Here is a 126,857-nt window from a genome sequence, read left to right as displayed (position 1 = left end):
AGAATCTTCACAATCCAGGAATCAAACTAGTGTTTCCTGTGTCTCCTGCATTGCAGGCAAATTCTTTAAATGTTGAGCCATCAAGGAACTGCCTCCATGCATGTAAGGGGCACCTTAAATGTGGACTCTACCTTATTCCACCTGAATGAAGAGTTCAAACGAATAGAAAGAAGAGATAAGAAAGCATCCTTAAGTGAACAATGCAAAGAAATAGAGGAAAGCAATAGAATGGTAAAGACTAAAGATCTTTTCAAGAAAATTAGAGATAAAAAAGGAACTTTTCATGCAAAGATGTGCACTGAAGTATATAAACAGTTGGACCTAATAGAAGCAGAAGATATTAAGAAGAGGTGGCAGGACCCAGATAACCATGATGGTGTAATCGCTCACCTAGAGCCAGAAGTCCTGGAGTGTGAAGCCAAGTGGGCCTTAGGAAGCATTACTGTAAACAAAGCTAGTGGAGGTGATGGAGTTCCAGCTGTGCTATTTCAAATCCTAAAAGATAATGCCAATAAAGTGCTGCACAATAAGCCAGCTAATTTGGAAAACTCAGCAGAGGCCCCAGGACTGGAAAAGGTCAGTTTTCTTTCTAATCTCAAAGAAGGACAATGCAAAAGAATGTTCAAACTATCACATAATTATGTTCATTTCACATATTGGCAATATAATGCTCAAAATATTTCAAGCTAAGCTTCAATAGTATGTGAACTGAACTGAGACTTCCAGATCTATAAGCCAGATTTAGAAAAGGCAGAAGAACTAGAGATCAAATTGCCAGCATCTGTTAGATCATAGATAAAGCAAGGGAATTCCAGAAAAACATATACTTCTGCTTCACTGACTACACTTAAGCCTTTGACTTTGTGGATCACAACAAAATGTGAAAAACTCAAGAGATGGGCATTCCAGACCACCTTGGAAACCTGTACGCAGGCCAAGAAGCAATAGTTAGAACCAGAAATAGAACAATGAGCCAGTTCCAAATTGGGATAGGAGTACATCAAGGTTGTATATTGTCACCCTGTTATTTAACTTTATGTAGAGTACATCATGGTTTCAGTGTGTTTGCCCTCTGATGCCCTCTTGCAACACCTACCATCTTACTTGGGTTTCTAGAAAACTAGCCAATCTAATGACACTAGGACAACAGCCTTGTCTAACTTAATGAAACTAAGTCATGCCCATGGGGCAACCCAAGATGGGCAGGTCTTGGTGGAGAGATCTGACAGAATGTGGTCCACTGGAGAAGGGAATGGCAAACCACTTCAGTATTCTTGCCTTGAGAACCCCATGAACCATATGAAAAGGCAAAATGATAGGATACTGAAAGAGAAACTCCCCAGGTCAGTAGGTGCCCAATATGCTACTGGAGATCAGTGAAGAAATAACTCCAGAAAGAATGAAGGAATGGAGCCAAAGCAAAAACAATACCCAGCTGTGGATGTGACTGGTGATAGAAGCAAGGTCCGATGCTGTAAAGAGCAATATTGCATAGGAACCTGGAATGTCAGGTCCATGAATCAAAGCAAATTGGAATTGATCAAACAAGAGATGGCAAGAGTGAATGTTGACATTCTAGGAATCAGTGAACTCAAATGGACTGGAATGGGTGAATTTAACTCAGATGACCATTATATCTACTACTGTGGGCACGAATCCCTCAGAAGAAATGGAGTAGCCATCACGGTCAACAAAAGAGACCGAAATGCAGTACTTGGATGCAATCTCAAAAACGACAGAATGATCTCTGTTTGTTTCCAAGGCAAACCATTCAATACCACAGTAATCCAAGTCTATGCTCCAACAAGTAATGCTGAAGAAGCTGAAGTTGAACCGTTCTATGAAGACCTACAAGACCTTTTAGAACTAATACCCATAAAAGATGTCCTTTTCATTATAGAGAACTGGGATGCAAAAGTGGGAAGTCAAGAAATACCTGGAGTAGCAGGCAAATTTGGCCTTGGAATATGAAATGAAGCAGGGCAAAGACTAATAGAGTTTTATCAAGAAAATGCACTGGTCATAGCAAGCACTCTCTTGCACCAACACAAGAGAAGACTCTACACATGAACATCACCAGAAGGTCAACACCAAAATCAGATGGATTATGTTCTTTGCAGCCAAAGATGGAGAAGCTCTATACAGTCAGCAAAAACAAGACCAGGAGCTGACTGTGGCTCAGACCACGAACTCCTTATTGCCAAATTCAGACTTATGTTGAAGAAAGTAGGGAAAATCACTAGACCATTCAGGTATGACCTAAATCAAATCCCTTACAGTGGGATCCCTACAGTGGAAGTGAGAAATAGATTTAAGGGCCTAGATCTGATAGATAGAGTGCCTGATGAACTATGGAATGAGGTTCGTGACATTGTACAGGAGACAGGGATGAAGACCATCCCCATGGAAAAGAATGCAAAAAAGCAAAATGGCTGTCTTGGGAGGCCATACAAATAGCTGTGAAAAGAAGAGAAGCGAAAAACAAAGGAGAAAAGGAAAGATATAACCATCTGAATGCAGAGTTCCAAGGAATAGCAAAAAGAGATAAGAAAGCCTTCTTCAGCGATCAATGCAAAGAAATAGAGGAAAACAACAGAATGGGAAAAACTAGAGATCTCTTCAAGAAAATTAGAGATACCAAAGGAACATTTCATGCAAAGATGGGCTTGATAAAGGACAGAAATGGTATGGACTTAACAGAAGCAGAAGGATCTTCACGACCCAGATAATCATGATGGTGTGATCACTGACCTAGAGCCAGACATACTGGAATGTGAAGTTAAGTGGGCCTTAGAAAGCATCACTATGAACAAAGCTAGTGGAGGTGATGGAATTCCAGCTGAGCTATTCCAAATTCTGAAAGATGATGCTGTGAAAGTGCTGCACTTAATATGCCAGCAAATTTGGAAAACTCAGCAGTGGCCACAGAACTGGAAAAGGTCAGTTTTCATTCCAATCCCAAGAAAGACAATGCCAAAGAATGCTCAAACTACCACACAATTGCACTCATCTCACACGCTAGTAATGTAATGCTCAAAATTCTCCAAGCCAGGCTTCAGCAATATGTGAACCATGAACTTCCTGATGTTCAAGCTGGTTTTAGAAAAGGCAGAGGAACCAGAGATCAAATTGCCAACATCTGCTGGATCATCGAAAAAACAAGAGAGTTCCAGGAAAAACATCTATTTTTTCTTTATTGACTATGCCAAAGCCTTTGACTGTGTGGATCACAATAAACTGCAGAAAATCCTGAAAGAGATGGGAATACCAGACCACCTGATCTGCCTCTTGAGAAATTTGTATGCAGGTCAGGAAGCAACAGTTAGAACTGGACATGGAACAACAGACTGGTTCCAAATAGGAAAAGGAGTACGTCAAGGCTGTATATTGTCACCCTGCTTATTTAACTTATATGCAGAGTACATCATGAGAAACTCTGGACTGGAAGAAACACAACCTGGAATCAAGACTGCCCGGAGAAATATCAATCACCTCAGATATGTAGATGACACCACCCTTATGGCAGAAAGTGAAGAGGAACTAAAAAGCCTCTTGATGAAAGTGAAAGTAGAGAGTGAAAAAGTTGGTTTAAAGCTCAACATTCAGTAAACGAAGATCATGGCATCAGGTCCCATCACGTCATGGGAAACAGATGGGGAAACAGTGTCAGACTTTATTTTTCTGGGCTCCAAAATCACTGCAGATGGTGACTGCAGCCATGAAATTAAAGGACGCTTACTCCTTGGAAGGAAAATTATGACCAACCTAGATAGCATATTCAAAAGCAGAGACATTACTTTGCCAGCAAAGGTTCGTCTAGTCAAGGCTATGGTTTTTCCTGTGGTCATGTATGGATGTGAGAGTTGGACTGTGAAGAAGGCTGAGCGCTGAAGAATTGATGCCTTTGAACTGTGGTATTGGAGAAGACTCTTGAGAGTCCCTTGGACTGCAAGGAGATCCAACCAGTCCATTCTGAGGGAGATCAGTCCTGGGATTTCTTTGGAAGGAATGATGCTAATGCTGAAACTCCAGTACTTTGGCCACCTCATGCAAAGAGTTGACTGATTGGAAAAGACTCTGATGCTGGAAGGGATTGGGGGCAAGAGGAGAAGGGGACGACAGAGGATGAGATGGCTGGATGGCATCACTGACTCGATGAACGTGAGTCTGGGTGAACGCCGGGAGTTGGTGATGGACAGGGAGGCCTAGTGTGCTATTATTCATGGGGTTGCAAAGAGCTGGACACAACTGAGCAACTGATCTGATCTGATCTGATCTGGAGTACATCATGTGAAATGCTGAGATGGATGACTCACAAGCTGAAATCAAGATTGCCAGATAAATATTAACAACCTCAGATATGCCGATATCACCAGCTCTTTGCAGAGATCCAAGATGAACTGAGGAATCTCTTGATGAAGGTGAAAGAATTGAGTGAAAAGGCTGGCTTAAACCTGAACATGAAAAAGCTAAGATTATGGCTTCAAGTCCCATCACTTCATGGGAAATAGATGGGAAGCAATGGAGATAGAGGTAGACTTCATTTTTGAGGACTCAAAAGTCACTGACAAGAGTTACTGCAGCCTCAAAATTGAAAAAAAAAAAAAAAAGCCTGCTCCTTGAAGGAAAAGCTATGAAAAGACGGAAGGTATGGGGAGGGAGGTGCGAGGGGGGTTCAGGATGGGGAACACGTGTACACCCATGGCAGGTGCATGTTGATGTATGGTAAAACCAATGCAATATTATAAAGTAAATAAATAATAAATAAAAAATAATTATAAATAAAAAGCATCACTTTGCCAAAAAAGGCCTGTATAGTCAACTATGGTTTTTCCAGTAATCATGTACGGATGTGAGAGTTTGATCATAAAGGAGGCTGTGTGCCAAAGAATTGATGCTTTCAAACAGTGGTGTTCTCCAGAGAGTCCCTTGGAGAGCAATGAAATGAAACCAGTCAATCCTAAAGGAAATTCACCCTGTATATCCATTGGAAGGACTGATGTTGAAGCTGAAGCTCCAATATTTTGGCCACCTGTTGTGAAGAGCTAACTCATTGGAAAAGACCCTGATGTTGGGAAATATTGAGGGCAGGAGGAGAAGGGGTTGACAGAGAATAAGATGAATGGATGTCATCATTGACCCAATGGGTATGAGTTTGAGCAGACTCCTAGAGATAGTGAGAGACAAGAAAGCCTGGTGAGGTGCTGTCCAAGGGGTTGCAAATAATGGGACACAAGTGACTGAACAGCAAAATGAAGATTATTCCACCAGATGGCACTGTTCAGTCTCTAAAGAATGCTTTTTTTGTTTCTTTGTTTGTTTTTATAATTATTTTGTGGGCAAGGTAGGAAGGGGCCTTGAAGATTCTGAGACTCTTTTTGCTTTAATATATATTTCAAAAGATGACATGGGAAATAGGCAATATCATGATGTTAAACATTTTGTATATTTTTTTCCAGAGCTGAGACTGAAATAAGAACTGGGGCATTGATAGACTTATATTTGTAAGAATTAAATATTCTGCAAAGTAGAAAATATGCAGCCAAATCATGGCAGTAGAAGGAAGAGATGAAGGGAATATAAACACTGACCACTGAGAAGTAGGTGAGTGTTCAAACATCCCACTTACAACTGGCAGTAAGATGTCAAATAGTAGAGTATAATGAAAACAAGCATGGTGTTCTATGAAATGTACTATACAGGTTTAGACATATAGAAAAGACACAAAACTTTCTCATATAATAAACTAAATGTAAAAGCACAAAAGGAGAGGAGTTTATATATTTCAACATAAGATGCTATAGCAAAGTTTCTACCAAACATGAGTCATATCTATAAGCATGTACAGTGTGAAATTATCTATTAAAGAAAGGGTCTTTCAACTGACTTAACCTTATTCTGTCCGTATACAAGGAGCACACCTAATCAGAGTGACCAGGGAAACTAAACCTGATTTATGCACTGCAATTGGCCAGGCTTGGAGGAAAAAGAGACAGGGAGAGATGTGGAGAGCCAGACAGAGTATTATGCGGTTAGAATTTAGATTTAACAAGAATTTTTTGGGCTCCAAAATCACTGCAGATGGTGATTGCAGCCATGAAATTAAAAGACACTTAGTCCTTGCAAAGAGAGTTATGCCCAACCTAGATAGCATATTGAAAAGCAGAAAGCAGAGTTGTTACTCTGACAACAAAGGTCCATCTAGTCAGGCTATGGTTTTTCCAATGGTCATGTATGGAAGTGAGAGTTGGACTGTGAAGAAAGCTGAGAGCCGAAGAAGTGATGCTTGTGAACTGTGGTGTTGGAGAAGACTCTTGTGAGTCCCTTGGACTGCAAGCAGATCCAACCAGTCCATTCTAAAGGAGATCAGTTCTGGGTGTTCATTGGAAGGACTGATGCTGAAGCTGAAACTCCAGTACTTTGGCCACCTCATGCGAAGAGTTGACTCATTGGAAAAGACTCTGATGCTGGGAGGAATTGGGGGCAGGAGGAGAAGGGGACAACAGAGGATGAGATGGCTGGATGGCATCACCAACTCGATGGACATGAGTTTGAGTGAACTCCCGGAGTTGGTGGTGGAGAGGGAGGCCTTGAGTGCTGTGATTCATGAGGTCTCAAAGAGTCGGACATGACTGAGTGACTGAACTGAACTGAACTGAACTGAAAGGAACAAATGGGTCAGCAGGTAAAGAATCGGCCTGTAATGAAGGAGACATAGGAGACGCAGGTTGGATCCCTGGCTCGGGAAGATCCCCTGGAGGAGGGCATGGCAATCCACTGCAGTACTCTTGCCTGAAGAATTCCATGGACAGAGGAGCCTGGCGGGCTACTGTCCATGAGGTTGCAAGGAGTCTGAGAGGATTGAGCGAATAATCTCACGACCAAGCACACAGAGGAACAAAGGACATTGCACAATGCAAAATGTCCAAATTACAATAAAAACTTACCCGGTTGGGAAACGTGTGCTAGATCCAGAAACATGAGGTTCTACTGCTCCTGGATGCACCTTCAGCTTGGAACCTCTCCTCTGTTGTTGGAGATACGGTTTTGCTGTTAGTTCTGGGTCTAGAGAAGAAGAAGAACAGGCTAACAGGAATCTAACAGGATTTTCTCTCTGGATCACCAGATCTCCACGTGGAGATGTCTCACCAGATCTGTGTCTCTAACTACTGTGGGCAACTGCCTCACTGGTAGAGCTGGATAAATCTTCTTGTTTCTGATTTCCCACTCCAATCTATGGGCAAAACTCAGGGAAAACCTGCAAACCAAAGAGTGTGAAACATAGTTTATAAGTGCTAACCTCTAAGAGGGCATAGCAGTGTGTAGAAGGTGGATGCGGTGCTTGGCAACACCAGTAAATAATCAGTGTAGTTCAACATTGTCCACCACAATAACAACAACGATGCTTCTACATAACAATATTAAATCTGTCTCCTAAAATGAAGATTCCTTTGTTCCCTTTCTATAGACTGAAGTCAAAACTTCCAAGAGTCACCTTTTTTATATTTGGTGACATTATTACCTTGTTTAATTTAGTCACATCTTCACACAGGTGTCTTGTATTTTGAAAAAGGGAATTATTTTTCTTTTTAACCATAAGGGCAAAGAGGTAAATGTAGTTAAAAATTTACAAGTATATTTATCAGAATCAAACTAGAAAGCACAATGAAGCAATCCTCAAAGCAGATTCAAAAGTAGACTCTGAAAAAAAAAAAAAAGAAAGGAAAAAAAAAGTAGACTCTGTTGAAATTATAAATTCATTTTTCTACACCTGAAAATATATTTGCCTTGTCTTCAGCCAGCAATGAAAAAGTCCATGTCCCTTTCCTTGTGGGGTTAACCTAAACTTCATTTCCAAGTGGTCAGATTCTAGAGGGATCTCACACTTAATTGGTTCCTGCTGTCTTCTATTAACCTTTATAGGAACATAGAAAAGTGCAAACGAGAAGCCTCAGAGAATATCCTTATCCAAATATAATTTCCTGTCCACATCATGTAGCAATAGACAATGACCGTTTGGTGGCTGAGTTCAATGTCCCCAGCCTGTGTTCATATCAATCTCTGTGCCTGACAGTTCAATGACATAAGAGGCTTAAGATAGTTACTTTCCACTTCCAGGAAAGGGAAATATCCATTTTTCTGGTGAAAAGACCTTATACTATGACTTTACACTTTGGCAAAATAAGAAACTGTAAGCCTGGGAAAAGAATGTTATTAGTGATTGTACATCTTAACAAATGCAGACAAAATTATAATCAACACAACCTAACGCTAATACTTGGTTAAAAAAGAAATACAAGAAATAAAGTTCTTGCAAAGACAAATAGAAAATGTTTTTGTTCAATCATTTTATAGCCATTGATATGATACAGTGCCAATATGTTAGCACCCCAACAAACTTACAACACTGTTAGGGTTTGTGATGTTGTGGTTTTCAATAAAAAAAGATATAGTTGGTCTTTGTCCCCCTTTTGGGCACAGAACTCTAAAAACTCTTGGAATTCCCTATATGTCTTTTGTTATGTTAATACAGTGACTTCTGGAAATCTTCTAATGATGGAGGCTAGTTCCCCAGGGAACCATCCATATGACTAGATGGTTGAAACAAAGATCCCACCATCCTGAGGTCCAGCGAAGGGCAAGGGACTGGAGGTTTCATCAATTAGCAATGAGGTGAATAAATAAATAATTTATGCCCATGTAGTGATGTGTTGGTTCTGAGAACCTCCAGGACTCATAGCTTAGAGGAACTGGGAGTGTGGAGCCCTGGAAGAGCATGGAAGCTCTGCACTTAGTAGGTTCCTTCTGTCTTCTATTAACTTCTAGCACACTTTGCCCTGGGCCTCCCTTCCATCTGGCTGGTCATGAGTTAATCTAATTAGTTTATTTTGAGTTCCAGGGGCCACACTAGCAAGTAACTGAACCTGAAGATGAAGTTGTAGCTACCTCCAATCTTAATGATTAGACCAGAAGTGCATGGTCATGTGGATTTTTGATAGGCTTCTGAAGTGGGGAGGGCGGCATGTTTGTGGGACTAGGCCCTTAACCTCTGAGATCTGAAGCTGTTTCAGGTAGATGGTATTATTATGTACTAAATTGTAGCATACCCAGCTTGTGTTGGAGAATTGCTCGCAAGTATGGAAAAAAAAATACACATCATGATATAAAAGATCATCAAACCACTTGAATAGCATATTTCAGTTGGGATAACAAATAGACTTGTCCTCAGTGGAAATAAACTTACAGCTAAGTGTGGTAACTGAAAATGTTCAATTTCACAAACTGAATTTTGCACAGTTTCAATTAAGCTTCTTGTTTTCCCTCCCACTGTTTCCTTCATATGTGGTTGTGGTTGTTGTTATTCAGTCACTCAGTCGTGTCTGACTCTTTGCAACCCTATGGACTGCAGCATACCAGGTTTCCCTGTCCTTTCTAAGTACCATTTACTAATTTGACACCTGTCTAGGTTTGTCGTAACTCTCTTTAAAGGAGCAAGCATGTTTTAATTTCATGGCTGCAGTCATCAAGACAGTGTACTGAAAGCAGAGACATGAGATTCCTGACAAAGGCCCATTCAGTCAAAGCTATGGTTTTTCCAGTAGTCATGTATGGATCTGAGAGTTGTACCATAAAGAAAGTTGAGCACTGAGGAAATGATGCTTTTGAATTGCAGTGCTGAAGAAGACTCTTGAGAGTCTTTGAAGTGTAAGATCAAACCAGTCAGTCCTAAAGGAAATCAATCTTGAATATTCATTGGAAGGAGTGATGCTGAAGCTCCAATACTCTGGCCACCTGATGCAAAGAGCTGACTCATTGGAAAAGACCCTGATGCTGAGAAAGATTGAAGGCAAAAGAAGGGGGTAGCAGAGGATGAGATGGGTTAGATAGCATCATTAGTTCAATGGACAGGAAAGACTTTAGGAGACAGTAGAGGACCAGGAGCTTGGCATGTTAGTCCATGGGGTCACAGAGTCAGACACTGGTTAGTGATTGATCAACAGCAAACCTGACACCTGACCTTCAGTATGAGTAACCGAACTGTGCCACTTCTTAAAGTTTTATTGGAGAACTTCCTGTTTCTTTTCTTTTTAAAAAACATTTATTTGTTTTAATGATTCATGATTGCAATTCAATATTGGTTTGAATCTGTCATACATCAACATGAATTAACCATAGTTATACATATATCCCCTCCCTCGTGAGTCTCCCTCCACCTCTCATCCATTCCCACCCCATCTAGGTTATTCCAGAGCCCTGGTTTGGGTTCCCTGAGTCATACAGCAAATTCCCATTGGTATCTGTTTACATATGTTAGTGTATATGCATCCATGCTGCTCTCTCCATTCATCTCACCCTCTCCCTCTTCTCCCCCACCCTTGTCCATAAGCCTGTTCTCTGTGTCTGTGTCTCCACTGTTGCTCTATGAACAGGTTCATCAGTACCATGCTTATAAATACATTAATATACGGTATAGGTTTTTCTCTTTCTGACTTACTTCACTCTGTATAATAGGCTCTAGGTTCATCGACCTCAAAAGAACTGCTCAAATGCACTCCTTTATATGACTGAGTAGTATTCCATTGTATATATGTACCATAGCTTCTTTGTCTATTAAACTGTCAACGGATATCTAGTTTGTTTGCATGCATGTCTATCATATATAGTGCTACAATAAACAGTACAGGTGTCTTTTTTAGTTTTGATTTCTTCAAGGTATATGCCTAGTAGTGGTATTGCTAGGTCATAGGGTGGTTTTATTCCTAGATAGTAAGGAATGTCCATACTATCTTCCATAGTGGCTGTATCAATTTACATTCCCACCAGAAGTGCAGAAAGGTTCCCTTTCTCCAGACTCTCTTCAACACTTCTTCTTTATGAATTTTTTTGATTATGGCCATTTGGTCTGGTGTGAGGTGATATCTCATAGTAGCTTCGATTAACATGTCTCTAATAATTAGTGCTGTTCATGGATTTATTAGCCATCTGTAGGTCTTCTTTGGAGAAATGTCTGTTTAGATCTTTTGCCCACTTTCTGATGGGCTTGTTTGTTTTTCTGGTATTGAGTTGTATGAGCTGCTTGCATATTTTGGAAATTAATAATTCATAAACTGTTTCCTTTGCTATTACTTTGTTCCATCCTGAGGGTTGTCTTTTCAGTTTGTTTATAGATTCCTTTGCTGTGAAAAATCTTATAAGTTAATTAGGTCCTACTTATTTATTTTTGGTTTTATTTCCATTATTTTAGGAGGTAAGTCATGAAAGATCATGCTGTGATTTATGTCATACACTATTCTGCCTATGTGTTCTTCTACGAGTTTTATAGTGTCTGGCCTTAAATCGAAAACATTTAGTTTTTATCCATTTTGTGTTTATCTTTGTGTATAGTGTTATGAAATCTTTTAATTTCATTCTTCTGCACATAGTTGTCCTGTTCTTCCAGCATCAGTTATTGGAGAGACTATATTTTCCCCATTGTGTATTCTTGCCCCCTTTTTCAGAGATAAGGTGCCCATGGATGTCCAGGTTTCTCTCTAGGCTTTCTACCTTGTTCCATTGGTCTATACTTCTGTTTTTGTGCCAGTGCCATGCTCTCTGGATGACTATAGCTTTGTACTATAGTCTGAAATCACACAAATTGATTCCTCCAGCTCTATTCTCCATTCTTTTTTTAAAAATTTATTTATTTTAATTGGAGGCTAATTACTTTACAATATTGTAGTGGTTTTTGTTATACATTGACATGAATGAGCCATGGGTTTACATGTGTTCTCCATCCTGAACCCCCCTCCCACCTCCCACCCCATCCCATCCCTCTGTGTCATCCCAGTGCACAAGCCCTGAACACCCTGTCTCATGCATCAAACCTAGACTGATGACCTGTTTCACCTATGATAATATACATGTTTCAATATATTCTCTCAGATCATCCCACCCTCACATTCTCCTACAGACTCCAAAAGACTGTTCTATACATCTGTGTCTCTTTTACTGTCTTGCATATGGGATTATCATTAAGATGTTCCTAAATTCCATATATATGGGGTAGTATACTGTATTGGTGTTTTTCTTTCTGACTTACTTCACTGTGTATAATAGGCACCAGTTTCATCCACCTCATTAGAACTGATTCAAATGCATTATTTTTAATAGCTGAGTAATATTCCATTGTGTATATGTACCACAAATTTCTCATCCATTCATCTGCCGATGGGCATCTTGGTTGCTTCCATGACCTGGCTATTATAAACAGCACTGTGATGAACATTGGGGTACACATGTCTCTTTCAGTTCTGCTTTCCTCAGTGTATATGCCCAGCAGTGGGATTGCTGGGTCATATGGCAGATCTATTTTCAGTTTTTTTAAGGAATCTCCACACTGTGGAGATTCCTTAGTGGCTCCATAGTGGCTGTACTAGTTTGCATTTCCACCAACAATGCAAAAGGGTTCCGTTTTCTGCACAGCCTCTCCAACACTTATTGCTTGTAGACTTTTGGATAACAGCCATTCAGACCTGTGTGAGATGGTGCCTCATTGTAGTTTTGATTTGCATTTCTCTGATAATGTCTATTCTTCTTTCTTAAAATTACTTTGACTTTTGGAGGTCTTCTGTGTCTCCATACAAATTGTATATTTTTTTGTTCTAGTACTGTGAAAAATGCCACAGGTAATTTGATATTGCTTTCAATCTCTAGATTGCTTTTGGTAATGCAGTCATTTTCACCATATTGATTCTTTCAACCCAGGAGCATGGAATATCCCTCCATCTCTGTATTTCGTCTTTCATCCATGTCTCTTGATTTTCTGTATATAATTCTTTTCTCTCCATAGGTAGGCTTATTCCAAGGTATTTTATTCATTTTGTTGCAATGGTAAATGCGATTGATATCTTAATTTCTCTTTCTGATTTTTCTTTGTTATTCTATAGGTATAGAAGTGATTTTTGTGTATTGATTTTATAATCTGTGACTTTACTAAATTTACTGATAATTTCTAACAATTTTCCCATAGTACCTTTATGGTTTTCTATGTACAGTATGATGTCGTCTGCAAATAGTGAGAGTTTTACTTCTTCCTTTCCAATCTGGATTTCTTTTTTTTTTCCCTCTGATTGCTGTAGCTAGAAATTCCAAACTATATTAAGTATTAGTGGCATGAGTAGGCGCCCTTTTCTTGTTCCTGATCTTATAGGGAATGCTTTCAGTGTCTCACCATTGAGAATGTTTACTGTGTGATTGTTGTATATGCCCTTTAATCATAAATGGGTGCTGAATTTTGTTGAAAGCTTTTTCTGCATCTATTGAGAATATCATATGGTTTTAGCTTTCAATTTGTTAAAATGGTGTATCATATTAATTGACTTGCATATATCCAAGAATACTTGCACCCTGGAATAAACTCAACTTGATCATGGTGTATGATGTTTTTATTGCATTCTTGAATTCTGTTTGCTCTATTTTGAGGAGGATTTTTTTACCTATGTTCATCAGTGATATTGACCTGTAATGTGTGTGTGTGTGTGTGTGTGTGTGTGTGTGTGTCTGTGTGTCTGTGTGTGATATCAGTGTCTGGTTTTGCCATCAGTGTGATTGTGGCCTCATAGAATGACACAATAGAAGAATATAGAGGGATGTTTTCCTCTGCAAGTTTTAGAAAGAGTTTGGAAGGATAGGTGTTAGCTCTCGTCTTAAAGTTTTATGGAATTCACCTGTGAAGCCATCTGGCCTCAGGCTTTTTTCTTGGGAGAGATTTTTTATCACAGTTTCGACTTCATGTTCCTAATTCTCTTGTTCATAATTTCTATTTCTTCCTGGTTCAGTCTTGAATTGAAGGGGGTACAACTTTTCTAAAAATCTGTTCATTTTCTCTAGGTTGTCTATTTTCTTAGCATCAGTGCATTTCAGTCGTTCAGTCGTGTCCAACTCTTTGCAACCCCATGAATCGCAGCACACCAGGCCTCCCTGTCCATCATCAACTTCCGGAGTTCACTCAGACTCCTGTCCATCAAGTCAGTGATGCCATCCGGCCATCACATCCTCTGTCGTCCCCTTCTCCTCCTCCCCCCAATCCCTTCGATCATCAGAGTCCTTTCCAAGGAGTCAACTCTTCGCATGAGGTGGCCAAAGTACTGGAGTTTCAGCTTTAGCATCATTCCTTCCAAAGAAATCCCAGGGCTGATCTCCTTCAGAATGGACTGGTTGGATCTCCTTGCAGTCCAAGGGACTCTCAAGAGTCTTCGCCAACACCACAGTTCATCAAGTCTTCCGCTCTCAGCCTTCTTCACAGTCCAACTCTCACATCCATACATGACCACAGGAAAAACCATAGCCTTGACTAGACGGACCTTTGTTGGCAAAGTAATGTCTCTGCTTTTGAATGTGCTATCTAGGTTGGTGACAACTTTCCTTCCAAGGAGTAAGCGTCTTTTAATGTCATGGCTGCAGTCACCATCTGCAGTGATTTTGGAGCCCAGAAAAATAAAGTCTGACACTGTTTCCACTGTTTCCCCATCTATTTCCCATGAAGTGATGGGACCAGATGCCATGATCTCTTTTTCTGAATGTTGAGCTTTAAGCTAACTTTTTCCCTCTCCACTTTCACTTTCATCAAGAGGCTTTTTAGTTCCTCTTCACTTTCTGCCATAAGAGTGGTGTCATCTGTATATCTGAGGTTATTGATATTTCTACCGGCAATCTTGTTTCCAGCTTGTGTTTCTTCCAGTCCAGCGTTTCTCATGATGTACTCTGCATATAAGTTAAATAAGCAGGGTGATACAGTTGCTCATATTAGTCTTTTTTGATCTTTTTTATTTCTGCATTTTATGTTGTGACTGATCCTTTCTCTCTTTTTTTCTTTTTTTTATTTTCTTTTTTTAACTTTACAGTATTGTATCTTATTCCTCATTCCTTTGATTTGATTTTCACCATTTTTTCCTACATGAGCCTGGCTAATGGTTTGTCAATGTTCTTTATCTTCTCAAAGAATCAGCTTTTAGTTATCAATCTTTACTATTATTTCCTTCACTTCTTTTTCTTTTTATAATATAAATTCATATATTTTAATTGGAGGCTAATTACCCTACAATATTGTAGTGGTTTTGCCATACATTGACATGGACCCGCCATGGGTATACATCTGTTCCCCATCCTGAACCCCCCTCCCACCTCTCTCCCCATCCCATTCCTCTGGGTCATCCCATTGCACCAGCCCCGAGTGCCCTGTCTCATGCATTGAAACTGGATTGGCGATCCATTTCACATATGATAATATACATGTTTCAATGCCATTCTCCCAAATCATCCCACCCTGGCCCTCTCCCACAGAGTCCAAAAGACTGTTTTAACATCTGTGTCTCTTTTGCTGTCTTACATATAGGGTTATTGTCTCCAGCTTTCTAAATTTCATATATATGCGTTAGTACACTGTATTGGTATTGTTCTTTCTGGCTTACTTCACTCTGAATAATAGGCTTCAGTTTCATCCACCTCATTAGAACTGATTTAAATGTATTCTTTTTAATGGCTGAGATATATTCCATTGTGTATATGTACCACAACTCTCTTATCCATTTGTCTGCTGATGCACATCTAGGTTGCTTAGCCTCCATATGTTTGTATTTTTAATAGTTTTTTTTTTTTTTTTTTTTCCTGTTGCTGCTAAGTCGCTTCAGTCGTGTCCGACTACGGGTGACCCCATAGACAGCAGCCCATTAGGCTCCTCTGTCCCTGGGATTCTCCAGGCAAAAGTACTGGAGTGGGTTGCCATTTCCGTATCCAATGCATGCAAGTAAAAAGTGAAAGTGAAGTTGCTCAGTCATGTCCGACACTTAGCAACCCCATGGACTGCAGCCTACTAGGCTCCTCCATCCATGGATTTTCCAGGCAAGAGTACTGGAGTGGGGTGCCATTGCCTTCTCTGAAGGCAATGTATTTTTAATTTTTTTTTTCCCTCTGTAGTTGACATCTAATCTTACTGCATTGTGGTCAGAAAAGATGCTTGGTATGATTTCATTTTTTTTGAATTTACCAGGGCCAGATTTATGACCCAGGATGTGATATATCCTGCAAAAGATTTCATGTGAATTGAGAAAAAGGTGAAATTCATTGTTTTGGGGTGAAATGTGCTATAGATATCTATTAGGTCTAACTGGTCTATTGTATCATTTAGAACTGTGTGTTTCCTTGTTAATTTTCTGTTTAGTTGATCTATCCATAGGTGTGAGTGGGGTGTTAAAGTCTCCCATTATTATTGTGTTATTGTTAATTTTCCCTTTCATACTTGTTAGCATTTCCTTACGTATTGCGGTGCTTCTATGTTGGGTGCACATATATTTATAATTGTTATATCTTCTTCTTGGACTGATCCTTTGATTATTATGTAGTGTCCTTCTTTGTCTCTTTTCACAGCCTTTACATTAAAGTCTATTTTATCTGATATGAGCATTGCTACTCCTCCTTTTTTTGGTCTCCATTTGCATGAAATATTTTCCCCTGTCCTTCACTTTCAGTATGTATGTTTCCTTGTTTTGAAATGAGTATCTTGAAGACAGCATATATAGGGGTCTTTTTTTTATCCATTCAACCAGTCTTTGTCTTTTGGTTGGGGCATTCAATCCATTCAGATTTAAGGTAATTATTGATAAGTATGATCCCATTGCCATTCACTTTATTTATTTATTTTTTATTTTTTAAATTTTATTTTATTTTTAAACTTTACATAATTGTATTAGTTTTGCCAAATATCAAAATGAATCCATCACAGGTACACGTGTGCTCCCCATCCTGAACCCTCCTCCCTCCTCCCTCCCCATACCATCCCTCTGGGTCGTCCCAGTGCACTTTATTGTTTTGGATTCGAGTTTATAAACCCTTTCTGTATTTTCCTGTCTAGAGAAGATCCTTTAGCACTTGTTGGAGAGCTGGTTTGGTGGTACTGAATTCTCTCAGCTTTTACTTGTCTGTAAAGCTTTTGATTTCTCCTTCATCTTTGAATGAGATCCTTGCTGGGTAGGGAGAGGACAATGGCACCCCACTCCAGTACTCTTGCCTGGAAAATCCCATGGATGGAGGAGCTCGGTGGGCTGCAGTCTATGGGGTCGCTAGGAGTTGGACACGACTGAAGCGACTTAGCAGCAGCAGCAGCAGCTTGCTGGGTACACTAATCTGGGTTGTAGGTTTTTCTCTTTCATCACTTTAAGTATGTCCTGCCATTTTTTTCTGGCCTAAAATTTCCTTTTGAAAGATCAGCTGTTATCCATATGGGAATCCATTTGTGTGTTATTTTTTGTTTTTCCCTTGTTGCTTTTAATATTTGTTCTTTGTGTTTGATCTTTGTTACTTTGATTAATATGTGTCTTGGGGTGTTTCGCCTTGGGTTTATCCTGTTTGGACTCTGGGTTTCTTGAACTGGGTGATTATTTCCTTCCCCGTTTTAGGGAAGTGTTCAACTATTATCTCCTCAAGTATTTTCTCATGGTCTTTCTTTTTGTATTCTTCTTCTGGGATGCCTATGATTCGATTGTTGAGTGTTTAACATTGTCCCAGAGGTCTCTGAGGTTGTCCTCATTTATTTTAATTCTTTTTTCTTTTTTCCTCTCTGATTCACTTATTTCTATCATTCTATCTTCTACCTCACTAATGCTATCTTCTGCCTCTGCTGTTATACTGTTGGTACCCTCCAGAGTGTTTGTGATCTCATTTATTGCATTATTCATTATGTATTGACTCTTTTATTTCTTCGGGGTCTTTATTTATTGCATCTTCTCCATCCTTGTCTCCAGTCTATTTATTTGTAACTCCATTTTGTTTTCAGGATTTTGGATCATTTTCACTATCATTATTCTGAATTCTTTCTCAGGTAGATTCCCTATCACTTCCTCTTTTGCTTGGTTTGGTGGGCATTTATCCTGTTCTTTTAACTTCTGAGTATTTCTCTGCCTTTTCATCTTGTTTATATTGCTGTGTTTGGGGTGGCCTTTCCATACTCTGGCAGTTTGTGGTTCCTCTTTATTGTGGAGGTTCCTCATTGTGGGTGGAGTTGGTCAGGTGGCTGGTCAAGGTTTCCTGGTTAGGGAAACTTGTGTAGGTGTTCTGGTGGGTGGAGCTGGATTTCTTCTCTCTGGAGTGCAATGAAGTGTCTAGTAGTGAGTATTGAGATGTCAGTGGGTTTCATGTGACATTGGGCAGCCTGCATTTTGAAGCTCAGGGCTATGTTCTCGTGTTGCTGGAGAATTTGCATGGTATGTCTTGCTTTGGTTCTTGTTGGCTCTTGGGTAGTGCTTGGTTTCATTGTAGGTATGGAGGCTTTTGATGCGCTCTTATCAATTAATGTTCCCTGGAGTCAGGAGTTCTCTGGTGTTCTCAGGATTTGGACTTAAGCCTCCTGCCTCTGGGTTTTAGTCTTATTCGTACAGTAGCCTCAAGACTTCTCCATCTATACAGCACCAATGATAATACTCTAGGTTAATGATGAAAAGTTTCTCCACTGTGAGGGACACCCAGAGAGGTTCACAGTTACATGGAGAAGAGAAGAGGGAGGAGGGAAATAGAGGTGACGAGGAGAAGAGGGCGAATCAAAAGGGGAGAGAGCAAGCTAGTCAGGAATCACTTCCCTATGTGCTCTCTATAGTCTGGACCACTCAGAGATGTTCACAGAGTTACACAGTGAAGACAAGAGGGAGGAAGGAGTCCGATGTGGCCAGGAGGAGAAAATGGGGAATCAAGAGGAGATAGACAGATCCAGCCAGTAATTAGTTCCCTAAGTGTTCTCCACAGCCTAGAACACACAAAGAGATTCACAGAGTTGGGTAGAGAAGAGAAGGGGGAGAGAGAAGATAGAGGCAACCTGGTGGAGAAAAAGGAGAGTCCAGAGGGGGAGAGAGCAGTCAAGCCAGTAATCTGGCTCCCAAGTAAAAATGGGTACTGAAGATTGGGTTGTTAAAGGTACAAAAATGATAACAAATACCAAAAAGCAAAGATTAAAAATCTAGAGTAGAGGTTAGATTCTCAAAGATATGATATTAAAAAAACAAACCAAAGTCACAAAATTATAAAACATATATATGAAGTTTGCTTTAAAATATGGTCTTTTTTTTTGCAAGGTTATAAAAATAGTAGGTTATAAAAATGAAAATTAAAGGAATAATAGAAGACTTTAAAATTAAAAATTATAATAGGAAAAATATCTCTAGGAATTTCTCTAGAGCTGTTGTCGACAGTGTGAGGTCAATTCATTTTCAGATAATTCCTTGATCTGGCTTGTACTTCTTCTCAAGATCTATAGGCCCCTTCCTATGTAGTCAATGCTACCTACAGGGTTTTAATCTGTTGCACCTGTCACTTCCAAAGCAGTTCCCTCTGTTTATTATGGCTTCTTCTGTTTCTGGTCTCTTCAGCGTCTAATTTCTGCCCTGACACAGGGGTGCGATGGTAGTCAGTTTTCCAGGATCACTTGTTCAGTCGTGCTGTCAGGAGGGAGCAACACTGCAAATAAATATCACTGGCGTGTGTGGGAAGTGCTCCCAGGGTTTCAGCCACCCTGGGATTGCCCCCGCTCACTGTGTGTGTGCTTTCATTCTACACTTCTCAGGCTCTATGTTGCTCTGCCAGGAACTACCCGAGGCGGGCCCTGGGTTGCATACACTTCCCAAGTCTAAGTTGCTCAGGTTCAGGTTCTTGGATACTCCACAAAGGCACAGCCTTGGTTGGACCTGTGTTTGGTGCCCTTCCCAGGTCCGAGCAGCTCAGGTGACCAGGTGTTTGGCGAGCGCAGTCACCTCCAGGTAGGGGGTGCGTCTTATCGCCTCCCCCATCCCAGCTGCTCGGTTTTTGGAGTGTACAATGGACTCTCCTTCTCAGATGTGCTGGGTGTCTCTTCTGGGGAGCTGATCTCTGGCTGCAACCCTCCCGGTAGATGTTGACCCTCCAGAATCCCAAGTAGTCTTGGTTAGCAACAAAGCCTGCTTGCAGTTTGGTATATGATGCCTCTCTGGGGCCGCGATTGCCCCTTTCTGGCTCTGGCTGCCCCAGCCTGCCTATCTCTGGCTGGGGATGGGCTGGTCCACAGTCAGCCAACTCTGCCCAGTCCTTTGTTCTGTAAGCCGGCAGAGTTTTAGATTAGGGCTTTTCAGAGGATAGTTCTCTCTCTCTCTCTCTCTCTTTTTTCCTGTCTCTCTCTGGCTATCCCACAGTCTGTGTTGCTATCTCACCTTAGTTCCCTAAGATTGCCCTCAGGGCATTCAGGCCCAGGCCTTATCCTAAGCAATGCAGCCTGCCCCTCCCTGTCCAGCCCCTGCCTGCTAGTGGCAGAATCCAGCCTCTGGGCTGCTTCTCTACTGGGAGGTGCCATTGGCATGTAATCTGTGGGTTTTATTTATTTATTTATTTTTCCTCCTGGTTATGTTGCCCTCTGAGATTCCAAGACTCAGTACAGACCCCAGACCTGCCAGTGGGAGTGTTTCCTGGTGTTTGGAAACCTCTCTTTTTTAAGATTCCCTTCCTGGGACAGATCTCAGTCCCTACCTCTTTTGCCTCTCTTTTTATCTTTTATATTTTCTCCTACCTCCTTTTGAAGACAATGGGCTGCCTTTCTGGGTGTCTGATGTCCTCTGCCAGCATTCAGAAATTGTTTTGTGGAATTTGCTCAGTGGGTCTTTGGTTCATTTTCTGATGTCAAAACTTTAAAGTGTATTATATCTGAAATGAGAATTGCCACTCTGGCTTCTTTCAATTTTTTTTGCATGGGTATCACTTTCCATCCTTTTGCTTGAAATCTGTATGTGTCTCAAGGTCTGAAATGGGTCTCCTGTAGGCAGAAAATATATGGGTCTTATTTTTGTATTCATTCATCCAGTCTATATCTTTTGGTTGGAGAATTGAGTTCATTTACATTTAAAGTAATTATTGATACATGTGTTTCTACTGATGTTTTCTTAAATTTTTTGTAGGTCTTTCCTTTCCCTTTTGTTTATGACTTATATAAGTCCCTTTACTATTTGTTGTGGAGAAGGCAATGGCAACCCACTCCAGTATTCTTGCCTGGAAAATCCCATGGATGGAGGAGCCTTGTAGACTGTAGTCCATGGGGTTGCTAAGAGTCAGACACAACTGAGCGACTTCCCTTTCACTTTTCACTTTGATGCATTGGAGAAGGAAATGGCAACCCACTCCAGTGTTCTTGCCTGGAGAATCCCAGGGATGGGGGAGCCTGGTGGGCTGCTGTCTATGGGATCGCATAGAGTCGGACACGACTGAAGCGACTTAGCAGCAGCAGCAGCAGTATTTGTTGTAATGCTGGATTGGTGGTCCTATATTCTCTTGAATTTTGCTTTTCTGTACAGCTTTTGATTTCTCCATCAGTTTTGAATGAGATCCTTACTAGATAGAGTAGACTTGATGGTAGATTTTTTTTTTTCCCTTTCATTATTTTAAATATATCCTGACATTACCTTCTGGCTTGCAGAAAGATCTGCTGTTATTTGTATGGGTTTTCCATTGTATGTTACTTGTTTCTTTTCCCTTGATGCTTTTAATGTTGTGTTTTATACTTAGTGCTTTTAATCTTTGTGTTTAATATCTGTTAGCTTGATTAGTATGTGTCTCAACATCTTTCTCCTGGGGTTTAGCCTGTATTAGACTCTGTGCTTCTTTTACTTGATTGACTATTTCCTTTCCCATGTTGAGGAAGTTTTCAACTATAATCTCCTCAAAAATGTTCTCAATGCTTTCTTTTTCTGTTCTTCTTCTGAGGCCCCTATAACTCAAACACTGGTGAGTTTAATACTTTTATAGGTTTATTCTCATTTTTTCCCTTTATTTTTCTCTTCAGCAGTTATTTCTGCCATTCTGTCTTCTAGGTCACTTATCTGTTCTTCTGCCTCAGTTACTCTACTATTGGTTCCTTCTAGAGTATTTTCAATTTCAGTAATGTGTTATTCATCTCTCTTCATTGCTTGTTCTTTATTTATTCTTTATTTCTTCTATGTCCTTGGTAATTGTATTAGTTGTGTTAATTGTTTCTTGCATATTCTACATCCTACTTTTGAGGCTTTGGAACATCTTTACTGTCATTATTATGAATTATTTTTCAGGTAGTTTCCTTATTTCCTCCTTGTTTATTTGGTCTTGTGAGTTTCTACCTTGTTTCTTCATTTGTCCTATATTTCTGTGTCTTTTCTTTTTCTTTTTTTCCCTAACTTACTCCATTTGAAGTCTCCTTTCCCAGACTTTAGGGACGTATCCCTTCTTCCTTTTGGTTTTTGCTCTCAGTGGGAAAGGTTGTTTCAGTGGTTGTGTTGATTTCTTGTTAGGGGTGACCTGAGCCTCCGTTGTAGTGGAGGAGGTGAGTTTTGTTTTTTTGTTTTTGTTTTTTTTTTTAAATTTCTTTTTCCTGAAGGGCAAGGCTGTGTGAGGTGGTATATTTTGGAGTGTCTGTCGAAATCCTTTCTGCTGATGATTGTTATTGTGCTTTTGTCTTGCCAGTTGATTGGGTAAGCTGTCCTGCAGTGTATATGCAGCTCGGTGATACCAGGCTCTGTGTACAATTCTAGGCCTTAATTTCTGTGGGGGAGGGGGAGTGATTACGAGTTCTCTAGCAGTCTCAGATCTTGGACTCAATGCTCCCACCTCAGTGGTTCATTCTCAGGCACAATCTCCCATCCTGAAATTCTCCATCTCTTCTTTCCACTTTTAATGTCTATCTTTCCTCCTACCTCCTTCCAGTGAGCTTATCTTACCCTGCTGGAGGCCTGGGGTCTTTTGCTGTCTCCTAGAGGCTGTTTTGTAAGAGTTATTCAGTATCTCGATGAGTTTTTGGTGTATTTGTGGGGAAGATGGTGATCTCCCCATCTTACTCCGCTGCCATCTTTTTCTGCTTCCATTCATGTATTGCTGTATTATATAATATTGTTTAGAATTCTATATAAAATATCCTGTGCATTTAAGAAGTCATATAACATTTTTGCTAATGGCACCGTATTTAGAGACAGACTAGCAAGAATTTAAGTTTTGGCATAACAATGGGATAGATGTGAGGTCTTTGGTGATATACTATGAGCTGTGTGGATTTCATCTCATCTGTGAAATATCTACAATCATATATTCCATATATGAGCTTCCCTTTCTATGGTCTTCCCTCATACATTACTCAGGAAAGAATCCACCTACAATGCAGGAGAACTGGGTTCAATTCCTGGATTGGGAAGATCTCCTGGAGAAGGAAATGGCAACCCACTCTAGTATTCTTTTTTTTTTTTTCCCCACTCTAGTATTCTTTACTGGTGAATCCCATGGACAGAGGAGCTTGGCATTGTACAGTCCATAGAGTTGCAAGAGTCAGACATGACTTAGCAATTAAACCACTACCATACCCATATTAAGGACATTTGTGAAGATCACACATATTAATTATACAATATCTTGAAATGCAGTATATGATAAGTATTCAGTTGTTACTAAAACTTAGTTTTTCTTAATTTGATATCTTCTTAGGCAATAATCTTACCACTAAGCATTCCAGGGTCTACAAACTTCAAGGGAAACTAGAACTTAATCCTTACTAGGAAGTCATATCTCCAGATATATATTGTGATTTTCTAACACTAAAATAAAGAAGAATATAGTGGAGAATATATTAGGAAATCACACACGTAATTCTACAAATTACTTCATTAGAAAATGAACTCTTATTTAAGCAGTTTTAGGTTCACAGCAAATTTGAGCAGAAAATACAGAGTTCTCAAACTCCCCCCGCCCACACACACACACACAGATTGAGGTTTGTTTTAAGGAACTGGCTCATGTGATTGTGAAGACTGGTAGACCTGAAACCTGCAGGGTAGGTGGCAGCCTGGAAAATCCAGGAAGGGTGTGTGTTGCAGTTTTAACTTTGGAAGCCTAGAAAGGCAGAGTTCCTTTTTCCTTGAATGAGCTCAGTGTTTTCTCTTTAAACTGTCAACAGAATGGATGAAGTACACCCATTTTATGAAAGGTAATTTATTCAAAGTCTGTGATTAAATGTTAATCATATCTTTAAGATGCCTTCAGAGAAACAGACAAACTGGTTTGACCAAGCTACTGAGTACTATAACTGGCCAAGTTGATACAAAATTAACCACCATACAAAATATCCAAGGTGAACTTGGATATTTAGTTCAGGAGATGCCAAACCAATTGTGGAAAATTCATCTAATTTCTTCTTGCTGCTCACAGTGAAATATATGGGATAAGTTGTAAGTTGAAGAATGAATTATCAGCCATTAAGGAGTCAGTAGGGGATAATTTGAAATTTCCCAGCCTACCCCAGAGTGTACTCACTAATCAAGTCAGTAGTGAGGAGAAACCATCCTTTGCTTAAAAGTTTAAGCATGTGACTTGTTGTTGTTCAGTTGCTTAGTCAGGTCAGACTCTTTGTGACCCCATGGACTGTAGCATGCCAGGCTTCCCTGTCCTTCACTATTTTCCGGAGTTTGCTCAAACTCATGCCCACTAAGTCAGAGATGTCATCCAACCATCTCGTCCTTTGTCATCCACTTCTCCTCCTGCTTTCAATCTTTCCCAGCATCAGGGTCTTTTCTAACGAGTCAGTTCTTTGCATCAGGTGGTCAAAACATTGGAACTTCAACATCAGTACTCCCAATGAATATTCGGGATTGATTTCTTTTCAGATTTATTGGCTTGATCTCCTGGCTGGCCAAGGAACTCTCAAAAGTCTTCTCCAGCAAACTGTTCAAAGGCATCCATTCGTCAGCACTCAGCCTTTCTTATTGTCCACCTCTCACATCTGCACATGCCACTGGGAAGAAACATAGTGTTGACTATACAGACTTTTGTCAGCAAAGTCATGTCTCTGCTTTTTAATATGCTGTCTAGGTTTGTTATTTTTATTCCAAGGAACAAGCATCTTTTAACTTAATGTGAAATTAAATAGCTTGCTTTCAAAGAGCAAGTGTCTTTTAATGCAACTTAAAATCCAGTCATCTCAGCCCAGATGGCATTCAATTCAGTCACTCAGGTGTGTCTGACTCATTGCATCCCCATGGACTTCAGCATGCCAGGTGAAGCCAGTGGTAAAGAACCTGCATGACAATGCAGTAGACTTAAAAGATGGGCGTTTGTTTCCTGGGTTGGGAAAATCCCTGGGGAAGGAAATCGCAATCCATTCCAGTATTGTTGTTTAGAGACTCCCATATACAGAGGACCCGGTCAGGCTACAATCCCTGGGTTCACAGAGAGTCGGACATGACTGAAGCGATTTAGCCCGAAATAGAGATGCTGTTATCCAGGGGCAATCTGTGTTTTATCCACATAGCTGAGAACTTCTACCTGAAGTTCGCAAGAGACTGACAAGGTTTTTGAGAACTTTATACTAGCAGAAATGAGTTCAGCTTGGACTAAAAGGGACAGGCATCAAACACATAAAGGAGAAAGCCTCAAAAGATAGACCCTGCTCAAAGTGGCATGGAATAACAGGGCCTGTCCCAGCTAAGAAAGTAGGCTAGCCTCTCTGGTGGGTTGAAAATTTGGGGCTTTCCCCCATGGGCATTTTTTTTTTTTTTTTTCCAAAGAAGTGTTCTCTCTATTGGGATCTAATGAGATTTCTCCTCATGGTTTTAAGATTTCTCTGTCTCCATTTTTGAATGGTAATGTCTATCCTATGTATGTATTAACACTGCACTTTGAAAGCGTATTGCTTGTTTTCTGGTTCATAGGGGCACACATGAATAGGAATTTTGCCCAAGGATGCATAAAAACAGCCTCATCCATAACTTATTTAGAAGATATTTAAGTAAAATTTGGAACTTAGAGTTGATGCTGAAAAGCGTGAAAACCTTGGGAGATGTTGGGATTGGGTGAATATATTTGACACTTGGGAAAGACAGGAAGCTGAGAGGCTGCAATATGCACTGTTATGTGTCGAACAGTATCCTCAAAAGAGTTTTTAGAATCCTTACACCCAAGACTTAAAAGTCTTACTTTATTTGGAATTAGGTATCTAACAGATGTAATCAAGTTAAGATGCAACCATTTTGGTGGGCTTCAATAAAATATCACTGATGTCTTTTAAGAAGAAAAAAATACAAGTAAAGACAAAGACACACAGAGAAAATATTTTGTGGCCAGAGAAGCAGCAGTTAGATTAATGCAGCTCCAAGCCAAAAACCAGCGAGGACTGAAGGCCACTTCCAGAAGCTACAAAAGTAAAGCATATTCTACTGATTCTCAGAGACAGCATGGAATAAAGAAGAACAAATAGAAGCAAAAGGAAGCAAGTGCTATTGTTAGTGTTCCAGGGGCCCCAATCTCATGTATAAGGGCTTCACACCAAGGACCTCCTTTAATCTTATTCACCATCCAAAAGTCTTACCTCAATTCTATCACTTTAGAAGGTTTGATTTCAAAATGCAGATTCTGGAGGACTCACTCCATCTTTATCCAAAGTTAATAGCTTTTCAAGAAAGAGTTAACTGTAATTATCTTTCATGTGTGTTGATATATTTACTGTGCTGTCATGTGTTAGCTGAATTCAGGTCATGAATCGGTTAGATTTGTACTTAATGAAGATTTCAAATGTATATTTGAAGATTATACATTTGAAGATTTCAAATGATGATATACTAATATTGGAAATTGAAGAATACGTTTCAATAATTTTACCTCTAGTAGTGAAACATATGACTCACAGAGTTGGCTGATAAGAACAAAAGTCTATCCACCCACCAGTTGAGTGACATTTAGATTATTCCCAGGTTGTGGCTGTTCTTTTCAGAAAAGACAAAACTACAGTCACAGATGCCACATTAATGGTTCTCAGAGGTTAGGGTTTGATGAAGAAGATTGCCTGCAGAAGATTTTTCTGGGGTTATTGAACAGATGGTGCTAGTGGTACAGAACCTGGCGGCCAATGCAGGAGATGTAAGAGCATAGGCTTGATCTCTGGGTGGGGAAGATCACCCAGAAGAGGGAATGGCAACCCACTGCAGTATTCTTGCCTGGAGAGTCCCATTGACCCAGGAGCCTGGCAGCCTACAGTCCATAGGGTCACACAGAGGCAGACACAGCTGAATGCACAGCAGCCTATATTTTGACTAGACGACTCTTATGCACCTGTATTCATTGGTCAAAATTTCTTGAACTGTGTGCTTAAAGAGTGTAAGCTTATTGTATGTAAGTACCTGAGTAAAATCAGATTTTATTTTTCAGATGTCAAAAATACACTTCTTTGTTTTATTACTTTCATTTAACTTAAAACAATATGTAACTCTAAAAGTAATCCACTTTTAAGGGAATAACTGCAAATACCAAATCAGTTCAGTTTCTCAGTTGTGTCAGACTCTTTGCGACCCCATGAATCGCAGCACGCCAGGCCTCCCTGTCCATCACCAACTAACGGAGTTCACTCAGACTCACGTCCATCGAGTCAGTGATGCCATCCAGCCATCTCATCCTCTGTCTACCCCTTCTCCTCTTGCCCCCAATTTCTCCCAGCATCAGAGTCTTTTCCAATGAGTGAACTCTTCGCATGAGGTGGCCAAAGTATTGGACTTTCAGCTTTAGCATCATTCCTTCCAAAGAAATCCCAGGGCTGATCTCCTTCAGAATGGACTGGTTGTATCTCCTTGCAGTCCAAGGGACTCTCAAGAGTCTTCTCCAACATCACAGTTCAAAAGCATCAATTCTTCAGTGCTCAGCCTTCTTCACAGTCCAACTCTCACATCCATACATGACCACAGGAAAAACCATAGCCTTGATAGACGGATCTTTGTTGGTAAAGTAATGTCACTGCTTTTCAATATGCTATCTAGGTTGGTGATAACTTTCCTTCCAAGGAGTAAGCGTCTTTTAATTTCATGGCCACAGTCACCATCTGCAGTGATTTTGGAGCCCCGAAAAATAAAGTCTGACATTGTTTCCACTGTTTCCCCATCTATTTCCCATGAAGTTATGGGACCAGATGCCGAGATCTTCATTTTCTGAATGCTGTGCTTTAAGCCATCCTTTTCACTCTCCTCTTTCACTTCCATCAAGAGGCTTTTTAGTTCCTCTTCACTTTCTGCCATAAGGGTGGTGTCATCTGCATATCTGAGGTGACTGATATTTCTCCCGACAGTCTTGATTCCAGCTTGTGCTTCATCCAGCCCAGCATTTCTCATGATGTACTCTGCATATAAGTTAAATAAGCAGGGTGACAATATACAGCCTTGACGTACTCCTTTTCCTATTTGGAACCAGTCTGTTGTTCCATGTACAGTTCTAATTATTGCTTCCTGAACAGCATACAAATGTCTCAGGAAGCAGGTCAGGTGCTCTGGTATTCCCATCTCTATCGGAATTTTCCACAGTTTATTGTGATCCACACAGTCAAAGGCTTTGGCATAGTCAACAAAGCAGAAATAGATGTTTTTCTGGAACTCTCTTGCTTTTTCAATGATCCAGCAGATGTTGGCAATTTGAACTTTGGTTCCTCTGCCTTTTCTAAAACCAGCTTGAACATCTGGAATTTCATGGTTCATGTATTGCTGAAGCCTGGCTTGGAGAATTTTGAGCATTACTTTACTAGCATGTGAGATGAGTGCAATTGTGCGGTAGTTTAAGCATTCTTTGGTATTGCCTTTCTTTGGGATTGGAATGAAAACTGACCTTTTCCAGTCCTGTGGCCACTGCTGAGTTTTCCAAATTTGCTGACATATTGAGTGCAGCACTTTCACAGCATCATCTTTCAGGATCTGAAATAGCTCAACTGGAATTCCATCACCTCCACTAGCTTTGTTCATAGTGATGCTTTCTAAGGCCCACTTGACTTCACATTCCAGGATGTCTGGCTCTAGGTGAGTGATCACACCACCGTGATTATCTTGGTCATGAAGATCTTTTTTGTACAGTTTTTCTGTGTATTCTTGACACCTCTTCTTAAAATTTTCTGCTTCTGTTAGGTCCATACAATTTCTGTCCTTTATCTAGCCCATCTTTGCATGAAATGTTCCCTTGGTATCTCTAATTTTCTTGAAGAGATCTCTAGTCTTTCCCATTCTGTTGTTTTCCTCTATTTCTTTGCATTGATCACTGAGGAAGGCTTTCTTATCTCTTCTTTTTATTCTTTGGAACTCTGCATTCAGATGGTTATATCTTTCCTTTTCTCCTTTGCTTTTTGCTTCTCTTCTTTTCACAGCTATTTGTAAGGCCTCCCCAGACAGCCATTTCACTTTTTTTGCGTTTCTTTTCCATGAGGATTGTCTTGATCCCTGTCTCCTGTACAATGTCACAAACCTCCGTCCATAGTTCATCAGGCACTCTGTCTATCAGATCTAGGCCCTTAAATCTGTTTCTCACTTCCACTGTATAATCATAAGGGATTTGATTTAGGTCATACCTGAATGGTCTAGTGGTTTTCCCTACTTTCTTCAATTTCAGTCTGAATTTGGCAAGAAGGAGTTCATGATCTGAGCTACAGCCAGCTCCTGGTCTTGTTTTTGCTGACTGTATAGAGCTTCTCCATCTTTGGCCGCAAAGAACATAATCAATCTGATTTCAGTGTTGACCATCTGGTGATATCCATGTGCAGAGTCTTCTCTTGTGTTGTTGGAAGAGGGTTTTTGCTATGACCCGTGCATTTTCTTGGCAAAACTCTGTTATTCTTTCCCTGCTTCAATCTGTATTCCAAGGCCAAATTTGCCTGTTACTGCAGGTGTTACTTGACTTCCTACTTTTGCATTCCAGTCCCCTATAATGAAAAGGACATTTTTTGGCGGGTGTTAGTTCTTAGTCAAAAGCTATCACAGTTTGAAAATTAATACTCCTTATTCAGTGTAAGCATATAAATTTGGATGAACATGACTCAAATTTAAATCTTCTATCCCCTAGCTTACCTTCAATAACCAGGATTACACTGATAAAAGATATGATGCTTTTCTTATCTTTATAGTATATTTACGCTTCAGTCATGTCCAACTCTGTGCGATCCCATAGATGGCAACCCACCAGGCTCCCCCATCCCTGGGATTCCAGGCAAGAACACTGTAGTGGGTTGCCATTTCTTTCTCCAGTGCATGAAAGTGAAAAGTGAAAATGAAGTTGCTCAGTCGTGTCCGACTCCCAGAGACCCCATGGACTTCATCCCACCAGGTTCCTCCATCCATGGTATTTGCCAGGCAAGAGTACTGGAGTTGTTGCCATTGCCTTCTCCTGTGTGTATGTGTGTGTGTGTATATACATATATATACATATATATATACATGTATATATATATATACACATATATATATATATTTGCACAATGGGGCAAGTAACTATAAAATGAATGAATTTTTGCCATTTTAAACAACATAAATGGATTTGGAAGGTATTATTCTTTGTGAAATTTGTCATACAAAAATATACAAGTACCGTATGATATCACTTATATGTGGAATCTGAAAAAATAAGATGAATGAGTATAACAAAACAGCAATAGACTCATAGATACAGATAACAAACAAGTAGTTTCCAGTGAGGAGAGGGAAGTGGGAATGGACAAGATAGGCATATTTGGTTAAGAGGTATTAAGTATTATGTTTAAAATAAAGAATCTCCAAGGACATACCATACAACACAGGGAGTATAACCAATATTTTACAGTAACTCTAATGCAGTATAATCTTTAAAAATAGTGGATCTCTATGTTTACACAACTGAAACTGTTGTAAATCAAATATAGGACAATTAGAAATTATTTAAAAACAAATTATTTTAAAACTCTTTAGGTGAAAGTTGATTATGAAGAGAGTCTGTAAATTAACACTCATCTTTACACAGAATGACAATAAATGCATAAAAATGATAAAACTGAATCTTTAAAAATCACCATTTTCTAGACAATAGTGAAATAACTGCTAGCAGCCTCGGGTCATAAATAGACTCTTCAATCATTAGTTGAAAATTTTGGAGAAATAATATCTACAAAAATGTTAACATTTATAGAAAAGATAACTTGTCAACTGTAACAATTTCATTTAAGGGTGAGAAAACGAGCTGTTACTAGCAATTGAGATTTAAATCAATTAGCACCAATGGTTATGGCCATGCTTCTTAGACTAATAAGGTCACTTAACTTGATGCAGTATAAAGTAATAAGATACCACCTTAAATATTTTGGCTTCATTAATTGTATCTCTGTTTTAATAATAAATTTTTATGATATTCAGAAATTTAAAATGTTTATAGTTAACGGATTTAAGCTTAATATACTGTTTATAATGACATTTCTTCAAAGAAGATATACTGATGGCTAACAAACACATGAAAAGATGCTCAACATCGCTCACTATCAGAGAGATGCAAATCAAAACCACAATGAGGTACCATTTCACACCAGTCAGAATGGCTGCGATCCAAAAGTCTACAAGCAATAAATGCTGGAGAGGGTGTGGACTGTTGGTGAGGATGCAAACTAGTATAGCCACTATGGAGAACAGTGTGGAGATTTCTTAAAAAACTGGAAATTGAACTGCTTTCTGACCCAGCAATCCCACTGCTGGGCATACACACCAAGGAAACCAGAACTGAAAGAGACACATGTACCCCAATGTTCATTGCAGCACTGATTATAATAGCCAGGACATGGAAGCAACCTAGATGTCCATCAGCAGATGAATGGATAAGAAAACTGTGGTACATACACACGATGGAGTATTACTCAGCCATTAAAAAGAATACATTTGAATCAGTTCTAATGAAGTGGATGAACCTAGAGCCAATTATACAGAGTGAAGTAAGCCAGAAAGAAAAACACCAATAAAGTATACTAATGCATATATATGGAATTTAGAAAGATGGTAACGATAACCCTGTATGTGAGACAGCAAAAAATATACAGATGTATAGAACAATCTTTTGGACTCTGTGGGAGAAGGAGAGGGTGGGTGATTTGGGAAAATGGCATTGAAACATGTATAATATCATATAAGAAACAAATCACCAGTCCAGGTTCGATGCAGGATACAGGATGCTTGGGGCTGGTGCATTGGGATGACCCAGAGGGATGGTGTGGGGAGGGAAGTGGGAAGCGGGTTCAGGATTGGGAACATGTGTACACCCGTGGTGGATTCATGTTTATATATGGCAAAACCAATACAATATTGTAAAGTAATTAACCTCCAATTAAAATAAATAAATTAAAAAATGTATGAACATAAAAATAACCTTTCAGACTGGTGGTGAATGTTTCTAAAATACTCTGTAACAGCAAAATCAGAAAAAAGTTACTAGACCTAGAGATCATTACCAAATTGAATTCTAAAGCTCATGTTGTGTCACTTTGCTTATTTATTTATTTTAGAAAATATTTTGTGGTTCAAAGCTGTTATACTTAAAGATAGAAAAATTCAAGAATTCATGTAAGTAAAAAGAAGTTAAAGACCTTTTACACCTATTATCTGTGAAGTCAACTCTAGCTATACTAAATATTTTCTTACACTTCTTGCCAATATTTTTCTGTAAAAAGGTATTCAGTGTTTAATGCAGAGTGACTTTATGTGTTTGTGTTTATATTTAATGTTGAATTTTTTAATCACTTATATGCCACGTTATAATAGTTATGCACTGTGAATCTCATTGCTCTTTACTTGAATGATTATGTGTACTTTGATAAACGTCTTGTAAAATATTATGAGATCCAACCAGTCCATCCTAAATGAAATCAGTCCTGAATATTTATTGGGAGGACTGATACTGCAGCTGAAACTCCAATACATTGGCCACTTGATATGAAGAGCTGACTTATTTGAAAATACCCTGATGCTGGGAAAGACTGAGGGCAGGAGGAGAAGGGGACGACAGAGGATGAGATGGTTGGATGGCATCACTGACTCAATGGACATGAGTTTGAGTAAACTCCGGGAGTTGCTGATGGACAGGGAGGCCTGGAGTCCTGCAGTTCAGGAGGTCACAAAGAGTTGGACATGACAGCGACTGAACTGAACTGAAAATATTATGTAGTTCGTCATGTTTGGTTTATTCATCTATTGATAGATGAGAAAAAGTAAGATAAACTACTTATATTTAATTGCTGACATAAGTATGACATAGTTTGCTTTAATATGTTTATTAAGTGATACTATCAATATTTTGAATCGTTTCCATTTCTTTCCATACCTTTTCCCCCATGTATTCTAAAAGAGAATTTCAGAAAGTCTCAGAGGTAATGGAGAAACCTTTAAGAAGGTTAGGACACTGATGGATGGAAGAAGGCATGGAAGTGATTGAATCTAATTTCTTGCTGTAAATGTTTCAAGAACAGGACATGTAACATTTTGGTATTCCAAGTTTAATGAGGTACTTTTAAAAAGTGATTCATTGGTCTCCCATCTCTCAGTTACATTTCCCCCATAATATTTAGTGCAAATCTGATTTATGATTCAAGATGAATTAAAAAAATACTTGATAAAATCAACAGAATTGAATTAATAAGGAAAAATCTGAATACATGTCACATTTTAATTTTACAACTGCATTTAACCAATGTTTTATCCACATTGAGGATACACCACCTTTCCTTCCCGACAAGTTGTTCAAAATGTATGCTCTGGTATCACTGGATGATAACCACGTTGACACATAAATTCAATATTATCCTCTGTTTTAGAGTAAAGTTTTGTATCGTGTCTCCATCTTAACTGTATGTGATGTTTTCTCATTTTTTTCTTCTGAAATTACACATGTCTCTAAAGTTAAAGAAAACAAACATAAACCTTTGAGTAATATGCAAATACTTTCTATAGAATTTTAGGGTTTCAAGAACTTTGGTCCAAAAATTCTTCCTCAAACATTTCCCAAACCAATACACTGAAAATGTATAATATAGGTTTCATCATATTAAAAAAGTTAATGTTATAAGAATGAGATACATTGTTTAGTGTAATCATTAAATGTTATAATGAAAGATCCACAATGTCAGTTATCATATGAAGAGCTTTCATAAAGGAACCGAACATGAAATTTTCTAACTTTATTTCTATATACAGATATTAATACTTGGTGGTCAAGCATGAAAAAGAATGGTTTTTATTTAATCCATAAAAATTCTATTATTAACAGTTAGACATTATGCTGTGCACAAGGATTATCCCAGGATCCAAGAGAAGTTTAAAGCATTTACCTAAGCATTTTGGTGGTTCTGACCACTCTCCATTCTGACATACTACGTTTCTGTCTCCCCGAAGTTCATAGTAGGCCTGACACTGGTACTCAACAATCATTCCTGGAGGATTTACAGATTGCAGGAGTGAGGTAATGTCTCCGTTGTCTATTGGTGGAGGAGGCCCACATTTTCCTTGAGAGCCAAAAAATAATGGCGTTTGCTTTATTCCAAGACCACAGCTACAATTTTAAATGAATAAAATTAAAATGCAGCCAAAACCATAATATAAAAACGTGATTTCTGATGACAGAAATGATTTATAGAAGGAATTTTAATCACTTAATCAGAAATGCACATTTTAATACCTTATTTTTTGCCCCCATGGAAGCACATATATTACATTGACAAATACGTATGCTTTGCTGTGTCCTGATTTTAAAACATGTTTTCTTTCAGAACATATATTGGAAAGATGGATAGCTAAGACAAAAAAAAATTTACCCTTTTATACAACATGTTGCAGTGTCTGTGAAAGCAAATTTTAGCTTCTATTTCTGGACAAGATGAGGTAAAATATTTGTGCTTATAGCATCTGCTAAGTATTCCTTCTGCCAAATAAAGGTCCTGAGCATATTATAAAAACCAGCACAGAAGACTGTGAAACAAGTAGAGAAGTCAATCTGCTCAGGGACCTTGGGATTCAAAGAGCTACACTGAAGAGAGTCCTTGGGTTTTTCATTTTGCCTTCTATGTATACTGAATGGGTCCCTGAGACTGAAACCTAGAAATAATACAAGTTCAGAAAGAAAAAAGTCTCATGAAGCAGTTGATCTCTTTAAGAAAAGGCTCATAAAAGAGTAGCCTAGCAAGACACAAACAGTTTTCACAATACTGTCTTAGTCTAGAAAACACCTTGTATGCACCAGACCCAGAGACCCACAGAGACTAAGCCAGAATTGTGTCTGAGTGTCTCCTGCAGAAGTACAGGTGAACAATGGGCTGCTACAGGGGCAGGGGCTCTGGGTGCAGTAGACTTGGGTATGGCATAAGCCTTCTTGGAGGTTGCAATTAACCCCACCGTAAAGCCACTGGAAATTACACAGGACTGTTGAAACAGATTCTTGCTGCTGCTGCTGCTAAGTCGCTTCAGTCATGTCCAACTCTGTGCAACCCCAGAGACGGCCTCCTACCAGGCTCCTCTGTCCCTGGGACAGATTCTTAGAGGGTACAAAAAAACAAAAAACAAAAAACAAAAAACAAAACCTTGTGCACAACAGGACCAAGGAGAAAGAAGCAGTGATCCCACAAGAGACTGACCCAGACTTGCCCGTCAGTGTCCAAGAGTCTTCAGTAGAGGCATGGGTTGGTGGTGGCCTGCTGCAGGTTTGGGGGCACTGAGTGTAGCAGTGCATGCATAAGACCTTTTGAAGGAGGTCACCATCATCTTCCTTATCTCCACCATATTTGGCCACAGGTCAAAAAAAACAGCAAGGGAACACGGCCCCACCCATCAATAGAAAATTGGACTAAAGATTTACCGAGCATGGCCCCTTCCATCAGACCAAGACTCAGTTTCCCCTAAGTCAGTCACTCCCAATAGGAAGCTTCCATAAGCCTCTTATCGTTTTCCATCAGAGGGAAGACAGAATGAAAACCACAGTCACAGAAAACTAACTAATCTGATCACATTGACCACAGCCTTGTATAACTCCGTGAAAATCCCAGCCATGCTGTATAGGGCCACTCAAGACATGGCAAAGAGTTCTGACAAAACGTGGTCCACTGGAGAAGGGAATGGCATATCACTTCAGTATTTTTGCCTTGAGAACCCCATGCACAGTATGAAATGCCAAAAAGATAGGACACTGAAAGATGAACTCCCCAGGTCAGTAGGTGCCCAATATGCTACTGGAGATCAGTGGAGAAATAATTCCAGAATGAAGAGACGGAAAAAAAGCAAAAACAACATCCAATTGTGGATGTCACTGGTGATGGAAGTAAAGTCTGATGCTGTAAAGAGCACTATGACATAGGGACCTGGAATGTTAGGTCCATGAATCAAGGAAAATTGGAAGTGGTCAAACAGAAGATGGCAAGAATGAACATCAGCATTTTAAAAATTAGTTAACTAAAATGGACTGGAATGGGTGAATTTGACTCAGATGACCATTACATCTACTACTGTGAGCAAGAATCCCTTAGAAGAAATGAAGTAGCCATGATAGTCAACAAAACAGTCTGAAATGCAGTGCTTGGATGTAATGTCAAAAATGACAGAATGATCTCTGTTCATTTCCAAGGCAAACCACTCAATATCAGAGTAATCTAGGTCTATGCCTTGAACAGTAATGCTGAAGAAGCTGAAGTTGAACAGTTCTATAAAGACCTACAAGAACTTCTGGAACTGAAACCCAAAAGGGTGTCCTTTTCATTATAGGGGACTGGAATGCAAAAGTGGAAGTCAAGAGATACATGGAGTAACAGGTAAATTTGGGGTTAGAGTACAAAATGAAGCAGGGCAAAGGGTAACAGAGTTTTGCCAAGAGAACACACTGGGCATAGTAAACACCCTCTTCCAAAACACAAGCAAAGACTCTACACATGGACATCACCAGATGGTCAATACCGAAATCAGATTGATTATATTCTTTGCAGCCACAGATGGGGAAGCTCTATACAGTCAGCAAAAGCACAACTGGGAGCTGACTGTGGCTCAGATCATGATCTCCTTGTTGCCAAATCATACTTAAATTGAAGAAAGAAGTGAAAATCACTAGATCATTCAGGCATGGCCTAAATCAAATCCCTTACAATTATAGAGTGCAAGTGACAATTAGATTCAAGAGATTAGATCTGATAAGACAGAATGCCTGAACAACTATGGAAAGAACTTCCTGACTTTGTACAGGAGGCAGGGATCAAAACCATCCCAATAAAAACAAGTGAAAAGGGCAAAATAGTTGTCTCAGGGGGCCTTACAAATTGCTGAGAATAGAAGAGACAAGAAGGCAAAGGAGAAAATGAAAGATAAAATCATTTGAATGCAGAGTTCCAAAGAATAGCAAGGAGAGATAAGAAATCCTTCCTCAGTGATCAATGCAAAGAAATAGAGGAAAACAATAGAATGGGAAAGACTACAGATCTCTTCAAGAAAATTAGAGATACCAAGGAAACATTTCATGCAAAGATGAGCACAATAAAAGACAAAAATGGTATGGACCTAATGGAAGTAGGAGATATTAAGAATAGGTGGTAAGAATATACAGAATTATACAAAAAAGATCTTCATGACCCAGATAACCATGAAGGTGTGATCACACACCTAGAACCAGACATCCTAGAATGCAAAGTGAAGTGGGCCTTAGGAAACAGCACTGGGAACCAAGCTGGTAGAGGTGATGGAATTCCAGTTGAGCTATTTCAAATCCTAAAAGATGATGCTCTTTAAGTGCTGTGCTCAATATGCAAGCAAATTTGGAAAATTCACCAATTACCACCGGTCTGAGAAATGTCAGTTTTCATTCCAATCCCAAAGAAACACAATCCTAAAGCATGTTCAAACTACCATAGAATTGCATTCATCTCACTTGGTAGCAAAGTAATACTCAGAGTTCTCCAAGATAGGCTTCAACAGCATGTGACCCATGAACTTCCAGATGTTCAAGCTGGATTTAGAAAAGGCAGAGGAAGCAGAGCTCAAATTGTCAACATCTGTTGGATCATCAAAAAGGCAAGAGAGTTCCAGAAATAAACCTACTTCTTCTGTATTGACTAGGCCAAAGCCTTTGACTGTGTGAATCACAACAAACTGTAGAAATTAAAGAGATGGGAACACCTGATGTGCCTCCTGAGAAATCTGTATGCAGATGAAGAAGCCACAGTTAGAACCAAACATGGAACAACAAACTGGTTCCAAATCAGGAAAGGAGTACATCAAGGCTGTATACTGTCACCCTGCTTACTGAACTTATATGCAGAGTACATCATGCGAAATTCCAGACTGGATGAAACACAAGCTGGAATCAAGATTGTCAGGAGAAATATCAACAACCTGATATATGCAGATGGCATCACCCTTATGGCAGAAAGTGAAGAAGAACTATAGAGTCTCCTGATGAAAGTGAAAGGGGAGAGTGAAAAAGTTGAATTAAAACTCAACATTCAGAAAACTAGGTCATGTCATGCATAACATCACTTCATAGCAAATAGATGGGGAAACAATGGAAACAGTGACAGATATTAATTGGGGGGGAGGGTGCTCCAAATCACTCCAGACTAGACTGGAACAATTAAATTAAAAGACACTTGCTCCTTGAAAAAAAAGTTATGACCTACCTAGACAACATATTAAAATGCAGACAAATTGCTTTGCCAACAAAAGTCCATCTAGTCAAGGCTATGGTTTTTCCAGTAGTCATGTATGGATGTGAGAGTTGGACCATAAAGAAAGCTGAGCATAGAAGAATTAATGCTTTTGAAATGTGAAGTCAGGGAAGATTCTTGAGAGTACCTTAGAATGAAAGGAGATCAAACCAGTCAATCTTAAAGGAAATCAGTCCTGAATATTCATTGGAAGGACTGATGATGAAGCTGAAGCTCCCATACTTTGGCCACTTGATGCAAATAACTGACTATTTGGAAAAGACCCTGATGATAGGAAAGATTGAAGGCTGGAGGAGAAAGGGAAGACAGAAGATGAGATTAGATGGCATCACCAACTCGATGGATATGAGTTTATTTAACGTCTGGGAGTTGGTGATGGTCAGGGAAGCCTGGTATGCTGCAGTCCATGGGGTTTTAAATAGTCAGACACGACTGAGTGACAGAACTGAATTTATTTCATCTAGAAGCACAAGACGGCAGAAACCTAAAACCAATCCTTTCTATGCCTTGATCTACAGGGGCCAAGTAAGCAGCCCACATTTCCACCCACATAATGGGGGGAAAAGAAACCTCCGCCCTTTCTCCTGGTGTCAGAGGAGGCCAGGTGGGAACCTTGGACTTGCACCCTACATGACAGTAATAGAGGCCTGATTAATGAAGGAGTCCGATAATATCCTTAGTCTCAAGATATAAAAGCTCAAGTGTCCAAATACAGTTGAAAATCATTTATCAGACCAAAGGCCAGGTAAGGCTCAAAAGAAAAAAAACAATCAACAGAAGACAACACTGAAATGACACAGATATTTAAATCATTGGATGATGGTTTTTAAAAGTCCAGTCCAGTTGATAGATCTAGAAAATAGATTATTAGAAAATCACATGGTTCACCAATATATTGCAGTTGGCAGAGTATCAATAAGCTTGAATATAAACTAACTTTTAAAGTAGACTGAAAAGAAAATGGACATAGCTTAAAGGACCTTTGGGAAGATAGCAAAGAACTGTTGAACATGAAGTTGAAAATAATAAGAGATAAAAATAATAATAATAATAATGGCTGACTTACCTATGCCATCATTTTCTGATGGCCTAAATGGAAATTAAATCCAAAAGAAGAGGGATATGTGGATATGTGTAGCTGATTCACTTTGATGTACAGTAGAAACTGCACAATTTTGTAAAGGAAATACACTCCAAAATTATTTTTAAAATATCATGGCCGAAAATTTCTCAAATAGAGCATATGACTTACCGACTAATCAAAAACAACTACATATTAAAACTGCTCAGTTTAGTACAGTTCAATCACTCAGTCATGTCCGACTCTTTGCTACCCCATGAACTGCAGCACACCAGGGTTCCCTGCCCATCATCAACTTCCAGAGTTCACCCAAACTCATGTCCATTGAGTCAGTGATGCCATCCAACCATCTCATCCTCTGTTGTCCCCTTCTCCTCCTGCCTTCAATCCTTCCCAGCATCAAGGTCTTTTCAAATGCCACACTTCTTCACATCATGTGGCCAAAGTACTGGAGTTTCAGCTTCAACATCAGTCCTTCCAATGAACACCCAGGACTGATTATATTTAGGATGGAATGGTTGGATCTCCTTGCAGTCCAGGGACCCACAAGAGTCTTCTCCAATGCCACAGTTCAAAAGCATCAATTCTTCGGCACTCAGCTTTCTTTCTAATCCAACTCACATCCATACATGACCACTGGGAAAACCATAGCCTTGACTACATGGACCTTTGTTGACAAAGTAACGTCTCTGCTTTTAAATATGCTGTCTAGATTGGTCATAACTTTCCTTCCAAGGAGTAAGAGTATATTAATTTCATGGTTGCAATCACCATCTGCAGTGATTTGGGAGCCCCCCAAAATAAAGACAGTCACTGTTTCCCCATCTATTTGCCATAAAGTGATGGGACTGGATGCCATGATCTTAGTTTTCTGAATGTTGAGCTTTAAGCCATCCTTTGCACTCTTCTCTTTCACTTTCATCAAGAGGCTTTTTCATTCTTCACTTTCTGCCATAAGGGTTGTGTCATCTCCATATCTGAAGTTATTGATATTTCTCCTAGCAATCTTAATTCCAGCTTTTGCTTCCTCCAGCCCAGCGTTTCTCATGATGTACTCTGCATATAAGTTAAATAAGTAGGGTGACAATATACAGCCTTGACATACTTCTTTGCCTATTTGAAACCAGTCTGTTGTTCCATGTCCAGTTCTAACTGTTGCTTCCTGAACTGCATACAGATTTCTCAGGAGACAGGTCAAGTAGTCTGGTTTTTACATCTCTTTCAGAATTTTCCTCAGTTTATTGTGATCCACATAGTCAAAGACTTTGGCATAGTCAATAAAGCAGAAATAGATGTTTTTCTGGAACTCTCTTGCTGTTTTCCATGATCCAGCGGATGTTGGCAATTTGATCTCTGGTTCCTCTGCCTTTTTAAAACCAGCTTGAACGTCTGGAAGTTCATGGTTCACGTATTGCTCAAGCCTGGCTTGGAGAATTTTGAGCATTACTTTACTAGCATGTGAGATGAGTGCAATTGTGCGGTAGTTTGAGCATTCTTTGGTATTCCTTTCTTTGGGATTGGAATGAAAATTGACCTTTTCCAGTCCTGTGGCCACTGCTGCCATGGCTGTGTGGTGCCAGAGCAGCAAGCAGCAGAGAGGAGATATCCCTCATCCAAGGTCAGAAGCGTGGGCCATGAGGATATTCCCCACGTCGAAGGTAAGAGAAACCCAAGTAAGATGGCAGGTGCTGAGAGATGGCATCCGAGGGCAAACAGTCTGAAATCACAATCACAAAATCTAGCCATCTGATCACACGGACCACAGCCTTGTCTGCTCTGTGAAATTAGGCCATGCCCTGTGGGGCCACCCAAGACTGATGGGTCATGGTGGAGAGGTCTGACAGAATATGGTCCACTGGAGAAGGGAATGGCAAACCACTTCAGTATTCATGCCTTGAGAATGCCCATGAACAGTATGAAAATGCAAGAAGATAGGACACTGAAAGATGAGCTCCCCAGGCAGTAGGTGCCTAATATGCTAATGGAGATTAGTGGAGAAATAATTCCAGAAATAATGAAGCGATTTTTAAAAAAGCAAAAACAACACCTAGTTGTGGATGTAACTGGTGATAGAAGCAAGGTCTCATGCTGTAAATAGCAATATTGCATAGGAACCTGGAATGTTAGGTCCATGAATCAAGGCAAATTGGAAGTGGTCAAACAGGAGATAGCAAGAGTGAACGTCGACATTCTAGGAATCAGTGAACTAAAATGGACTGGAATGGCAGATGTCCATTGTATCTACTACCGTGGGCAGGAATCCCTTAGAAGAAATGGAGTAGCCATTATAGTCAACAAAAGAGTCCAAAATGTAGTACCTCAATGCTATCTCAGAAATGAAAGAATGATCTGTGTTCATTTCCAAGGCAAACCATTCAATATCATGGTAATCCAAGTCTGTGCCCCGAAGAGTAATGCTAAAGAAGCTGAAGTTGAATGGTTCCATGAAGGCCTTAAGGCCTTAAAACTGCTCAGTGAATTCCAAATGAGATAGAGCCAAAGAACTTAATGTCAAAATCCATAATAATCAGTTCCTGTTGTGTTGTTCAGTCGCTCAATTGTTTCTGACTCTTTGCAACCCCATGGATTGTAACAAGCCAGGCTTCCTTGTCCTTCATTAACTCCCGGAGTTTGCTCAAAGTCATGTCCAATCTGTCGATCATGCCATCTAACCATCTCATCCTCTAATGCAGCTTCTCATCCTGCCCTTAAATTTTTCCAATGTCAGAGTCTTTTCCAATGAGTCAGTTCTTCTCATCAGGTGGCCAAAACAGGAGCTTCAGTTTCAGCATCAGTTCTTCCAATGAATATCCAGGACTGATTTCTGTTAGGCTTGACTGGCTTGATCTCCTTGATCAGAGACTCTTGATCTCAAGAGTCTTCTCCAGCACCACAGTTCAGAATATCAATTCTTTGGTATCAGCCTTTTTTGCAGTCAAATATTCACATCCATACATGACTGCTTGAAAAAGCATAACTTTGACAATATTAACCTTTGTTGGTAAAGTGATGCCTCTGCTTCTTAACATGCTGTCGAGCTTTTCATAGCTTTTCTTCCAAGGAGCAAGTCTTAATTTCATGTTTGCTGTCACCATCCACAGTGATTGTCAAGCCAAAAACAATGAAGTCTCTCACTGTTTCCATTTTTCCCATTTCTGTATGCAGTGATGGAACTGAATGTCATGATCTTCATTTTTTGAATGTGGTTTTAAGCTAGCTTTTTTTTTTTTAATTTAAATTTATTTATTTTAATTGGAGGCTAATTACTTTACAATGAGATGGGAGGGGGTTTCAGGATGGGGAACACGTGTAAGCTAGCTTTTTCAGTCTCCTCTTTCATCATTATCAAGAGGCTGTTTAGCTCCTCTTTGCTTTCTGCCATTAGTGTGATGTCATCTGTGTATCTGAGGTCATTGGTATTTTTCCGGGCAATATTGATTCCAGCGTGTGCTTCTTCCAGCCTGGTATTTTGCGTGATGTTAAAGTAGCAGGGTGACAATATACAGCCTTGACATACTCCTTTCCCAATCTTGAACCAGTTTGCTGTTCCATTCCAGTTCTAACTGGCGCTTTTTGACCTGCATACAGGTTTCTCAGGAGGCAGGTAAGGTGGTCAAGAGTTCCTTCTTTTTTTTTTTAATTATAGTATTTTTTAAATTTTTTTCTATCTTTTTTTTAAATTTTATTTTATTTTTAACTTTACAATACTGTATTGGTTTTGCCATATATCAACATGAATCCACCACAGGTATAAACGTGTTCCCATTCTTTTTAATAAGTTTCCACAGTTTGTTGTGATCCATAAAGTCAAAGACTTTCATGTAGTCAATGGAGCAGAAGTAGATGTTTTTCTGTGTTTCCTTTGCTTTTTCTATGATCCAACAATGTTGTTAATTTAATCTCTACCTCCTCTGCCTTTCTAAATTTAGCTTGTAAATCTGGACGTTCTTAGTTCACATGTTGTTGTAATTTAGTATGAAGGATTTCGAGTATTATCATGCTAACTGGCCTTTTCCAGACCTGTAGCCACTGCTGAGTTTTCCAAATTTGCTGGCATAGTAAGTGCAGTACTTTCACAGAATCATCTTTTAGGATTTGAAATAGCTCAGCTGGAATCTCATCACTTCTTCTAGTTTTGTTTGTAGTGATGCCCACTTGACTTCACACTCCAGGATTTCTGGCTCCAGGTGAGTGACAACACCATCATGGTTATCTGGATCATTAAGTCCTTTTTTGTACAATTCTTCTGTATAATCTTGCCACCTCTTCTTAATATCTTTGCTTCTCTTAGAGGCATACTGTTTCTGTCCTTTACTGTCCCCACCACTACATGAAATGTTCCCTTGCTATCTCTAATTTTCTTGAAGATGTCTCTAGTCTTCCCCATTGTATCACTTTCCTCTACTTTTTTCTTTTTCTTTTTTTTTTTTTTTTGCATTGCTCACTTATCAAGGAGCAATCTTGTTTCTTATCTCTCCTTGCTATTCTTTGGAATTCTGCATTCAGATGGGTATATTTTCCATTTTGTTCTTTGCATTTTGTTTCTCTTCTTTCTCAGCTCTTTGTAAGGCCTTCTCAGAAAGCCATTTTGCATTGTTGCATTTCTGCTTCTTGGGGATGGTTTTGCTCACTGCCTCCTGTACAAAGTTACAAGCCTCCATCCATAGTTCTTCAGGCACTCTCTCAGATCTAATCCCTTGAATCTTTTTATCCCTTCCACTATATAATCATAAAGGACCCGAATGGTCTAGTGGTTTGCCCTGCTTTCTTCAATTCAAGTATGAATTTCACAATAAGGACCTCAGGATAAGAGCACAGTCGGCTTCCAGTCTAGGTTTTGCCAACTGTATAGAGCTTCTCTATCTTTGACTGCAAAGAATATAATCATTCTGATTTCAGTACTGACCATCTCATGATGTCCATGTGTAGAACTGTCTCTTGTGTTTCAAAGAGGCTGTTTGCTATGACCCATGTCTTCTCATGTCAAAAATATTTTAGCCTTTCCCCTGCTTCATTTTGTACTCCAAGGTCAAACTTGCCTGTTACTCAAGGTATCTCTTAATTCCTACCTTTGCATTTCAGTGTCCTATATGAAAAGTAGATTTTTTTTTTTTTTTTGCTTTCATGTTTAGATCTAGAATGTAATGTAGGTCTTCATAGAACCAGTCAAGTTAACATATTTTGACATTAGTGCATGGGGCATACACTTGGATTACTGTGATTTTAAGTGACTTGCCCTGAAAATGAATGGAGATATTTCTGTTGTTTTTGAGACTGCACCCAAGTATTGCATTTCAGAATCCTTTGTTGGCTGTGTGTGTTACTCCATTTCTCCTAAGGAATTCTTGCCCATAGTAGTGGATATAATGGTCATCTGAATTTAATTTGCCCATTCCTGTCCATTTGAGTTCACTGATTCATAAATCTTGATGTCATAATCAGTACCGTACTTTTTATGTCTATAGCATTGTAGTATAGTCTGAAGTCAGAAAGTGTCATTCCTCTAGCTCCTTTTTTCTTTCTCAAGATTGCTTTGTCTATTTTGGGCCTTTTGTTCTCCACGCACATTTTAAGGTTTTTTTTTTTTTTTTCTAGTTCTGTGAAAAATTGCCATTGGTAATTACATATGGATTGCATTGAAACTGTAGATTGCTTTGGGTAGTATAGTCATTTTGACAATATTGATTTTTCTAATCAAAGATAGTGGTATATCTTTCCATGTGTTTGTGTCTTCGATTTCTTTCATTAGTGTCCTGCAGTTTTCAGATTACAGATCTTTTGTCTCATTAGGCTTACTCCTAGGTATTTTATTCTTCTCTAAAGAAAACATGTAGATGACCAAGACACCCATGAAAAGATGTTCATATCACTAATTATTTGAAAGATTCAAATGAAAACTGGAGCATGATATCTCTTAACATGATTCAAAAGAGCTATCATAAAAAAATCCACAAACAAGAATGGCATTGAAACATGTGAAACGTCATGTATGAAACGAGATGCCAGTCCAGGTTCAATGCACGATGCTGGATGCTTGGGGCTGGTGCACTGGGACGACCCAGAGGGATGGTGTGGGGAGGGAGGAGGGAGGAGGGTTCAGGATGGGGAACACATGTATACTAATTAAATAATTTTCTATTAAAGAAAAAAATAAAAAAAAAAAAAAAAATCCACAAACAATATGCTGGAGAGTATGGGGGGAGAAGGTAACCCTCCTACACTGTTATTTGAAACAGCTACTGTGGAAAACAGTATGTACATTCCTTTGAAAACTAAAAATAGAACTACCATATGACCCTGCACCTTACCCCTGGGCATGGATCCGGTGAAAACCTTGGTCTAAAAGGAAACACATACCATAATGTGCATTGCAACACTGTTTACAATAGTCAAGATATGGAATCAACTTAAATGTCCATCAACAGAGAAATGGATGAAGAAAATGTGGTAAATATATACAATGGAATATTACTCATCCATTAAAAGAATGAAATACTGGCCTTTGCAAAAATATGGATGGACTTCAGATCAGATAAGTTGCTCCGTTGTGTCCGACTCTGCGACCCCATGAACCGCAGCACGCCAGGCCTCCCTGTCCATCACCAACTCCCGGAGTTCAGGAGACTCCTGTCCATCGAGTCACTGACGCCATCCAGTCATCTCATCCTCTGTCGTCCCCTTCTCCTCCTGCCCCCAATCCCTCCCAGCATCAGAGTCTTTTCCAATGAGTCAACTCTTCGCATGAGGTGGCCAAAGTACTGGAGTTTCAGCTTTACCATCATTCCTTCCAAAGAAATCCCAGGGCTGATCTCCTTTAGAATGGAGTGGTTGGATCTCCTTGCAGTCCAAGGGACTCGCCAGAGTCTTCTCCAACACCACAGTTCAAAAGCATCAATTCTTCAGCGCTCACCCTTCTTCATAGTCCAACTCTCACATCCATACATGACCACAGGAAAAACCATAGCCTTGACTAGACAAACCTTTGTTGGCAAAGTAATGTCTCTGCTTTTGAACATGCTATCTAGGTTGGTCATAACTTTCCTTCCAAGAAGTAAGCGTCTTTTAATTTCATGGCTGCAGTCACCATCTGCAGTGATTTTGGAGCCCAGAAAAATAGTCTGACACTGTTTCCACTGTTTCCCCATCTATTTCTCATGAAGTGGTGGGACCGGATGCCATGATCTTCGTTTTCTGAATGTTGAGCTTTAAGCCAACTTTTTCACTCTCCACTTTCACTTTCATCAAGAGGCTTTTGAGTTCCTCTTCACTTTCTGCCATAAGGATGGTATCATCTGCATATCTGAGGTGATTGATATTTCTCCCGGCAATCTCAATTCCAGCTTGTGTTTCTTCCAGTCCAGTATTTCTCATGATGTACTCTGCATATAAGTTAAATAAACAGTGTGACAATATAAGCCTTGACGAACTCCTTTTCCTATTTGGAACCAGTCTGTTGTTCCATGTCCAGTTCTAACTGTTGCTTCCTGACCTGCATACAAATTTCTCAAGAGGCAGGTCAGGTGGTCTGGTATTCCCATCTCTTTCAGAATTTTCCACAGTTTATTGTGATCCACACAGTCAAAGGCTTTGGCATAGTCAATAAAGCAGAAATAGATGTTTTTCTGGAACTCTCTTGCTTTTTCCATGATCCAGCGGATGTTGGCAATTTGATCTCTGGTTCCTTTGCCTTTTCTAAAACCAACTTGAACATCAGGAAGTTCACAGTTCACATATTGCTGAAGCCTGGCTTGGAGAATTTTGAGCATTACTTTACTAGCTTGTGAAATGAGTGCAATTGTGCGGTAGTTTAAGGATTCTTCGGCATTGCCTTTCTTTGGGATTGGAATGAAAACTGACCTTTTCCAGTCCTGTGGCCACTGCTGAGTTTTCCAAATTTGCTGGCATATTGAGTGCAGCTCTTTCACAGCATCATCTTTCAGGATTTGGAATAGCTCAACTGGAATTCCATCACCTCCACTAGCTTTGTTCATAGTGATGCCTTCTAAGGCCCACTTGACTTCACATTCCAGGATGTCTGGCTCTAGTTCAGTGATCACGCCATCATGATTATCTGGGTCGTGAAGATGCTTTTTGTAAAGTTCTTCTGTGTATTCTTGCCACCTCTTCTTAATATCTTCTGCTTCTGTTAGGTGCATACCATCTCTGTCCTTTATCAAGCCCATCTTTGCATGAAATGTTCTCTTGGTATCTCTAGTTTTCTTGAAGAGATCTCAAGTCTTTCCCATTCTGTTGTTTTCCTCTATTTCTTTGCATTGATCACTGAGGAAGGCTTTATTATCTCTTCTTGCTATTCCTTGAAACTCTGCATTCAGATGTTTATATCTTTCCTTTTCTCCTTTGCTTTTGGCTTCTCTTCTTTTCACAGCATTTTGCTTTTTTTGCATTTCTTTTCCATGGGGATGGTCTTGATCCCTGTCTCCTGCACAATGTCATGAACCTCATTCCATAGTTCATCAGGCATTCTATCTATCAGATCTAGGCCCTTAAATCTATTTCTCACTTCCACTGTATAATCATAAGGGATTTGATTTAGGTCATACCTGAATGGTCTAGTGGTTTTCTGTACTTTCTTAAATTTAAGTCTGAATTTGGCAATAGGGAGTTCATGATCTGAGCCACAGTCAGCTCCTGGTCTTGTTTTTGTTGACTGTATAGAGCTTCTCCATCTTTGGCTGTAAAGAATATAATCAATCTAATCTCAGTGTTGACCATCTGGTGATGTCCATGTGTATAGTCTTCTCTTGTGTTGTTGGAATAGGGTGTTTGTTATGACCAGTGCATTTTCTTGGCAAAACTCTATTAGTCTTTGCCCTGCTTCATTCTGTATTCCAAGGCAAAATTTTCCTGTTACTCCAGGTGTTACTTGACTTCCTACTTTTGCATTCCAGTCCCCTATAATGAAAAGGACATCTTTTTTGGGTGTTAGTTCTAAAAGGTCTTGTAGGTCTTCATAGAACTGTTCAACTTCAGCTTCTTCAGCATTACTGGTACTTTGGTCAATTTTGGTCACCACATACTAAAAAGAAATCAGTGATCCCTCAGTTTTCAGATCTGCTGCGAAACATATGTATGTAATACTGACATACTTCTTTCGCTATATGTTACACACAAGTTTATGTCTCCTTTCTGCTTATGAATGTGAAGGATTTCTGTTTTTTTTTCTACTTTTTTCCCCTTAGTCTAGCAAATAATAAGTATTTTCAAAGAATAAGCTTGTGGATTTTTATCCTATGTGTTACCATTTTTGTTTCCCAATTTATTAATGCTACCTTTTATTTTTCTTATTTACCTTCTCCTAGTTCTGGTTTATTTCATTGCCTTTCCCCAATATTTTTAATATAAATTTATTTATTTTAATTGGATGCTAATTACTTTACAATATTGTATTGGTTTTGCCATACATCAACATAATCCACCACGGGTGTTCACATATTCCCCATCCTGCAACCCCCCTCACACTTCCTTCCCTATACCATCCCCATACCATCCGTATACTTCCCTCCTCATATCATCCCAGTGCACCAGCCCCAAGCATCCTGTATCATGCATCAAACCTGGACTGGTGACTCGTTTCATATATGATATTATACATGCTTCAATGCCAGTCTCCCAAATCATCCCACCCTTTCTTAAAATTCCTATGACTTTTCATCAATCATAAAATCAATCCAAATGCTTATATACCTGGAAATAACCCAGATAATCTTTTCTTTTCCTCATATCGGCTTCAGCTCATAAAATCTTCTCTCATTGAGTAGAATCCCCCCAACTTGATGTTTTCCAAATACTGTTTTGTTGCCAAAGCTTTGCACATAACTTCACTTGGGACACTCAACATTCACTCAGCTTACCAGAGACTGAAGCCCTGTTTCCAACCCTGGAAAAAACACATCTAATTGACAAATGTAAAAGTGATCCATGCCATTGTCCTCAGAACTTGTCAAAGTCAGAAAAGAAAAAGCATCTGTCAAAACCTACTTAAGCTAACATTAAAGGTAGGAGGTATAAACAGAAACTCAGGAGCAAAATACTTGAACAGATTGTAAAATGCTGTCATTTTGGTATTGAGCAAGTCATTGGACTTTAAAATTTCCCCTCCTTCCAGTTTACATTAAAGTAGAAGGAAGCATCATTCCTTAAAGATGATTCTAGATCAGTGCAATTTGGTAAAAATAAAACACTTCTGACAATTACTGTTAAGTTTTGTTTATCTTGAAGGAAAGAACATCTGGAAAAGAGCACTTACCATAGCATGCAGCTTTATTGGACCAGCCATCTTGACCACATACTATGGAGCCTGTAGTGCGTCCATCTCGGTTCTCATACCCATTGAGACATTCATAGTCCAGCCTGTCGTTCAGCCTGAACCATGTGCCATCACTTTTGGCTCTGGTATTCTCAAATACTGGCCTGTCACAGGATTCTAAGGGATAATAGGATTGCAATTTCATTTCTAATATTATTTAGTGGGCAATTTGATTGAGTTTCATCTCAAGGGAAAAGGGCTTAACTAGTTAGTATGTACTAATCATTAAAAAAAAGCCAAGAATACCAGTGATATATCACTGTCCCAAAATAATTACTAAAAATGAAAAAAACATGTATTTCTATGCAACATTTTTCTCAACACTTAATGTTCCTGAATTATTTATTTTATGAACATGTTCCTGAGTTGTTATACTTATGCACTTTTCCAATGCAAGTATAAAATACAGTAGTATTATACTATTTTCATAACAGCATTTTATGAATTAATATCCCAAATTTATCAGCAGTTGTGACATATGTGCCAAGGAAAACTTAATTGGAAAAGTAATTTTTAAAAGGCAAATTAATTTTTAAAGACTCCATAAAATTTTTAGAATTCACATGCTGATTTTCCTTTTCCATCTGTATTTCTAATGGTTGTATATTCTTTTATACTTATCAAGGTTGAACACAGACATAGTTCTATTATTTATAGCTATTTACAAGAAAAGATGTTAATAAACAATCTCAGTTTTCACCAACACCATAGACTGATGTTAATAAAGGTTTAAATAATTTACTTCAAATTTCATAATGTGTGAAAGCAAAATTATACTAGCAAAACATATTAGATATATTTTTCATAAAAAGAGTTAGAATGGGAAATTGTCATATATTAAAATCAAATAAGTTTTATATGAGGCAACTTTTTTCTTTGTTGAGGATGTAGTGTCTGTAGCAAGAATAGACATTGGAAAAAATAAAATGAAAATAGTAGAAAAGGATATTATAAATACACACTTCACTTAAAGTGAATATGTAAAATATCACTTCAAAAATATCACTGAATAGCTTTGGGATGAATAAGACAAACTCATTAATTGTTCTTAGAAAAGTTTCATAAACATCTCTGTGGTATTACAGGGAAACATTCAGCACAGCAGGATTTGTTCCTGTCTAGAAGTTTTTCTCTGTCTCCGCTAACTAGATGTTTATGAAGTTTTCCTAAAAGAGGATATTTCACAAAGATATACACCCTAGAGACTCAAACATATGAATTATACATCATATTTTGAAGCTTATGCACCATGGTCTCACATCTTTGCTTAAACACATAACCTTTAGGTTTAGACTTGAATTACTGTGATATTGAATGGTTTGCCTTGGAAACAAACAGAGATCATTCTGTCATTTTTGAGATTGCATACAAGTACTGCATTTCGGACTCTTTTGTTGACCACGATGGCCATTCCATTTCTTCTGAGAGATTCCTGCCTGCAGTAGTAGATATAATGGTCATCTGAGTTAAATTCACCCATTCCAGTCCATTTCTGTTCGCTGATTCCTAGAATGTCAACATTCACTCTTGCCATCTATTGTTTGACCACTTCCAATTTGCCTTGATTCATGGACCTGACATTCCAGGTTCCTATGCAATATTGCTCTTTACAATATCGGACCTTGCTTCTATCACCAGTCACATCCACAGCTGGGTATTGTTTTTGCTTTGGCTCCATCCCTTCATTCTTTCTGGAGTTATTTCTCCACTGATCTCCAGTAGCATATTGGGCACCTACTGACCTGGGGAGTTTGTCTTTCAGTATCCTATCATTTTGCCTTTTCATACTGTTCATGGGGTTCTCAAGGCAAGAATACTGAAGTGGTTTGCCATTCCCTTCTCCCGTGGACCACATTCTGTCAGATCTCTCCACCATGACCCGTCCGTCTTAGGTTGCCCCAAGGGCATGGCTTAGTTTCACTGAGTTAGACAAGGCTGTGGTCCTAGTGTGATTAGATTGACTAGTTTTCTGTGAGTATGGTTTCAGTGCGTCTGCCCTCTGATGCCCTCTTGCAACACCTACCGTCTTATTTGGGTTTCTCTTACCTTGGGCATGGGGTATCTCTTCATGGCTGCTCCAGTAAAGTGCAACCATTGCTCCTTACCTTGGAAGAGGGGTATCTCCTCACTGCTGCCCTTCCTGACCTTCAACATGGGATAGCTCCTCTAGGCCCTCCTGCGCCCACACAGCCACGGCTCTTTGGACGTGGGGTAGCTCCTCCCGCCCGCCGCCCCTGGCCTCGGGCTTGGGGCGTGGGTATCTCCTCCCGGCCTCCGTCCCTGACCTCAGACACAGGGTAACTCCTCTCGTCGCCACCCCTGACCTCGGACACGGGGTAACTCCTCTTGTTGCCGCCCCTGACTTCGGATGCTGGGTATCTCCTCTAGGCCACCTCCCCTAACCTCAGATGTGGGGTAGCTCGTCTTGGCCATTCCTGTGCCATCACAGTCTGGTACTCTCAGCCACTGCCCCTGACCTCGGACGTGGGGTAACTCCTCTTGGCCGCCGCCATTCGGGCATGGGGTCTTCCCGGCTTCTGCCCCTGACCTCGGACGTGGGGTGGCTCCTCTTGGCTCCAAGCCAGGCTTCAGCAATGCATGAACCGTGAACTTCCTGATGTTCAAGCTGGTTTTAGAAAAGGCAGAGGAACCAGAGATCAAGTTGCCAACATCCGCTGGAACATGGAAAAAGCAAGAGAGTTCCAGAAAAATATCTATTTCTGCTTTATTGACTATGCCAAAGCCCTTGACTGTGTGGATCACAATAAACTGTGGAAAATTCTGAAAGAGATGTGAATGCCAGACCACCTATTCTGCCTCTTGAGAAATCTGTAGGCAGGTCAGGAAGAAACAGTTAGAACTGGACATGGGACAACAGACTGGTTCCAAATAGGAAAAGGAGTTTGTCAAGGCTGTATATTGTCACACTATTTATTTAATGTATATGCAGAGTACATCATGAGAAACGCTGGACTGGAAGAAATACAAGCTGGAATCAAGATTGCCAGGAGAAATTTCAATCACTGTAGATATGCAGATGACACCACCCTTATGGCAGAAAATGAAGAGAAACTCAAAAGCCTCTTGATGAAAGTGAAAGTGGAGAGTGAAAAAGTTGGCTTAAAGCTCAACATTCAGAAAACGAATATCATGGCATCCAGTCCCATCACTTCATGGGAAATAGATGGGGAAACAGTGTCAGACTTTATTTTTCTGGGCTCCAAAGTCACTACAGATGGTGACTGCAGCCATGAAATTAAAAGATGCTTACTCCTTGGAAGGAAATTTATGACCAACCTAGATAGCATATTCAAAAGCAGAGACATTACTTTGCCAACAAAGGTTCGTCTAGTCAAGGCTATGGTTTTTCCTGTGGTTATGTATGGATGTGATAGTTGGACTGTGAAGAAGGGTGAGTGCTGAAGAATTGATGCTTTTGAACTGTGGTGTTGGAGAAGACTCTTGCGAGTCCCTTGGACTGCAAGGAGATCCAACCACTCCATTCTGAAGGAGATCAGCCCTAGGATTTCTTTGGAAGGAATGATGCTAAAGCTTAAACTCCAGTACTTTGGCCACCTCATGTGAAGAGTTGACTCACTGGAAAAGACTCTGATGCTGGGAGGGATTGGGGGCAAGAGGAGAAGGGGACGACAGAGGATGAGATGGCTGGATGGCACCACTGACTTGATGGACATGAGTCTCAGTAAACTCTGGGAGTTGGTGATGGACAGGGAGGCCTGGCGTGCTGTGATTCATGGGGTCGCAAAGAGTCGGACACGACTGAGCGATCTGATCTGATCTTTAGGCTTAGGATTAGAGACTGGCTCTCAATCAAGTTCAAGAAGCGTAGAGAGTCCAATACAGGATAAACCCAAGGAGAAACATGTCGAGACACATACTAATGAACAGAGATTAAATACAAAGAAAGAATATTAAAAGCAGTAACTAGCCAAAGCAATCTTGAGAAAGAAAAAGAGTAGAGGAATCAACCTTCCTTACTTCAGACTGACTACAAAGTTATAGCCATCCAGACAGTATGGTACTGACACAAAAACAGAATTATAGATGAATGGAACAAGATAGAAAGCACAGAGATAAATCCACATACCTTATTTTTGATGAAGGATTAAAGATAATGCAATGGGGCAAAGATAGTCTCTTCTATAAGTGCTGCAGGGGAAACTTCACAGCTACATGGAAAATAATCAAATTAGACTACCTCCTAACATAATATACAAAGATAAACTCAAAATGGATGGAAAACACAGGCAGCACACCCTATGTCATATATCACAACAAGATCCTCTATGACCCACCTCCTAGTGTAGTGGAAATAAAAACAAAGATAATCAAGTGGGGCATAATTAAACTTAAAAGCTACTCCACAGCAAAGGAAACTATGACTAAGGTGAAACGACAATGCTCAGAATGGGAAAAAAATAATAGGAAATGAAACAACTGACAAAGCATTTATTCCCAAAAGATACAAGCAGCTCATATAAATCAATACCAGAAAAACAAACAACCCAATGAAAAAGTGGGAAATAGACCTAAACAGACATTTGTTTAAAGACCTACAGTGGCTAATAAACACATGAATATATTCTCAGCATCACTCATTATTAGAGAAACGCAAATTGAAACTACAATGAGATATCACTTCACACCATTCAGAATGGCCGTAATCAAAAAGTCTACAAATAATCAGTGCTGGAGAGGGTGTGGAGAAAAGGGAACCCTCTTGCATTGTTAGTGTGAATGTAAATTGATACAGCCACTGTGAAGAACAGTATGGAGAGTCTTAAAAAATGAGGAATAAAACCACTATATGACCTATGAACACCAGTCCTAGGTATATACCCAGAGGAAATGAAAATTGAAAAAGACACATGTACCATAATGTCCACTGCAGCTCTATTTACAACAGCTAGGGCATGGAAGCAACATAGATGTCCACTGACAGATGAATAGATAAAGAAGCAGTGATATATATATATATATATATATATATATATACATGTGTGTGTGTGTGTGTGTATATATATACACACACACAATAGAATATTACTCAGCCATAAAAAGGAATGCATTTGAGTCAGTCCTAAAGGGTTAGATGAACACAGAGCCTAATATTCAGAGTGAAGTAAGTCAGAAAGAGAAAAACAAATGTCATATACTAACACATACACATGGAATCTAGAAATATTGTATTGATAAACCATTTGCACAGCAGCAAACATAGATAGCATATTCAAAAGTAGAGACATTACTTTTCCAACAAACGTCTGTCTAGTCAAGGCTATGGTTTTTCCTGTGGTCATGTATGGGTGTGAGAGTTGGACTGTGAAGAAGGCTGAGTGCCAAAGAATTGATGCTTTTGAACTGCGGTGTTGGAGAAGACTCATGAGAGTCCATTGGACTGCAAGGAGATCCAACCAGTCCATTCTGAAGGAGATCAGCCCTGGGATTTCTTTGGAGGGAATGATGCTGAAGCTGAAACTCTAATACTTTGGCCACCTCATGCAAAGAGTTGACTCATTGGAAAAGACTCTGATGCTGGGAAGGATTGGGGGCAGGAGGAAAAGGGGACGACAGAGGATGAGATGGCTGGATGGCATCACTGATTCGATGGACATGAGTCTGAGTGAACTCCGTTAGTTGGTGATGGACAGGGAGGCCTGGCATGCTGCAATTCATGGGGTCACAAAGAGTCAGACACGACTGAGTGACTGAACTGAACTGAACTGAACTGAATAGAGATACAGATATTGAAAACAGACTTATGGGCATGGCTGGCAGGGAGGAAGTAGAGGGTTAGCATGCAAATTTACACTACCATATGTAAAATAGTCAGTCAATGGAAATTTGCTGTATGACTCAGGAAACTCAAACCAGAGCTCAGTAACAACCTAGAAGGGTGGGATGGGCCAGCAGCTGGGAGGGATGTTCATATGGGAGGGGACATGGGTAAATCTATGGCTGATTCTTGTTGATGTTTGGTAGAACCCAACATGGTACTGTAAAGCAATTATCCTTCAATTAAATAAATATAAAATAAACAACCACCCAACCCGAAATTCCATATGCCAAGGGTCCCAGGAGGAGGCTCGCTTATGCATGCGTGAGATAAAAGGCAGACAGATCTCTGTCTTGACTGTGATGCCTGCAGTGGCTCATGAACCATCTCAATTCCCTCTCAGCTGCATTCCAGGAGCCAGGTAAAACCTGTCTTAGAAAATCATGCATGGAGCTAAGTCCTTTTGTGAAAGACACAGGAGGACTGCTGTCTGCTTCATTCACACACCCTTCCACCCTGTGGCCAGATTCCTGTGGTCACAACTGACTCAGGGGAAGAGCACCCTTTGACAGACCACCAGTGAGCTTGCACAGAAATTTGGCTTAATTCTGTGACCCAGTACAGGAACACAAGATTAAGATGTAGTGCTACTTTGGGGGAAACAAAGGACAGCTGTCAGTACCATTTCTGGTGCACTAATGTATCTAGACAAGACATAGAAGCACAGAAATTCTGACAAAACAGGGATGAGAAGTGTCAGCAGGTGCCACTATAGAAGATCTGAGATAGTTGCAGTCTCTAGAAGGGTTGAAGGAAGTTGTCTCTCACCCAAAGGAGACTGATATTTAATTAGAAAAACAGCACCACAAAACTTTAAGGAACATGAACTTAAAGTATCATGACACCAGCAAAGTATAAAAATCTTCAGTATTTACATCCAAAGTTTGGAGATCTGTGGTTTACCCAGTGAAGAATTCAAAATAGCTGTTTTAATCAGTGTGCTACAGAAAATACAGTAAGATAGTTGAATAAAAGCATAAAAACAATAAATAATTGAACAATAAAAATGGACAAAACAAGCAGTTTAACTAAAATATGCAAGTCATAAAAAAAAAAAAAAACAGAAACTCTGGTGCTGAAGGATCCAAGGATGAAATGAAAAAAATTCATTAAAGAACATCATCCTCAGAGAGAAAACATCAGAAGAATCTGTGAGATAGATGACATACCAAAGTTATCCTTTCAAGGGAGATTAAAAACAAGACAAAAAAATTTTAAAAGAATGAAAAAGAACAAAGAAAGGCTGCATTATCTATGCTACATTGTCAACAGAACCGATTTGCAAATTATTGAATTCCCAGGAGGAGAAAAGGAGATGAGGTAGAAAATATATTTAGAGAATAATGTCTAAGAACTTCCCAAATCAAGGATGATATTTGAATATCTAAGTTCAGGAAGCTTACAGGTGCTCAAACCAAATCAATATAAAACATCCTCTACAACACATAAACTTGCAAAATTCAAAGAAAAATAGAGAAGTCTTCAAGCAGCATGAGGAAAAAACAAACAAGCTAACACAAAAATATATATATTGAAATTTACTAGGGAGCCTTCATTTGGATCTAATCGTATTTCTCAGCAAAAACCTTGTGCTCCAAGAGAAAGTGGTATGATATATTCCAATTGTTGAAAGAGAAAACTGCCAAAGAATAATATTTGAAAATTATTCTTTCAAATATTTGAAAATATTTGAAAACACTAAAAGGAATTATTTAAGCTGAAGTGAAAGAATTCTAATTAATTTCATGAAAACACATAGTACACTGGTAAATTTAAGTGCGCATTCACATTCAGAACACAGTAGTACTTTGATATGGAATGTTAAACATTTAACTGTTTAAGAGTTAAAGTGCAAGAATATAAACATAACTATAGCTACAATTATTTTTTAATTAAGTACACCCTATAAGAGGCAAATCATGACATCCAAAAGATAAAATGGGGAAGGGTAAAAGGAAGGATACTTAATATGTGATTGCATAAAATACACTATTCTCTCTGGAAGATGCTTTACATAAATCTCATGGTAAACAAAGCAGGAATCCATACTAGATTCACAAATGGTAAAGAGAAGCTTATAAAAGGCATACTACTATAACAAAAATCATGAATTCACAAAGGCAAACAGTCAGAGGAGGAAAGGAATTAGGAAACTATAAAACATCCTGTAAAAAAAGATAATATTAATACATCCTTAACTATCAAAAATTACTCTAAATATAAGGGATTGTGTGAGTGCATGCTAAGTGCTACAGTTGTGTCTGACTCATTGAGACTCAATGGACTGTAGTCCTATACGCTCCTCTGTCCATGGGATTTCCCAGGCAAGAATACTGGAGTGGGTTGCCATTTCCTTCTCCACTATTTTCTTCTATCTCAATGAAATTCTTAAGTAATTTCTTTGAATTACTTTCAGACAAATCATCGATATCCATTATTTGGGTTCGGTAACTGAAAAACTATTGTGTTTCCTCTGTTAATATTTTAGTCCTTTGATTTCTTTGTCCCTTGAAGTCTCATGTTGCTGTGTTTGCATTTATTTTATTTTTTTAACTTTTTATTTTGTATTGGAGTCTAGTCTATTAGAAAACCATGTTTGATAGTTTCAGGTGAACTGCAAACGGACTCAGCCATACGTTTACATGTATCCATTCTCCCTCAAACTCCCCTCTCATCCAGGCTGCCACATAACATTGAATGGGGTTCCACATGCTATACAGAAGGTCCTTGTTGGTTATCCATTTTAAATATAGCAGTGTGTACATGTCCATCCAAACTCCCGATCGGTTTCCTCCATTCTTCCCCCACCCCCTTGGCAACCATAAGAGACTTCATTCTCTAAGTCTGTGAGTCTCTTTCTGTTTTGTAAGTAAGTTCATTTCTATCATTTCATCTCAGATTCCACATATAAGGGATGGCATACAGTATTTCTCCTTCTCTGTCAGGCTTATTTCACTCAGTATGACAATCTCTAGGTCCACACATGTTGTAGCAAATGGCATTATTTCATTCTTTTTAATGGCTGAATCTGTTGTATATGTGTACCTTATCTTCTTTATCCATTCCTCTGTCAATGGACACTTAACTTCCCTCCATGTCTTGGCTACAAAGACACAACTTCTAATGAATTATTTGCTTCATATAAGTCTTATACCTTTCTTGTTAAATTTATTTTTATTTTATAATTTTGTTGTTACTAATTACTTGTTTTACAATCCTATTTGTAGCTGTTTATTTTTATAATTGACTAAAATTGCTGATTTTTATGTATTTATCTTGCCGCTAGAAGCCTAGCCAAATTATCTTTTTAATTCTTTTGCTAATATAAATTTATTTATTTTAATTGGGAGCTAATTACTTTGCAATATTGTATTGGTTTTGCAATACACAACATGAATCCGCCACAGGTGTACACGTGTTTCCCATCATGAACCACCCTCCCACCTCCCTCCCCATACCATCGCTCTGGGTCATCCCAGTGTGCCAGCCCCAAGCATCCTGTGTGTTTGCATTTAAAGAAGCAGTCACTCCCTCCAGTCTTTACAGACTGTCTTGGGGAGGGAAGTACACTGTCACATTGATAGGGATTTTGAGACTTTTTCAGACCTTTTTTAAGATACACCTGTCCCATGTACTCAATTCCTTCTAGGAGAGAATTCTGAAGCTTGTATGCTTCTATCAACACAGCAAAGACAGTCTCTGTGCCGACAGTTTTCTGGCTGCTTCCCTGGTGCAATGCCAAATGCTTACATTCATGTGCTTTCTCACAGACCCACAGGGACAGGTTGGTTTCTAGATGTACCACAGGCCATCTGCAAAGGTTTAAATGTCACCATGGGGACCTAGACAGGGAGCTGGCCCTGGGGAGGGGATGTGGATGAGATGAGGGGCCCAGGGGTGAGCAGGACCACAAGCACGATGTCTGCAATGGTTTGGGGTCTCTGGTGGGATCTCCACATGGTCAGTGGGACCCATGCTCCTTGAAGAATTCTAGCCCTGGAGGCTGTGGTCCTGGTCTCTCCCCATCCCCCAGCCATGAAGGTGACCCCAGTGTCCTGGATAAGAGGAGAGAGAAGTGTGCTGGAAGATGAGGCCGCCACCCTTGCTCACATGCTCTTATTTTCCCCACAGGTAAAATCCTGTGCTGAGGGGTCTGTCTTGGCACTAAACAGGGCCACTTCAGGGGCAAAATGAGGCTACTCCTCTAACCCTCAGTGATGCACCCAGTCTTGAATCTTTGTGCTCTAGCAGCATGCTGTCATTTGTCTGTTAGCCTCCTGGACCCCCACAAAGATCCTCTTATCCACAAATGATGGTCAAAGTCTGTGTTTATATCAAGAGAGACAGTGAGACTCCTGCCATCTTTCTGACCTCACTTTGTTATTACAGGTTTCTTCTTTGTGGATCCTTTCCTATTTTCTTGAGCAATGTCTATTAATAGGTACATGTATTTTGTTATATACTTATCAAGCAGTCCATAGGTGCACTCATAGACACTTGTAAACAATAAAATTAAATAAGTCCTTTGGCAAAATAAGAGGTTGATATAAACATTTTGCAGTGGATAATACAGCTGAATCTTAGAAAATTATGAACACACTGGGATCTCAGCCCAGTTTACTCACTGACACGGATGCATCTGGGAGGAGGAGACCAGCCACTCTCTGTGCAGGTCATTGTGTTCTGATTATTTTGAAGACTGTAGCCTTCATAGCAGCGAACTCTTACAGTTTCACCCTGTAAACATTTTTTTTCACTACTTGGGGTATATCCGTTTCCCAAATTATTGAAAAAACATTCTTCTAAGGATCATAAAAATAACATGATAGAAAAAAACATAAATTTGTTAAAATAGTACATTAAAGATTAACCTTATAGAATTTAAACGTGAATGCACTAGTATTCAAATATAACATGTAACAATAAAAATGAAAGCTACTACCACGTTGTTACAAATGAAAATCAACATTCCATATTATTTGCCCTTAGTTTATGATAAAAATATGTATAAATGATGCAGATATTTTTATAAAGTCTCTGTATCTCTAATAAGATTTACATGAAGTGCCTCTCGTGAAGGGAAGATCTATTTGAATGTTTTTGCTCATAGAACTCATCCCTTGGCCTTACTGTTGTTACACAATACTGAAATGTCCTCACTTGTCTACTTTTGTCTCTTCACTCTTTCAAAGGTTTATGCATATAAAATTAAAGAAGTTTACTTACTGAGGCATAATTCTTCTGGAGACCATCCTTCTGCTGTGCAAGTCAGGTAATCCCAGGAATGTTGTGAAGGAGGCACAAAATACTGATCACACTTATAGAGAAACTGTTGATTTACAAGTACTGGAAAGTATCCTCTGTATGAATAATATAACCGTCCATGTTTTAGTACAGGATAATTAAAAGGTTTCACTTGGAATAAAAAAGAGTAAAAGCAATGTTTTACCTCATTATACAATCAAATTAGAAATTAACATTACCTCTATGAATTATATTCTTGTTCAGTTAATTACACTCATTGCATTATGGTTTCTAGGAAAAAAAAATTATAGAAATTTCAGATGATTGAAGTATGTAAACAGGTCCTTGATAATGAAGGTTTAATTATATCTTGTGGGTCATATTATATAAAATTTCTATGTGGATTGTCTTGGTAGAAAACTATACAGACTTAGTAAATGAATTCTCCTTAAGTATAGTAGTCCTAACCTTAGTTGACTTAATTAGATCTTAGTCAACAGATGCAAGTACAGATTTTATCTTGTGGCTCATTTGCCTTGCTTTACTTTCTTTTCCATTCTCATCAGAAACCAAATCCTGACATTTCTTCTCAGACCAAGTCAATGTAGAAAGAAAATATGCTTTTTTTTTTTCAATTAACATTCATTACTTTAATTTTCTGTTTTTTGGAAACATGTGATATATATAGAGAACCACAATAATTTTCATGGATCTAATCACACAGAAAAGTAACTATTATTTATCACTCAAACTAGATATTAGAAATTTTTTCCTTTGCTTATCTAATCAGAGAAATGAACAATCAATAATTCTTAATTTCCAAATGGTTAAAATTAAGGGAAACCCTTGAATGAAAATGTGTAATTTTAATTGGAGAATGATGAATCTTCATTTTCTTATAAATATTTTAAATGAGGTATAATATAATTACAATTTATTATTATTATATATTTAGTAAGATTCACATATATGCTTACTAAGTGAATTATAAACTTTGAATCTTTGCATATCTTAATCCCTCTAACAAAGACTTGTCAATTATATGCTCTCATGGCCTATAGTCTGCATCTCTTATCACTGATAGAATTCCCACACTTTTTTGAAGCTTCTCTACATTTTTTAGTTTGAAATTCTTATTTAGTTTGATTCCTCTTAAGTAACTGTCTAGGTTTCTTCCCACTACTTTTTGGAGATTAGAATAATTTCTCTTCATCCTTGAATTTTACAAATTTAATCATGTATGTCAAGATATGTGTATTTAACAATAATTCCATGGTGGGCAATCTTGAGTGTTTGTATTTGCAGGAGCCAAGTGAAAAGAACTCAACTTTGTCAGTACATTATAGAGGAGAGATTTGAGTCCTGATTACCTGAGTTCAGATCTAGTACAGTTATTCACCTCATTTTGATGCTTCATAGGACATGAATGCAGTAAAATAATCTGCTGAGACTTACTTCCAAAAGGTACACAAAGAGGGCATAATTAAAAGTAAACATCATTACTATCACTGGCCTGAGCTACTTTCCTCCTCTCTTTTATTTGGTCACATGTAAATCTGTCTTTGTCTCTCTAACCAGATCATTTATTGAAGCACATACAATAGTCCACTATGGTCGGAGTGGCAGGACTTTGTCAGGACTCAGAACAGCCTCATTCTCCTCTTACACTTCTACCAACACAAGTTCTGGTCTCATGAGCAGGCCTGGCTGTCCCTCATAGTGTTGGCTCAGATTGATCTCAAAATTGATGAAAAGTATTCACTAAGTTTTAAAAGTCTTTCTAGTCTTTCTGTACTTGTGCAGCTTATTCCTATGATCCAGGCCCAGGATCTTATAATTATCACAACTGAATATCATGTTATTAAGTCTAAACTACACATGGGAGTCTTTCTGAGTGATGAACCTGTCCTAATGCGGGTTCACTTTCAGTACCTCAGTATCATTCCAGGCACATCTCCTTTGCTCCTTTAAACTGGTTGTTGATACAAAACAGCAATGGAGCAGGCCTGAGTACAAAATCCTGCAACTTATAATCAGCTTATTTAATGAAATTATGAATATCTGATAAACTATTTAACTGGCCAACTTCCTCATCTTGTCCACAAGAACTTTACAAGGTCCCTTGTGGGATAACTTCGCTGTGATATAAATACATTTGGGTTAATCTGCCATTTTCATAGGGTTTCCCCTATGGCTCAGTGGGTAAATAATCTACCTGTAATGCAGAAGACAAAGGAGATGTGGGTTTGGTCCCTGGGTCAGGCATATTCCCTTGCAGAGGAAGTGGGGACCCACTCCAGTATTCTTGCCTGAAGAATGTATTAATATAAGCAATTAAATCATATTAAAAATCTTTGTTTTTAATATGATTTAATTGCTTATATTAATACATTTATATACTTTACCTTTTTCATTAATTTTTATTGGAGTTGCTTTAAAAATGTTGGGTTAGCTTCTGCTGTACATCAAAACGAATCATTTATATTCATATATATGTGTTTATATATATATATATATATATGGAAAAGGCAATGGCACCCGACTCCAGTACTCTTGCCTAGAAAATCCCATGGACAGCCCCAAGCATCCAGTATCGCGCATCGAACGGGACGACCCAGAGGGGTGGTGTGGGGAGGGAGGAGGGAGGAGGGTTCAGGATGGGGAACACATGTATGCCTGTGGCAGATTCATTTTGATATTTGGCAAAACTAATACAATTATGTAAAGTTTAAAAATAAAATAAAATTAAAAAAAAAAAAAAAAAAAAATCCCATGGACAGAGGAGCCTGGTAGGCTGCAGTTCATGGGATCACTAAGAGTCGGACATGACTGAAGTGACTTAGCAGTAGTATATATATATTCCCCCCTTTTTTTTGTATTTCCTTTGCATTTATGTCACCAGACATAATTGAGTGGAGCTCCCTGTGATACACAGTAAGTTCTCATTAGTTATCTATTTTATTCACAACAGCCAGGACAAGAAAGCAACCTAAATGTCCATGAACAGAAGAATAGATACAGAAGAAGTGGTACATATATACCTTGAAATATTACTCAGCCATAAAAAGGCATGGGATTGTGCAATTTGCAGAGACATGGATGGAACTAGAGATGTTCATACAGAGTGAGGCAAGTCAGAAAGAGAAAAATAAATATTGTATAGTATTTCTTGTTTAAGGAATCTAGACAAATGACTCAGATCAACTTATTTCCAAAGCAAAAATAGAGATAGAGGCATAGAGAATGGATATAGAGACACCAGGGGACCCAAGGGTAGAGCGATGAATAGGGAGATTGAGCCTGCCATATACACACTATTGTGTTAAAAATAGATAACTAATGCAAAGAACTTATAAGTTTAAAAACAAAAGTGACAAGTTTTGTTTTTGTTTTTTGTTTTTTTGGTTGTCAACATTTCCATTTCTCTGAAAATAATTCTAAATGTTTTGGCAATACACTGGAAATTATTCCACATTTTGTTAAAGGAAAATATATCTGGTACCTAGCTGGATTTTTAAAAGCCTTAAACTAACAGTGATGTTGATGACCTTTAATAGATTTATTAAGCTACAATCACAATACAGTCAACTGAACATATTTAAAATGAGATTTGAACCTGCAAAAAATCACCATATGTAAAATTATAACAATAACCATTGTTCTCCAAAGTTTCCTCATAGTACAAGTAAGAGTCTCCTAAACATTCTGGAATTATAATCAACTTTTCTGTGCCACATTTTCTATTCACATTTTCGTAAGCATATTCACATGACCCCATAATCTACATTTTGCACTGTGGAACTCAGCAGACATAGAAAAGTATTCATTTTGTTTTCCCCTTTTAGATGAATATCTGATCATTTTTCCATTAAGGTATTCTTATGGTTATCTCACAGGGCAGACTATTTTAACCAGTTGATTCAATCACTATTACACACACACAGGAAAGTAGATAGTTATATTTAGGAGGAAGGCTGAGTGCTCACATCTGTTTCAACTTACCCTGTCGATGAGCAGTGTAAAACCACGAGGTGAGAAGGACATTGATTAACAACATGTTAAATTTTCCCAATGGTTTAGTTCAGTTCAGATCAGTCGCTCAGTCATGTCCGACTCTTTGCGACACCATGAATCGCAGCACGCCAGGCCTCCCTGTCCATCACCAACTCCCAGAGTTCACTCAGACTCATGTCCATCGAGTCAGTGATGCCATCCAGCCATCTCATCCTCTGTTGTCCCCTTCTCCTCCTGCCCCCAATACATCCCAGCATCAGAGTCTTTTCCAATGAGTCAACACTTCGCATGAGGTGGCCAAAGTACTGGAGTTTCAGCTTTAACATCATTCCTTCCAAAGAAATCCCAGGGCTGATCTCCTTCAGAATAGACTAGTTGGATCTCCTTGCAGTCCAAGGGACTCTCAAGAGTCTTCTCCAACACCACAGTTCAAAAACATCAGTTCTTCATTGCTCAGCCTTCTTCACAGTCCAACTCTCATATCCATACATGACCACAGGAAAAACCATAGCCTTGACTAGACGAACCTTTGTTGGCAAAGTAATGTCTCTGCTTTTCAATATGCTATCTAGGTAGGTCATAACTTTCCTTCCAAGGAGTAAGCGTCTTTTAATGTCATGGCTGCAGTCACCATCTGCAGTGATTTTGGAGCCCCCCAAAAATAAAATCTGAAACTGTTTCCAATGTTTCCCCATCTATTTCCAATGAAGTGATGGGACCAAATGCCATGATCTTGGTTTTCTAAATGTTGAACTTAAAGCCAACTTTTTCACTCTCCACTTTCACTTTCATCAAGAGGCTTTTTAGTTCCTCTTCACTTTCTGCCATAAGGGTGGTGTCATCTACATATCTGAGGTGATTGATATTTCTCCCAGCAATCTTGATTCCAGCTTGTGCTTCTTCCAGTCCAGACTTTCTCATGATGTATTCTGCATATAAGTTAAATAAGCAGGGTGACAATATACAGCCTTGACGTACTCCTTTTCCTATTTGGAACTAGTCTATTGTTCCATGTCCAGTTCTAACTGCTTCTTCCTGACCTCCATACAGATTTCTTAAGAGGCAGGTCAGGTGGTCTGGTATTCCATCTCTTTCAGAATTTTCCACAGTTGATTGTGATCCATACAAAGGCTTTGGCATAGTCAATAAAGCAGAAATAGATGTTTTTCTGGAATTCTCTTCCTTTTCCCATGATCCAGCAGATGTTGGCAATTTGATCTCTGGTTCCTCTGCCTTTTCTAAAACCAGCTTGAACATCTGGAATCTCACGGTTCACATATTGCTGAAGCCTGACTTGGAGAATTTTGAGCATTACTTTACTAGCATGTGAGATCAGTGCAATTGTGTGGTAGTTTGAGCATTCTTTGGCATTGCCTTTCTTTGAGATTAGAATGAAAACTGACCTTTTCCAGTCCTGTGGCCACTGCTGAGTTTTCCAAATTTGCTGGCATATTGAGTGCAGCACTTTCACAGCATCATCTTTCAGGATTTGAAATAGCTAAACTGGAATACCATCACCTCCACTAACTTTGTTTGTAGTGATGCTTTCCAAGGCCTGCTTGACTTTACATTCCAGGATATTTGGCTCTAGGTCAGTGAATACACCATCATGATTATTTGGGTCATGAAGATCTTTTTTGTACAGTTCTTCTGTGTATTCTTTCCACCTCTTCTTAATGTCTTCTGCTTCTGTTAGGTCCATAACATTTCTGTCCTTTATTGAACCCATCTTTGCATGAAATGTTCCCTTGGTATCTCTAATTTTCCTGAAGATATCTCTAGTCTTTCCCATTCTTTTGTTTTCCTCTATTTTTTTTGCATTGATCTCTGAGGAAGGCTTTCTTATCTCTTCTTCCTATTCTTTGGAACTCTGCATTCCAATGGTTATATCTTTCCTTTTCTCCTTTGCTTTTTGCTTCTCTTCTTTTCACAGCTATTTGTAAGGCCTCCCCAGACAGCCATTTTCCTTTTTTCATTTCTTTTCCATGGGAATGGTCTTGAGCCCTGTCTCCTGTACAATGTCATGAACCTCATTCCATAGTTCATCAGGCACTCTATCTATCAGATCTAGGCCCTTAAATCTGTGTCTCACTTCCACTGTATAATCATAAGGGATTTGCTTTAGGTCATACCTGAATGGTCTAGTGGTTTTCCCTACTTTCTTCAATTTAAGTCTGAATTTGGTAATAAGGAGTTTATGATCTGAGCCACAGTCAGCTCCTGGTCTTGTTTTTGTTGAGTGTATAGAGCTTCTCCATCTTTGGCTGCAAAGAATATAATCAATCTGATTTCGGTGTTGACCATTTGGTGGTGTCCATGTGTAGAGTCTTCTCTTGTGTTGTTGGAAGAGGGTGTTTGTTATGACCTGTGCATTTTCTTGGGAAAACTCTATTAGTCTTTTCCCTGCTTCATTCTGTATTCCAAGGCCAAATTTGCCTGTTACTCCAGGTGTTTCTTGACTTCCTACTTTTGCATTCTAGTCCCCTATAATGAAAAGGACCTCTTTTTGGTGTGTTAGTTCTAAAAGGTCTTGTAGGTCTTCATGGAACCATTCAACTTCAGGTTCTTCAGTGTTACTGGTTGGGGCATGGACTTGGATTACTGTGATATTGAATTGTTTACCTTGGAAATGAACAGAGATCATTCTGTCGTTTTTGAGATTGCATCCTAGTACTGCATTTTGGACTCTTTTGTTGACCACGATGGCTACTCCATTTCTTCTGAGGATTTCTTGCCTGCAGTAGTAGATATAATGGTCATCTGAGTTAAATTCACCCACAAATACTCCAGTTGCACTGTTTAGGGTTCAAAAATCTGCTTCATTTGCATTTACCTAGTGTGACTGAATTTATGCATTACAATGAAGCTAGTTAATTAGTGCCATGTAATAAATATCAAAGTTCAAAGTTTTGAAATGTCCCTAACTTGTTTCTGTTGGTAGTTTCACAATAAGTTATTGTATTCATCACCTGATATCTATGTGCACAACTTACTGTGGCTAATATGGACTGGTTCCAAAGCCATATATCAGATACTAACTTTAAATAATATATTTTAAGAGAGTAGGTGAAGTTTTTCACAGCCATTTGAGTCATACTAATCAAGCTGGCAGTGAGCAGAGACCATCCTTTGCTTAAAAAATTAGGCATGTGACTTGTTGTTCAGTTGCTCAGTCCTTTCAGACTCTTTGTGACCCCATGGACTGTAGCATGCCAGGCTTCCCTGTCCTTCACTATATCCTAGAGTTTGCTCAAACTCATGCCCATTGAGCCAGTGATATCTTCCAACCATCTCTTCCTCTGTTGTCCCCTTCTTCTCCTGCCTTCAATCTTTCCCAGCATCAGGGTCTTTTCTAATGAGTCAGTTCTTCACATCAGGTGGCCAAAACACTGGAACTTCAGCTTCAGCGACAGTACTTCCAGTGAATATTCAGGGTTGATTTCTTTTAGGATTGACTGGTTTCATCTTCTTACAGGCTAAGGGAGTCTCAAGAGTCTTCTCCAGCAAACAGTTCAAAGGCAACAATTCTTCACCACTCAGCCTTTTTATTGTCCAGCTCTCACGTCTGTACATGCTACTGGAAAAAACATAGCTTTGACTATACAGACCTTTGTCGGCAAAGTAATATCTCTGCTTTTTAGTATGCTGTCTAGGTATGGTATTTTTCTTCCAAGGAGCAAAAGTCTTTTAACTTGAAGTGAAATTAAATAGCATACTTTCAAGGAGCAAGTGTCTTTTAATGCGACTTGAAGTCCAGTCTTCTCAGCCCAGATGGCACTCGGTTCAGTCAGTTCAGTCACTCAGGCATGTCCGACTCTTTGTGTCCCATTGGGCTTCATCATGCCAGGTGGCGCAAATGGTAAAGAACCCAGAAGACAATGCAGGAGACTTAAAAGACGGGCATTTGATCCCTGGGTTGGGAAAATCCCCTAGGGAAGGAAATCACAACCCACTCCAGTATTGTTACTTGGAGAACCCATGGACAGAGGACCCTGTCAGGCTACAGTCCCTGGAGTCTCAGAGAGTCGGACATGACTAAAGTGACTTAGCATGCACAAATGCCTATAGTTATGATTCTTATGCAAATGTATATATTTGTCAAAATTTCTTGAACTGTGTGCTGAAAAAGTGTAAGCTTATTGTACCTAAAGTACCTGAATAAAGTCAGATTTTATTTTTCATATGTGAAAACTATACTTCTTTGTTTTATTTCTTCCATTTAATTTAAAGCAATTATGTAACTCTAAAAGAAATCTATTTTTAATAGAATAACTGCAAATACAAAATATCAAAATTTAAAAATGAACATGGCATTTTTCTGTCAACCCTGTGTACTACACTTTTTATAAAAATTTGATATCAACCGCTTAAACATTGTATTGTGAGTTTTGTTTTTTAATTTTGTGTTTGTGAGTTACTCCATTAAAAATAATTATTTTTAAGAGTGATTCTGAAACCATTGTATTTTGTTCTATATATTTTCTTAATTACTAAAAGATCTTACACTTAAATATTCTTGATGTATTTAATAGATTGACTTCTCATAAGGCATTAGTATAAACCTAATTTGCTTTCTTGATATTAGACTTGGACTGTATAATTTATCATTTGTATTTTAGTATGATGATAAAGCCACTTCCCCCCAAGAGAAATGACTGTGTAGGATCAGCAGCAGTAGCAACAGGATCTGTTCATAATTCTTTAATTTAAAAAAGAAAGAAGTCTGATATATACAGACTACTATATATAAAATAGACAACAAATAAGGATCTACTATATAACACAGGGGACTCTACTCCATACTTTTTTATAGCCTATATGGGAAAATAACCTTTAAGAAAAGTGTATATCTTTAACTGATTCACTTTGCAATGCATCTGAAATTACACATTATAAATCAACTCTATTGGGGAGGGAGGAGGGAGGAGGGTTCAGGATGGGGAACACATGTATACCTGTGGTGGATTCATTTTGATATTTGGCAAAACTAATACAATTATGTAAAGTTTAAAAATTAAATAAAATTTTAAAAAATTTGTTTTTAAAATAAAAATTAAGTCTGAGATTTTTTCAAGATTTTCATATTTGCAAATAATGATCTGCACATAGTACATGCTCGTCTCATTTTTGGCTTAGAAAATCATAACCTTTCACTGAGATTGAAAAAATAATTTGTCTTCTTACTGTCCAGGTTACTTCCTTAGACCCACTCTTCATTATGTTTTCCACATTTGCCATCTTGTATGTAATTCTTTTTCTCCTGGTATTTCACATTGCAGACTTACAAAATATGTCTAGATTTTCCTCTCTAGTACTTATTTAAGGTGCCAGACCATTGCCTATTCTTTGGTACCACAAGGGATGATGCTTTCACTTAACTTCATACCCTAGCGGTACATATTTATAGATATATATTTTTTCACTGTGTGTTTTCAAACATATTAGATGTCTTAGTACAATTGAGAAAAGACTAAAGAAAACTTTATTTATTTATTTATTGTAACTAGCCTTCTGAATCCCAGTTGAGCTATTCCAAATCCTGAAAGATGATGCTGTGAAAGTGCTGCACTCAATATGCCAGCAAATTTGGAAAACTTAGCAGTGGCCACAGGACTGGAAAAGGTCAGTTTTCATTCCAATCCCAAAGAAAGGCAATGCCAAGGAATGCTCAAACTACCACACAATTGCACTCATCTCAAACGCTAGTAAAGTAATGCTCAAAATTCTCCAAGTCAGGCTTCAGCAATATGTGAACCTAAAACTTCATGATGTTCAAGCTGGTTTTAGAAAAGGCAGAGGAACCAGAGATCAAATTGCCAACATCCTCTGGATCATGGAAAAAGCAAGAGAGTTCCAGAAAAACATCTATTTCTGTTTTATTGACTATGCCAAAGTCTTTGACTGTGTGGATCACAATAAACTGTGGAAAACTCTGAAAGAGATGGGAATACCAGACCACCTGATCTGCCTCTTCAGAAATCTGTATGCAGGTCAGGAAGCAACAGTTAGAACTGGACATGGAACAACAGACTGGTTCCAAATAGGAAAAGGAGTACGTCAAGGCTGTATATTGTCACCCTGTTTATTTAACTTATATCATGAGAAATGCTGGACTGGAAGAAACACAAGCTGGAATCAAGATTGCTGGGAGAAATATCAATCACCTCAGATATGCAGATGACAGCACCCTTATGGCAGAAAGTGAAGAGGAACTAAAAAGCCTCTTGATGAAAGTGAAAGTGGAGAGTGAAAAAGTTGGCTTTAAAGCTCAACATTCAGAAAACGAAGATCATGACATCCAGTCCCATCACTTCATGGGAAATAGATGGGGAAACAGTGTCAGACTTTATTTTTCTGGGCTCCAAAATCACTACAGATGGTGACTGCAGTCATGAAATTAAAAGACCCTTACTCCTTGGAAGGAAAGTTATGACCAACCTAGATAGCATATTCAAAAGTAGAGACATTATTTTGCCAACAAAGTTTCATCTAATCAAGGCTATGGTTTTTCTTGTGGTCACGTATGGATATGAGAGTTGGACTGTGAAGAAGGCTGAGCGCTGAAGAATTGATGCTTTTGAACTGTGGTGTTGGAGAAGACTCTTGAGAGTCCCTTGGACTGCAAGGAGATCCAACCAGTCCATTGTGAAGGAGATCAGCCCTGGGATTTCTTTGGAAGGAATGATGCTAAAGCTGAAACTCCAGTACTTTGGCCACCTCATGCGAAGAGTTGACTCATTGGAAACGACTCTGATGCTGGGAGGGATTGGGGGCAGGAGGAGAAGGGAACGAAACAGGATGAGATGGCTGGATGGCATCACTGACTCGATGGACGTGAGTCTGAGTGAACTCTGGGAGTTGGTGATGGACAGGGAGGCCTGGCGTGCTGCAATTCATGGGGTCGCAAAGAGTCGGACACAACTGAGCAACTGATCTGATCTGATCTGAGCCCCCTGAAATACTGGGGCAATTGTAAAAAATTCCACTGTTTTACCTCCCACCCTTGCACACTAGATTCATGCGAAATAAGTTAGACTTCACAGCTTTTTTTCCTACTTTTTAAAAACAATGTCTTCAAATATGCTTAGTCAAAAGCCATGTCAGCTAGGAAATTAATTAATACTCCTTAGTGTAAACAGATCAATTTGGGTCAACATGACTCAAAGTTAAATCTTTTATTCCCTAGCTTAACTTCAATAACCAAGACTACACTGAAAAAAGACATACTGCTTTTCTTATCTTTATAGTAGATTTACCCAAAACCACTGCATTATGTGTGTGTATGTATATATATATATTTTTTTTTTTTGCACAATGGGCCAAGTAACTATAGATAAGAATGAAGTTTTGCCATTTTAAACAACATAAATGGACTTGGAAGGTATTATTCTTTGTGAAATTTGTCATACAGGGAAATACAAATACAGTATGATATCATTTATATGTGGAATCAAAAAAATAAAGAAAATTAATGAATATAACAAAACAGAAACAGACTCATAGATACAGATAAAGGGAGGGACAAGATAGGTATACTTGATTAAGAGGTGTTAAGTATTATGTATAAAATAAAGAAGCTCCAAGGACATACCATACAACACAGAAAGTATAACCAATATTTTACAATAACTCTAAATGCAGTATAATCTTTAAAAATTGTGAATCTCTGTGTTATACACCTAAAACTATTGTAAATCAACTATATATCAATTTAAAAATTATTTAAAAACAAATTATTTGAAAGATTTGCTAAAACTCTTTAGGTGAAAGTTGAATATGAACTGAGTCTGTAAATTAACACTCATCTTTACACAGAATGGCAATAAATGCAGAAAAATGATAGGACTGATCTTTAAAAAATCACCATTTTCTAGACAACAATGAAATAACTGCTTGCAGCCTCGGGTCTTAAAGAGACTCTACAACCATTAGTTGAAAATTTTGGAGAAATAATATCTACAAAAATGTTAAGATTTACAGCAAAGATAACTTGTCAATTGTAACAATTTCATTTAAGGGTGAGAAAACCAGCTGTTACTAGCAATTCAGATTTAGATCAATCAGCATCAATAGCGAAGGCCACTTGATTTGATGCAGTACAAAGTAATAAGATATCACCTTAAATATTTTAGCTTAATTATTTATATCTATATTTTAATATTAAAATTTGTATATTTATAAATTTTAAATGTTTATAGTTAACTGATTTAAGCTTAATATGCTGTTTAAAATTTATGGATATAAAAATCACCTTTCAGACTGTTGGTGCATGTTTCTAAAACACTCTGTACCAGCAAAATCAGGAGAATGATACTAGACCTGGAGATCATTACAAATCGATCTCCAAAGCTCTCAACATATGTTGTTTCACTTAGTATATATCTTCATTTTAGAAAATATTTTGTGGTTCAAAGGTGGTGTATATTAAAGAACATAAAAATTTAAAAATTCATGTAAGTAAAAAGAAGTTAAGCACATTTACACCTATTATCTGTATATTCAACTATAGCTATTCTAAGTGTTTTCTTACACTTCTTGTCAATATTTTTCTATAAAAAGATATTCAGTATTTACAGCAGTGTCTTTATGTGTGTGTTTATACTTAATGTTGAAGTTTTTAATCACTTATATTCCATGTTATAATAGTTATGCAATATGATTCTCATTGCTCTTTATTTGAATTATTATGTGTACTTTGATGAGCATATTGTAAAATATTATGAGATCCAACCAGTCCATCCTAAAGGAAATCAGTCCTGAATATTCATTGGAAGGACTGATGCTGAAACTGAAACTCCAACACTTTGGCCACATGATGCGAAAAACTGCCCCATTTGAAAACACCCTGATGCTGTGAAAGATTGAAGGCAGGAGGAGAAGGTGGTGACAGAGGATGAGATGGTTAGATGGCATCACCAACTTGATGCACATGAGTTTGAGTAAACTCCGGGAGTTAGTACTGGACAGGGGAGGCCTGAGGTGCTGCAGTCCATGGGGTCACAAAGAGTCAGACATGACTGAATGACTGAAATGAACTGAAATGAAAATATTATGTATTTCATCATTTTTGGTTTATTAATCTATTGATAGATGAGCAAAAGTAAGATGAACTATACTTAATTACTGACATAGGTATGACATAGTTTGCTTTTATATGTTTGTTAAGTGATATTATCAATATTTTGAAGTTTTCCATTTCTTTCCACACTTTTTTCCCATGTCTTCTAAAACAGTTTCAGAAAGCCTTCAGAAGTAATGGAGAAAGATTTAAGAACGTTAGGAAACTGATGGATGGAAAGAGGCATGGAAGTGATTGAATCTAACTTCTTGCTGTAAATGTTTCATGAACAAGACACATAACATTTTGACTTGCAAAGTTTAATGAGGCACTTTTAAGAAGTGATTCATTGGTCTTCCATCTTTCAATTACATCGTTACCACATATTTAACATAAATCTGTTTTATGATTCAAGATGAGTTAGAAACTACTTGATAAAATAAACAAAATTGAATTAATCAGGAAAAATCTGAATACATGTACATATTTCAATTTTACAACTGCATTTAGTCAATGTTTTTTCCACAGCTAGGATACACCACCTTTCCTTCCCGACAGGTTGTTTGAAATGTATGTTCTGGTGTCACTGGATGATAACCATGTTGACACATGAATTCAATATTATCCTCTGTTTTAAAGTAAAGTTTTGTATCAGGTTTCCATCTTAACTGTATGTGATGTTTTCTCATCGTTTCTTCTGAAATTACACATGCCTCTAAAGTTAAAGAAAATAAACAAAAATTTTAGTAGTATGCAAATGCTTTCTATAGAATTTCAGGGTTTCAAGAACTTTGTTCCAAATATTCCTCCTCAAAACTTTTCCAAACAAATACACTGAAAATCTATAATGTAGGTTTCATTATATTAAAAATTTAATATTACAAGAATGAGATACTTCGTTTAGTGTGATCATTAAATGTTATAATGAAAGATTCATAATGTCAGTTATCATATGAAGACCCTTCATTAAGGAACCACTGTTGCTCAAACATGAAATTTTCTAACTTTATTTCTATATACAGATATGAACACTTGGTTGTAAAGCATGAAAAAGAATGGTTGTTATTTAATCCATAAAAATTCTATTAACAGTTAAACATTATGCTGTGTACAAGGATTATCCCAGGATCCAAGAGAAGTTTAAAGCATTTACCTAAGCATTTTGGTGGTTCTGACCACTCTCCATTCTGACATACTACGTTTCTGTTTCCCTGTAGTTCATAGTAGGCCTGACACTGGTACTCAACACTCATTCCTGGAGGATACACCGATTGCAGGAGTGAGGTAATGTCTCCGTTGTCTATTGGTGGTGGAGGCCCACATTTTCCTTGAGAGTCTAAAAAATAATGGTGCTTGATTTATTCAAAGACCACCCGTACAGTTTTAAATAAATAAAAATGTAGCCAAATATATAAAATCAAAACTTATGACTTCTTATGACAGAAATGATTTGTAGAAGGAATTTTAATCACTTAATCAGAAATGCACATTTTAAGACCTAATTTTTACCCCCATGGAAGCACATATAGTACATTAACAAATATGTCTGCTTTGCAGTGTCCTGATGATAAAACATATTTCTTTCAGAATATATGCTGGAAAGATGGATAGCTAAGATTAAAAAAATTGACCCTTTTAAACAACATGTTGCAGTGTTTGAAATGAAATTTTGACTTCCATTTCTGGACAAGATGAGGTAAAAATGTTTGTGCTTATGGCATCTGCTAAGTATTCCTTCTGACAAATAAAGGTCCTGATACAGTATAAAAACTAACACAGGAGACTGTGAAACAAGTAGAGAAGTCAATCTGCTTAGGGACCTCGGGATTGAAAGAATTACACTGAAGAGAGTCCTTGCAGTTTTCATTTTGCCATCTATGTATCCCAAATGGGCCCCTGAGACTGCAACCCAGACGTAATACAAGTCCAGAAAGAAAAAATCTCATAAAGCAGTTGATCTCTTTAATAAAAGGCCCAGAAAAGAGTAGCTTAGCAAGACACAAACAATTGTCACAATACTGACTTAGTCTAGAAATACACCTTGTGTGCACCAGGACCCAGAGACCCCACAGAGACTGAGTCAGAACTGTGTTTGAGTGTCTCCTGTAGAATTATGGGTGAGCAGTGGACTGCTGCAGGGGCAGGGGCTCTGGGTGTAGTAGATCTGGGTATGGCATGAACCTTCTTGGAGGAGGTCAACATCCCCCCACAATAGAGTCACCAGAACTTACACAGGACTGTGGAAATAGACTCTTAGAGGTCCCAAACAAAACCTTGTGAGCACCAGGACCCAGGAGAAAGGAGCAGTGACCCCACAAGAGACTGACCCAGACTTGAACGTGAGTGCCCAGGAGACTGGCTGAAGCTTGGGTTGGTGATGGCCTGCTGCAGGGTTGGGGGCACTGAGTGCAGTAGTGCATGCATAAGACCTTTTGAAGGAGGTCAACATTATCTTCCTTACCTCCACCGTAGTTTGGCCACAGGTCAAACAACAGGGAGGGAACACAGCCTCATCCATCAACAGAAAATTTGTCTAAAGATTTACTGAGCATGGCCCCTTCCATCAGACCAAGACTCAGTTTCCCCATGAGTCAGTCTCTCCCATCAGGAATCTTCCATAAGCCTCTTAACCTTATCCATCAGAGGGCAGACGGAATGAAAATCACAGTCACAGAACATTAACCATTCTGATCACATGGACCACAACCTTGTCTAACTCAATGAAACTCTGAGCCATGCCCTGTAGGGCCACTCAAGACAAATGGGTCATGGTGGCGAGTCCTGACAAAACATGGTCCACTTGAGAAGGGAATGGCAAACCACTTCAGTACTCTTGCCTTGAGAACCCCATGAAAAATATGGAAAGGCAAAAAGATAGGACACTGTAAAATGAACTCCTCAGGTCGGTAGGTGCTCAATATGCTACTGTAGATCAGTGAAGAAATAACTCCAGAAAGAAAAAGGAGATGGAGCCAAAGCAAAAACAACACCCAGTTGTGGATGTGACTGGTGATGGAAGTAAAGTCTGATGCTGTAAAGAGCAATAGTGCATAGGAACCTGGGATGTTAGGTTCATGAATCAAGGCAACTTGGAAGTGTCAAACAGGGGTTGGTAAGAGTGAACATCAACATTTTAGGAATTAGTGAACATTAAAATGAAATGAAATGGGTGAATTTGACTCAAATGACCATTATATCTATTACTGTGGACAAGAATCCCTTCGAAGAAATGGAGTAGCCATGATAGTCAACAAAAGAGTCTGAAATGCAGTGCTTGGATAAAATCTCAAAAGTGACAGAATAATCTCGGTTCATTTCAAAGACAAAGCAATCAATATCACAGTAATCTAGGTCTATGCCCCGACCAGTAATGCTGAAGAGGCAGAAGTTGAACAGTTTTCTGAAGACCTACAAGACCTTCTGGAACTAATACCCCAAAAAGTTGTCCTTTTCATTATAGGGGACTGGAATACAAAACAGGAAGTCAAGAGATACCTGGAGTAACAGGCAAATTTGGCTTTGAGGTACAAAATGAAGCAAGGCAAAGGCTAACAGAGTTTTGTCAAGGGAGTGCTCTGGTCATATCAAATATCCACTTCCAAAAACACAAGAGAAGACTCTACACACGGACATCACCAGATGGTCAATTCCAAAATCAGATTGGTTATATTCTTTGCAGCCACAGATGGAGAAGCTCTATACAGTTAGCAAAAACAAGACTTGGAGCTGACTGTGGCTCAAATCATGAGTTTCTTGTTGCCAAATTCAGATTTAAAATGAAGAAAGTAAGGAAAACCCCTAGACCATTCAAGTATGACCTAAATCAAATCCCTGATGATTATAGACTGGAAGTGACAAATAGAGTCAAAGGATTAGATCTGATAAGAAAGAATGCCTGAAGAACTATCAACAAAGGTTAGTGACTTTGTACAGGAGGCAGTGATCAAGACCATCCCCCCAAAAAAAGTAATGTAAAAAGGCAAAATGGTTGTCTGAGGAGGCCTTAAAAATAGCTGAGAAAAAAAGAGATGCTAGCTAAAGGCAATGGAGAAAAGGAAAGATAAACCCATTTGAATGCAGAGTTCCAAAGAATAGCAAGGAAAGATAAGAAAGCCTTCCTCAGTGATCAATGCAAAGAAATGGAGGAAAATAATAGAATGGTAAGGACTAGAGTTCTTTTCAAGAAAATTAGAGATACCAAAGGAATATTTCATGAAAAGATGGGCACAATAAAGGAGAGAAATGGTATGGACCTAACAGAGGCAGAAGATATAATAAGTGGCCAAAATACACAGAAGAACTATACAAAAAAGGTCTTCATGATGCAGATAAGCACGATGGTGGGCTCACTCATCAACAGCACAACATCCTGAAATGTGGAGTCAAGTGGGCCTTAGGAAGAATCACTACAAACAAAGCTAGTGGAGGTGATGGAATTCCCGTTGAGCTGCTCCAAATCCTAAAAGATGATGCTGTTGAAGTACTGCACTCAATATGCCAGCAAATTTGGAAAACTCAGCAGAGGCCACAGATTGGAAAAGGTCAGATTTCATCTCAATCCCAAAGAAAGGCAATCCCTAAGAATGTTCAAACTACTGCAGGATTGCACTCATCTCACACACTAGCAAAGTAATGCTCAAAATTCTCCAAGTTAGAGTTCAACAGTACTGAACTGTGAACTTCCAGATGTTTACGCTGGATTTTGAAAAGGCAGAGAAACCAGAGATCAAATTGCTAAAATCCTTTGGATCATAGAAAAAGAAAGAGAATTCCAGAACATCATCTACTTCTGCTTTATTGACTATGCCAAAGCCTTTGACTGTGTGGAAAACATTTCTTTGTTGGAAAAGAATTTTCCAACAAACTGTGGAAAATTCTTAAAGAGATGAGAATAGAACACCTGACATGCCTCTTGAGAAAACTGTATGCAGTTCAAGAAGCAACAGTTAGAACTTGACAAGGAACCACAAACTGGTTCCAAATCAAGAAAGGAGTATGTCAAGGCTATATTTTGTCACCTTGCTTATTTAACTTATATGCAGAGTACATCATGCTAAATGCTGGGCCTGATGAAGCACAAGCTGAAACAAGATTGTGCAGAGAAATATCAACAACCTCAGATATGTAGATGACACCACCTTTAATGGCAGAAAGTGAAGAATTAAAGAGTCTCTTGAGGAAAGTGAAAGAAGAGAGTGAAAAGTTGCCTTAAAACTCAACGTTTGGAAAACTAAGGTCATGGCATCTGGTCCCATCACTTCATGGCAAATAGATGGAAAACAATGGAAACAGTGAGAGACTTATTTTGGGGGTCTCCAAAATCACTGCAGATGGTGACTGCAGCCATGAAATTAAAAGACATTTGTTCCTTAGAAGAAAAGTTATGACCAACCTAGACAGTATATTAAAAAGCATAAATATTACTTTCCCAACAAAGTCAAAATTATGGTTTTGCCAGTAGTCATGTATGATTTTTCCCATGGTCATGTATGGGTGTGAGAGTTGGATGACAGACAAAGCTGAACACTGAAAAATTTATGCTTTTGAACTGTGGTGTTTGAGAAGATTCTTGAGAGTCCCTTGGACAACAAGGATATCCAACCAGTCAATCCTAAAGATCAGTCCTGAATATTCACTAGAAGGACTGATGATGAAGCTGAAACTCCAATACTTTGGCCACCTGATCTAAAGAACTAACTCATTTGAAAAGATCCTGATGCTGGTAAACACTAAAGATGGGAGGAGAAGGGGACGGCAGAGGATGAGATGGTTGGATGGCATCACCAACTCGATGACCATGAATTTGAGTAAGCTCTGGGAGTTGGTGATGGACAGGGAGGCCTGGAGTGCTGCAGTTCATGGGTTTGCAAAGAGTTGGACATGACTGAGTGATTGAACTGAGCATATTTAGTCTAGAAACACACCAATGTAGAAATCTAAGACCAATCCTTTCCCTGTCTTGATCTACAGGAGCCATGAAAATAGCCCTCATTTCCACCCACATGATGGGGGAACAAGAAACCTCTGCCCTTTCTCCTAATTCAGAGGAAGCCGGATGAGAAGCTTTGACTTGCACCCTACATGGCAGTAATGGAGGCCTGATTAATGAGGGAGTCCAATAACATCCTTAGTCTCAAGATATAAAAGCTCATCTGTCCGAATAAAGTTGAAAATCATTTATCAGGCCAAGACCAAGTAAGGCTCAAAAAAGAAAAAACAATCAACAGAAGAAAACACTGAGATGACACAGATATGGAAATTTTGGATGAAGCCTTCACATTGAGATGACACAGATATGGAAATTTTGGATGAAGCCTTCACACTGAGATGACACAGATATGGAAATTTTGGATGAAGCCTTCACACTGAGATGACACAGATATGGAAATTTTGGATGAAGCCTTCACACTGAGAGGACACAGATATGGAAATTTTGGATGAAGCCTTCACACTGAGATGACACAGATATGGAAATTTTGGATGAAGCCTTCACACTGAGATGACACAGATATGGAAATTTTGGATGAAGCCTTCACACTGAGACGACACAGATATGGAAATTTTGGATGAAGCCTTCACACTGAGATGACCATATCTGTGTCATCTCAGTGTTTTCTTCTGTTGATTGTTTTTTCTCTTTTGAGCCTTACCTGGTCTTGGCCTGATAAGTGATTTTCAACTTTATTCGGACAGATGAGCTTTTATATCTTGAGACTAAGGATGTTATTGGACTCCCTCATTAATCAGGCCTCCATTACTGCCATGTAGGGTGCAAGTCAAAGTTTCCCATCCGGCTGCCTTATGATCCAGCAATTCCACTGCTGGGCATACACAGTGAGGAAACCAGAAGGGAAAGAGACACGTGTACCCCAATGTTCATCGCAGCACTGTTTATAATAGCCAGGACATGGAAGCAACCTAGATGCCCATCAGCAGATGAATGGATAAGAAAGCTGTAGTACATATACACAATGGAGTATTACTCAGTCATTAAAAAGAATACATTTGAATCAGTTCTAATGAGATGGATGAAACTGGAACCTATTACACAGAGTGAAGTAAGCTAGAAAGAAAAACACCAATACAGTATACTAACGCATATATATGGAATTTAGAAAGATGGTAACAATAACCCTGTGTACGAGACAGCAAAAGAGACAGTGATGTATAGATCAGTCTTATGCACTCTGTGGGAGAGGGAGAGGGTGGGGAGACTTGGGAGAATGGCATTGAAACATGTATAATATCATGTATGAAACGAGTCTCCAGTCCAGGTTTGATGCACGATACTGGATGCTTGGGGCTGGTGCACTGGGACGACCCAGAGGGAGGGTATGGGGAGGGAGGAGGGAGGAGGGTTCAGGATGGGGAACACAGGTATACCTGTGGTGGATTCATTTCGATATTTGGCAAAACTAATACAATATTGTAAAGTTTAAAAATAAAATAAAATTTAAAAAAAAATCCAGTCCAATTGATAGAACCAGAAAATAAGTTATTTAAAAAACTACATGGCTCAACAATACACTGCAGACAGCAGAAGGATGAATAAGTTTGAAGATAAACTAACTTTGAAAGTAGACTGAAAAGAAAATGGACATAGCTTCAAGGACCTGTGGGAAGATAGCAAAGAACTGTTGAACATGAAATCGAAGATAATGAATAATAGATAAAATCATAATGGCTGGGTTCTCTGTGCCATTATTTTCTGATGGTCCAAATGGAAAGAAAATCCAAAAGAAAGAAGGTATGTGTATATGTGTAGTTGATTCACTTTGATGTACACTAGAAACTAACACAATATTGTAGAGGAAATGCACTCCAAAATTATTCTTGAAAAACAATGGCTAAAAATTTCTCAAATAGGGCATATGACTTAGCGACTAACCAAAACAACAGCTACGTATTAAAAATGCTCAGTGAATTCCAAATGGGATAGATCCAAAGAATTTAATGTCAAGATACATTATAATCAGTTCCTGTTATGTTGTTCAGTCACTCCGTCGTTTCTGAATCTTTGCAACCCCATGGATTGTAGCAAGCCAGGCTTCCCTGTCCCTCACTAACTCCCAAAGTTTGCTCAAAGTCTTGTCCATTCTGTTGATCATGCTATCCAACCATCTTATCCTCTGATGTCTCTTCTCCTCCTGTGCTTAATGTTTTTCAATATCAAGTTCTTTTCCAATGAGTCAGCTCTTCTCATCAGGTGGCCAAAATACTGGAGCTTCAGCTTCAGCATCAGTCTTTCCAATGAATATTCAGGACTGATTTCTTTTAGGATTGACTGGCTTGATCTCCTTGCAGTATAAGGGACTCTCAAGAGTCTTCTCCAGCACCAGAGTTCAAAAAATCAATTCTTTGGTACTCAGCCTTCTTTGTGCTCAGACATTCACATCCATACATTACTGCTTGAAAAACCATAACTTTGACAATATGAACCTTTGTTGGTAAAGTGATGTCTCTGCTTCTTATCATGCTGTCGAGGTTTTCATAGCTTTCCTCTTTGCTTTCTCTCATTAGAGTAGTGTCATCTGTGTTTCTGAGGTTATCAGTGTTTTTCTTAGCAATCTTGATTCCAGCTTGTGATTCTTTCAGCCTGATATTTTATATGATGTACTCTGCATATAAGTCAAATGAGCAGGGTGACAATATACAGCCTTGACATACTCCTTTTCCAATTTTGAACCAGTTTGTTGCTCCATGTCTGGTTCTAACTGTTGGTTCCTTACTTGCATACTGGTTTCTCAGGAGGCAGATAAGGTGGTCAATTAGACTTTTCCAATTTTGAACCAGTTTGTTGCTCCATGTCTGGTTCTAACTGTTGGCTCTTTACCTGCATACTGGTTTCTCGGGAGGAAGGTAAAGTGGTCAATTAGACCCATCTCATTAAGAATTGTCCACAGTGTGTTGTGATCCACACAGTCAAAGACTTTAGTGTAGTCAATGAAGTAGAAGTAGATGTTTTTCTGCATTTCCTTCGCTTTTTCTGTGATCCAACGGACGTTGTCAATTTAATCTCTAGTCCTACACCTTTCTAAATTTAGCTTGTACATCTCCAACTATATTTTTAATTGTTGTATATTCTTTATACTTATCAAGGTTGAATACATAGTTCTATTATTTGTAGCTATTTACAAGAAAATATATTAACAATATTAGTTTTCACCTACACCATAGACTGATGTTAATAAAGGTTTAAATAATTTACTTCAAATTTCATAATGTGTTAAAGCAAAATTATGATAGTAATATATAATAATAGAAACATTTTTTCAGAAAAAGAGTGTTAGGATGGAAAATTGTCATATATTAATATAAAATAAGCTTGATATGGGGTGACATTTTTAATTTTAAGAGTGTAGTGCTTGTAGCAAGCATAGACATTGGAAAAAATAAAACAGAAATAGTAGAAATGGATATTATAAATACCCACTTCACTTAAAGTGAATAATTAAAATATCACCTCAAAAATATCACTGTGCAGCTTTGGGATGAAAAAGACAAATTCAGCAGACTGTTCTTAGAAAATCTACATAAATATCTATGTGTTGCTACAGGAAAACTTTCAGCATAGCAGAATTTGGTCCTGTCTAAAAGTGTTTCTCTGTCTCTGCTAACTAGATGTTTATGAAGATTTCCTAAGAGAGAATTTTTCACAAAGATATCTACCCTAGACATTCAAACATATGAACTATACATCACGTTATTTGAAGCTTATGTGCCATGACCTTATATCTTTGCATAAAAAAAAAAATAACTTTTAGGCTTAGGAGGAGAGACTCTGGCTTAAGAGTCCCTTAAAATAAAAGCAGATGCAATCAGCATAAAGGTCTCAGCTAAAAATAAATGAATTTGTCTTAGAATACTGATAAGGCTCCTAGCAAAATTGTTTTTTAGTCACAAGATGTTTTAAAGTGAAAAAACCTTGACCTAAAGGGTACAATGATATTGTACTCCACTATAATTAATCATTAAAAAAATGATATACATTTCCCAAAGCTTTGTACCTGATCTTTTCAAATACAACCTTGGAACCACAAACATTTCATATGACTATCCCTCAGGAAAAAAAAAAAAGAAAGAAAGAAAGAAATAAGGATAAAAATATATAGTTAAAGAGTACTTTTATATAGTTATCATCAGCATAAAGAATACTAAGATAATGAATTACTTACTAATGCAGACAGGTTGAGATGACCATCCATTTTGCAGACATGTAATCAAGCCTGATGTCTTACCATCTGCTGTTACATATCCTGACTTACACTTATATTCTGTTTGTTTATTTAGGGGATACGTAGAGGCAGATTCAGACAAAAATCCATTCTCAATTGTTATATTGTATTTTGAACATGTTTCTAAAAGGGAGAAAGCATAAAGAAAAGGTAAGCATATATTTGATACACATTTCATAAGGACCCAAATAAGGTAAAGATACAAAAAAGGAGAGTAGTTTATGACTATTAAACAGAAAAATCTAATCATTTAAGTTCCTGTGTCAGACAGAAAAACCCAAAAGAAAAAACTATGAGTTTCCAAAGATATTAAATGAATTCACTTTATTTCCATATTCTGCTACTACTACTACTAAGTTACTTCAGTCTTGTCCGACTCTGTGCGACCCAGAGACGGCAGCCCACCAGGCTCTGCCATCCCTAGGATTCTCCAGGCAAGAACACTGGAGTGGGTTGCAATTTCCTTCTCCAATGCATGAAAGTGAAAAGTAAAAGTGAAGTCGCTCAGTCGTGTCTGACTCTTCGCAACCCCATAAACTGAAGCCTACCAGGCTTCTCCGTCCATGGGATTTTCCAGGCAAGAGTACTGGAGTGGGTTGCCATTGCCTTCTCCTCCATATTCTAGAACAATGCAAGATTTAAAATATTCAGAATCTCTTCTAGGAAATTATTAGAAATCTGTTTGTCTAAATGATCTGGAATCCCACAGCATGTCAGAAATCTTTTAGCAATGGGTTTCCTTTCCTGAGATTTGTTGAAAGTATTGTCTAGTCAGGATCTCTTAAACAACCCAGAACACAGATCAGGTGATGATCATAGAATCTTTCACCATAGTGATCCCAGCCTTTGTCTCTGAGAATGTGAAATGTCATCAAAACTGGGTGCATATCAGTACATGGAGTTCAATGAAGATGACAAAGATCAATACATGCATTGTAGACCTCAGTCTACTAAGGTCAAAGTGCTGATCCTTCAAACCATGAATAACTAAACTTGGAAAAGTACAATTCTGTCACTTACTAGATATCTTCATAGCACTCAACTAATTTTTTTTAGTAATGCATGGATAAAGAAGAAATGAAGAGAAAACTTTGACTATTTTGAATTGAATGAAAATAACACCATGATAAGTAAAGTTTTATAAGATTTATGAGATGACACAAAAGTGTCATCTGAGGGGAACTTTAGAATTACATAGCAATAATAGAACATGATAAAGACTAAAAATCAATAATCGTTTTTACTTAAAGTTGAAAATAGAAAAGCAAACAAACCCAACACATACAATTTGGAAAGAATGCAGTGGTATTAGTAAGAGAATGAAATAGGCCACCTTGACCTCTCCTTCCCTCCACAGACACACTGAATTAACAGCCATTGTGTGTATCAGCTCCTTTATTCAAAATAGAAAGAGTAGATGAGAAGTTCTGCATTTAAGGCTGGTGAGAAAATGCCAAATCCTAAGTGGCAGGGAAAACTAAGACACATTCTTGCAATAAAATCCATGCAGCAGAGGACCATACAGTTTGAAGGGAATACTCAACTCCCAGCTTCTCCTGGGAGAAGAGTTTGATCCACAACCTAGGTCTCGGATTTTCCAACTGATAGTCCAGGGTCAGGCTTCCAATTAGCCTGCCTCTGAGAAGCCTAGGATTTCCAATCTCCTGGGATTACAGAAATTAAGTGGCAGTTATGAATCTGTACCAGCACTTCTCACAGGTCTTCGCCTAGCTTAATGAAGAGTGAGCAACTCCCAGTTTCTCCATGGAAGGAGTCAGACGGTACATCTGGACCTTCATCTTTTCCAGCTCTGCCTGAGGAATTGGCTTCTAACTAACCTGTCTCTGAGAGCTGATGAAACCCAAACTTTGTATCGTGCCTGGGGACTACAAAGAGCTAAATCATGGTGCAGAAGGCACAAGGTTTGAAGTAGCATGCAGGCATTTGCCACAGCTCCTCTCCCCAGTTCAGTGCAGAGTGAGCGAGGTGATAAACTCCAATTGCCTGCTCTGCCAACTATTCTGACTTGTAGATCACTGCATACTCTCAACTCCTGGAGGAGGCTGACTATAAACACAGAAGTTTGGATGAGCAGAGAGGTTAAAGAGGCACCCAAAATTCTGGCCATGCTGATTGAAAGAGCTGAATTCTGGCAAGGTTCTACATATGACGTCAGTCTTTGAAGACTAGGACAATTGGATGTTTAGTCTAACGTACAGATATCCACACAGAGAGTCAAGAAAAATGATCAATTGAGAAGTATGTTCAAATGAGAAGAATAAGATATCCACTGCTTTTTATCTGACCCAAGAACAGAAATTGGACATCCATCCACAGCAAACCTGACTTGTAATGAGGTGTGGGTTCATTATCATACAATGAGATCCCTGTTGGAGAGTGAAGCAGCTGATCTGTGAGAGTCTGAATGGAATGAGGATCACACAGACAATCCTTGCCACAGCCATACATACCCCAGACAGGGATTCAAGTCCCCTAGAAAGTGCTGTAGCTTGGAGCTGGAACATAGAGATTGGAAAACAATCCCAGGGCAAGGTCTGCTGTTGACTGAAGGGAGATGGTGTGAGGGAACCTGATGGAGAACACTGCAGTGGAAAATGCTTATGAAGGAAAGCCAGCTAACCTGGAGGCAGGGTGATACTGCTGAGTCACACACAGATAATACAGCCATCTCTGCAGCCTCTCTCTCTGAACATAGCACCAGATAGCTGAAACAACCCAGGGAGGGTGGACCTATAAGGACCTGATGTGCAAAGCAACACAGAAGGACCCCAGCCAGGGTGATCTTTATGTCCCTGATGAGATAAACAACAGACAATGACCCCAAGTGGGGGCCCTGTAAGCACCTGAAGGAGCCAAGCAACAGAGAAGGACCAGCCAAAGAGGGCCTCTGATGGCCAGATGCCAGAAGCTAGGAAAAGACTCTAATAGGACCATAGCTCCTGCAGCTGAGTCAGTTGGTTTTCCCTGCATGCTTGGCACTGCCAGGGTTCCCATAATTCAAGCAGCTGTGTCACCTCCATGCTCAATCCTCACTGGAAAGAGCAGTCAGAAGCTAGAAAAATCCCTAATAGTCACATATCTCCTGACAATACCACCAGATATGTATCTGGCATTGCCAGGGTCCCCATTATCCAAACTCCTGTGTCACTCCCATGCTCAATCCCCACAAGGACAGAGCAACCAGAGGCTACAAAAAACCCTAAGGGCCTCATATTTCCTGCTGTCCTAGCCAGTGTCTCCCCTTAGTACCTGGTACTGCCAGGGCCCCTGCAATCCAAACAACTGCACCACCTCCACATTCAGTCCTCCTTGGGGCACACCCAAGTCCTCCCAGGGAGCCTCAGGAGCAAACTCCTGTAGACGAGTCACATGCACAGGTGGAGATGAAACCACAAGTGAAATCCAGAGGAAGGTGGCTAAGGAATAGAACCAAAACATTCCCACCAGTGGTACAAGCTGAAGATTGAATCCACATGATCAAGGAGGCAGACTTTGTATTTATGGAATATATAAATGATTACTAGAGTTCCTGAAAAGAAAAAAAAACACTAGCACTGGCAGATGTGGACATCAGAACAAGAACATGCAAGAGTAGGACCAGATTAGAGTCTGAGCTGCCCCCACAACAGGTCCAGAGACCAGCCCAGAACTGGAGGACATCCTAGGGAGGTGAGGTGGACTGTGACTCACACTGAGGAAAAGGATGCTGACAGCTGATCCAAGAAAAATATTTATTATTCTTATATTTTAACTTATTCAGTAGTTGCTACTGGGTTTTTACCTTTTTTCCCCTCTCTGTTATTCTAGTTGTTGATTTTAATGCTACTATTAAATATATTTATGCTTTTGAGAAATTTTTAAAATCACACTTTTAATTCCCTTTAAATACTTCGTCTACATTGGTTTTTGTTGTTTTATGGACTTTTTCCTGTTTTTAATTTTCAAAGTTTTTAAAAAAATTTTAGTATTTTCCACATATATTCTTTTGTTTGCTTTTTTTTTTTTTTTCTTGTTGTAAGTTATTCTTTGATATATATAAACTTATTTATCTAAGTCTATTGAAATTTTCTTTTCTGGTCTTTCTTTCTTTTCTTCCTTTTCTCACTATGTTTATTAATCTGTTTTGCTTTAGTTTCTTTATTCCCTAGTTGTCACATGGCTTTGGCTTTGTTTTGTTTTCCAGTTTATGGTTTTAGTAAGTTTTGTTAATAACTAGTTCCTATAATTTTTGCTTTCATTTGCTCACTGGATCAATCTCTTCTACTTTCTTCTTCTTTTTTTTTTTTTGTTTTTGTTTTTTTTTTTTTAATGTGTGTACATGCATGTGTCTATATCCCATTATTTTTGTGAGTACTTTGCCTTATTTTGTATTTGCCATTTGTCTGGGGTTTGCATTTTGTTTCTTGTTTTACTGTGCTTGTTTTAATCCCCATTAATGCCGTTACAAACCACCTGTGGTATCTCACTTCCCTGGCCAGAGATCAGGCCCAGAGCCTTTGAAGTGGGAGTGCTGACAAGACTCTAGACTGCCATAAAACTCCTAATCCCAGGGAGTATTTATTAGTGAGAACTCCCATAAAGGCCTCCACCTGTATACACCTGGCATCACCCAACTGCCAGCAGCACCCAGTGTAGGATGTCTCACCCAAAAAACAAACAAAATAAAAACACAAACCCAGTCATCAGCAAACAAGATTGCCACCTCATAAAGTCCTGCCCATTAGAGAGGAAAAAAAAAAAAACTTACCTCCTTTCACCAAAAAAACAAAAGTCACCCAAAAGAAGCCTCAAACCACTTTCACCAGAGCACAAACAAAAAAATATTGTCACAAACTAGAATCCAAAAGACCAAAAAAAAAAAAAAGGAAAGCCTAAAAAGAATTCAAACCAAAACCTTGTGGATAAAATGCCAATCAACAAATTAACAAACCAAGGGCAGAAGAAATAAAGAATAAACCAATAAAGATAAATAACAAAAAAAAAATTCTCTAGAAGGAAACTGCCGAGCCGGTGAGGCATTCTGCCAAAGGAAGAGAAAACACAAAAAAAAAAAACCAGACATCAAATAAAGTTCCTGGGCAATGTTTAAATCAAACCCCTGAAAGGCTCTCTAAAAAAAAGACAGCAAATGCAATTGTTTACAGTCTCCCAAAAAAAGAAAAAAAAACTAGAGCCTCTCAGTAAGCTCAAATAAACAAAAAAAAAAAAAAAAATATGAAAAATAGAAAAAAAAAAAGGGGGTAATAAATTCTTTCCTTTGTTTTAAACCCATTACACATCCGGGAATGCAATTTTATCTTTGGAAGATGGCAAAAACCTTAAAATAATGAAAAAGAATCTTTGTTGAAAGTAATGATAGGAAAAGATGATGTTCAAAACCTTTGAAAAGAGAAAGAAACCTGGTTTTTGATAAGAATCAAAGATAAAATGGCCAAAAGCAATCAACAAATTAACACAATAACCAAGGATATAGAAAAAAAAAAAATAAATGAATCAACAATGATGAATAACACCATTATGGAAATCAAAAGTTCTCTAGAAAGGAAACAATAATAGATTAACTGAAACAAAAAATGAAACAGTGAGCTGGAAGATTAAATGGTGGAAGTAGTTGCTGATGAGCAGAATAAAGGAAAAAGAATGAAAAGAATTGAGGAGAGCTTTGGAGACCTCTGGGACAGTATTTAACTCACCAACATTTGAGTTATAGGGTCCCAGAGGAAGAAGAGAAAAAGAAAGTCACTGAGAACATTTTTGAATATATTATAGTTGAAAACTTTTCCAGCATGGGAAAGAAATATTCAATCAAGTTCAAGAAGCACAGAGAGTCCAATACAGGATAAACCCAAGGAGAAACACGTCGAGACACATACCAATCAACAGAGATTAAACACAAAGAAAGAATATTAAAAGCAGTAAGGGAAAAGCAACAAGTAACACACAAGGGAAAAGCCATTCAATTAACAGCTGATCTTTCAGCAGAAACTCTGCAGGTCAGAAAGGAACAGCAGGATATATTTAAAGTACTGAAAAGGAAAAATCTACAAGCAAGATTACTCTACCTGGCAAGGATTTCATTCAACATTGATGGAAAAGTTAAAATCTTTACAGACAAGCAGAAGTTAAGAGAATTTAGCACCACCACACCAGCTTTACAACAAATATTAAAGAGACTTATAAGCATAAGACAAAGGAAAGACCTACAAGAAACACAAAATAATTAAGAAAATGCTAATTGGAACATATAGGATAATATTATATTATAATAGGAAAATGCTAATAGTAATATGTAAATAATTACTTTAAATGTAAATGGATTAAACTCTCCAACCAAAAGACACAGATTGGCTGAATGGATACAAAAACAAGACCCATATATATGCTGTCTACAAGAGACCCACTTCAGACTTAGAGACACATACAGACCAAAATTAAAAGGATGGAAAAACATATTCCATGAACATGGAAATCAAAAGGAAGTTGAAGTGGCAATTCTCATTTCTGACAAAACAGACTTTAAAATAAAGAATATTATATGAAATAAAGAAGGGACATTATATAATGATCAAGAGATCAATCCAAGAAGAAGACATAATTCTATACATTTATGCACCCAACATAGAAGCACCTCAATGAATAAGGCAAATACTAACACACATAAAAGGGGAAATTGACAGCAACAAAATAATGGTAAGGGATGTTAACACACAATACCAATGGGCAGATCATCAAAACAAAAATTAATAAGGACAAACCCAGGTCTCCCATCAAAAACTTCAGAGCCACCAGGAAGATCTCAATAAAGAAACATAAACCATAAATGAAACATTAGACCAAATGGACCTAATTGATATCTTCAGAACTTTCCACCCAAATGCATAAGAATACACCTTCTTCTCAAGTGTGCATGGAACATTTTCCAGGATAGACTATATCTTGGGTCACAAATCAAACTTCAGTAAATTTTAAAAAATTGAAATCATATGAAGCATCTTTTCTGACCACAATACTATGAGAATAGATATCAAATAGATGGGAAATGGTAAAAACACAAACACTTGGAGATTAAACAATATGCTTTTACATAACAGACTGGTTCCTGAATAAATCAAAAGGGAAATCAAAAAATTCTTGAAACAAATGACAATGAAAACATGACAACTCAAAACCTATGGGATGCAACAAAACAGTTCTAAAAGGGAAGTTTATAGGAAGAAAAAGGAAAACATCAAATAGACAACCTAATTTACACCTAAAACAACTGGATAAAGAAGGACAAAAAAAAAAAAAAAAAAAGTTAGTAGAAGGAAAGAAATTCTAAAGATCAGATCAGAAATAAATGAAAAAGAAAGGAAGGAACAATAGTAAAGACTAATAAAACTAAAAGCTGCTTCTTTGAGAAGATAAACAAAATTGACAAACAATTAGGCAAACTCATCAAGAAAAAATGGGAGAAGAATCAAATCAACAAAATTAGGAATGAGAAAGGAGAGGTTACAACAGAAATACAGGAATACAAATGATCATAAGAATCTATTATGAGCAACTATATGCCAATAAAATGGACAACCTGAAAGAAATGGATGTATTCTTAGAAAAGTTCAATCTTCCAAGACTGAACCAGGAAGAAATAGAAATTATGAACAAGCCAATTACATGCACTGAAATTGAAAATGTGATTTAAAAAGAAACTCCCAAAAATTAAAGCACAGGGCCTGATGGTTTCACAGGTGAGTTCTCTCAAACATTTAGAGAAGAGCTAATAATATTCCTATAAACTCTTTCAAAAAACTGCAGAGGAAGGAGCACTTCCAAACTCATTCTACAAGGCCATCATCACCCTTATACCAAAACCAGACAAAGACAACACAAAAAAGAAAACTACAGGCCAATATCACTGATGAAAATAGATGGAAAAATCCTCAACAGAACACTAGCAAACAGAATTCAAAAATACATTAAAAAGATAGTACACCATGATATGGAGAAGGCAATGGCACCCCACTCCAATACTCTTGCCTGGAAAATCCCATGGATGGAGGAGCCTGGTGGGCTTCAGTCCATGGGGTCACTAAGAGTTGGACACGACTGAGTCACTTTCACTTTTCACTTTCATGCATTGGAGAAGGACATGGCAACCCACTTCAGTGTTCTTGCCTGGAGAACCCCAGGGATGAGGGAGCCTGGTGGGCTGCCATCTATGGGGTCACATAGATAGGACACGACTATTAACAAAGCACAGCAAGATAAAACCCATGCAAGCATTCTTCAGTATACACAAATCCATCAATGTGATATACAATATTAAAAATTGCAAGATAAATTCATATGGTAATCAAAATAAATACAGAAAAAAGTTTCTGAAAAATTTCAACACCCATTTATGATAAATACTCTTCAAAAAATGAGCAAAGAGGGAAACTACCTCAACATAATAAAGGCCATATATGAGAAACCCAGAGCAAACATTATTCTCAAAGGTGAAAAACTGAAAGCATTCCCTGTGAGATCAGGAAAAGACAAGGGTGCCCACTCTCACCACTATTAGTCAACATTGTTTGGAAGCCCTAGCTACAGCAATCAGAGAAGAAAAAGAAATAAAAGGAATCCAGATTGGAAAAGAAGAAGCAAAACTCTCATTGTTTGCAGACAGACAATACTATACATAGAAAACCCTAAAGATATGTTCAGAAAATTACTAGAGGTAATCAGTGAATTTAGCAAACTGACAGCATACAAAATGAATACACAGAAATCACTTGCATTCCTCTGTACTAACAATGAAACATCAGAAAGAGAAATTAAGGTATCAATACCATTTACCATTGCACCAAAAAAAATCAAATGCCTAGGGAAAAAACCTAAGGAGACATAAGAGCTGTATACAGAAAAGTACAAGACGTTGAGGAAAGAAATCAAAGACAACATAAACAGATGGAGAGATATTCCATGTTCCTGGGTTAGAAGAATCAACATTATGAAAATGACTATACTACCAAATATAATCTACAGATTCAATGCAATCTGTATCAAAATACCAATGTTATTTTTCACAGAACTAGAACAAAAAGTCACAATTCATAGGGAAACACAAAAGACCTGAATAGCCAAAGCAATCTTGAGAAAGAAAAATAGAGCTAGAGGAATCAACCTTCCTGACTTTGAACTGACTACAAAGCTATAGTCATCCAGACAGTATGGTACTGGCAGAAAAACAGAAATATAGACCAATGGGACAAGATAGAAAGCCCAGAAATTAAACCCACACACCTATGGATAACTTATGTTTGACAAAGGAGGCAAGAATATACAATGGGGCAAATAGAGAGTCTTTCTATAAGTGCTGCTGGGAAAACTTGACAGCTACATGGAAAAAAATGAAATTAGACTACTTTCTAACACCATACACAAAGATAAACTCAAAATGGATGGAAAACACAGGCAGAACACCCTATGTCATAAATCACAGCAAGATCCTCTATGACCCACCTCCTAGAATAGTGGAAAAAAAACAAAGATAATCAAGTGGGACATAATTAAACTTAAAAGCTTCTCCACAGCAAAGGAAATTATTAATAAGGTGAAAAGACAATGCTCAGAATGGGAAAATAATAATAGCAAATGAAACAACTGACAAAGGATTAATTTCCAAAAGATACAAGCAGCTCATACAAATCAATACCAGAAAAACAAACAACCCAATCAAAAAATGGGAAAAAGACCTAAACAGACATTTGTCTAAAGACCTAAAATGGCTAATAACACATATATATATTCTCAATATCACTATTAAAGAAATGCAAATCAAAACAACAATGAGATATCACTTCACACCAGTCAGAATGACCATCATCAAAAAGTCTACAAACAATAAATGCTGGAGAAGGTGTGGAGAAAAGGGAACCCTCTTGCATTGTTGGTGGGAATGTAAATTGATACAGCCACTATAAAGAACAGTATGGAGAGTCCTTACAAAGCCAGGAATAAAACCACTATATGACCCACCAATCCCACTCCTAGGTATATACCCTGAGGAAACCAAAATTGAAAAAGACACATGTACCCCAATGTTCACTGCAGTTCCATTTACAACATCTAGGACATGGAAGCAACATAGATGTCCACAGATTAATAGATAAAGAAGCTGTGCTACATATATACAATGGAATATTATTCAGTCATAAAAAGGAATGCACTTGAGTCAGTCCTAAAGAGGTGGATGAACATAGAGCCTAGTATACAGAGTGAAGTAAGTCTGAAAGAGAAAAGCACATATCATATAGTAACACATATACATGGAATCTAGAAATATTGTACTGATAAACCTATTTGCACAGCAGCAATTAGAGACACAGATACTGAGAACAGACTTATGGACACGGCTGGCAGGGAGGAAGTAGAGGGTGGGATGTATGGAGAGGGTTAGCATGCAAACTTAAACTGAATGGACTGGTTGGATCTCCTTGCAGTCCAAGGGACTCTCAAGACTCTTCTCCAATACCACAGTTCAAAAGCATCAATTCTTCAGCACTCAGCTTTCTTCACAGTCCAACTCTCACATCTGTACATGGCCACTGGAAAAACCATAGCCTTGACTAGACGGACCTTTGTTGGCAAAGTAATGTCTCTGCTCTTCAATATGCTATCTAGGTTGGCCATAACTTTCTTTCCAAGGAGTAAGTGTCTTTTAATTTCATGGCTGCAATCACCATCTGCAATGATTTTGGAGCCCAGAAAAATAAAGTATGACACTGTTTCCAATGTTTCCCCATCTATTTCCTATGAAGTGATGGGACCAGATGCCATGATCTTCATTTTCTAAGTGTTGAGTTTTAAGTCAACTTTTTCACTCTCCTCTTTCACCTTCATGAAGAGGCTTTTTAGTTCCTCTTCACTTTCTGCCATAAGGGTGGTGTCATCTGCATATCTGAGGTGATTGATATTTCTCCTGGCAATCTTGATTCTAGCTTGTGCTTCTTCCAGCCCAGCGTTTCTCATGATGTACTCTGCATATAAGTTAAATAAGCAGGGTGACAGTATACAGCCTTCACGTACTCCTTTTCCTATTTGGAACCTGTCTGTTGTTCCATGTCCAGTTCTAACTGTTGCTTCCTGACCTGCATACAGATTTCTCAAGAGGCAGGTCAGGTGGTCTGGTATTCCCATCTCTTGAAGAATTTTCCACAGTTTATTCTGATCCATACAGTCAAAGACTTTGGCATAGTCAATAAAGTAGAAATAGATGTTTTTCTGGAACTCTCTTGCTTTTTCCATGATCCAGTGGATGTTGGCAATTTGATCTCTGGTTTCTCTGCCTTTTCTAAAACCAGCTTGAACATCATGAAGTTCACAGTTCACGTATTACTGAAGTCTGGCTTGGAGAATTTTGAGCATTACTTTACTAGCGTGTGAGATGAGTGCAATTGTGCGGTAGTTTGAGCATTCTTTGGCATTGCCTTTCTTTAGGACTGGAATGAAAACTGACCTTTTCCAGTCCTGTGGCCACTGCTGAGTTTTCCAAACTTGCTGGCATATTGAGTGCAGCACTTTCACAGCATCATCTTTCCGGATTTGAAATAGCTCAACTGGATTTCTATCATCTCCACTAGCTTTGTTCGTAGTGATGCTTTCTAAGGCCTACTTGACTTCACATTCCAGGATATCTGGCTGTAGGTCAGTGATCACACCATCCTGATTATGTGGGTCATGAAGATCTTTTTTGTACAGTTCTTCTGTGTATTCTTGCCACCTCTTCTTAATATATTCTGCTACTGTTAGGTCCATGCCATTTCTGTCCTTTATCAAGCCCATCTTTGCATGAAATGTTCCCTTTGTATCTCTAATTTTCTTGAAGAGATCTCTAGTCTTTCCCATTCTCTTGTTTTCCTCTATTTTTTTTGCAGTGATTGCTGAATAAGGCTTTCTTTTCTCTTCTTTTTATTCTTTGGAACTCTGCATTCAGATGTTTATATCTTTCCTTTTCTCCTTTGCTTTTTGCTTCTCTTCTTTTCACAGCTATTTGTAAGGCTTCCCCAGACAGCCATTTTGTTTTTTTTTTTTTGCATTTCTTTTCCATGGGGATGGTCTTGATCCCTGTCTCCTGTACAATGTCATGAACCTCAATCCATAGTTCATCAGGCACTTTATCCATCAGATCTAGGCCCTTAAATCTATTTCTCACTTCCACTGTATAATCATAAGGGATTGATTTAGGTCATACCTGAATGGCTTAGTGGTTTTCCCTACTTTTTTCAATTTCAGTCTGAATTTGGCAATAAGGAGTTCAAAATCTGAGCCACAGTCAGCTCCTGGTCTTGTTTTCATTGACTGTATAGAGCTTCTCCATCTTTGGCTGCAAAGGATATAATCAATCTGATTTTGGTGTTGACCATCTGGTGATGTCCATGTGTACAGTCTTCTCTTGTGTTGTTGGAAGACGGTGTTTGTTATGACCTGTGCGTTTTCTTGGCAAAACTCTATTATTCTTTGCCCTGCTTTATTCCGTATTCCAAGGCCAAATTTGCTTGTTACTCCAGGTGTTACAGGTCACCAGATAAAATCAACTTAAAAAATCCTCTACAACACACATTATAATAAAGTTGTAAAAATCAAAGAAAAATTGAGAAGTCTTCAGGTCACATGAGGAAAAAACAAACAAATAAAACAAAAACTTGGGATTTACTAGTTAACTTCATTTCAGTTCAGTCGCTCAGTTGTGTCTGACTCTCTGTGATCCCATGAAAGGCAGCACCCAGGCCTCCCTGTACATAACAAACTCCCAGAGTTCACTCAAACCCATGTCCATTGAGTCGGTGATACCATCCAACCACCTCTTCCTCTGTTATCCACTTCTCCTCCTGACCTCAATCTTTCCCAGCATCAGGGTCTTTTCAAATGAATCAGCTCTTCACATCAGGTTGCCAAAGTATTAGAGTTTCAGCTTCAACATTAGTCCTTTCAATGAACACCCAAGACCAATCTCCTTAAGGATGGACTGGTTAGATCTATTTGCAGTCCAAGGGACTCTCAAGATTCTTCTCCAACACCACAGTTCAAAAGCATCAATTGTTCGGTCCTCAGCGTTCTTTATAGTATAACTCTCACATCCATACATGACCACTGGAAAAACAGTAGCCATGACTGGACAGACTTTTGTTGACAAAGTAATGTCTCTACTTCTTAATATGCTGTCCAGGTTGGTCATAACTTTAATTCTAAGGAGTAGGGAGGAGCCAAGATGGCAGAGGAGTAGGACAGGGAGAACACTTTCTCCCCCACAAATGCATCAAAAGAGCATTTAAACGTCGAGTAAATTCCACAAAACAACTTCTGAATGCCGGTAGAGGACATCAGGCACCCAGAAAAGCAACCCAACTCTTCGAAAGGAAGTAGGAAAAAATATAAAAGACAAAAGAGGGAGGGACGGAGTTCCGCCCTGGGAAGGGAGTCTTAAAAAGAGAGAAGTTTCCAAACACCAGGAAACCTTCTCACTGCCGAATCTGTGCCGAGCTTTGGAAGCACAGAGGGCAACATAACAGGGAGAAAAAATAAATAAACAAAACTCGCAGATTGCGAGCCCTAAGGTAACTCCCTCAGCAGAGAAGCAGCGCAGAAGCCTGCACACGCCATTAGCAAGCGGGGGCTGGGCAGGGAGGTGCGGCGCGGGCTACATTGCTTAGAGTAAGAATCTGGCCTGAATACCCTGAGCGCTATCTGAGTGAAATAATTTGGGCTAGCAAACCAGACTGTGGGATATCTACCACACGAAAAGCCAGCCCTAACCTAAGACACCGCCAGGTCCGCGCACAGAACAAAGGACTGAACAGAGATAGCTGGCTGCAGACCTTCCCCCTCCGGTGACAGGCAGCCAGAGCCGGAAGGGGGCAATCGCAGCCCCAGAGAGACATTATCTATAAAACTGTAAGCAGGCTTCTTTGCTAACTAAAACTTCTTGGGGGTCTGGACGGTTAACATCTGCCTGAGAAGGTGCGCTGGTTTTACACCCAGATAACCAAGTGGCAGGGAGGCGATAAGTTGCAGCATTGGCGCTCGCCAAACACCTCATCATCTGAGCTGCTTGGACCTGGGAAGAGCACAAAATGCAGGCCCAACTGAGTCTGCAACTCTGAGGACTACCAGAGTGCCTGAACCTGAGCAGCTTGACCTGGGAGGTATATGCAGCCCAGGGCCGGCCTCGGATTGATCCCTGCGGAACAACCTAGAGCCCAAGCAGTGTGGGCAGGGAGACTACACGCACCGTGAGCAGGGGCAGACCCAGTGTGGCTGAGGCACTGCGAGCACACGCCAGTGTTATTTGTTTGCAGCATCCCTCCTTCCCTCTCCACAGCACGACTGAACAAGTGAGCCTAAAAAAAAAAAAGTTTCCTCCACTGTCCCCTTTGTGTCAGGGCGGAAACCAGAAACTGAAGAGACCAGCAAATAGAAGAAGCTATAACAGAGGGAAACGCCCTGGAAGCTACAGGCAATAGATGAAAACCCTGTGGTTACTACGGACTAAATAGGAAGGGGCCTATAGATCTTGAGAAATGTAAGTCGGACCAAGGAACTAGCCAAAAATGAACTGAACCCACAATACTCACAACAAAACCAGAAAAAGTCCGAGATATTTTTTACTATTTTTACGATCATTCTTTCTTTCTTTTTAATTAAAAAAAAATTTAAATCCTCTATTGTTCCTTTAATTTTCACTTTTATAACCTATTACTTTGCAAAAAAAAAAAAAAAAAAAAGACCCTATTTTTTTTTTTCTTCTTCAGCAAACTTCATATATATATATTTTGTAATTCTTTGACCTTGTTTTTTTTTTTCTTTTTTTCTTTAACATTGTATTTTTGAAATTTCAAACTCTACTCTAGTTTTTCAGTTTTAGCTTTTTGGTATATGTTATCAATTTTGTACCTATAGTTTTTTTATAATTTCTGTGACTTTTTTTTTTTCTGTTTCTTTCTCTTTTTCTTTTATATAACATTGTATATCTGAAATTCCAAACTCTACTCTAGATTTTTAATTTATGCTTTTTGGTATTTGATATCAATTTTGTACCTGTATTTTCTTTATGATTTTTGCGACATTGTTTGTTTTTGTTTTGTTTTGTTTTGTTTTTGTTTGTTTTCTCTCTTTATGCTTCTTCTTCCTTTTTTTTAACATTGTATTTTTGAAATTCCAAACTCTACTCTAGATTTTTAACTTTTGCTTTTTGGTATTAGTTATCAATTTTGTACCTATATTTTCTTTATAATTTTCGCGACCTTGTTTGCTTTTCTTTGTTCGTTTTTTCTCTCTTTCTTTTCTTTCTTCTTTTCTTTAACATCATATTTTTGAAATTCCAAACTCTACTCTAGATTTTTAATTTTTGCTTTTATGTATTTGTTACCAATTTTGTACCTTTAAGAACCCAATCTTCAGGACCCATTCTTCACTAGGGAGTGAGATTACTGGCTTGACTGCTTTCTCTCCCTTTGGACTCTCCTTTTTCTCCACCAGGTCGCCTGTGTCTCCTCCATAACCCCTCTCTACTCTACCCAACTCTGTGAATTTCTGTGTGTTCCAGACAGTGGAGAACACTTAGGGAACTGATTACTGGCTGGATCTGTCTCCCTCCTTTTCATTCCCCCCTTTTATCCTTCTGGCCACCTCTGTCTCCTTCCTCCTTCTCTTCTCTATATAACTCCGTGAACATCTCTGAGTGGTCCAGTTGTGGAGTGCACATAAGGAAGTGACTACTGGCTACCCTACTCTCTCCACTATTGATTCCACCTCATCTCATTCGGGTCACCTCTAACTCCCTCCTTCCTCTTCTCTTCTCCATGTAATGCTGTGAACCTCTCTGAGTGACCCTCACAGTAGAGAAACTTTTCATCTTTAACGTAGAAGTTTTATCAATGGTGCTGTATAGAAGGAGAAGTTTTGAAACTTCTGTAAAAATAAGACCGATAACTGGAAGCAGGAGGCTTAAGTCCAAACCCTGACTCCAGGGAACTCCTGACTCCAAGGAACATTAATTGACAGGAGCTCATCAAACGCCTCCATACCGACACTGAAACCAAGCACCACACAAGGGCCAACGAGTTCCAGGGCAAGACATACCAAGCAAATTCTCCAGCAACAAAGGAACACAGCCCTGAGCTTCAAAATACAAGCTGCCCAAAGTCACCCAAAACCATAGACATCTCATAACTCATTACTGGACATTTCATTGCACTCCAGAGAGAAGAAATACAGCTCCACCCACCAGAACACCGACACAAGCTCCCTAGCCAGGAAACCTTGACAAGCCACCTGTACAAACCCACACACAGCGAGGAAACGCCACAATAAAGAGAACTCCACAAACTGCCAGAATACAGAAAGGACACCCCAAACTCAGCAATTTAAACAAGATGAAGAGACAGAGGAATACCCAGCAGATAAAGGAACAGGATAAATGCCCACCAAACCAAACAAAAGAGGACGAGATAGGGAATCTACCTGATAAATAATTTCAAATAATGATAGTGAAATTGACCCAAAATCTTGAAGTTAAAATGGAATCACAGATAAATAGCCTGGAGACAAGGATTGAGAAGATGCAAGAAAGATTTAACAAGGACCTAGAAGAAATAAAGAAGAGTCAATATATAATGAATAATGCAATAAATGAAATTAAAAACACTCTGGAGGCAACAAATAGTAGAATAACAGAGGCAGAAGATAGGATTAGTGAATTAGAAGATAGAATGGTAGAAATAAATGAATCAGAGAGGATAAAAGAAAAATGAATTAAAAGAAATGAGGACAATCTCAGAGACCTCCAGGACAATATTAAACGCTACAACATTCGAATCATAGGGGTTCCAGAAGAAGAAGACAAAAAGAAAGACCATGAGAAAATACTTGAGGAGATAATAGTGGAAAACTTCCCTAAAATGGGGAAGGAAATAATCACCCAAGTCCAAGAAACCCAGAGAGTCCCAAACAGGATAAACCCAAGGTGAAACACCCCAAGACACATATTAATCAAATTAACAAAGATCAAACACAAAGAACAAATATTAAAAACAGCAAGGGAAAAACAACAAATAACACACAAGGGAATTCCCACAAGGATAACAGCTGATCTTTCAATGGAAACTCTTCAAGCCAGGAGGGAATGGCAAGACATACTTAAAATGATGAAAGAAGATAACCTACAGTCCAGATTATTGTACGCAGCAAGGATTTCATTCAAGTATGAAGGAGAGATCAAAAGCTTTTCAGACAAGCAAAAGCTGAGAGAATTCTGCATCACCAAACCAGCTCTCCAACAAATACTAAAGGATATTCTCTAGACAGGAAACACAAAAATGGTGTATAAACTCGAACCCAAAACAATAAAGTAAATGGCAATGGGATCATACTTATCAGTAATTACCTTAAACGTAAATGGGTTGAATGCCCCAACCAAAAGACAAAGACTGGCTGAATGGATACAAAAACAAGACCCCTACATATGTTGTCTACAGGAGACCCACCTCAAAACAGGGGACACATACAGACTGAAAGTGAAGGGCTGGAAAAAGATTTTCCATGCAAATAGGGACCAAAAGAAAGAAGGAGTAGCAATACTCATATCAGATAAAATAGACTTTAAAACAAAGGCTGTGAAAAGAGACAAAGAAGGTCACTACATAATGATCAAAGGATCAATCCAAGAAGAAGATATAACAATTATAAATATATATGCACCCAACACAGGAGCACCGCAGTATGTAAGACAAATGCTAACAAGTATGAAAGGAGAAATTAATAACACAATAATAGTGGGAGACTTTAATACCCCACTCACACCTATGGATAGATCAACTAAACAGAAAATTAACAAGGAAACACAAACTTTAAACGATACAATAGACCAGTTAGACCTAATTGATATCTATCGGACATTTCATCCCAAAACAATGAATTTCAACTTTTTCTCAAGTGCACATGGAACCTTCTCCAGGATAGATCACATCCTGGGCCATAAAGCTAGCCTTGGTAAATTCAAAAAAATAAAAATCATTCCAAGCATCTTTTCTGACCACAATGCAGTAAGATTAGATCTCAATTACAGGAGAAAAACTATTAAAAATTCCAACATATGGAGGCTGAATAATACACTGCTGAATAACCAACAAATCACAGAAGAAATCAAAAAAGAAATCAAAATTTGCATAGAAACGAATGAAAATGAAAACACAACAACCCAAAACCTGTGGGACACGGTAAAAGCAGTCCTAAGGGGAAAGTTTATAGCAATACAGGCACACCTCAAGAAACAAGAAAAAAGTCAAATAAATAACCTAACTCTACACCTAAAGTAACTAGAAAAGGAAGAAATGAAGAACCCCAGGGTTAGTAGAAGGAAAGAAATCTTAAAAATTAGAGCAGAAATAAATGCAAAAGAAACAAAAGAGACCATAGCAAAAATCAACAAAACCAAAAGCTGGTTCTTTGAAAGGATAAATAAAATTGACAAACCATTAGCCAGATTCATCAAGAAACAAAGAGAGAAAAATCAAATCAATAAAATTAGAAACGAAAATGGAGAGATCACAACAGACAACACAGAAATACAAAGGATCATAAGAGACTACTATCAACAATTATATGCCAATAAAATGGACAACGAGGAAGAAATGGACAAATTCTTAGAAAAGTACAACTTTCCAAAACTGGACCAGGAAGAAATAGAAAATCTTAACAGACCCATCACAAGCACGGAAATTGAAACTGTAATCAAAAATCTTCCAGCAAACAAAAGCCCAGGTCCAGACGGCTTCACAGCTGAATTCTACCAAAAATTTAGAGAAGAGCTAACACCTATCCTGCTCAATCTCTTCCAGAAAATTACAGAGGAAGGTAAACTTCAAACTCATTCTATGAGGCCACCATCACCCTAATACCAAAACCTGACAAAGATCCCACAAAAAAAGAAAACTACAGGCCAATATCACTGATGAACATAGATGCAAAAATCCTTAACAAAATTCTAGCAATCAGAATCCAACAACACATTAAAAAGATCATACACCATGACCAAGTGGGCTTTATCCCAGGGATGCAAGGATTCTTCAATATCCGCAAATCAATCAATGTAATACACCACATTAACAAATTGAAAAATAAAAACCATATGATTATCTCAATAGACGCAGAGAAAGACTTTGACAAAATTCAACATCCATTTATGATAAGAACTCTCCAGAAAGCAGGAATAGAAGGAACATACCTCAACATAATAAAAGCTATATATGACAAACCCACAGCAAACATTATCCTCAATGGTGAAAAATTGGAAACATTTCCTCTAAAGTCAGGAACAAGACAAGGGTGCCCACTTTCACCATTACTATTCAACATAGTTTTGGAAGTTTTGGCCACAGCAATCAGAGCAGAAAAAGAAATAAAAGGAATCCAAATTGGAAAAGAAGAAGTAAAACTCTCACTATTTGCAGATGACATGATCCTCTACATAGAAAACCCTAAAGACTCCACCAGAAAATTACTAGAGCTAATCAATGACTATAGTAAAGTTGCAGGATATAAAATCAATACACAGAAATCCCTTGCATTTCTATACACGAATAATGAGAAAACAGAAAGAGAAATTAAGGAAACAACTCCACTCACCATTGCAATGGAAAGAATAAAATACTTAGGAATATATCTACCTAAAGAAACTAAAGACATATATAGAGAAAACTATAAAACACTGGTGAAAGAAATCAAAGAGGACACTAACAGATGGAGAAATATACCATGTTCATGGATTGGAAGAATCAATATAGTGAAAATGAGTATACTACCCAAAGCAATTTATAGATTCAATGCAATCCCTATCAAGCTACCAATAGTATTCTTCACAGAGCTAGAACAAATAACTTCACAATTTGTATGGAAATACAAAAAACCTCGAATAGCCAAAGCGATCTTGAGAAAGAAGACTGGAACTGGAGGAATCAACCTACCTGACTTCTGGCTGTACTACAAAGCCACAGTTATCAAGACAGTATGGTACTGGCACAAAGACAGAAATATAGATCAATGAAACAAAATAGAAAGCCCAGAGATAAATCCACGCACATATGGACACCTTATCTTTGACAAAGGAGGCAAAAATATACAATGGATTAAAGGCAATCTCTTTAACAAGTGGTGCTGGGAAATCTGGTCAACCACTTGTAAAAGAATGAAACTAGAACACTTTCTAACACCATACACAAAAATAAACTCAAAATGGATTAAAGATCTCAACGTAAGACCAGAACTATAAAACTCCTAGAGGAGAACATAGGCAAAACACTCTCTGACATACATCACAGCAGGATCCTCTATGACCCACCTACCAGAATACTGGAAATAAAAGCAAAAATAAACAAATGGGACCTAATTAACCTTAAAAGCTTCTGCACATCAAAGGAAACTATTAGCAAGGTGAAAAGGCAGCCTTCAGAATGGGAGAAAATAATAGCAAATGAAGCAACTGACAAACAACTAATCTCAAAAATACACAAGCAAGTCCTACAGCTCAAGTCCAGAAAAATAAATGACCCAATCAAAAAATGGGCCAAAGAACTAAATAGACATTTCTCCAAAGAAGACATACAGATGGCTAACAAACACATGAAAAGATGCTCAACATCACTCATTATCAGAGAAATGCAAATCAAAACCTCTATGAGGTACCATTTCACACCAGTCAGAATGGCTGTGATCCAAAAGTCTACAAATAATAAATGCTGTAAAGGGTGTGGAGAAAAGGGAACCCTCTTACACTGTTGGTGGGAATGCAAACTAGTACAGCCACTATGGAGAACAATGTGGAGATTCCTTAAAAAACTGGAAATAGAACTGCCTTATGATCCAGCAATCCCACTGCTGGGCATACACACTGAGGAAACCAGAAGGGAAAGAGACACGTGTACCCCAATGTTCATCGCAGCACTGTTTATAATAGCCAGGACATGGAAACACCCTAGATGTCCATCAGCAGATGAATGGATAAGAAAGCTGTGTTACATATACACAATGGAGTATTACTCAGCCATTAAAAAGAATACATTTGAATCAGTTCTAATGAGGTGGATGAAACTGGAACCTATTATACAGAGTGAAGTAAGCCAGAAGGAAAAACACCAATACAGTATACTAACACACATATATGGAATTCAGAAAAATGGTAACAATAACCCTGTATACGAGACAGCAAAAGACACACTGATGTATAGAACAGTCTAATGGACTCTGTGGGAGAGGGAGAGGGTGGGATAATTTGGGAGAATGGCATTGAAAGATGTAAAATATCATGTATGAAACGAGATGCCAGTCCAGGTTCGATGCACTATACTGGATGCTCGGGACTAGAGCACTGGGACGACCCAGAGGGATGGTATGGGGAGGGAGGAGGGAGGAGGCTCAGGATGGGGAACACATGTATACCTGTGGTGGATTCATTTTGATATTTGGCAAAACTAATACAATTATGTAAAGTTTAAAAAAAAATAAAAAAAATAAAATGCAAAGCCAAAAAAAAAAAAAAATTCTAAGGAGTAAGCATATTTTATTTTCATGGCTGCAACCACCATCTGCAGTGATCTTGGAGACTCCCAAAATAGAGTCAGCCACTGTTTCCACTGTTTCCCCATCTATTTACCATGAAGTGATGGGACTAGATACCATGATCTTAATTTTCTGAATGCTGAGTTTTAAGCCAACTTTTTCACTCTCCTCTTTCACTTTCATCAAGAGGCATTATAGTTCCTCTTCACTTTCTGCCATAAGGGTGTTATCATCTGCATATCTGAGGTGATTGATATTTCTCCCAGCAATCTTGATTCCAGCTTATGCTTCCTCCAGCCCAGCATTTCTCCTGATATACTCTGCATATAAATTAAATAAGCAGAGTAAGAATATACAGCCTTGATGTACTCCTTTTCCTATTTGGAGCCAGTCTGTTGCTATATGTCCCGTTCTAACTGTTGCTTACTGACCTGGAATTTACTAAGGAGCCTTCATTTAGATCTAAGAATATTTCTCAGCAGAAACCTAGTGGGCCAGGAGAAAGTGGGATGATATATTCTAAGTGTTGAAAGGCAAAACTGCCAAAGAAGAATATTTGAAAGTATCCTTCAGAAAAGAAAACAACATACAGCCTTCACCTGACCAAAAATATACCAAGAAAACTGAACACAGCTAGACCTTCCTTGAGGAGGGCATGGCAACCCACTCCAGTATTCTTGCCTGGAGAAGCCCATGGACAGAGAACCTGGCTGGCTGCCGCCCATAGGGTTGCAAACAGTCAGACACAACTGAGATAACTGAGCAGGTACATAGATCTTCCTTTCTGAAACAGTAAAAGGAATTTTTCAAGCTAAAGTAAAATAATGCTAATTAATTCCATGAAAATACCTAGTACACTCGTAAATTTAAGTGCACATTCACATTCAGAACACTATAGTACTTTGATATGGAATGTTAAACACTTAACTATTTAAGAGTTAAAATGCAAGAATAAAAGTAACTACAGCTACAATTTTTTTAAATTAAGTATACACTATAAAAAGAGGCAAATCATGACATCAAAAAGATAAAATGGAGAAAGGAAAAAGGAAGGAGATTTAATATATGGTTGATGTTCATATATTATCAGCATAAAACACACTATTCTCTCTAAAAGATGCTTTACATAAATCTCATGGTAAACAAAGCAGGAATCCGTACTAGATTCACAAATGGTAAAGAGAAATGTATTAAATGCATACTACTACAAAAAAGTTATAGTAGTATTGTTTTGCTACTATAACAAAAATCATGAAATCATAAAGGCAAGCAGTCAGAGGAAAGGAATTAGGGAACTATAAAACATCCATTAACAAAAGATAGTATTAATACATCCTTATCTATCAATAATTACACTAAATATAAAGGAATGCATGAGTGCATGCTAAGTAGCTACTGTTGTGTCTGACTCTTTGAGCCTCAATGGACTATAGCCCACCAGGCTCCTCTGTCCATGGGATTTCCCAGGAAAGAATCCTGAGGTGGGTTGCCATTTCCTTCTCCACTGTTGTCTTCTATCTCAATGAAATTCTTAAGCAATTTCTTTGAATTACTAATCAGACAAATCGTCCATATTCATTTTTTGGGGACAGTAACTGAAAAACTATTGTATTTCTCTGTTAACATTTTAGTCCTTTGATGTCTGTGTCCCTTGAAGTCGCAGGTTGCTGTTTGCATTTAAAGAAGCAGTCACTCCCTCCAGTCTTTATAGACTGAATTGGGAGGGAAGTACAATGTCACACTGATAGGGATTTTGAGACTTTTTCAGACCTTTTTTAAAGAGGCATCTGTCCCACGTACTCAGTTCCTCCTAAGAGAGAATGTTGAAGCTTGTATGCTTCTATTAACGCAGCAAAGACATTCTCTGTGCCAACAGTTTCCTGGTTGCTTCCCTGGGGCAATGCCAAATGCTGACTTTACTGTGCTTTCTCACAGACCCACTGGGACAGGTTGGCTTCTCAATATCCCACAGGCCATCTGCAAAGGTCTAGATGCCACCGTGGGGACTTATACAGGGAGCTGGCCCTGGAAAGGGGGTGTGGATGACACGAGGGGCCCAGGGGTGAGCAGGAGCACAAGCACAGTGTCTGCAATGGTTTGGGGCTCCCTGGTGGGGTCTCCATGTGGTCAGTAGGACCCATGCTCCTTGAAGAATTCTAGCCCTGGAGGCCGTGCTCCTGGCCTCTCCCCAACCCCCAGCCATGAAGGTGACCCCAGTGTCCTGAATAAGAGGAGAGAGAAGTGTGTTGGAAGATGAGGACGCCACCCTTGCTCACACACTCTTATTTTCCCCACAGGTAAAATCCTGTGCTGAGGGGTCTGTCTTGGCACTAAGCAGTGCCACCTCAGGGGTAAAATGAGACTACTGCTCTAACCCTCAGTGATGCATCTGGTCTTCAATCTTTGTGCTCTAGCAGCATGCTGTTGTGTCTCTGCTAGACTCTTGGACCCCCACACAGATCCTCTTATCCACAAATGATGGTCAAAGTCTGTTTTATATCAGGAGAGATGGTGAGACTCCTGCCATCTTTCTGACCTCACTCTGTTATTACAGAGTTTAAGAACCACCTGTTTAAACACAGATGTTTAAACACCATCTGTTTCTTCTTTGTGGATCTTTTCCTATTTTCTTGAGTGATGTCTATCAATAGGTACATGTATTTTGTTATTTAGTTATCAAGCAGTCCATAGGTACACTCACACACACTTGTAAACACTAAAATTAAATAAGTCCTTTGGCAAAACAAGAGATTGGTATAAAGCTTTTTCAGTGGATGATACAGCTGAGTCTCAGAAAATTATGAACACACTGGGATCTCAGCCAGTTTACTCACTGACATGGATGCATCTGGGAGGAGGAGACCAGCCACTCTCTGTGCAGGTCATTGTGTTCTGATTATTTTGAAGACTGTAGCCTTCATAGCAGTGAACTCTTATAGTTTCACCCTGTAAATATTTTTCTTCACGATGTGGGGTATATCCATTTTCCAAATCATTGAAGATGCATTGTCCTAAGGATCATAAAATTAATATGAGAGAATACAACATTAATTTGGGAAAATGGTACATTAAAATTAATCTTATAGAATTGACATGAGAATTAATTTGTATTCAAATACATCACATAAGAAAAAAAAATGAAAGCTAGTACACGTTTGCTAGAAATGAAAATCAACTTTCCATATTATTTGTCCTTAGTTTATGATTAAAATATGTATAAATGATACAGATATTCTTGTAAAGTCTCTGTATCTCTCACAGGATTTACATGAAAAGCCTCTAGTAAATGGAAAATCTATTTTGATGTTTCTACTCACCCGTTGGCCTTACTGTTGTTCAGTTCGGTTCAGTCACTCAAGCCTGTCTGACTCTTTGCGATCCCATGACGCAGCATGCCAGGCCTCCCTGTCCACCATCAACTCCTGGCGTTCACCCAGACTCACGTCCATCGAGTCAGTGATGCCATCCAGCCATCTCATCCTCTGCCGTCCCCTTCTCATCTTGCCCCCAATCCCTCCCAGCATCAGAGTCTTTTCCAATGAGTCAACCCTTCGCATGAGGTGGCCAAAGTACTGGAGTTTCAGCTTTAGCATCATTCCTTCCAAAGAAATCCCAGGGCTGATCTCCTTCAGAATGCACTGGTTGGATCTCCTTGCAGTCCAAGGGACACTCAAGAGTCTTCTCCAACACCACAGTTCAAAAACATCAATTCTTCTGAGCTCAGCTTTCTTCACAGTCCAACTCTCACATCAATACATGACCACTGGAAAAACCATAGCCTTGACTAGACAGACCTTTGTTAGCAAAGTAATGTCTCTGCTTTTGAATATGCTATCTAGGTTGGTCATAACTTTCTTTCTAAGGAATAAGCATCTTTTAATTTCATGGCTGCAATCACCATCTGCAATGATTTTGGAGCCCAGAAAAATAAAGTCTGACACTGTTTCCCTATCTATTTCCCATGAAGTGATGGGACCAGATGCCATGATCTTCGTTTTCTGAATGTTGAGCTTTAAGCCAACTTTTTCACTTTCCTCTTTCACCTTCATCAAGAGGCTTTTTAGTTCTTATTCACTTTCTGCCATAAGGGTGGTGTCATCTGCGTATCTGAGGTGACTGATATTTCTCCCGGCAATCTTGATTCCAGCTTGTGCTTCTTCCAGCCCAGCGTTTCTCATGATGTACTCTGCATAGAAGCTAAATAAGCAGGGTGACAGTATACAGCCTAGACGTTCTCCTTTTCCTATTTGGAACCAGTCTGTTGTTCCATGTCCAGTTCTAACTGATTCGTCCTGATCTGCATACAGGTTACTCAAGGGGCAGGTCAAGTTGTCTGATATTCCCATCTCTTTCAGAATTTTTCACATTTTATTGTGATTCACACAGTCAAAGGATTTGACATAGTCAGTAAAGCAGAAATAGATGTTTTTCTGGGACTCTTGCTTTTTCTATGATCCAGCAGATGTTGGCAATTTGATCTCTGGTTCCTCTGCCTTTTATAAAACCAGCTTGAACATCTGGAAGTTCACAGTTCACATATTGCTGAAGCCTGGCTTGGAGAATTTTGAGCATTACTTTACTATGTGAGATGAGGGCAACTGTGTGAAAGTTTGAGCATTCTTTGGCATTGCTTTTGTTTGGCATTGGAATGAAAACTGAACTTTTCCAGCCCTGTGGCCTCTGCTGAGTTTTCCAAATTTACTGGCATATTGAGTGCAGCACTTTCACAGCATCATCTTTCTGGATTTGAAATAGCTCCACTGGAATTCCATCACCTCCACTAGCTTTGTTCGTAGTGATGCTTTCTAAGGCCCACTTGACTTCATATTCCAGGAGGGTGCAGGAGGGCCGAGAGGAGCTACCACATGTTCAAGGTCAGGAGGGGCGGCGGTGAGGAGCTACCCTTTGTCCAAGGTAAGGAGCTGTGGCTGCACTTTGCCAGAGCAGCCTTGAACAGATACCCCACGTCCAAGCTAAGAGAAACCCAAGTAAGACAGTAGGTGTTGCGAGAGGGCATCAGAGGGCAGATACACTGAAACCATAATCACAGAAAGTAAGTATACTTCAATTAAAAATAAATAAATGTGAAGTAAACAACCACCCACCCCCAAAATTCCATATGCCAAAAGGCCTAGCTGGAGGCTTGCTCATGCATGTATGAGGTAAAAGGCAGACAGATCTCTATCTTGACTGTGATGCCTACAGTGGCTCATGAACCATCTCAATTCCCTCTCAGCTGCACTCCAGGAGTCCTGGAAAACATATCTTAAAAAATCATGCATGGAGCTAATCCTTCTGTGAAAGTCCAGGTTTTCACAGGAGGAACTCTGTCTGCTTCATTCACATACCCTTCCACCCTGTGGCCAGATCCTTGTGCTTACAACTGATTCAGAGGGAAGAACAACCTTTGACAGACTACCAGTGAGCTTGCGCTGAAATTTGGCTTTAAACTGTGACCCAGTACAGGAACACAGATAAGATGTAGTGCTACTTTGGGAGAAACAAAGGACAGGCTGCTAGTACAATTTCTGGTGTACTAATTTATCTGGACAAGACATTGAAGCACAGAAATTCTGACAAAACAGGGATGAGAAGTGTCAGCAAGTGCAATTATAGATCTTTGATAGCTGCAGAGTCTCTAACAGGGTTGAAGGTAGTTATCTCTCACCACAAGGAGACTGGTGCTTTAATTAGAAAAACAGCACGACAAAACTTCAGGGACCATGAACTCAAAGTATCATGACACCCACAAAGTATACAAATCTTCAGTATTCACATCTGAAGATTGGAGACCTGTGATTTATGCAAGGAAGAATTCAAAACAGCTGTTTTAAATAACTCAGTGTGCTACAGAAAATACAGTAAGATAATTGAACAAAAGCAGGAAAACAATAAACAAATGAACAGTAAACAATGGACAAAACAGTTTAATAAAAGTGTACAAATCATAAACAACAACAACAACAAAAACAGAAACTCTAGTGTGAAGGATCCAGGAATGAAATGAAAAAAATCATTAAAGAGTATCATCCACAGAGTGAAAAGAGCAGAAGAATCTGTGAGATAGATGACATATCAAAGTTATCCTGTCAAAGGAGATTAAAATTAAAAAAGCAAAACCTTATAACAAAACAATGAAAAAGAACAAAGAAAGGCTACATGATCTATGCTACATTGTCAATAGAACCAATTTGCAAATTATTGAAGTTCCAGGAGGAGAAAAGGAGATGAGGCAGAAAGCATATTTAAGGAGTAATGTCTGAGAACTTCCCAAATGAAGGATGATATTTGAATATCTAAGTTCAGGAAGCTTACAGATGACCAAATCAAATCAACTTTAAAAATCCTCTACAACACACATTATAATAAAGTTGCAAAAGTCAAAGAAAAATAGAGAAACCTTCAAGTAGCATGAAGAAAAAACAAACAAATAAAACAAAAACCTTAGGATTTACTAGTTGACTTCAGTTCAGTTCTGTCCCTCAGTCCTGTCTGACTCTTTGTGTTCCCATGAACCGCAGCACGCCAGGCCTCCCTGTACATCGCAAACTCCCAGAGTTCACTCAAACCCATATCCATTGAGTCAGTGATACCACCCAGCCATCTCTTCCTCTGTTGTCCCCTTCTCCTCCTGCCCACAATCCGTCCCAGCATCTGAGTCTTTTCCAATGAATCAACTCTTCACATGAGGTGGCCAAAGTACTGGAGTTTCAGCTTTAGCATCATTCCTTCCAAAGAAACCCCAGGGCTGATCTCCTTCAGAATGGACTTGTTGGATCTCCTTGCAGTCCAAGGGACTCTCAGGAGTCTTCTCCAACACCACAGTTCAAAAGCATCAATTCTTCAGCACTCAGCTTTCTTCACAGTCCAACTCTCACATCCATACATGACCATAGGAAAAACCATAGCCTCGACTAGATGGATCTTTGTTGGCAAAGTAATGTCTCTGCTTTTGAATATGCTATCTAGGTTGGCCATAACTTTTCTTCCAAGGAGTAAGCCTCTTTTAATTTTATGGCTGTAATCACAATCTGCAGTGATTTTGGAGCCCCCCAAAATAAAGTCTGACTGTTTCCACTGTTTTCCCATCTATTTCCCATGAAGTGATGGAACCAGATGGCATGATCTTCATTTTCTGAATGTTGAGTTTTAAGCCAACTTTTTCACTCTCCTCTTTCACCTTCATCAAGAGGCTTTTTAGCTCCTCTTCTCTTTCTGCCATAAAGGTAGTGTCATCTGTATATCTGAGGTGATTGATATTTCTCCTGGCAATCTTGATTCCAGCTTGTGCTTCTTCCAGCCCAGCATTTCTCATGAAGTACTCTGCCTATAAGCTAAATAAGCAGAGTGACAATATACAGTCTTGACCTACTCCTTTTCCTATTTGAAAACAGTCTGTTGTTCCATGTCCAGTTCTAACTGTTGCTTCCTGACCTCCAAACAGATTTCTCAAGAGGCAGGTCAGGTGGTCTGGTATTCCCATCTCTTTCAGAGTTTTCCACAGTTTATTGTGATCCACAGAATCAAAGGCTTTGACATAGTCAATAAAGCAGAAATAGATGTTTTTCTGGAACTCTATTTCTTTTTCTATTATCCAGCAGATGTTGGCTATTTGGTCTCTGGTTCCTCTGTCTTTTCTAAAACCAGCTTGAACAACTGGAATTTCACAGTTCAATATTGCTGAAGCCTGGCTTGGAGAATCCATCTTAAACAAGATTAAATATTTTTCTTAAAATTCTTATGCAGATTAAAATCTGTTTCATACTGCTAATACCTTCATTTTAATGGAACTTATGCTTTGAAAATTCATTTTAAATATATGCTTGGAATTACCATTAAGGTCACTGAAATGTTTTATATCATTACAGTTTTCTTTCATGGAATAACTGCTTTAAGTATGCTGAAATTTTACACTGTACTGTTAGAAAGAAGGATTGTTTAGAGGCCACCTAGAGGAAGTTGAAGTGTAAGGGAAGCATCCCCAGAAAATACTCTGTTCAGTTAACCTGATGTTTTTCTATATTTTCTGGTTTTAGGAAAGTCCACAACGCCTTCCACAATCCTCTCTTCAAACATTAGAACCTAAGTCCTCACCACTGAGTGTGCAGGACTTAGTGTCCATTTCTAAAGAATACACATGACTGACACACACTGTGTGACCAAGCCATACCTGGTGTGGAGGTTTCCTCCTCCCTCTCTGGGGTCACTGCCCCTGAGGAAAGCTAGCTGTCTCTCAAGTGACCTGCAGAGACGCCCAGCTGGTCAGGTACTGAGGCCTCCCCAAAAAGCCAGGACAGTGAGCCAACTTGGAAGCAAAGCCTCCAGCCCAGCTGAGCCTCCAGGTGACAACGGCCCTGGTCAATACCCTGACTGCCACCCATGCATAGTGATTCAGAACCAGACAGTGAAGGCCCTTCCTCATTCCTGACCCACAGGAGCTCTAAGAATATGGAGGGTGCTGTTCTAAGCCAAAACGTTTTCTGGGAAACGTGTTAATTTGACTATGTATCTAATACAATGGCTTCCCAGTGGGCACAAGGTAAGGAAGTGGCCTGACAATGCAGGAGACAAATTATACGCATGTATCAATCCCTGGGTTGAGAAGAACACCTGGACGAGGGCACTCCAGCATTCTTGCCTGGAAAATCCCATGGACAGCGAAACCTGGTGGGCTATAGTCCATAGAGTGGCAAAGAGTCAGACATGACTGAGCAATATAGCATGCATACACACAGGCATCTAAAACAATAGGTGCTATATGATGTTATTTTTACTTAATGGCTTAGATCCAGTATTACAATTATTTTGCATGCTAAGTCGCTTCAGTCGTGTCTAGTTCCTTGTGACCACCTGTGCACTATATCCTGCCAAGCTTCTCTGCCCATGGGATTCTCCAGCCAAGAACAGTGGAGTAGGTTGTTAGAGATTTTTATATTCAAAGACACAGCGATATTTTAACTTTGAGTGGCAAAAATGTAAAGATTTTTTAGTTTACAAAAATGTTTTTATTCCTTGTTAGAATTGCCTACTTCAAGAAGCAAATAATGCCTCCAAAAGCCCCGAATTGCCATACACAGTAGGACAGATACTTGGATTTGCCGTACTGCATAGGGCATGGTGCCCCATTGTTGTATGTTTAAGAGAAAGAAATTTCACAATTAAGAAGAAGGTCAAGATATGAATGGAATGTACAGGTACATCTCAGAGGAGGTACCCAGTCATCTCTGGTACACGTTGTATCAGTTCCACTGATCTCAGGAATAAAACCCTTTTTACTTTTGGATCGCAGCCATTCTGACTGGTGTGAAATGGTACCTCATAGTGGTTTTGATTTGCATTTATCTGATAATGAGTGATGTTGAGCATCTTTTCATGTGTTTGTTAGCCATCTGTATGTCTTCTTTGGAGAAATGTCTATTTAGTTCTTTGGCCCGTTTTTTGATTGGGTTGTTTATTTTTATGGAATTGAGCTGTAGGAGTTGCTTGTGTATATTTGAGATTAGTTGTTTGTCAGTTGCTTCATTTGCTATTATTTTCTCCCATTCTGAAGGCTGTATTTTCACCTTGTCTATAGTTTACTTTGTTGTGCAGAAGCTTTTAAGTTTAATTATGTCCCATTTGTTTATTTTTGCGTTTATTTCCAATATTCTGGGAGGTCGGTCATAGAGAATCCTGCTGTGATGTATGTTGGAAAATGTTTTGCCTATGTTTTCCTCTAGGAGTTTTATAGTTTCTGGTCTTACATTGAGATCTTTAATCCATTTTGAGTTTATTTTTGTGTATGGTGTTAGAAAGTGTTCTAGTTTCATTCTTTTACAAGTGGTTGACCAGTTTTCCCAGCAACACTTGTTAAAGAGATTGTCCTTAATCTACTGTATATTTTTGCCTCCTTTGTCAAAAATAAGGTGTCCATTGGTGTGTGGATTTATCTCTGGGCTTTCTATTTTTTTCCATTGATCTATATTTCTGTCTTTGTGCCAGTACCATACTGTCTTGATGACTATGACTTTGTAGTAGAGCCAGAAGTCAGGCAGGTTGATTCTTCCAGTTCCATTCTTCTTTCTCAAGATTGCTTTGGCTATTTGAGGTTTTTTGTATTTCCATACAAATTGTGAAATTATTTGTTCTAGCTCTGTGAAGAATACCATTTCACCCCAGTCAGAATGGCTGCGAACCAAAAGTCTACAAGCAATAAATGCTGGAGAGGGTGTGGAGACAAGGGAACCCTCTTATACTGTTGGTGGGAATGCAAACTAGTACAGCCACTATGGAGACCAATGTGGAGATTCCTTACAAAACTGGAAATAGAACTGCATTATGACCGATCAATCTCACTGCAGGGCATACTCACTGAGGAAACCTGAATTGAAAGAGACACGTGTAGCCCAATGTTCATCACAGCACTCTTTATAATAACCAGGACATGGAAGCAACCTAGATGTCCATCAGCAGATGAATGGATAAGAAAGCTGTGGTACATATACACAATGGAGTATTACTCAACCATTAAAAAGAATACATTTGAATCAGTTCTAATGAGGTGGATGAAACTGCAGCCTATTATACAGAGTGAAATAAGCCAGAAAGAAAAAGAGCAATACAATATCAGAGCAGATCAGTCACTCAGTCGTGTCCGACTCTTTGAGACCCCATGAATTGCAGCACGCCAGGCCTCCCTGTCCATCACCAACTCCCGGAGTTCACTCAGACTCACGTCCATCGAGTCAGTGATGCCATCCAGCCATCTTATCCTCTGTCGTCCCCTTCTCCTCCTGCCCTGAATCCCTCCCAGCATCAGAGTCTGTTCCAATGAGTCAACTCTTCACATGAGGTGGCCAAAGTACTGGAGTTTCAGCTTTAGCATCATTCCTTCCAAAGAAATCCCAGGGCTGATCTCCTTCAGCATGGACTGGTTGGATCTCCTTGCAATCCCAGGGACTCTCAAGAGTCTTCTCCAACACCACAATTCAAAAGCATCAATTCTTCTGAGCTCAGCTTTCTTCACAGTCCAACTCTCACATCCATACATGACCACAGGAAAAACCATATCCTTGACTAGACAAACCTTTGTTGGCAAAGTAATGTCTCTGCTTTTGAATATGCTATCTAGGTTGGTCATAACTTTCCTTCCAAGGAGTAAGTGTCTTTTAATGTCATGGCTGCAGTCACCATCTGTAGTGATTTTGGAGCCCAGAAAAATAAAGTCTGACACTGTTTCCACTGTTTTTGCATCTATTTCCCATGAAGTGATGGGATCAGATGCCATGATCTTCGTTTTCTGAATGTTGAGCTTTAAGCCAACTTTTTCACTCTCCACTTTCAGTTTCATCAAGAGGCTTTTTAGTTCCTCTTCACTTTCTGCCATAAGGGTGTTATCATCTGCATATCTGAGGTGATTGATATTTCTCCCGGCAATATGATTCCAGCTTGTGTTTCTTCCAGTCCAGCGTTTCTCATGATGTACTCTGCATATAAATTAAATAAGCAGGGTGACAATTCAGAGCCTTGACGAACTCCTTTTCCTATTTGGAACCAGTCTGTTGTTCCATGTCCAGTTCCAACTGTTGCTTCCTGACCTGCATACAGATTTCTCAAGAGGCAGATCAGGTCGTCTGGTATTTCCATCTCTTTCAGAATTTTCCACAGTTGATTGTGATCCACATAGTCAAAGGCTTTGGCATAGTCAATAAAGCAGAAATAGATGCTTTTCTGTAACTATCTTGCTTTTTCCATGATCCAGCAGATGTTGGCAACTTGATCTCTGGTTCCTCTGCTTTTTCTAAAACCAGCTTGAACATCAGGAAGTTCACAGTTCACATATTGCTGAAGCCTGGCTTGGAGAATTTTGAGCATTACTTTAGTAGCACACATATATATGGAATTTAGAAAGATGGTAACAATAACCCTGTATACTAGACAGTAAAAGAGACACTGATGTATAGAACAGTCTTATGAACTCTGTGGGAGAGGGCGAGGGTGGGATGATTTGGGAGAATGGCATTGAAACATGAACAATATCATATATGAAACGTGTCACCAGTCCAGGTTCGATGAACGATATGGAATGCTTGGAGCTGGTGCACTGGGACGACTCAGAGGGATGGTACGGGGAGGGAGGAGGGAGGAGGGTTCAGGATGGGGAACATGTATATACCTGTGGCGGATTCATGTTGATATATGACAAAAACAATACAATATTGTACAGTTAAAAAATAAAAGAAAACTTCAAAAAAAAAAAAAAAAAACCCTTTTTACACTCATATGCGATTGTATCTTGACCTCTGTATTTGCTTAATTCAGATCTGTACACACCGTTTGGAATATGAGGAGGATCACATATTATTTCTGAAAAGAAAAAAGGTATGTTCACAATACAGAAATCACATCCCTTAAAATAATCAATTATATAAAAATATAAAAGTGGATGTTATTAATTTGTTCTTAGTACAGCACAAAAGTCCGTAAAATGAACACAGCCTCATACCTCTCCTTCTGTATCACTTACATTTCCCTTCACTGTGTTTCTCATCTGATGTATCTGTACCCTCAGTACACTTGAACCCTCTTTCTCCACAGTCAGCATGCACTTCATGATACTCCACATCTGGCAAAAAATTCATGATTTATCACTTCAGCTATTCTGTCCACTTTCTGCAAGTTTATTGGCTTCTGCATTTCTCACAAGTACTCCTGGAAAATATTCTCCTCCCTCCAGACACTTGTTGCAATAGCACACCCTGTCCTTTTGCTGCTGCTGCTGCTGCTAAGTCGCTTCAGTTGTGTCCAACTCTGTGTGACCCCATAGACGGCAGCCCGCCAGGCTCCCCCGTCCCTGGGATTCTCCAAGCAAGAACACTGGAGTGGGTTGCCATTTCCTTCTCCAGTGCATGAAAGTGAAAAGTGAAAGTGAAGTCACTCAGTCGTGTCTGACTCTTCGCTAACCCATGGACTGCAGCCTACCAGGCTCCTCCGTTCATGGGATTTTCCAGGCAAGAGTACTGGAGTGGGGTGCCATCGCCTTCTCCACCTGTCCTTTGAAGTAGACTTAAATACAGGGATTGCATAGGGCAGTGAAATGAATGTGGAAGTAATGTTTTCCTTTAGGGAAGGAGTTGAAAAAGTCTTTGAATTTTTATGTTCTCTTTCCCACAGCTGTAGTGATTAAAGAAGAACATGGAAGGTCATATCTCCATTCCCTGATTCTTACAATTAAAATAATGAGGAGGGTCCTCCTGACCTATGTTTTCTGGGAAATTTGTTAATTAAGACTATATATCTAATACAATGGGCTTCCCAGTTGGCACAAGTGGTAAGGAATCCACCTGCCAATGCAGGAGACATAGGAGATGCAGGTTCCAATGAGGGTTGGAAGTGAGCATGCATAGAAAGTAAACTTTAGTTTTTTAAGCCACTAAGACTTTGGAATACATTATTTTTATTGTAATAAAATAAACTAATCCATGTTTCAAAACTCCTCTTTAATATAAAGACTCAGGTGAAAGGTGTCTGTTGTAAATACTGAGCTCCACCATTGTAGGGCGGAAGTAGCCATAGACAATACATATAAGAAATGGGCTTGTCTCTGTTCCAGTAAGTCTTAGTTTACAAAAAAGGGATGGGCTGGATTTGACCTGGGGCTATGGCGTGAACCATACATGGGACAACAAACTGGTTCAAATTTGAGAAAGGAGTACATCAAGGCTGTATATTGCCACTATGCTTATTTAAAGCACATAGAAATAACTATGGAACTCTTTTTTATTATGAAGGAATTGTATCACAGATATTGCAATTTATATGAACTCATGTAGTTCTGCTATGGAATTAAAATACCGTATTAAAAAAATAGATCAAATGCAATACATAATTTCAGCGAATGATCTGTAAAAATTAATATGTTTTTGTTATTGATAATAGAGTAATTATTAACAAAATACTTTATCAAAGAAATTAATTTAACCCATTGTAAAGTGAAAGTGAAGTCACTCAGTCGTGTCTGACTCTTTGCGACCCCATGGACTGTAGCCAACCAGGCTCCTCTGTCCATGGGATTTTCCAGGCAATAGTACTGGAGTGGATTGCCACTTCCTTCTCCAGGGGATCTTCCCAACCCAGGGACTGAACCCTGGTCTCCCACATTGTAGACAGATGCTTTACCGTCTGAGCCACCAGGGAAGTTTTAACCCATTGTATTACATCTCCAAAAAGCAACTGCTCCAAGAAGCAGTTCTTGTGATTGCCATCCCTTCAAGTTTATGTCAAAAAAAAAAAAAAAAGCTGGCCATCATCTTTTACACTCTCCTGTCTCAAACATTTTTCCCTGGGATTCCAGCAACAGTGACTAAATTCCCAGATTCTATTCTCCCTTCATCTCAGTCGTTTCTTTCCTGTTTGCAACTTGATATTTTTCCTGTCACTTCACTATTTCACTTAAAATGCTGCACTGATTCCCAAACTAGTCTGCATAAAAGCCTAATCCTTCAGCATGGTGTGTGCCGCCCCTCAGAACCTTGGACTGCCCATATTCACTCCGTCACTGACTTCTCTGCCTGCATCCTACATTAAGGCCCCTGAGAACAATGGGAACAAGAGGCTTCATGCTCAAAGAGGCCTCAAGACCACTGGTCCTTCCTCTCCATCTGACTGGTTTGCTTTTCCCTGCCTCAATTCATCTAAAGATTCTCATTCTTCCTTTTAGACATGTTTGGCATCATACCACCTACAAAGTCACTTCCATTTTGCTTGTTATGAGAAAATGGTATACGAAACATGAGTCCCTTCACCATTTGCTCTTTCTGACAACCAACATTTAGTAACGTTACCTGCATTTACTACCAGGAAAATATATCACAAATCTATCCTCTGCTCTACATCACTTCAGCCAAGCATTTATCTAATCACACTTTTTCACCCTGTGTGGCTTCTTGAGTCTTCTCTTGTCCATCATAAGCACAGCATACTAAAAAAGTACAAACAGCCTTCAAAAATCCAAATAAAATGATATCATTCCTTTTCTTAAAATTCCCTATGACTTTTCAACAATCATAAAATCAATCCAAGTGTTAATATGCCTTGAAATATCCTAGATCATCTTTCCTTTGCCTCATGTCAGCTTCAGCTCATAAAATCCTCTCTCATTGAGTAGAATCTGCCCACCTTCATATTCTCCAAATATTACTTTGTTGCCAAACGTTGCACATAACTCTTCCCTTGACTTGGGACACTCAAGATACACTCAGCTTTCCAGAGACTGAAGCCCTGTTTCCAACCCTGGAAAAAACACATCTGATTGGCAAACATAAAAGAGATCCATGTCATTGTCCTCAGAACTTATCAAAGCACCTGCCAAAACCTGTAAAAGTTAACATTCAAGGTAGGAGGTACAGACAGAAACACGGGAGAAAAATATTTGAAGAAGTTGCAAGACCCTGTCATTTTGGTACTGAGTGAGTCATTGGACTTTAAAACTTCCCCTCCTTTCAGGTTATATTATAGTAGAAGGAAGCATCGTTCCTTAAAGATGATTCTAGATTAGTGTAATCTGATAAAAATAAAACACTCTGACAATTACTGTTAAATTTTGTTTATCTTGAAGGAAAGAACATCTGGAAAAGAGCACTTACCATAACATGCAGCTTTATCAGACCAGCCGTCTTGACCACATACTATGGAGCCTGTGGTGTGTCCATCTTGGTTCTCATACCCATGGAGACATTCGTAGTCCAGCCTGTCGTTCAGCCTGAACCATGTGCCATCACTTTTGGCTCTGGCATTCTCAAATACTGGCCTGGCACAGGATTCTAGGGGATAATGGGATTGCGATTTCAATTATAATATTATTTAGTGGGCAATTTTGTTGAGTTTCATCTCAAGGGAAAAGGGCGTCACCAATTAGTATGTACTAATCATAAAAAATAAAAAAAAAGAATACCAATTATATATCACTGCCTTGAAGTAATTACTGAAAATGACAAAAAGTGTATTTCTATGCAACATTTTTCTCAACACTTAATGTCCCTGAATTATTTATTTTATGAACATGTTCCTGAGTTGTTGTACTTATGCATTTTTCCAATGCTAGTATTAAAATAAGCCATTACATAAGTATTATACATAACAGCAGTTTCTGAATTAATATGCCAAATTTATTAGCAGTTGTGACATATTTGCCAGAGAAAACTTAATTGAAAAAAGTAATTTTAAAAAGGCAAGTTAATTTTTAAAGATTTCATAAAATTTTTAGAATTCACATGCTGATTTTACTTTTCCAACTATATTTCTAATGGTTGTACATTCTTTTATACTTATCAAGGTTGAATACAGACATAGTTCTATTCTTTCTAGCTATTCACAAGAAAATATGTTAACAAACAATCTCAGTTTTCACTAACACCATAGACTGATATTAATAAATGTTTAAATAATGTACTTCAATTTCATAATATGAGAAAGCAAAATTATACTAATAAAATATAATAATGGAGACTTTTTCATAAAAAAGAATGTTAGAATGGAAAAGTTGTCATATATTAAAATAAAAAGTTTGTTATGGGGCAACATTTTTCATTTTGAGGATGTAGTGTCTATAGCAAGACTAGGCATTGGAAAAAGTCAAATAAAATCAGTAGAAATGGATATTATAAAACCCACTTCACTTAAAGTGAATATGTAAAATATAACTTCAAAAATATCACCGTGTAGCTTTGGGATGAATAAGACAAACTCATAATTGTTCTTAGGATATCTTCATAAACATCTATGTGGTGCTACAGGAAAAATTTTCAGCACAGCAGAATTTGGTCCTGTCCAAGTGTTTCTCTGTCTCCTTAACTAGATGTTTATGAAGATCTAAGAGAGAACTTTTCACAAGGATATCTACAGTAGAGACTCAATATATGAATTATATATCATATTACTTGAAGCTTATGCACCATGTTCTCACATCTTTGCTTAGAAAGACAACTTTTAGGCTTAGGAGGAGAGACTCTGGCTTAAGAGTCTCCTAAATTAAAAGCAGATGCAATCAGCATAAAGGTCTCAGCTAAAAATAAATGAATTCATCCTGGAATAGAGTTAAGGCTCTTAATCAAATCAGTTTTTAGTCACAGGATGTGACAAAACCTTGAAAGAAAGGGTGTAATGGTATTCTACTCCACTAGTAATTAATCATAAAAAGCAAAAAAAAAAAAAAATACATTTTCCAAAGCTTTGCAATTGATCTTTTCAAATAACAGCCATGAAACCACAAAACACTTCATATAACCCTACTCCAGCTAAAATGAAAAAAAAAAAAAAAAAAAAAAAACGAACGGAAGAAAGAAAAAGGGATAAAAGAATAAAGTTAAAAAGTACTTCTGTATAATTAGCATCAGGATAAAGAATACTAAGATAATGAATTACTTACTAATGCATACAGGTTGAGTTGACCATCCATTTTGCAGACATGTAATTAATCCTGAAGTCTTACCATCTGCTGTTACATATCCTGGTTTACACTTATATTCTGTTTGTTTATTTAGGGGATACGTAAAGGTAGATTCAGACAAAAATCCATTCTCAACCCTTATATTGGATTTTGAACATGTTTCTAAAAGGGAGAAAGCATAAAGAACAGGTAAGCATATATTTGATACACATTTCATAAAGACTCAAATAAGGTAATGATACAAAAAAGGGGAGTCACTTATGACTATAAACCAAGAAAACTTCTAATCATTTAAGGTCGTGTGTAAGAGAGAGAGAGAGAAAAAAAAAAAAAGCAACTATGAGTTTCCAAAGATATTAAACCAAAACACTTGATTTCTATTTTCTAGAACAAAGCAAGATTTAAAATACTCTGAATCCCTTCTAAGAAATTATTAGAAATCTGTTTGTCTAAAGGATCTGGAATCCCACAGCATGTCAGAAATCTTTTAGCAATGGGTTTCCTTTCCTGGGACTTGTTGAAAGTATTGTCTAGTCTGGATCTCTTACACAACCCAGAACACAGATCAGGTGATGATCACAGAACCTTCCACCATAGTGACCCCAGCCTTTGTCTCTGAGAACTTGAAATGCTGTCATCAAAACTGAGTGCTTAAAGCCATATCAGTACATGGAGTTCAATGAAGATGACAAAGATCAATACATCCATTCATTTTACTAAGGACAAAATATTGATCCTTCAAACCATGAATAACTAAACTTGGAAAAGTACAATTCTGTCACCTACTAGACATCTTCATAGAATTCAGCTAATTTTTTTAGTACTTCATGGATAAAGAAGAAATCAAAAGAGAAAACTGAATATTTTGAATTGAATGAAAATAAAACCATGATAATTAAAGTTTTACATGATTTATGAGATGACACAAAAGTGTGCTGAGGGGAATTTTAAAATTACATAGCAATAAGAGTAATGATAAAGATGAAAATCAATAATTGCTTTTCCTTAAAACTGAAAATAGAAAAGCAAACAAGCCCAACACATACAATTTGGAAACACTGCAGTGATATTAGTAAGAGAGTGGAATAGGCCATTTTGACCTCTCCTTCCCTCCACAGACACACTGAATTAACAATTATGTGTGTATCAGCTCCTTCGATTCAAAATAGAAACAGTAGATGAGAAGTTCTGCATTCAAGGCAATTGAGAAACTGCTAAAATTCTAAGTGGCAGGGAAAACTAAGACACATTCCTGCAATAAAATCCATGCAGCAGAGGACCATACAATTTGAATGGAACACTCAACTCCCAGCTTCTCCTGGAGAAGCAAAGAGTTTGATCCACAATCTAGATCTCTGATTTTGCAAATGCTAGTCCAGGGTCCAGCTTCCAATTTACCTGCCTCTGGGAAGCCTAGGATTTCCAACCTCCTAGGATTACAGAAATGAAGTGGCAGTTATGAATCTGTACCAGCACTTCTCAGAGGTCTTCCCTTAGCTTAATGAAGAGAGAGCAACTCCCAGTTTCTCCATGGAAGGAGTCAGACAGCACATCTGGACCTTCATCTTTTCCAGCTCTGCCTGAGGAATTGGCTTCTAACTAACCTGTCCTTGAGAGCTGATGAAACCCAAAATTTGCATTTGTGCCTGGGGACTACAGAGAGCTAAATCATGGTGCAGAAGGCACAGGGTTTGAAGTAGCATGCAGGCATTTGCCACAGCTCCTCTCCCCAGTTCAGTGCACAGTGAGCTAGGTGATAAACTCCAATTGCCTGTTTCACCAAGTATTCTGACTTGTAGATCACTGCATACTCTCGAATCCTGGAGAAGGCTGACTACAAACTCAGAAGTTTGGATGAGCAGAGAGGTTAGAGAGGTAACCAAAATTCTGGCCAAGCTGATTGAAAAGGCTGAATTCTGGAAAGGTTCTACTTCGGAGGCCAATCTGTGAAGACTAGGACAAGTGGATGTTTAGTCTAATGCACAGATATCAACACAGAGAGTCAGGAAAAATGATCAACTGAGAAGTATGTTCAAATGAGAAGAACAAGATATCCATTGCTTTTTATCCCGACCCAACAACAGAAATTCGACAACCACCCACAGCAATCCTGACTTGGAATAAGGTGTGGGCTCTATATCATACACTGAGATCCACGATGGCGGAAGAGTACATCTCTCTCCACGGATACATCAGGAATACACCTCCAGACACAGAAGATCTTGCAGAACACCAGCTGAGAACCTGACCACTGGAAAAGAATATATAGAACCAGGCAACATTCAGCAGGACAAAGGAAGGAGGGCAAAAAAAGAGGAGAGTGAGTAGAACTGGATCTGCATCTGGGGTTGGGAACTGAAGCAGGGACAGAGCTGCATGGGAGGGCAAATGTTTGCGACAGAGGTGAAGCACTGAGACTGTTGGAGAGTGAAGCAGCTGACCAGTGAGAGTCTGAATGGAATGAGGATCACACAGACAATCCTTGCCACAGCTGTACCTACACCAGACAAGGATGCAAGTCCCCTAGAAAGTGCTTCAGGTTGGAGCTGGAACATAGAGATTGGGTTGACTGAAGGGAGATGGTGTGAAGGAACCTGAGAGAGGACAGTGCAGTGGGAAATGCTTATGAAGCAAAGCCAGCTAACCTGGAGGCAGCGTGATACTGCTGAGTCACACACAGAGGATGGAGTCATCTCTATAGCCTCTCTCTCTGCACATATCAGCACCAGACAGCTGAAACAACACAGGGAGGGTGGCCCTTTAAAGACCTGATGTGCAAAGCAACACAGAAGGACCCCAGCCAGGGTGATTTTTAAGTCCCTGATGCGATGAACAACAGACAATGACCCCAACTGGGGGTGCTGTAAGTGCCTGAAGGGGTCAAGCAACAGAGAAGGACCAGCCAAAGAGGCCCTCTGATGGCCAGATGCCAGAAGCTACAAAAGGACTCTAATAGGATCATTGCTTCTACAGATGAGTCAGTGGTTTCCCTGTACGCTTGGCACTGCCAGGGTTCCCATAATTCAAGCAGCTGTGTCACCTCCATGCTCAACCCTCACTGGGCAGAGCTGTCAGAAGCTAGAAAAATCCCTTATAGTCATATACCTCCTGTGACAATAGCCACAGCTATGTATCCGGTGTTGCCATGGTCCCTATTATCCAAGCTCCTGTGTCACTCCGTAGCTCAATCCCACAAGGACAGAGCAACCAGAGGCTACAAAAACCCTAAGTGCATCATATTTTCTGCTGTCCTACCCAGTGGCTCCCCTTAGTACCTGGTACTGCCAGGGTTCCTGCAATTCAAGCAACTGCACCACCTCCACATTCAGTCCTCCCTGGGGCACACCCAAGTCCTCCAGGGGAGCCTCAGGAGTAAACTCCTATGGACGACACACATGCGAAGGTGGAGATAAAACCACAAGTGAAATCCAGGGGCAGGTGTCTAAGGAATAGAACCAAAACATTCCCACCAGTGATACAAGCTGAAGATTGAATCCGCATGATCACCTGGCAGACTTTGTATCTATG

General features: G+C 38.8%; 1 protein-coding gene across 1 annotated transcript; it reads right to left on the bottom strand.

Annotated features, from left to right (window-relative positions):
- Positions 1-33,536: 33,536 nt before the first annotated feature.
- Positions 33,537-123,491, bottom strand: LOC138986934 (complement factor H-related protein 4-like; the record flags this gene model as incomplete). The annotated part of the gene is made up of 9 exons (XM_070366919.1): positions 33,537-33,671; positions 34,083-34,297; positions 49,837-50,013; positions 60,385-60,555; positions 60,980-61,168; positions 74,596-74,784; positions 75,223-75,405; positions 121,528-121,704; positions 123,309-123,491. Coding segments are annotated over 9 exons (1,619 nt in total), but the record flags the coding sequence as incomplete, so codon positions are not given.
- Between the last annotated feature and the right edge of the window lie 3,366 nt (positions 123,492-126,857).

The sequence above is a fragment of the Bos mutus genome, unplaced genomic scaffold (genome assembly GCF_027580195.1).
Source record: "Bos mutus isolate GX-2022 unplaced genomic scaffold, NWIPB_WYAK_1.1 CTG271, whole genome shotgun sequence".
Classification (NCBI taxonomy): domain Eukaryota; kingdom Metazoa; phylum Chordata; class Mammalia; order Artiodactyla; family Bovidae; genus Bos; species Bos mutus.
Note: the sequence above shows the minus strand (reverse complement) of the source record. Positions and strands in the feature narration are given on the sequence as shown.